This window comes from Telmatherina bonti, assembly GCF_933228915.1.
Source record: "Telmatherina bonti genome assembly, chromosome: 3".
In the NCBI taxonomy this organism is placed as follows: domain Eukaryota; kingdom Metazoa; phylum Chordata; class Actinopteri; order Atheriniformes; family Telmatherinidae; genus Telmatherina; species Telmatherina bonti.
Genome location: NC_136621.1, coordinates 17,662,795 through 17,799,800, shown reverse-complemented (window position 1 = coordinate 17,799,800; position 137,006 = coordinate 17,662,795). Strand labels below are relative to the sequence as shown.

The following is a 137,006-nucleotide window of genomic DNA, read 5'->3' as shown; positions in this document are numbered from 1 at the left end:
TCAAAATTCTGACCCAAGAATTTTAAAAGGGTCAAAATCTTAACAAGAAATAGGTTTAGGATAAAAATACATTTCTGCTGGTAAGAAACAACAAGATTCATTTATATATGATTCTTAAAAAGCTGGTTGATTTTTAAGAAAAACACTATTTGTAACATTTGCATTTCCAAGCCAGTGCTAATATAAGTAGCATCAAATATTATCAAATAAAATTTCTTTACAAAGTAGTTTTTAGACATTTTATCCAAAAAACCCTTTTCATAAAAGAAATTTTGACAAACTGAAGACAAGTGTTGACACACCCGTTTAAAACCTAACACAATTAAAATCACACATCTGATCATAATCTCTCCATCTCTCTTTCAAATGCACTCATGCACACACACACAACCTATTCCACCACCACAACCCCACACCCCACATCCTATTTCTAAACTTAACCTCTATCTTATTTCTCTTTAACTGTATATTAATAAGAAAATGAGCGTCTGGCTTGACACGAATGTCAGGAAATAATATCTGCTGGATCTGTTCAAATCAGGTGCCAGCCCACTCATGACCACAAAAGCCACCACCACTGGAAACCACCTAGAACAGGGCAGATGGGGTCCACACCACAGCTTTGGCACTGCACCGCAGGACAATCCCAGCCACCCAGACAAGTATGATCACTGCAGCAGCAACCAGACAGTAGCCATAGACCCCAACACGAGGAAAACACTGAAGTTAAAGATATTAGGCAACAGTACAAAATACGACTAAAGGGTATAAATAAAGGAGGACAGCATGGTGGCGTAGTGGTTAGCACTGCAGCCTCACAGCAACAATGTTGCTGTTTCGATCTGCAGCTCAGGGAGGTTTGAACAGAGGTGTTTCTGTGTAACATTTGCACATTCTCCCTGGGTACTCTGGCTTCCTCCCACCCACAAGACATGCATGTTAGGTTAATTGATAACTTATCAGATGTAAGTTGCTTGGTTAAACGTGTCGGCCAAATGACTGTGGAATAGTTAATAAAAACAATGGATCTGGGTAAAACAATACATAAAAAACAGAAAGCAATATAAATAGGTGAAATTTGAAATAATCAGTATCCAACGAAAGAGAAATAAATTAATGATAAAATAAATAATATTTTGCTTGTCCCTGTGAAGGGGTTGCCACAGCGAGTCATTACACATGGGTATTGGCACATGTTTTACGCCATAGGCCCCTTTCTGACACAACCAGACCTCAGAAGAACAATCATGTCCTCTGGGCACGGCAGGACTCAAACCAGAGACCATCAGGTCAAAAGAAAAGCAACTCTACCATCTGAGCCACTGCCAGCCCAATGACAAAATAAATAAAACAACTTCAGTTATAAGTTAAAAAAAACAAGGTATGTTAAGTCTTAAAAAACAGCTGGAGTTTTCAGCCAGGCTATCCAGTCAAGAACCATTGTGGTGAAACAAAGCCTCACCAAAGGTTTTGGTTCTGACTCAAATAAAAGACAGGTAGCAGATCATATAAATAACAAGGCTCAAGTCCACAAAGACATTTCTAAATTATTAAAAGAGTCTTAAAATCAGCCCTGAAACACACAAGGAGTATGGGTTTATGGTGTAATCCTGTCTTTCTGCAATTTCTCTGTGGAATAAAAGCTCAGAAACTAAACAGATCAGACTTCTAACACCACCTGAAATAGCTTCACTGTATGGAGAAATGAACTATTTTTTTCAACTTTAAATCACATTCCTGGTGTAACCAGTGTTACCAGTTTAGCAACTTTGTCTCTGTATTTTGTGACCAGACTGAAAATGAAACTCACAAACTGCTACTGGCTGATCTCCTCCAGGCTTGCCGTCAGATATCAATTTCTCCTAATGAAGAGTGTAAACAAAAGCATGTTAAAAGTAGTATATTCTAGGCTCCTATTTATGTCAGCAGCTGATGCACTTTGTGCAGACTGAGAACAAAAAGTTAAAACTGAGGCTGGGCAGCCTCAGTGTTAACAACTGCTGTGTCAGTGCCAAAAAGAGACCGTTAACCTTGTCATATACAATACAATACAACTTTATTTATAAGGCACTTTAAAAACAACAATGTTAACCAAAGTGCCACACTGTGGGAAATTAAAAAAAAAAAAAAACAGAATAAAAAACATACATTAACAACAACTTAAAAAATTTACAGGCATCCAAAAACAATTAAAAAAATAAAATAAAAGCAATCAAATTAAAACAATCAAAATAAAATCAGATCTAAAAAGTCAACTTATTGTACAGAAAAAGCCAGCTTGAACCAATGAGTTTTCAGTACAGATTTAAAAAGAGATCATTGTTGATCATGGATTTGGACTTTAAAGCGGCCATGCTAAAAGTTTTAATTAAGTTCTGTTGTGGGATTGTTGTTTTAGAAGCTCCTTGGGCGGCTTCTGGCAAGACAGCCTGGAAGTCCTGTGATGTGCATGTCTTGTCATGCTCATGACTAATTCAGTGATGTTTTTTTTTTTTTTCAGATCAGTATAGATGTCACATTTTAAGTTTGACTCAGCTCACTGTAGATAAAGGCTCTATCTTTATTTTACACACTTTACTCTCAGTTCCACCAGGACATGATAACCTCAGTTTAACACTTTTTGATATTGGTATTAGTCAGACAGTTTGTGTTCTGAACTTTTTTTAGTCCCCCACAACTGTGCATGTTTGTTTCTCAGGTTATTGTTACTCAACCTCACATAAGATTGATGTCTAAACACATCCTCATCATGCTAAAATCCTCGTATGTTAAACTGGACAGTTATCTGTTACTACAGTCTTTAGTAATATCATTATATCCCATGTGTAAGTCCAGCTGCATAGCAATCACGCAAGCAAACACCTTTTAAGTCCTGTCTTGATTAAGATTTTGTTTGCCAGTAATGATTTCTTCCACTAGATGGAGCTCTCGAGCCTTAATGTCTCATCTTGTCAGATGACCCCACAGCGACCTGTCTTCAGCTAGACAAGCAGCATGAAAGTCCAAGGTAATGTTTAAATGTCAAATGTAAACTATAAAAGATCAAATTTGGCAAAAAGAAAAAAAAAAAAGTAGGTATTTGTTAATATTTTTGTGTGTGAATCTGTGTGTTTTACCTACAAGTTGTAAGTGATATAAAAATAATTTAGTTCTGCAAATACACACTGTATAAAGATTTTGTTTTCCTATTATAGAATCAGAATTAACTTTATATGCTTAGTAAACACACACGTATAAACATACAAGGAAATTTTGCTGGCAGCTGCTGTTCTCTTGTAAAAAAAATGTAAGGATAACAGAGGAGGTTAAGGATATGTTTTATCTTTTTGTAGCAGAAAGAAGAGATAATGAAGTTAATGAAGACTAAAAGTATTAAAGCCTCATTTTGAGGAGGATATACTATTATACAAGTATTCACTAGGCTGCTATTCACCTCTATTCTTAGACAGATCTTGCTTCAAAGGAGGAGGTGCCACGACTGAAGACGTTATGAAACTCAGCTTCATGTGAAGATGCTCAGCTCAAATCTGGAGGGTTTTTTTTTAACTGCATGGTGCAGTGCCAGGGATGTGCATGTATGCACATGCATGTGTGTGAATCTGTGTGCACGAACATGTGATTTAAGACAATTTAATCATTGGGTGGAATAAAAGAGTTCTCAAGCCTGAGAGGAAAGTGCCTTTTTTTCAAATTATGAGACTGAGTCAGACTTTGATGCAAAAAAAATCTATTTCTTGAAGATAAAATGAAGATATAAGTAAATGTAAAGAGAACAAGTGCAGCAATCCTCATATAAAACATTTTACTTTTCACTAAGATTTCCTCTTGTGCTTTAGGAACTCGACCACACTACTTGGTCTAGAAGGTCACCTCCCTGCTGCAGGGCGAAGCATGCTTTAAAAGTTTTAAACTGAGATTTTAATTATCAATAAAAGTTAAAATCAAGATGAAAACAGTTCATTCAATTCTATTCACCTTTAAAATTATATATTATTTTCTTTTAATAAATTTTAGTAGCAAATATCCACTTTTCCAGATATTCTTTGAAGGACAAACGGTCATCACAAACGGTCATGTAATGTGACCAGACAAAAAAGAAAAAAAAAGCTGCTGAAATGAATCAAATGGGAGGGATTGATGAAGTAGCAGATCTGAGGGAGTGACAGAAACAGAAAAAGGGAGGGAGAAGAGGAGAATACCGAGACAGCAGGACCAAACTCACATTTCATTCTTCCTTCTTTCTCCCAGTGACTCCGGGGTGAGATCAACAGATAGGTGAGTTCCACCTCAGCAGCTTTTCTTTACCTTTTGTTTCAGTCTTTCTTTTATTCCCATTCCATCTGATTTCTTACCCTGACAAAGTCATAAATTCCCTGTTAATTTTCTTTTGCTTATTTGTTTTTTCCTCACAAATTTCACCTCAGAGCTCATTAAAGTAGGATATGGAGCATTTAGTTGCGCGTATTGCAGAAAGGCATGCAAAGTGGAGTATAATTTACTTCTAGATGGAAGTGTCTCACCTTTAAAAAGTTTCTTCCTCTTCCTTAAATTTTGTTTTATCTCAGTTTTTTTAACTCATAGAAGTAGACAAGTTGGATTCATCATTGCACATTAACCAAACCATCTCCCAAAGACCTGCTACTTCATTCATGTGTGAGAACATTTTTATGGCAGCGTTTATTTGCATTTATGTCTGTTGGCTAAATAGAAGCAGCTAAATTTGAGGGTTTGTGGAAAGCCAGAGTTTCCGTTGGTTGGATGGAGAGGCTACTTTTAGCTTTGGTTATTACTCCCTGTGCCCCGACTGGTCCAGACTGTCTCTCTGGCCTCTAACTGTCCTTTAAATGACTGATTATTTTAAAGGGAAAAAGCAGCCATGAATCTTTCATTTCACTGCAGTGTCCCATTAAGGTTTGAAGAGAAGTTTCTAATTATACGTTTGCTAGACTGTGGAATGTGGAGTTCCATTGCCGTGTGTGATTTTTGGGATTTTTGTGGTAACACGTGCATATTTATTTGGGGGTCTCCAGATTCAGTATTTTGTCTGTCTTACTTCTGTTAAATGCCACATTTCCATGACTCCTCACTTTGCTTTTCCAACCCTGCAGGATGCTGTCCCTCAGCTCCCTGTCAACGCTCCTTGTCCTACTGTGCCTATACCCACCTCAGCTGTCAGCACAGGAGGTGCTTGTTCGTCTTGCAGGCGTAGGACGGCGAGGTGCAAACGAGGGACGAGTAGAGGTGTTCTATGATGGATCGTGGGGTACGGTGTGTGATGACGAGGTGAATCTTAAGCTTGCCAATGTGTTGTGCCGGCAGCTGGGCTTTCAGCGCAGCTATACCTGGGCACATAGTGCCAAGTTTGGCCAGGGACAAGGTACACGCTGTTAAGAATACCCAGTTGTTCGTATTTTTTCCATATTATTTTTCATGATTTATTAACAAAAATCTTTCTCGTAATAGGTCTTATCTGGTTAGACAACGTGCGATGCAAGGGCACAGAGCTCTCTGTTGCAGAGTGTCAATCCAACGGCTGGGGAATCAATGACTGCACCCATGCTGAAGATCTTGGGGTCATTTGCAGCCCAGAGAGGAGACCCGGCTTCCCCCCTGCAACTTTAGAGGAAGAACAGCATTCATCCTCAGGGCAACAACCAAACCAACAGAGACAAGTGAACTCACCACCAGAACCACCGCCTCAGGCTGTCTCCCCTCCAGGTCCACCTGCACCACCAGCCCACACCAGCTCCCACTCCAGAAGAGGCCATGAAATCGCCCTTCATCGCAATCCAACCTCCACCCGCCGCAACAGCCTTTCCCCACAAGAAAATGGCCACGAGATCCAGATCTTGAGAAGGAACCGAGGCGGTTCGAGAGCGAGCCAGCAGGCCAGCCCACGAGGACACCAGCTGCCTTCACGCCTGGCAAATGGCGCAGCCTTCAGGCCAAGACAAGAGACAGAGAGGACCAGTCCACAGGCAGTGAGACGGGAGGCAGAGAGGCAGGTGGACAGCCAACCACAACCTCAACCTCACTCCCAACTCCAGTCTGAGAGGAACAACAGGCAACAGCAGCTCAGCGGAAACCATGTTGAACCCGACCCAGTATACCCAGACTTGGGACTGGAGACTGATGCGCAATACACACAGGTAAAAACACATATACAGACACACACACACTAAAACCATGCAGCTGAGTTTGTGCAGACTTTTACAGAAAAGTCATTTGCAGAGCCACAGGCCAGCGGACTTGTATAATTACAGACCTTTGTAAAACCAAAGCTTCTCCAAATCTAGTCCTTGTGCTCCAGCAGGGCCTAGATTATCCTAACCACCTCCAGTGGCTCTTCTTCTGAGGGAAATGTCTCAGATTAGAGGAAATTGAGCCATTTATCACTTCTGTTTGGCTGTTTGTCCATGACAACTTACAAACGACTTGCTATTTTTTAATCTTCCTGAAATATTTGACAAACTGAGAGTTGACTGTCAGTTTCCTTCCTGCTGCCTACAGCATGAAATGTGGACAATCAGAGAGAGTGATGATTAGAGAGTTATTCTTGACTTGATCACGTGCTGTCTGTGTTATTTGTTTAATCTATGTGCTCATGTGTTGCGTGAGCAGAGGTGAAGTTGATTGGCTCATGTCAAATCTGCTGTGTGCATGACAAAAGCTAGCAAACAAGCTAGCAGTGTTTGGGATAAAAGAAAAGTGCAGTGTTCTCAATTATTGCTCACCTTGTAAAACATCATTTTCTCTCATTCATAGGGGTCTGAGTGGGTTCATTTAGGGGAGGCTCGTCTTCGCTCCAGACTGTCCAGCAATAACGAGGGTCTGGTGACGGAGGGAGTGCTAGAAGTGAAGTATGCTGGAAAATGGCGCCATGTGTGCAACCAGGGATGGGACCTGAGCAGCAGCCGTGTTGTTTGTGGCATGTTAGGATTTCCTGCAGCAGAAGCGCTTGACCTAAATGCCTACAGGTAAGTATATGAGAGCCAACAATGTAAGATTGGTATGGTGATATCACAAGTGGTTTTATGAATGGATGTTTGTGTATTTATGAAAGGAATAGAGAAGTGCAGTGGACTGCACATCTCACAGGTCAGCCAGCTTCCTTTCTGGTTTGCTGTCCCAGCTCCCCTGTTGTATAGGTTAACCAAAATGTCCGTCATTAGTATAACCACACTTGCCATGACATTTCCACTGTAGCTTTATGCGTGCCATGCTGGCCGACAGGTCTGTCTCCTCCTTTTGGCTGAGTGGGCCTTAACTCAGAGGTTGAAAAATTGTCCTGGATAATATGTTATTAATGTCAGATCCAGACTACAAGATTATCATAATCTGCATGGTGCATGTCTTCACATGAAACTTCCCCTACAGTACGGAGCTTCTAATCGTATATCATTTAGAAACCTTCATTTATCTGTGTCCAGTAACACTGGATGGTGTGTTTGACCATGTGTGTCTCGCTTCTCCTTACCTTCAGCAGAGTTACCATTAAACCAGTGGATTTCTGTGTATATCACGTAAAGATGATTAGCTAATGACAGATGATATTTCATTTCAAACAATTTCCATTGTTTGATCATTTCATCGTCTCTTTCATTTTCGGCTGGGGACACTTGTTTTCATTTAAACTCTCAAAGACTGATCACATTTCTTCCTATTCGGATTTAAAACCTGACATAATCCAAGATTTTAGGTTTTTTTTTTCGGTTTTACTTTGTTTTGTTTGCACAAGTCAAACTTTCACTGCTTAATAACATACTGCCAATGAAAGCTTGACTTTTTTGTGTGCATTTGAACATCTTTTAGTTCACTGTTTTAAATTTTAAATGTTTTATATAACATTTTGTTTTCAATTACATTCACCACTGACACATACAGCAGACACACAGACATGTGAAAAACACACTAGCACACAGAACAGCTGAACCTCTGACATTACTAAACCAAAAGTCAAATCATGAGCACTGAATCTATTTAACAAGTGGACAAAAACATGACTCTAAAGTCCTCAAGCTGAATTGATGAACATTTGTTTACATCCTTGAATATGATTCATAACAGTTCCATGTAAAGTGCAGTCTCTACAAGCAGCAGGAGCAAATATGAATTACATTAGCATTGTCACATTGTGCCATATGTAATTGTCAAGTCTATAGTTTAACAAGCCGCAAAGTCTGCATAGACAGGAAGAGGAATGGGTGGTTGGATGGCGCAGCAACACACGTTACTTTCCATCATCAAAGTGTTCCTGACATGAGGTCAAGACCAACCTATGATAAAGGCTTTTTCACTTCTGAGGTACATTCAGTTTATTGCACGAGACTTAAGACATAAATCCCTTCCTGTTTAGGAAAGCGTCATAGGTAGATGTATAATAAGTCTTTTACAGGATAACTTTCCCAAACATAATTTTACTGGCTGCCTTGGTAACATGTAAGCACAAGTTATGATGGAAGTTTGATACCTCCTGGTATACAATAACTTTACTTGGTGAGCATTAGAAAATGAATGTGCTTAGGTATAAATACATAATTTTGACAGTATAGCCATGTTGACATGGACACAAGTATTTGGATTAGAGAACCAGACTTGAATAAAAAAAAATAAAATAAAAACAAAAAAAAAAAACTTTATGCAAATATTCCAGTTATAAAATTATGATCTGGTCAAACTTTTACTGGGATTTAGATGGGTGGGTTTTGACAATTGTTGTTACAATTTGACATGGATGAAAATGTTTTCTGAAATTTGGGTATAAATTACACTTAAACAAATAAAGTTTGTTTGTTTGGTTTTTAAAAAAAAAACAAAAAAACAAAAAACACATAGGTAGTGGCATTCACTGGGCTGGTGGAAAACATGATGGTCCTAAAAGAGAGCTGGTTGTTATGTGATATTGACACATTGTTTGAATCTTAGCCAAAGCCATTTCAGCCTAAATGAATTGTCCCCCCATGAAATTTATTTTCCAGACAGCAAAACATGGTTGACTCAAATATAACCAAAATGTGTATTCTTGTTGGCCCAAATTTGGTCATGACTTATGGGGTTGACTAAATGTGAGCATGGCTGCCAAAACTCAGCCACATGACCGCCATATTAGGCCCACTAGCAAATTCCGTATGAGGACAACTTCTGGCCCACAAAAAACTTGCCATAATCTATATCCATGCCATCAGCCGACATCTGGACCACATGTGGCCTACAGGAGACTTGCCATAATCCAATCCAGGCTGACATCTGTTCCACTTCTGGCCCACACAACACTCAACAGTTCTGTAACTGAGACATAAGCACCGAAAGTAAAACGAATTTGGCCTAAACATGTTTACTACCTGGGTTGTTTGGAGGGAGTTAAATACTAATGTTTGATTAAACAGTTTCCAGGCTTCAAATGTGACACTACACTGTTCAATATACTCCACCTTACAAATTGGAAATTAGACCATAAAATCTTTTTTTTTTTTTTTTTTACGTTGGCATGTTGGACGCACCAAGCACTGAAAGAGCATAAATGCCAAAAGGTTGTTTAGGTGATCTTCAGACAATATATAAAGTCTGAAATATTAACATTTATATTGCTCTGCTCTAATACATTTAGGATTTAATGTGTGAATTCCACTATGTATAAAAATGCAACTTGAACTTAAACCTAATGTGCTTGCATTGGGTTTAAAGCTCTGCTTATTAACCCCATGTGGACAACAGCTTGAGGAAAATGTTTTCTGTTCTAGCAGACACATTTGTACACTTTATGAATTTATAAGTATTATTAAAAACAAATATAAAATTCCTGATTTATTGTTAGTTTTCAGAAACAAAAACAGCATGAGGAATAACTTGCTGGAAAAAAAAAAAAAACCCACTTACCCACGCCTCTAAATATAATTTTTTCTGAAATCAAAATGACAGCACAGGTGGTAGAGTGAAGTTTGAGGTATATGACTGCTAATCTGTCTGGCTTTGGATACAAATATCCAATGAAGCACCTCAACTAACCTTCAAATTCTTTACAAACATACCATCAAAAAACCAAACACCTCACTTGCACCAATATGCTAATACATTCCAAACCATGTCCAAAACTGTCCAAATATGCACCCAAACACATAGAAACCTACACACATACAAACACACTCCCTCCATGTGTCCATCCGTCTGCCCACAAGAGTCTTTTTTAGGGCTCGGCTAACAGGACAGCTGTACTGACCACTAACCTGTCCTCTACCATCTGTCTGTCTGCATCACCAAAACCAACCCCTAATGGTCTGTTTTGCACCGTTCAACAGCAGGATACAAGCTGCTTCTCCTCAGTTGTCCCATCCAGCAAGAAAAATTACCAAAGTTTTATTTCTCTGAAATTTTGTACAGCTGGGAGGCTAAGATGAAGTACTGTTTGAAACCCTTAATCATTTTGCCCATCTTTACTTAAGTGTTTCTGTAGTAAAGCTGATCAGTTGATACATAAAAAAAAGGGAAATGGTCCTGTTTATTTTTCCTTCATACAAATCTGATCTATGCAAACATAGACAACAACAGCCTTGGAAATCACCTCAGCGTTTCTAGAGAAACATTATATTTCACCGCTAGGAGTTGAGCCAGCGACCAGTGTAAAGACTGCAAGAGGCCATGAATGATGTTTGTTTTGTCAGCTCCCAGCCAGCTATGCGGGAAATGACTGAAGTAAATATTTCTGTCCAGTAAACAGAAGGTGGGGGGTTTTGAAGAAAGACTTTTTTTTTAGTAAAGAAAGACCAGAAGCATTTGGCTGGTGAATCATTTTGGTTAGCCATATCAACCATGTACATCCAGAAGGAATTTATGTTGCTAGGTTGGTCCAAGGTAAAGAAATTCAGCTAACAAGTTTTTTCATGGATATTAATGCATACTACAGTTTTGGCTGATAACATCTCACATAGATGTATTAGATGAACAGAGATCTTAACTTAGTCAGGTAATAATATTAATTTTTAACCTTTCTACTGGACAAAAACATCTACTAATACCCACTGAAGGTGTCGGCTGCTTCTTGGCTGCAGCGGGAATGTGTTTAGTCAGTTTTCAGTTTCTGTATCAAATAAGTCTGCAGTTTTAATCAGCTCCAGGACAGCAGGCATCAATAGGAATATCAAACCTGGGTGAAAACACTGACCTTCACTGTAGTTGGGGCAATAAAAATAGGCACAACTTTTTAACTTTCTGAAACCTAACAGCCTGACAGCTGGAAGTTCATCCTCCTCTTATGTAGTGCTGACATCTGTGGTCCAGTCCATAGTAGTAAATTTGCCTTATTATTTCAGAGTGTGTTAAAGGTCAGGAAAACACTGCAGGATGCTCTGGATTCAATCCTCATCATCACCAGTCCCTCGGGTAGAGTTTAGGTTATGCTTATTAATGCAATTAATTTTATTAATGATTAATGGTCATTTATTTGATTTAAAAGGTGGAAACCCTTTATTATCCTGTGTACGAGCTAAATACACTGACATAACAAAAGCTTGATCACCAGTTTTTACATCTCTATGTTGTTTTAAAGAAAGACTGTTTTAAAATCTCTACCAGTCTAACACAGTGAAGGCATCAGCGACTGAGACTGTACACATATATATTACCAAAATTATGTCCATGTTGCTGAAAAACAAAAATCCAGCATGAACCAGTGTAACCAATAGGTTTAATGGGAGTTTCATAAACAATCCTGCAGTGTTGGATCCACACCTCTCATCACATCCCTAGTATATTTTTTTATGTTGAACCTGTTGCACACCCTCTGCTGAGTCAGCGCCTCTCTCTCTCTATCCCATTGGCTGTGTTCTTTTTTTCTTTTTTTTTTTTTTGTCAGTCTTTTTTGAGCGACTGCCTTTGTCTCTGGCCATTAAGTTGCTCAGCGCATTTTTGCAGATGTTTATATCCTCCCCCACTTTGCTGTGCACACAAAAGACAAGAGCTTGATTCATTTTCCAACTCTGTTGTTTCATCACGCTCCCTCTCTTTGAGGCTGACAGTAACTTCTTCGGTTTCTCCAATTTACTTTCACCCTCTGCTCTTTGCTTCATCCCTCATCAGTAACAGACTTTTGAAAAATCCTCTTTAATGCATTTATGGCAGTCATACTAAAACCCTATTTTCATGGAAAGTACATCATTGTGACTTCTTTGAATTTTCATCGCTCAGCTGGGGTTTGTAGGATAGTCAGACAGGCAGTTGTGGAGTCAGTATGGCAACTTGCTTTGTCCCTGTTGGACCGATTGTTCCAGTAAAACAGTCTTGCATTCATGCAGTAGTCTTTAATAACAGGTTATCTCTGCTTTCCTGAGAGTCAGCTCCTCTTTTCCAATGTGGTTTCTGGTATTTTGCAGACAGTTAAAAAAAAAAAAAGACACACACTAGTGTTATATGAAATACGAGAGTTTTCACATGGTTAGAGTAATTTAGAGCGAGTCCTGTGATCACAGCCTTTTTACAGCTGCGGCTCACATCCTTTGCTTTCAATCTAGACAGATATTGTTTTACATCAGTTTTAACCCTCCAAGTGCCAAAGTCGCAAAATTACAGCACATATTCACAAAATGTGGAAGTACATGCAGGTGGATTAAACAGTCCGAGACAATAAAATATATATATAAAATATTATATATATATATATATATATATATATATATATATATATATATATATATATATATATATATATATATATATATATATATATATATAAAATCTAGTTTATATTCAACACAGTTTACAGTAATACAGTAAACTTTAAAAACCTAATTACATAAGAGAGTTAATGTGTTGCCAGCCTAACAAAGGCTGTATCTTAGAGCTGTATCTGAAAAGCAAATAGCATGCCTATGTTTAAATGAAGTTGGGTGATTCTTATAAAAGTTGGAGACATAAGTCTTACATCACTCATTCTGCGTTTCCCAGCATGCACTCATAACGTTTGGTAACAACAGTGGTTTTAAAGGGTTTTGTTTTTACAGAGACAAGGCAGGGGAAAGTAGATATCTACGTGCATATTTCCATGTCTGGTGTGTGTGAACCAACATGCTACTGCTGGACCGCAAAGCAGACACTGCCAAGCAGAGCAGGCAATTATATGGGTTGCACTCTCACCCCCCCCTCCCACCTTCCTCCCCTTACCGCCTCCAAACCATGAACTAACACCCCCACACAGTCAGTCTCACTCATTTTTTGATTTACCACTGTGTTACGTAAGACTTTAAACAGTACCAACACACAAAGGAGGCAAGGAGACAGTCACAAGCCAATCCCAATTTGCATACGGATTTACAGAAAGGTGAAATCACTTTGATCATTACCTGCGCGTTGAGCCTGTGTGTTGTTCATGTCTCAACACTTTGTTTCAATTGCTAAAATTAAAGATCTATATAATGGTGCTAAATTGCTGTTAAACTAAAAGGGCTAGTGTTGATCCCACATCTTCCCATTGTGACACTAAGAGTTTTCAAAAGTAATTATCGTTTCAGTCTTTCATCAACGAAACACTGAATCAGGGACTTGAGAGAAAAAAACAGTCATGCAAGACATGAAAGAGTCTGGACCTGCAATGCTAAAAGGAAAGTGTTCTCACACCCGGGGTCAAACTTGTGTTTTCCAGACAGAGATCTGCAGACCCCAGTCTTACCCTATCAACCTCCAGATTAGGGTTTCTTATAGCTTTTTTCCATTGGGAAATGTATGACACAATTATGCACACAATCTATACGAGCTCCCACAATGTAATGCTGTAAAACATGGCAGAAGGCAACGTATCTTTAGGCTGTTGCTTTCTGTTGGACAACTAATGGGAATTTTGACCCTTAAATTGTAACATATGTTTTTTTGATGTAACTATGTGGAGTTTTACACCTCACTAACTATGTATTCTGTTACTTGAAGACCTAAAATGTACATTCACACATTGGCTTCCTGCTGTTGTAATAGCAGAAAGCCCCATGCTGCCGGCGTTCTGGAGCATTTTGGCTCATGCGGAGTGATCAGTTCAGAGACTACCGACTTGGCCAGGTGTGTGCTGCAACGCATCTCTGGGGTGTGCACTCAGAGCACGTTCACAATGCGTTGGGTGCATGCATGGAGTGCACGCCCTGAAGACACCCCAACACACATCCAGCCAAATCAGCTTTCTATATACATAACCCACAAAAGACAACCGGTAATTTGTTTCAGCAATGAAAAGGTGTCAGTTTGGTGTTTTCTGTTGTTGCAAGGTTTTTGGCTTTTTTGTAATAGGTTTGGCCGACACAACCAATCAAGTCTATATTCTGTACATAAAAAGTAAACAAATCTACTTAGGCACAGCTGACTAAAAGTATGTTTATCGACTAATGACTCTTTTAATTCTCTAAGTAACTGTTTTACAAAGTGTCATTAGATGGAGTTGGACCTTTAAATACATCTACAACTGAAAAGGATTAAAGGATTAGGTTTTTTTTTTAGCACTTTGAGTTTGTTGGTTGAAAACAGGAAAACAGATTAATCCACCAGACTGTTGGCAAAGGGATTTTTTTCACCGCTGGGATGCATTAGACGTAGTAAAGTAATAACTGGTGACAGTGTGTGCTTATGAACGAGGCAGACATTTCTTTGTTCGTTTAAGAACTCTTCACAGTCTGCTCTTTTTGGTCGATTGTAAACAACTTGCAAAGCTCGTGTTCTCCACAGGAGTTCATCTGGCTCAGGATTTCTATTTTGTTTTCAAGCCTTTTCCTGAGCCCTTCTAACCTCAAAAACATTTGCAGAACAGCCACTGAAACACTTGGATACTTGGGTTCTCCTGGAGAGGAAACATCTCTTTTTTCAGGCTGACAAATATATAACTGCATCGTGAATCTGGTTACGTAGTAAACTCTCCTCTTTTCTATACTCGATGTTCTGACTCATTTTATGCAGGCTCATTCATAAAGGGCGTCAGTCACACTGCACCTGTCTGTGGTCACACTGGCTGATGCAAGTGGTCAGCTCTAATGTGTGCACATGAAAGTTTGGGTCCAGACTTCAGGGGCCTCATTTTGTGAATACTCACTGTTTCCCTTTTGGATATGACTCTAGTTTAAGGTAGCACAAATGAAACTAGAGACGGTCTAAAAAACCCTGTTGGAGTTGGCACTCCTCAACAAGGCTTCCTACAGGGATTAATGTATAGTAGCCTATTCATCCTTTCAGCTTTTTCCACATGGACGCCTCAAACCAGACATTCACTGTAGACTTTAAGACAAACATTAAAACAGAAATACCTATGAATGTAGAATTGGAAGAGCTGAAAAGATTATGAAATGAAGGGAATGGTTTGGAAGGAAAGAGAACTTTATGTTCCAACATTGTAAATCTTCCTCTTGTTTTGCTTTGTGTTTCTGTCTTGGGAACAATAAGGTTGACCAAAGACGCAAATTCCTTTTTCGGCATGGTGTGCCTCCTTCATATTTGTAGTTTCACTTTGTTTATTTTGAGTCTGATTGACCAAATGAAAGGGTGGAAATGTCAAAGGGGAGAGGAGGGTGATTAAAGAGGAAAAGTGAGACTGTGCAGTGGGAATGTATAGGATCAGCTGGTTGTTTAGTCTACTCACTGTAAAGCTGTTTCTCTTAAAGTTCCAACAATAGTTTTTTTCTCCCTTTCAGGAAACAGTGGGACTCTAAACTAGCTGATCCTTCTTCAAGGTAAAATCATTATCGGCTAGATTGTATTTTAAGTTTATCTGATGAGTCATGCTGAATCACAAACTTTTGCTGTCATTTCACACACTCTTCCACTTCATTCCCTTGTCAGCCTGAGGACACAGATCAGTAAGAAGGCTTACTGGGTGGAGAAGGTGCTTTGCCGGGGAGAGGAGGCATCCTTAACGCAATGTCAGGCCCAGCTATCGCTTCCCAGGAGCGATGTTCCATGCAAGGGGGGCATGCATGCAGTGGTCCGTTGTGTCCCGGGATTCCAGTTCACACATCATGGCAGAGCGCCTGCCCCACCCGCTGTGCCGGTTAGTGTGTATGGTGAAAAGAAAATCTTCAATTGTTAAACCACAGTTTGACTTTTTGTCTTATTATTGCATTGAGAGCTTCCTTTTGTCAGAGCACACAAAGGTTTGGTAAAAGGGAAATAATTGATCAAGTTTTTTTTTCAGCCTTACAGCAGCGTGACATGTTTCTGATCTTAGAACTCGGTTTTTCTGACTTATTTTGTCGTCACACTGACATTCATCACAACCATTCATGGAGGCTGAAAAACTGCAGTTTGCAACTTGTTTTTATTCACAAAGCATCGCGGGACATCTGTGTTTTGCATTATGACGCAGTGTCAAATGCCAGCAACTGGATATCAACAAACTGACCTTTTTGAACATTTACTATGGCTTCATTAATATAAGAAACCCAAGAAGACAGTTTTGGAGAAAGCTAGGAAAAGAAGGAAGGAAATTGTCAACATCCAACGGAGTTTATACTTTAGACAAGAGACAGGATGCAGGACAGATGGATTTGTTTTTGAAGGGGGTTACAAGGTTGGAAAATCTGCCAGCAGTGTTCAGTAGTTTAGCTTTAATAAATAAATTATGAAGAGAAGAGGAACAGATTAAACAGCTGCACGGTGGCATAGTGGTTAGAACTGTGGCCTCACAGCGAGGTCACTGGTTTGAGTCTCAGCTGGGAAGAGGTTCGAGTGGTGGCCTTTCTGTGTGGAGTTTGTGTGTTCTTCCTATGCATGCGTAGGTTCTCTCCAGGTACTCCAGCATCCTGCCACCATCCAAAGACATGCATGTTAGGTTGACTGGTTACTCGAAATTGTCCTTAGAGTGGTTGTTTGTCTCTCTGTGTTGGACACGTGTCCAACACATGTCCAACACATGTCGTGGACTAATAAAATGTTTGTGGATGGGGCTCCGGTTCAAGGGGTGCACAACTGGGGCATTGCAGTATTAATTTGTCTCCGCCAAGTGGTCGTCTTGGGAGACCTGCTCTATTGTAGGTGTGGTGCCAGATTTGGCTTGTGGAGTTGGGGCTGTTACAGGCTCTCTGAGCTCTGGGGCCTGTGCTCTGTCCAACCAGCCTGGTGGAGTCTTGGCCCGCCAAGGCCTGTACCCCCTGACTGCAGGGGGCTTTGGCTGGGGTCTCCCTCTGCCATATCCTGGGCAGACACTGGGCTAACTTTGTGGTGGGGTGCCTGGTGTGTGTGCTTTCTCCCTGGTCTTGGGATCCTACCAGCCTGCCTCTCATCTGTGTGCAGGCAGGGTCCCATTCACGTGATCACGCTTCTTTGAACACATTTCACTCCATTTATCCTGCATGCTGACAGAGTCGCTGTGTTGTCCTGTAGGTTTACTCACTAACAGCTACTTTCAGTTCATTTCGTGTTTCTGGTTTTAGTTGTAATAAATGGTTTATTTTTAACTTGTTTATCTCTGGTGCTCCTGACAGTTGTTGACTTTGTGTTCCTTTAGGGTGTGGGATGTCCTTTGTTCCATTTTTGTACCGGTGTTGTAGATTGTAGAATCTGTGGTTGGATTGTTTACTATGATGCATCTTTGTGTCCTCTATTCTGTCTATTTCTGTTTCTCTTTTCATCCTTTTTCTGTCCTGTCTGGTCAGATCTAGCAATAAAATTCAATTCAATTCAATTCAATTCAATTCAATTCAATTCAATTCAATTCAATTCAATTCAATTCAATTCATTTAATTTAATTTAATTTAATTTAATTTAATTTGATTTGATTTGATTTGATTTGATTTGATTTGATTTGATTTGATTTGATTTGATTTAATTTAATTTATTTCAATTAAAGATACTTTATTGTTCCTGAGGGGAAATTTAGTAAATTCCATTAAAAAAAACATTTTTCAAAATAAACACATAAAAATGAATTTAGATCAGCAAAAGGATCTTTATACCTATAAAGCTCTCCTTGACAAAGCTAATCTTCTCAGCTTAACACAGGAGTCAGACCGTCATTCTGCTGGCTGGTTAAAAAAGTAAAAATGTATGATACTAATTCTCCTCCTTTTTCTGTCTAGCCTGTTGTGCGTTTGAAGTCAGGGCCCCGTCTCGGCGAGGGCCGCGTCGAAGTCCTGAAAGAGGGCAAGTGGGGTACCGTGTGTGACCACCTGTGGGACGTGACTGCAGCTAGCGTTGTCTGCAGAGAGCTGGGTTTTGGGACGGCTAAAGAGGCGCTCACCAGGGCTCAGCTGGGACAAGGTTAGATAAGACACATAAACACAGCCACACACAGTCTACATGCACTCAAATTGCCCTTTAAAGCTAAATTCATCTTTCTGTGCAGAAGAGATGAATTTAGCTTTTAGTTCTTTGTGTCTTGGGAGGTCACTGTGGGATACGCTTGAGTGTTGAAACAAAACTCAAACTTTGTCTTTATTTGTCTTTTTGGTCCAAGTATGCACATAACCTCATTTATAAAAACCGCACACATAATTTAAAAAAAAGACCACCAGCCACTGATTTTATCAAAGATTTTGTACTAAATAGTAAAATTTTGAGCTTCTTCATGCATCCAGAGCATGATTAGCTTAACTCAGACTAAACCTTTAGACTAAACAGCCCTCGGTCTAAATGGCTGTTGAAGGCAGTGCTCTAACTCCATGGACTTGAACAGACAAATAAACTCAGGGAAAATGATTACAGCCTGATTTTTTGCTTCTGTTGCAGCAGCTGATTGTTGAGGAACTCTGCCCAGCACCAATTACAAAAGTGTAAACTAAGCTAAGAGGGTCCAAGAACCAAAACAATGGCATGACATGTTTGGTTGCAAAATAAACTTGTGGAATGAGAAAAGTTAGGTCAGCTTTGAAAGCAGGATGTCGGGCAATCAGCACCAAGCAGGAGCAAAACATTTAGATGTAACTGTAATGGAAAGGCTTTTGTTGTGGGTGAGAAAATATAGATACTGCACTGGCAGTTGCAGAGTTATGCTAAACATTTTGCTAGTAAACAGCACAGAGTCCACTTTCTCACACTCGCTTGTTCTCCTTTTTTTTTCACGCCATACCTCAGCAGTAACTCTGTAATCATGTTCATTTCCTCCCATTATCTTTCTGCCTAAATGAGCACATAGCATGTCCTTTAATGGTGGGTCCACCTCCATCTCACTACTTTATTTAATTAAGCAAATCATGGAAAGCATCTCGGTGCTACTTTTAGGGCTCTGTTAAACTGGGTGATATGGTCTGAATAAACAGTGTGTATGGAGCACTGTGGTTTTTAATGTTTCAGGCCTGCTAATGAGCGGTGTGAGCATATAGCAGAAAGCGAAGGCTCATGGGTAGTACAGTCAAGGAAGACAACTTAAAGCTTGGCTGGATGACATCATTAGCTAAGGCCAAATTATAGGGCTTTAACAAGCTTCAGCCTGGGCTTCATACACCTACACAAACATAGATGTGTTGAAAGATTTTTCTCCATTTTGCAATTTTGGATCTATTTTGGTCTACAAAGCAACAGGCTCTCTGGCTGAGCCACATCTTAGGTACACATCTGGGCTTCCAGTCCCTTTTCTGTGGACATCTGTGACCGCAGTTACCAGGTTTTACAGCCTTTCATGTGTAATTGAATCAGAGTATGTCTTTGCATGTGGCCTTTCATTGGCAATCAGTCAAGTGCCACTCTCTGCCCCCTCTTCTGTAGGCACTGGTCCCATCCACATGAACAGCGTCCAGTGCACAGGCAAGGAGAAGTCAATTACAGACTGCATCTACAAACCGGTGCCACTGTACACCTGCAAACACAGTCAAGATGTGGCAGTTCGTTGCAACGTCCCCAGCACTGACATGCAGACCACTGTAAGAAACACACACAAGCACATGGTTGTTTTTCAGCCAGAAAAAATGTAGCCGGTACAGAGAAATACTTATTTTTCCTCTGTATATGTTCAGGTGCGTCTAACGGGGGGGAGAGACCGTGGAGAAGGCCGCGTGGAAGTTCTGATGGAGGTCGGAGGTGTGAAACGTTGGGGACAGGTCTGCAGCGAGAACTGGGGCCTGAACGAGGCCATGGTGGTCTGTCGGCAGCTTGGTTTGGGCTTCGCCTCAAGAGCTCACCAGGTTAACAAAAAAAAAAAAAAAAAAAGAGAAGAAATCCCAATTTCTTCTGGGACCGTCTTTTTCTGTGTTTGAACTATTGTTCTGTGTGCGCCTATATTTCCGCCTCTTTCTCTCCATCCTGCCGTTTGTGTGTCTGTGCTGTGTTATTACCAAGGCCTGAGGTAATTACAGGCTTCTCAAACGTCCACTTCCAGTGCACCGAAAATAAAAGAGGGAAAGTGAGGCGAGGAGAGATTGGGGGAAATTCACAGTGCAAACAAACTGAAAATAGTATGTTGCATGGAAAAGGCAGCTTGAGTGTTTAAGGGGGGGGGGGGGGGGGGGGGGGGGGTGGAACATTTAACAAGCAGTTTTAAAAATGTGAATAAGACTGGAAAATGTGATAATATGTACTGATAGCACCTATAAAATGGCTTTTGGTGTTTACAGCAAGGCTGCTATATGTTGTCAGCTCAGATTTTTTTTTTTTTTTTCTTTATGTAACATCTTAACCTCCAGGGATTTTGCAGCATGAATGTCTTCTCTTCTTGTGTCCTTGTGCAGGAAACCTGGTTCTGGCCAGGATCTTCAAATGCCAATGAAGTGCTGCTGAGTGGGACTCACTGCATCGGCACTGAGATGTCTATACAACAGTGTCGCAGAAACGCGCATGTCTACTGTCCCAGAGGAGGAGATGGGCGGGCTGCAGGAGTCACATGCGTGGAGAGTGAGTCCAGAACCAGCAGACACATTAACAGGAATATTGTTGCTAAATGGTGATTGTTAAACAGAATTTCTAGCGTTTTCATACTTCAAAGTTATCTTACATAATAACACAAAGTAAATGTTGTGTTAATGCCTTGTACTTGCCTCCACCTGCCAGGAAAACTGCAGTTTAAATCCGACATTCTTACCCATTTGGTTTCACAACTCTGACACTTTGACTGTACAGTCTTTTCATTTCAAGTCTGAGTTATATTTGTACCCTCCACATTCCCTCCAGGTGGCTTTTAGACTGAAAAGAATGTATCCTGTGCACACTGAAATTAACATAAATGCTCCCAAATTTAGAGTTTGTGCAAGATATTTAAGAGATTTCAGAGACTGACAAGGTGAAAGTATGAAGCCTGTACACAGGTCTGCCACCTATTAGCAGGCAGTTAGACAGCTTAAATGTGGAGAAATGAAAGAATACCAGATTTTTCTGGTTTACCAAACTTCTTCATCCGTACTAATTTTCGCTTGGAGCTGACAGCCGAACTTTGCTGCTACTAATTTCACGGTTAAAAATCTCTAACCAAACCGGCAGAATTCAGGAGGCTGGTATCCATTCCCATTTTGATCTTCAATTATTAAATTTTAAAGAGAACAGATAGAAACAAAGAGTAAAAATAAACAACTTTTACTAATCTGCAGAGGTTTTTTTTTACACATTTGACAGTTGTGTCAGACCTGATCCAGATTCACCAGATGTTTCCAGGATGAACCAGCAAAAAAAAAAAAAAAGCCTTTTGACTGATTCACATTTTCCCGGATATAATTTCCCAAATTGTTCCAGAGATGATAATTCCTGAAAAAGATAATTTTTTCTGCTATCCTTAAAGTTTGCTCAGGAAAAGAATCTGTTCTTCTGCTGTTCAGACACAGGCTGTTTAGGTTATATTCCCCTATACTTTACTCGCTTTAAACTGGTTAACGGAAAAGCAACCAGTGTGCCTTTATTTTTTTTCTTGCTATTCAATTAATCACTTCAAGTTTGCTTTTGCTTGTGACTGGCACCCCAACTATTGTAGTTTATGAAGATCCCTCTACAAAATATTCACTGCAAGATTGAATGAATATTATTTCAATGCATTCTTCTCCCCCTCAGCTGCTCCTGACCTTGTAGTGGATGCACAGCTCGTACAAGAGACAGCCTACCTGGAGGATCGACCTCTCCACCTGCTGACATGTGCTAATGAGGAGAACTGCCTGTCCTCCTCTGCAGCCAGAATGAACTGGCCATACGGACACCGCCGCCTGCTGCGCTTCTCTTCCCGCATTATGAACATGGGTCTTGCCGACTTCCGACCCCGGGCCTCCAGGGAAAGTTGGACATGGCACCAGTGTCACAGGTAAAACTGTTAAATGGTTCCTTAACCTGAAGCAGAAAAGTTTGCCTTGTCTGCAAGAGGAGATTTTTACAGTGTTTTGATTCAAGAACCAGAGTTTCGCCTGTCCGTGATGAGCAACTGTGGAAGTATCTGCTGAACTGAGCGTGGAAGAGCCTGTAGATATGCATGAGTTCATAAATGTTACAACTGTCTTCTTTACATGGTTAAAACTATTAAAAACTGCAGGTTTTGGTCAAAATAAGACAAAAGTTGCACAGTGTATTCCACGGCACAGGACTCTTAAGAGGTAGCACGAAATAAATAAGCATTCAGATCGATCGTGGTTGCTACCGGAGGTCAGTAAGTTAAGTGTCTGCTGCCGAAGATGAATGGCAACTTAAGGTTTGTGGAGTAAACAAAGATCCCTGAGCACAGCACAGAGCATTGATATGTTTTTCTTTTAGATCTGGGATATAAATAGTCAAACACATTGAAAAGTCTGTTATTTAACACAATAAATAACTTCCAGAATGACGTTTACAATAAACATTTTCTATACTGGTTACCCAGTTGTTACAGTCAGAGGCATGACTGTTGTCAGAGCAGCCTGGCTTCTTATCTCAGCGGTTGTGGTTCCCTGTCCCAGATCAAGACACACAGCCGCAATCCAATCACTACCTCCTCAACCAGCAAACACATGGTTTCACTTGCATTTGGTAGGATTTGTCCTGGGAAAAGTTCTGTGATGACAGAAGGAGCAGCACCAAACTGATATCGTCGGTTCCGTTTAGCTTTCCCAGTTGTTGACTCCCTGACGCCTACAGAGAACCATGACAAGATTTATGGTCACCATATTTCAAACAAGTAATGTTTTTCCTGAGAAAATCATGCAGATAAAAAAAAAACAAAAAAAAAAAAACAACAACATATTAAATGAAAATCTTTCTCATTTTCTTTTTTTTAAACTTGATGAAACATTTGCTGACTTGATGCATTACTTTCAGACACTACCACAGCATCGAGGTGTTCACCCACTATGATCTGCTCACTATCAACGGGACAAAGGTGGCTGAGGGTCACAAAGCCAGTTTCTGCTTGGAAGACACCTATTGCCCTGATGGTGAGAAAGGATTTTCTGTTCTTGAAGACTTCTAGTTGGTGCAAAGCAGAAATCCTCACATGAACCCTGACAGGCAAAGCTTCACATTCTTCCCACCTACACTACCACACTTGTTTGTCTTTTACGTCTACAACTGTCTTCTTTCCTCCAGGTATTCATAAGCGATATGCCTGCTACAACATGGGGCAGCAGGGTATCTCAGTCGGTTGCTGGGACACTTACCGCCATGACATTGACTGCCAGTGGATCGACATCACAGACATACGGCCTGGTGAATACATCTTTCAGGTCAGTCTGCTTCCTAAATGTCCAACAAAGTTAATTGCAATATGACAACATGTAAATAGATAGTTAATAATTCAGCAGCACACTTCCTGGTTTCTACACATTCGTGTGATATTACATGTTGAACGTGTGGACAGACGTACTTATACAAGCTCGTTGGCTACATTCAGCAGTCATGCTGCTGTTAGTTTGGAGGGGAAACACAAAAGTAGAAACAAAGTAATCCCAGTGTAATCTTGATGGTGACATGGCACTATTGCTCTTTGTTAGAGCTTGGATCAGGAATGAAAGCAAGTATTGAAAACTCAAGGTTTGTTTATCTGAAAACACACATGAGATAAAAGTGCAAATAAAAGACACTCATTTTAGCTAAACGGTTCCTTTCTGCATCTCCAGTCACTCAGGTGTACAGTATGTATGTAGTTTAGGGTGTGTGCATATTTAAGGAAAGTGAATTTAGTCTGGATTTATATAGAAAGTAAACCTGCTATTAGTCCACACCGTCAGAAAGTGGACCTATTGGCAGCAGAAAAACCTTGTCATCACTCTACATTCCTACAAGTTTTCCGTCTGAAATTCATCCCGTCTGTTCCAGGACATCCGATCTTCTTTGTTGACTTACTCATCTGGCCTCTTTCTTTGTTATTTCTTCTATTTATTCCTGTCAGCGCAGTGGCAGCACATTAACAATGTTTACAGTTGCTAATTCTTTTCTGAGAGTTTACATGAAGTTGTTTATTTTGGACTGGTGGACTTGCATACGTGTATGCAAACTATATGCAGGAGGAGTATGTCATCCCTGAATGAGCCTGCAGACATGTGACATGTGTGTCACGAAGCGGAGACGCAACATTACCGAGACATCAGGGCCCAACGGCACTTTGTGGTCTCGATTGTGGTGCAACAGTAGATGAGCTTCTTATAAACTGTTGTAAGAAACGAGAGGCTGACAAGAGGGCGTTGATGCTTGTCCTTCTTTCATGCAGCTGGGTGTTTCTCTTTCTTTACCAGGCAGCACAGGGTGGCAGCCATTTTTAGGACCATACATTAAGGCTGATGAGTCACGTCCAGCTCCGCTTGATTGCTTCTGATTGCACCAGCATCTAAAAATCAGCTGCATAACCTCACAGTCTTTTACATGACAGTGACAGCCTTTCATTGCTCTGTAAAACAGGCTACGCGCCCTTTGTTTCACATTATTACAAGAGCTTTTAGGAGGGCATCTACTGCCACCAAGTTAATACGATATTTTACACCGGGACCATAAAGTGCACACTGAACTTACTCGTCACTCTCAACTTGCAATATCAAAAAGAATATATGAAGTTCATGATACTGAATTTGGCCGAAAATGTTATAGGGAAAAAAAGAATTAAGTATGTATATTTCTCATCTTAAATCTCGGGCTATAAATATAATTGGAACCACATGATTTAAACAGTATGTAAAAAATGAAACTGGGCTGCTTTATTGAACATGTGGTCCGGTTATCTGTTTGATGTGTGCATAAGGAAAATTCATTTGTGTGCTTTCCTTATATATGGCAAGCAGACAGACAGGGTGGAAAAACAACAAACCATGGCAACAGTCTAATGATAGCCTGCAAACTCTAAACTGCCATCTTTGTGTTTTTTTTTTCTTCTGCACAGATAACAGTGGAAAGTAATGTCATCCATGTCTTAAGTTTATATATCACAGGTCATATAGAAAAGCAGTAAACAACAGTTTTGCTTCTTAGTTGTGTTTCTTGGAAAAAATATTTTTAAAAAGTCGTTTCATAACTCTTGAAATTAGAAGTTTTTAGTCCAGCCTGGAAGTTACTTTGTCAGGCAAAGGAGGGGGAAGCACCAGGATGTCACTTCTGCTAGAATAGAAATAATACCATTCATGCTTCCCCTGTCTCAAGTTTCTATGCTCATTCTTCTACTGTGAACTTCATGTTGGAATTCAAGTTAATAAGTCCAGTGATGGACTGGTGACCTCATGTTATCTCATTCAAGATTAAAATTCTGCCTTAAAAAGTATTTTGAAAAAAACTGTTTAAAGCTTTGTACAAAATATATTATGTAACTTATGTTCAGCCTGAACAGATGGACTGGGAGCTTTATGTGCACAAACACTGAAATAGAAAGTGTGAGATTGGGCATTAGTGTTGTATCTCTAGATATTCCATCCATCTGTTTTCTTAAAATCCAATTAAGGGTCACAGGGAAGCTGGAGCCTATCCAAGCAATCGTTAGGAAAGAGACAGTGTACACCCCGGACAGGACCCCATCCCATTGCAGGGCCAACACAGCGAGACAAACAACCATTCATGCTCACAATCATTCCTCTGCAACAATGTAGAGTCACCAATGAACCTAACATGCATGTTTTTGGACACCCCCCCCCCCCCCCCCCCCCCCCCAGGAGACTGCCAGCCAATAAAACCAGCTTTATTTACGACTCATTCTTTTCTCACCAATACCTGCACACTGCAAAAGCTGAATTCTAAGTAAGATTAAAAATGTTAAATTGAGTACACATATGCTTATTTTTTTTAAAGGTAAGATAATTCTTTGCTTTTATACCAGAGAATTCTCTTGTTTTAAGAGTATTTTTACTTGTTTTGGGAAGTCTTGACAAGCCAAACTTTCTTATTTTGTTGGCAGATAATTTATCTTATTTTAAGCAACATTTCCCTAATTTTTGTATATTTTTTTCTTGTTTTATAAGGCTGAGTTTTTGCAGTGGTTGGAAAATGCCTCCTTTCAACATGATCTGAGTAAAGAGCTCATCCTTACAGGGTGGGCTTATTGAAGACTTTCATCAGGTTCAACTAGAAGGAGAAACTGAGACATTTACCTGAGAATGCCTCAACAACCCTCTGAAATAGCTCAAGGAGGTATCTCAGGAACGACTTTAACCTCACTTCTTATATATCTCACTTCATCTTATATCTTGTCTCTCCTTCTGTGCAGGTTGAGGTCAACCCTACCTTAGACATGGCCGAGTCAGATTTCCAAAACAATGTGATGCGCTGTAGGTGCAAGTATGATGGAGCGCGAGTTTACCTCTACGGCTGCCATGCAGGTACTGAAGCCCTTCTGTCTTTTTAATGTGCAAATAAATCCTCTAAAACTCTAATAAACAACCAGGACTCACCTGCTTGCTTCTGAGTTTTTCCCATTTCCTTTTAATCTGTGCTCATCAGGTGACGCATACAGCGCTGAAGTGGAGGACATGTTTGACCACCAACGTCAGATTTCCAACAACTTCCTGTGAATTAAGGAGCACCTAAGATTTAAGAGCAGAACAACTGTACAACTCTTCTCCACACCTCAAAATGTCAGCAGAAAGGAGGGTGAATGACAATGGCATGCCAATAAACAGAGACACAATGATCAGAATGGGTTAGATGGGAACGTTTGGGAGGGACTTTATGTAAAAAATGTCTTCAGGATCCTTTGAACGATTGCCAATCAGCTTGTCATGCAACTTTATGAAGACAAAAAAGGAGAAAAGAATGACGAGAAATAAACTGAAAACCTTTCTGTCACCATGATTTCTGATCAACATTAGTTCATAAAAAGTCATAAAAATTAGTCTCTTTTTTTATTGAATGAATTTGAAACATAACCACAGTTAAAGTGACATGGAGGCACATGAGGAAATAAAGATCAACACACTGTCGATGTAACACCAGCATTGTATAAAACTCTGTGCTTTTCCTGTCCACATAACGAAATGCAGTATTTACTGTCACAACTGTGTGTGTTTTTGTTTTAAATTAGTTCTTTTTCATCTCATGGTGCTATTTTGCCTTATTTTGAATAAATATTGTAATGTATTGCAAATGTATTGTCATGTACAGTTTTATATTACCTCCTTGGAATATTGTTCTTCAGGTCTCTAATTTATACAGAATTTTAATGTACTTTTAAGATGAAACTTGTTTGTATTGTTCAGTTTTTATTATGATAACTACTTCTATTTTATTTGTGCTTGACTAAGTGACAGCAGATGGGATCTGGTTGTACTTACGGCATTGCGCTTCACAGTACTTGGTAATGGTAATGTAAGAATAAATGTCTGACTGACAAACTGTTTGGTCACTTCAAGGATGGTTATTTGATGGCAGTTTTTCCTGAGGCGGAAAAACAATTGTTACCATTTCTGCAGCAGATGTAGGAAATTCGCAACGTTGCTAGATGGGATTCTTTTCATTCACGCCATGCCTTGTGTACGTTGGATAATCTGATCAAAGCAATAATACTGAAGTTTCTCCAGCAGATTTACAAAATAAAGGTACCATTTTAAAGTTTGGTTTGGGAGAAGGGTCACAACTCTACAACACCCCTGATCACCTCCTAGACACACCTAGCACTATTCGTCTCATTCTCTCTACCCCATCCATCCATCCATCAATCCATCCAACCTCACCCTCCTATCTTCATTCATCCTTGTATTCTCTCCTTTCTCTCATCCATCCATTCTGTTCATCCTCATCTTTCTTCACCCGTTCATCGTTTAATCCTTCTCTATCCCTCTTTCATCCATCTTCCATCTCATTTATCCCTTTTCTCCTCCTATTTCTTGGAAGGGAAGAAGTTTCATGTTGTAAGAGCTGCACTTCCAGGCCAACCATATCTAGTTATCACCAGAACTGTCACTTGTTGACACGTTCTTTAAGTCATAACTCATTTTATCAGAAGATTATCATTAGACCTTCTAATATCTATCCTGTGATAGGTTGTTGATCAAGTCATACATTTTTTGTTTTCTTTGTTTTAATGACCGTTTTATCCACTTCAGGATTGCAGGGAAACTTGAGCCTATCCCAGGCACCACTGGGAAAGAGGCAGGATTCCCCCTGGACCAAGTTCCCACCAATCCTACGAGACAAACAACTGTTCATGTGTAGACACACACTGTACGAGTCCATTTGGACTCACTAATTTGCCTAACTGCATGTTAGCCAAAGAAAAAAAAAGCCAAAGTCCAGTTTTGTACCAGAAACCTCCCGGCTGCGAGGCAGCACTTCAAACCACACCACAGCAAATGCTGTTTTTTATACTTTAAAGATACAAAAAAAAGATGATTTGGATCCTTCAGTAAATTCAGAGTTTTTCTTACTTTTTTTTTCATCATCTTCATCTCTACACCATGTTTCATGCTATCAAGCCTTGCCTTTTGGTGGTCTTGCTCGGAAACAAACAGACAAAAGGAATCAGTCACACACTGTGCTTCACACTCACAACCATACTTAACCTAAAGTGGACAGCTTGTCCATCACTGTTGACAGCTCCGCTGTTTTCCCTTCAGGTCAAGAATCTGTGATTAATGCTCAACTGTACGCTGTTATTCCAGTCCATCATCAGCAGAGTCCCTCAGTCTGCGTATTTCTTTCTACGTAACATCAATCATCCCTGCAGCTCCCTCACCCCCCATACTACTGACACACTTGTCACTTCCCATATCGATTACTTAAGCTTCAATTTGTCCAATCTGCTCGTACAATCACCAAAGCCCCCTGTATTCACCCCATCACCCTGTTTTTCCTCAGCTTAACTCTGTTTTTCAACCACTGTGCCCTGAGAGATTATCAGGTGTGCCCTGAGAAATTACCCAATTTCACCTTATTGGTCTAAAAAGCAGCTCTGTGTTCATCCAAACAGGCCCCAGTGAAAGATAATAAATTTCTTTCTTCTAGTGTTTATCTGATTTCTATTTAAGAAGCTTTGACTTGATGGACTTTATATTAATATATACTTTTACAAAAAAAAAACATTTTGATTTGTGGTGTGCCTTGTTATTTTTCAGTGAATAAAAAGTGTGCCTTGGCTCAAAAAAGGTTGAAAAACACTGGCTTAACTGACTCCAAGGAAAAATTCACATCAGTTTCATGCCATCAATCACCTCTCGTTATTATGATACTTAATCTTTCTCATTAAAGTAGTTACCATTCTTAGAGATTATAATATTGCAAAGGAACGTATTTTGGGTGTTAATGGCATTGTGTTTGTGAGGTAAGCTTTAAAAAGAGAAGTTGACGTACAGTATGTTTTCTGGTAGTGTTGTTTTGCTAGGATACGCACCATTCCCCGCCACCTTTACTAGGCTTCTTTGTTGTGGGGGGACATTATTCCTTGATTTGGACCATACTTTGTGCTTCATTTGCTCCACATCATCCAGTGTTTCTGTGCGGTGTGTCTAAGCACTTGGCACTTGGAACCAACACTTGCTCAGCAGTGGTTTGTGTTTGTGTTGTTAATCTAATGATTGTGTATGAGGCTCCCAGCAGGCTGCTCTGTGGTACATCAGCTCCTCTAGAAGCCGCAGTAAAGCATGAGATTATGGGCAGGGCTCGGATCTCACACGATGATGGTAAAGAGCAGCTACAGGCTATGTATGCAGCCCAGCTGAAGCGGGGACAACAGCACACAGGGAGGTCGGCTGTGAAAATTTGTCTACATTTGCAGCTCTTTCCCGCTGGAAGTCTGTGAGTCTGTGACAACAGAAGAGACCATGTGCTCATAAGACCAACAAAGAGCTGGTAGCTTTATGAAACAAGTCTTATACATACAGTTTAGTGTTTACTCATCAGCTATAAACATAGAGTTTGTGATTATCAGAAATGAATAAGTAATAAATGCTAATATGAATATTATTCCTCACAACATTTTAAGTAAAATAAATAAAACCACATTAAAGTCAAATCAAATGACCAGATCACGTCCTTTGTCTTAGAATGGGTCAAAAATGTAATTTTTTTTACCTCATTTTTAGACTGATTACATTTAAAAATGAATGTCATTTTTACTGAGCAAATTAAACAAATGCTGCACCATTAGTAAGTAAAATGAAGTGTAAAACTGTTGAATACAGCGGAAACTTGTTATGCCCAAGTTTATTAATAAAGATTTAACCGTGACGCAACACACCTTCTCATTTTGACACCATACAAGCTTCATCAGAACCTGTTATCTGCCCATCCATTCCCTTTACTGAGACACATCTGTTTCTATTCTCACACAAAAACATAGAAACCCATGCTGTAGGATGCATGTTTTAATCCCCTTTACTATATTGCTATAAAGTAATTCAGAGGGCAGAAATTCACCAACTCTTCTGTACAAAACATCTTTGGAAACAGAGAATCTTTTACAGTGTTCTGTAAAAACCATAGTTTTTTTAAGAACATGTAACGATACCTTCTTCCAGGCTGCAGCCCTTAGATTAGCCCACAAAGAGCTACGTGGCACAGCAACAGAGCGTTTACGTCACTCTTCAACTAAAAAGTAAGGTTCCAAAAGCAGCTTCTCTCACCAGCACTGGACTGAGCTTATTTGATGTTTATGAGGCGATCTGAATTCATCTAGTTAAATAACTTACTGGAGGTTGCATAACAACCTGTCATTCCTCTGTGTTAACATTTCCTCTATAAGTCAGACGCTAACAAGGCCAAATTTAACATTAAATTTTAGGTTGATACAAAGGTTCCTGAAAGTAAATGGCACATTTGCAGCTCTATTATAAGCTGGCTGGCTGAGTGTGGTGTGATTACTGGTTGAGGAGGTGAACGAGTCTCAGTGCCACTTGGTCTGAGGTTAGGTGGGCAAAACCACAGAGGAGGCGACAGTCTGCAGCTGCCAGAAAAAAATAAAGGCAGCTTTCCTAATCTAAGATGAAGGTGTGAATCAGACATGTCAAGTGGAATATACAGTATGTAATAATCAGCAAAACAGATGGAGCCAAATCTTTATTTTAACCACAAATTCCCACATTCTGCTTAGAACTGAAATATTTGCTCAACAGATTCATTTACAAAACAACAAGGACAAGACTGTCCAGCTCTCTGAATGTCTTCTCAAATGACCAAGCAACAAGTCCATTTATCATCTTCATAGAAAGAAACCTATAGCTGGTAGCTCCAAAGCTTTAAAGCACACACACTGTTTATTACAACACTGTTACAGCTGTGGGATAGTAACTAGCTTAGACAACAACAATGAAAGTCTTTTTCTAGATAAATGCATCATTTTGACTTAAAAAATTGATTAAGTCTCAATTATGTTCTAAGGAAGAACAGCTTCATATCAGGAAAAGGACAATAGTAGATGCTTGAAATTTAAAAAAAAAAAAGCAGGACACTGAATGCTAATTTAAATATTTTATCTTGCCTGACATGAAGAATTAAAACTAGTAACAGTCTCATTACACCGAGGATTAAACTGCAAACCTTGTTGTTATTTGACAATGAAAAACTGAAATCAACCACTGAAACTGAAGTAAATCTTTACAACATCTTCATACAGAGTATAATTATGCTCTCCATCATCATGGCTTATTTCTGAAAACGTTTAAATGAATTAATTTAAAGTCAAACACGAGTCTTTGGATCAGTACAGAAAATATTTCTTTGAGCAAATACATGTGAAAGTTATGAGGCTCAGTGCTACAATACAGAGGATGTTTGTGAAGTCACAATCATGAATCAGGATGTTTGGTGTTAGCTTGTGCTGCTGCATGGGTTTCGTACAGGAGAGGGAACAGTAGCAGGAAGTTGTGATCCAGTGCAACTCTGCAGGGGGGTACTGGACATTGAGTGGTGAGACAGTGGTAACAAGAGGAAGCCAAAAAAAAAAAACAATATCCAGTGATTAAATTGTGGTGCACGAAGGAAGGATGAGCAGTTGAGAAAAACAAATCTTGAGCCTCTTCTGCATCACATAGTCTTACAGGGAAAAAAACAAAGGTGTGCATCCATTCACTTCCCCTCCCAAGCATCTTCCCTCTGCTTGGCTGCCAGACGCTTTTGTTCTAAAACATAAACACACACATGAAATTCAATACATTAACAAATTACAACACTTACTGGATCATCATTTACCGAAGCTGGTTTGATTATTTTTTAGAGACATTTTGGAAAAATTGTTTCCTGTGCTTGAGGAGACTGAAGATGAGGTTGCCTAAAGTGACTACCAGCTGAAAAGACAACCGATTTAATGAGCTGTTCAGATCTGTCCCATCAGACTCCATCATCACCACCCACAGCCTCACATCCTTCTAAATTCGCTGTACTTCAGAAGTGGAGAGTTGAAAGTAATGTTGCTTTTCTTTCATTTGTTATTAACAGCAAATTCCCATCAATACTTATATTGTTCAGCAAAGATGAAAATGACTGATAATGCTCTACGTGTACTTTGTCATCTGATCTGACTTCCTGTTGGCACTCTGACTCTGTCAGATATTTATCAAATCAAATCGATCAAAGATACTTCATTCATCCCCGAGGGGAAATTAAACATTTCTACCTCCCATTTATAGTAAATCCAGGAATACACCCATAACTATATACCGGTATTCTCAGGCTGGTAGTTGTACAGTTGTGAGTTGTGAGCTCCTATGTTGTACAGTGCGTTCTTCCACATGGTTTAGCATATATATATATATATATATATATATATATATATATATATATATATATATATATATATATATATATATATATATATATATATATATATATATTCATTCATTCATTCATTTTCTGAACCGCTTAATCCAATTCAGGGTCGCGGGGAAGCTGGAGCCTATCTCAGCTGGCTTTGGGCGACAGGCAGGGTACACCCTGGACAGCTCGCCAGTCCATCGCAGCGCCACACAGAGACAAACAACCATTCACACTCACACTCACTCCTATGGGCAATTTAGAGTGACCAATTAACCTATCATGTATGTCTTTGGATGGTGGGAGGAAGCCCAGAGAACCTGGAGAGAACCCACACATACAAACTCCACACAGAAAGGCCACTGACCAAACCCTTCCCTAGCCAAGGAATCTATATACATGCATGTGTATGCATACATGTGTTTGTGTAAATATGTATGTATAGATTTGTACATGTTTGTTCTTTTGTGCTTTTTGTTCGAAAGTGGGTGTAACTTAAGGATAAAATATATTTGCCTAGAGTGGTACATATCTAAAAAGTGTCCAACTCTTCAAAAGATAAACATAAAAGCGAGCAGCTCACTCCACGTCTTAAAACTGTCAGCTATGAACAGAGGGGGTGAAGACACTCCTGAAAAAGAAGGTGTATTACTGTAATCCTTTAGTATTTTTTCCAAATAATGTCACATTTCATTGGGATCTTAGGATAAGGTGGAAATGTAAATAAAAGTTTTTAAAAAAGCCTTCTTTAAGTTTTTATTGCTGCATGAATATCTCCAGCAGACTAAAAAGCCTGTTGGCAAATGGATCTTCAGATGACGCATCTCTTCCAGGAAAACTTCAGCACACGATGCACTTCCGCGCTTACGTGAACTGTACATGTAGGGATCTTGCATAAAGAGCCCAGCGATGTGCCTATGCTAGGAACAAAGAAGCTTTTTTTAGTTTGTGAAGGCCGTGACTTCCTGGACTGGCTGCTCAGTGGACAGCAGTTGTGGTTTTCTCTGCCTGTATACTTATGTTCCCTCTGTGAAGGGAAATGACTGCTGTGCTGATTATAGACCTGCAGTGATGTGCTCAGCTATGGATGGACTTCACTTGGCATCACTTTACAACTTCCCAATTTCTTCTAGAAACAAATGCAAACAGCTCCCACTTGTGGTAGAAAACCAGCAATGCAAACACCAGAAGTGTTTTTGGAAAGATTGTCTATCATTTCTCCTATCAGGGCTTTTTTTTTTTTAACTTGGAAAGGCACGCTGGATCAAACTCATCCATGTTGAAGCTGCAGCCAACCTCAAATAAGGATTGGTCAGAAACTGGTGGACCCCCAGCTGGTGATCCACAAAGAAGAAAAAAACCACTGAGAAGAAACATTTTCTATCATCACAGCAGAGCGCCATGCAACTGTGTGTAATATACCTCTGGCCTCCTGGAGTTTCTTCTTCTCTGCTTCACGCTGCTCCTTTGTCAGACTGCTTTTTACACCAAGAGCACCGATGACCAGCTTCCGAGCCAGCGCTGCACTTGTCTGAGGTCTCTCTTTAGCCGGCAGGAGGTAGTCTGTGGACAAGAGAAGGAAATAATACAGAACAATGCTAATTATATCACGGTTTCCATATGCAACATACAGAAATCTTTAGATAATTATATTAACTGGAGGAGAGTTAAAAAAAAAATAGAAGTGCGGCCATTTAATAAGAAGGTGATTTTATTTACAAGTAACCAATAAAAAGTAGTTGTACAATGACTTTTGAGAGCTTCTTTTTATGTAAATGCACAATAATAGGAAAAAAGAAAAAAAAAAATACAATCAAATAAGAGAGAGAGACAAGTGCACTCGTACCCGAGCAGCTACGAGCTTTGGCCTTTGTAGCCGAGGAAGATTTGGATAGAGGTCTTAACTTCATAAGAGGATGTTTGGATCGTAGAGCTTCACGAGCTGAGAATAAAACAGAAACAAATTGCATGTTGTTTCATGTCTGACCCTAAAAGCAAAACACATATCTGGAAGAAAAAAAAATGTCAAGATCTAATTTATTAACTCAGATGAGAGAAAAAAGGTTTTAACCAAAACACATCATATACGTGCTTCTTTCTTGTTGTTCAGAGTTTGTTGCTCATAGCCAGATAATATTCAGATTCACTTCTTTAAAGGAGCTGTTAAAAACATTATGGCAACCTAATTCATTAATAAATGTAACTGTAATAGTAATATATATATATATATATGTATATATATATATATATATATATATATATATATATATATACATATATATATATTACTAAGAGTGTTTTCTTTTTACATTCTTCTGATTCTTTTCATAAGTAATGAGAGATAAAGCTTCACTGACCTGCTATGGGACTGGAAAAAAGGCCGAGGGCGTGTGTGTCATCAATCCACTGAATGTCAAAGCCTCTCTGCCTGAAAACACAGTCAGCAGATACATAAAGTCAGCACAAATGCTTTCATACCAACTAAAGGAAACATTGTTAGGAATCTCAACTATACATTTTGGAGAAAACTTTCTGAAAGCTACAAACTTAATGACTGAAAACTCGAAAAATGAACTTTTAAATGAACTGGGTGCAGAAGGATGTGTGTTCTCTTGTTGGGTTTGATGAATGTGGTTGCATACTCTGGTTCAGCTGATTTATTTCTAATATAGATCTTGCTATGGGAGGTGAAATCTGTTGGTTTCTCTCAGCGAGGCTATTTATTATGAATTAGCTTGAAGTGATGTGTCTGGAAAAGGGCCCTGAGATGACATTGTTGTGAAACGGTCCGATACAAAGCAACTGAAATGAGTTTCCACCACAGCATGGCCCGACTCTCCCTTAGAGGTAGGAAGAGAAGCTTAGTTATCTGGGAGGGGCTCAGAGTAGAGCCGCTGCTCCTCCACATCGAGAGGAGCCAGAAGAGGTCCTGGATGCCTCCCTGGTCAGGTGTTCTGGGCATGTCCCTGCGAGAGAAGATCCCCAGAAGACCCAGGATATGCCTGAGGGATTACATCTCTCGGCTGGCCTGGGAACATCTTGAGATCCCTCTTGATGAGCCCCTGCTTAGGCTGCTGCCCCCGTAACCCAATCCCAGATAAGCAGCAAAAAATGAAAATGGAGGTGAACAAATTGTGTGATTTAGACAGGAAATGAATGCAGGAGGCATCTCAAGAAGAGAAAGTATCCATGGTCATTTGTGTCCTCTCTTACAATTAAAACTAAAACAAACTTTAGATGTCCTACAGTGCCTGTGATTTGACTGTATGGCGCCTGCAAATCTGCTTAAAATGGTGAATTTTTTCACCTTCATGCAACAAAACAATTCCTAAATCCCTGAATCGCTAAACAAGAAGAGTTGCGTGATTTTAGATTTTAGAAAGAGATGAGGGGCTTTGAACTTGAATTACAGGCAATTACAAGTACATAAGTTTGCATCTGGTGTTGTATAAATGTGTATCTAGAAAACGTTTTTTCTGTGATGCATACATACTGGTTGCACTGAAACAACTTGAGAAGATCTTCTGTCTTGAATTCAGCAGGAAAGTCATAGATCTCCACAATATGAGAAAGTTCATCCTCGGTGAGGTCAATGTCCTCATCTTCATCGTCTCTGTCCATGTTGTAGTAATCGAACCTGGGGTCCTGGATTGACTTCTTCTTTTTACCCTCCTTCCCAGCCAGCTGGAGAGGGGAACCAATAAAACATGGGAGATCAGAGTTTTGGCACAAGGAATAAAGGGATGAGGGGCTTTAAACATGAATTAAAGTCAATTACAAGGACATAAGCTTCCATTTGGTGTTGTATAAATGTGTTTCTTGCTTTAAACAAAGCTTGACTGTGTATATAACAAGAGAATTAAAGCAATATTTTGTCATATGAAACTATTTTTGACGCATCAGATTTTTACATTTTCAGACATGCAATGTCTGCAGAGACTTTCTTGTATTTCAGGCTCACTGGGACTCAATGAAGCAACTTTTCCGCCTTTAATGTAGAATTCCTGTTGCTTCTGACAAAGCCTGCTGTTTGAAATAAAAAAAATTGTACTTTTTTCATTTCCAACCAAATTTTGGCCATGATTACGGTTTTCTTTCTTGCCATCTCTGCTTAGAGGTTTAGCCCTGGCAACAACCTGGTGCAAGCACTGCTTTATGACCCCAGGCTGCATTAAGCATCTCTGTGATGATATTACATAGAAACCTGTATAGTACACACCAGTTTTGGTTTACAAGCAAACTAGTGCATAATTTCATTTGGTCCACCTGACTGAAATGCTGCAAAAGGGCAGCATTCACATTTTTACATTAAAAAGTCACATAAAATACATTATTTATTTAGATGTAATAGAAACAATAGTTTATTTTTATATTTGCAAATGGTGTAAACAATAAACATACTTATATTAAATTAGACTCTTTATATTTTCTATGTATTCTACAGCTAAATACCAGCATTTCCAGCTTAAATCTTTTGGTTTAAATGCAGGAAGTGTGTTTATTCTCAGCTTCAGGGACCAAAGGGGTTCCATGTTTACAGAACCAGCTGCTGCCTGTCTTGTCATGTATTGTTTTTGTAGCTCGAGATCACCCGTCTGAATTAAAACAGGCAAAGTTAAATCCTCAGCAGAGGAGTAACCTGCACTTATTTAAACTCAGTCTAAGATCTGTATTAAGATGAGGTTGGATTTTCTCTTATGGACGTAAAGTGTTTCTTTTCTCATGCTAGATGTGTTTGCATACTTCTTATTTTAGATGAGGAATTGTCTGCTCCTCCACAGTAAAGTCGGCTGCTCTGCAGGGTTTCTTCATGTTCGTGACTGGTCAGACTGCAAACAACACCTCTTTAGTGTAAGCGTGCGCTGATCAAGATCAGAAAACCTTTTGTTTAATAACCAAGTTGATAACCAGGTTCATAGTATCCTTTATCAAGATTGCCAATGTCTTGGCAGTTCAACACAGGAAGATATCTCGGATATATCTTGCTTCATAGTACAGGCAGCTGAACTCCAGACCTGTGCAGAGCCAAGGTTGTGGAGTTAGTTCTCTATTTTACCATGATCAGATGAATAGCAGAGAAGGACTAATTATGGAGGGAGTAATTGTTACTGAACTTATTTCAAGTTTATGAAAACAACCTCTTGATGCATCAAAGCTATAAATACATTTCAGGGAGCTCTTTAAGAGAAAACGATTGTTGACAATGGCTCTGTGACACAATTCAGACTAAGCTCTTACCTCTTCAAGCAGATGTGGATCCAAACAATCTCCATCATCATTGAATAAGGTGTCCCAACTGTCTTCTTCCCCATTTTCTTCCAGAGGCGAAGCTGCATCCAGCTGTGCTGAAGCTTCAGCTTCCAACTTCTTTACATCGGGCTGTCCATTGACAACCCCTTCTGCACCCTGTAATCGCTCGTCTGTCACTCCTTGGTCCTGTGCATCACCTTCACCTCCTCCTCCAGGAGGTGCTGCCTTGTCTGCTTCTTCAGCCTTGTGCTTCCTGTTTTTAGCGTTTTTTCGTGCCTTGTCTGTGTAACGAGGTCTTGGTTTAACTTCTCCTTGAGTCTGAACTTTGGCTTTTGGCGTTGTTTGTCGTTGTTTGGGGATGTACAAAGTCTGACTTGGCCTCTTTGACTGGGTGGGAGGTGTGGGTGTCGGCGTGCTGGGAGTGTAGTCTTCCTTTTGCTGTTCCTCTTCCATGATTAACTATTAGCAAAAAAAAATAAAAAATCTGGACAAAACGAGAGGCAGATGTATCACTTTTTGGAAAACTTATTAACTTTTAGACTATTTTTTATCAAGTCCTTCACGAGTTCATTTAAAAACAATCTTTAATCATTACATTCTTAATTCATTTAGCTACAGTTAGCTAACTAATTGCGCTCAATAAACATTCTCTAATTGGGTCTGTAGTGATTGTGAAATGCAAATACAAACATCGGATTAATACACGTAATCGTTTAATTTAATCATAATAATGTACTTCCATTGAAAAAAAAAGCAATTTTAGTTAAGTAGGCTTTCGGCTTACCAGTGCTTACCAGTACGATTTGTTTAACAACAGATTTTCGTCGCACAATTGACGCAGGCGTCTGTCAACGCAAAGCTTTCTGGGAAATTGTGTTTTTCATTGTAATCTTGCGGAGCCATTCTCAAAAAGGAGAAAGTACATTTTATTTATTTTTTTATTTTTTTTTAATTGAAAAGTACAGCTCTTGTAGCTTAATGTTTTTCATGTCCGGACATTTTAACATACAAGATACTATTTAGTAGCAATTAGCAGTAGCAGGAAAGAAAAAACAGGAGAAGAAGCAGTGTCTCGTGGACGTCCCCACATACATACAGGTCACCCATTGGCCAATATTGTAACTCGTCAGACAGATGTTCGCTGATTGGTCGGAATTCTCCACATTATACAAGCTGTTTTGTAAAGTTGTGTAATATGGACAGAGGAATTAAATAAACTGCACAGTGAAAACGGAGACCATCGCAGGGAAATCATATCATCTGCATCTTTATTCACTAACACGGTAAGAAGGTTTTGTGAACGTAGCTGAGCTGAATTCTTGCAGATGACTGCCGAGCATGCAGTTATTATTAAGCTTTTTGTTGCCTAAACCTGACTTAGAAGAGTTTATTACTGATTGCGTCTTGCATCTTTCATGTGGCTTTTAATAGGTAAACAGAAATGCAGAAAAGGTCATTTGTAGAGAATGTACTTTTTGTCCTGTTCTCCATTAAGAAATTACACATTTCCATTGAAAAATTATAATAATAATAATAATCTTAAATAATAATATGAAGCGTGTTCTAAAAATTTTTTGTTTTATCTTTCATTTTCTGCTGCAACTTGACTTGAATGCTTTTAACAGTTTTATTCTCGCCCTCATCAGGTTGCAGCAATGTGGGGTTCAGGCTTGCTGCTCCTCCTGCTCACACTCTGGCTTCAGTCCGATGCCCAGAACTCTGGGCCCATGCTCAAGGTCATAACACAGACAATCCTTCCACCTGACAACACTAACAACCCAACACAACTCAACTATGGTATGGCTGTGACGGACGTGGATGGTGATGGTAACTTAGATGTGGTGGTAGCAGGGTTGGTGTTTAGATCTTCTGATCTATTTTTTTTTTTTTTTTTTTTTTTTTTTTTTTTACTTATCCAATACAAAGCTGTGTGTAACGTTAAACATATGTGATGTTCCCTCCCAGGTACAACGGCCCCAATCTGGTGTTAAAATATGACACCACTCAAAACAAACTGGTAAACATTGCTATTGATGACAGCACTTCACCATTCTATGCACTGAGGGACCGAACAGGAAACGCAATTGGAGTTACTGCCTGTGATGTGGATGGAGATGGACGTGAGGAGATCTACTTCCTCAACACAAACAATGCCTATTCTGGTAGGTATACAGTAGCAGTGCCATTACCAGCCTTTTCAGCAAACAAATTTCAGGTATCAGGATGATTGTTTTCTCATAAAATGAGAATTTTTATGCAGGGAGAGCAACCTATTCAGACAAACTCTTCAAGTTCCGTAATGGTCGCTATGAAGATCTGCTAAGTGATGACATCAATATACGTCGTGGTGTTGCTAATCATATGGCTGGACGTTCAGTTGCATGTGTGGACAGAAAGGTCAGTAAACTAATTTTAGTAATATTTTGATTCATCTGATGTCATCCCATTCGGATTTCTGCATGAGACTTAGTGCTCTTTCTTCGAAATCTCCTGCTGTTTCGTAGGGAACAGGTCGTTATGCCATCTACGTGGCCAACTACGCCCAGGGCAGGGTTGGTCCTCATGCTCTCATTGAGATGGATGAGTCTGCCAGTGATCTGTCCAAGGGAATCATTGCTCTGTCGGATGTTGCTGCTGAAGCCGGAGTCAACAAGTTCACAGGTCAGCAGTTCAGCAGTACCACAATGTGCTGCTGGTTATGGTTGTATTATAAGGAATGGACGCATTCATAGTTTTGCATGTTGTTCAGGTGGTCGTGGTGTGGTTGTTGGACCGATCCTAAACCCGATGAGGTCTGACGTGTTCTGCGACAATGAAAATGGGCCCAATTTTCTGTTCAAGAACAAAGGAGATGGGACTTTTACAGACATGGCACGTCAGGCAGGTGAGAAAGAAATAATAGAAAAAAATTAGTGTACTTTGATGTAAAATTAACTTTGTTACTGTATTTTGTAGTGATTTGATGTCAATAGTGTTTGGTTTAACATGTATCTTTTCATCCTGTTGTTGTTAAGGTATTTAAACCATTTTTCTCAATCAGTGCATTAGATATTATGAAAAGGATAATGTAGCTCCGCCCATCCAATGCTAGGGCAGTTCTTTTAACAAGTGTGCACATTTTAATAGAAGACAGTTGAGTTATACAAGATTACACACAAGCAGAAGAATTAAATTGTTCAAGTATTTTCTTTTATTCATTTTTAAAGATATAAGAAGCATATCTGCTGTAAAAAATAAAAAAAAAAGGATAATTTAAGTACCACAAGGATGATACAACACAAATTTGCCTGTTGAGTCATCTGGTTTGTGTAACATATAGCAGTTTTTTATGACAATATAATAATCATAAGAGCTACAGAAACCACAACTTGGTATTTATGCATTTCAGGATTTTGTAAAAAATGACATCATCACAATGTGGCAGGATGTCTGCACTTCAAGCTGTATGAAAGTACTTGTCTTTCATTAAGGAATTTTATTAGAAAAAGTTGAAAGCATTCACAATGTCATATGCTAAAGGTGTTGAGGACCAATATCAGCATGGCAGAGGAGTAGCACTTGCTGACTTTAACGGTGATGGAAAGACAGATATCGTCTATGGCAACTGGAACGGGCCTCACAGACTTTACCTGCAGACTGGCGACTCCAAATTCCAGGTAAGGAAAAGAAAACTAGTTGATTTACTGGAAAGGCTTTGATAACGCGTGGTTTGACAGTTGAATGTTGTCTTTTGCAGAATATTGCTACTCCAAGATTTGCTGAACCCTCACCTATTCGCACCGTCATCGCTGCTGACTTTGATAATGACCAGGAGCTGGAAGTCTTCTTTAACAACATCGCCTACAGAGGCAACGCCCCGAACAGGCTGTTCAGGTTATCTTTTAGTTACTGTTGCAAAAACAAACCTAGATAAGATATTTTGTAAATGGCAGAAAACTGTTTAACACAATCAGATCTTGATAGAAGCTTGTTGTTGGTTTGCAGAGTGTCAAGGAGAATCAATGCAAACCCTGTAATCAACGAGCTCGATGTGGGGGATGCTGCCGAGCCACAAGGAAGAGGAACAGGTAAATTATCAGCTTCTCACAGAAATATTGGTCAAATGATAAAAGCTACAGGTTCAGTGTTCTGTGGGATGTCTGCAGTGATGCACTTGCTGTGTTTTTTGGGTAGGTGGTACTATAACAGACTTAGATGGAGATGGACTGCTGGACCTGCTGCTGGCACATGGGGAGAGCGCCCAGCAGCCAATCTCAGTCTTCAAGGTCGCGCAGGTGTGTGTCTGTGTATGTGTGTGTTTGTATGTATGTGCGTAAATATTAACTGTGATCTAACTGAACAACAACCTCACTCATCATTCTTGATGTCAGGGCTCGTCCAACAACTGGCTGCGGGTCATTCCCCGTACCCAGTTTGGTGCTTTTGCCCGCGGTGCCAAGGTAACAGCCTTCACCAGTCGGAGTGGCGCTCTCACTCGCATCATTGATGGAGGCTCTGGGTATCTGTGTGAGATGGAGCCAGTTGCCCACTTTGGTTTGGGTACGTTCCTTTATGTGTAAAAGATGCTGATGCGACTCATAAACAGCAGTGTACGTTACCACAGTTTCTGCTGTGAGTAAAACACAGTATGCACGTTATTTTAGTAAAACCAGCTGATGTGCTAACAGTTTACGGCTGTAAGGTAAATTTTGTTTTCTTGCTGAAAATATTATAGCGACTAGAACTTTGTTTCACTCACTCTAGAGGCACTGTTAAGTTTGTCCTTCACAGTCACATTTACTGTAAGTTTTTTAAGGCTACAAAAGCAGTTTTTCTGTCTATCAAGTCTTAACAAAAAAAATGTTGCTACTGATCATAGATCCTCTTAAAGGTGGAGTATGTAAGCTTTTCAATATTTTCAAAATAAATTAACTAATAAAATAACTACAATCATAATTAGATAGTTTTTTTAAGCATGTAGGTTCCAGTCTGTCCATATTTGATGTGTTATTAAATTACAAGTTTAATTAATGACAAAGACCCTTCTTAGATGTTTGCTTACCAGTAAAAAAAAAAAGTGCTTTTTGTCATTTGTCATTTATTAAACTTGTAATTTAATAACGCATCAAATATGGACAGACTGGAACCTACATGTTCAAAAAACTATTTAATTATGATTGTAGTTATTTTATTAGTTAATTTATTTTGAAAATATTGAAAATCTGACATACTCCACCTTTTATCAGACAAATGAAATATTGAGTTGAATTGAATGTTCATATATTGATTTTGCGCCAATGTTTCCCAGGAACTGACAACGTGAAGGTGCTGGAGGTCTCCTGGCCAGATGGTACTACCTTCACTCGAGCTCTTGAGGCTGCTGAAGTGAACTCTGTGGTGGAAGTGACTTATCCCAGAGATGGGGAAATGTCTGTGCTTGCCAATGACACGCAGGTACACAGCAAGGATTCACGACATGAATTATGAGCATGTGTGTTGCGATCTCTGTAAGTTAAATGAAGAACTGAAGCAACACATTGTAGTTTTTATGCCTCTTTTTTTTCTAATCTTGTAAAAAGTTAGATTCTCTCCAGACATTTATCTTGCATACCAATGTTTTTGGGGGTTTTTTGTTTGTTTGTTTTTTAGTGTGGTGATGGTTTTACTGTCAAAAATGGCCGCTGTGCAGGTAAGCCTGTTTACAAAATGATAAATAAAACTACTGAAGATTTAAAAATTTTATTTCAAATTTATTTTTATTTTTCAACAGGTATTTGAGGAAACTGGCATGAAACGCCATAAAGACTTGCTGTGGCGTGCTGTTATGAAACACAAGACTTGGCTTTGAATGTTTTTGTTTCTGTTTGTTCTTTGAATGAGCTTTCTTTTCTGTGTTTTACTCTATGAGTAGTTTTATTGTTTTTTTCTTTTTCTCTGACATTTCATTTCTACTGCCTTAAGTGCACTTGATTAAAAAATAGTTAATAAAGTTCTTCATATAAATGAGCTGCATGTGTCAGATTATCTTTTTGATGCAGACTGTATCTGTCACGTGGACGCTTATGTTTCTGGTGTTAATTTATATGCTACCTTATAACTTGCTCTGACTATGGGAGCTGAGAAGGGCCAATCTTAAAGGAAAAGCTTTGTGCAAATTAAATATACTGAGTTCTTTTATTACCCAGAATGCACCTCATCTGCCTTTCCTAATTTTTCCTGTCTCTGTTTCTTCTTGTTCTCCTGTTCTCTCCCTCCATCCACGCAGCTCCATTTTACAATGCCATTCGTTCTTCGGCGTCCACCTGTGAAGACTCCTGTCATCACACATTTTCCATGCTGTGTGTTCTGGTGCTGTTTGCACTGGCAGGTCAGAGCTGAGAGTTGTCTTCACAGCAATGATGACATAGTTTTTATCTAGCATCACACTCCTGGACCAAGCTTAAGATGAAAGGACTAATAGTGGCAGATGATCTGCCTGGAAGTTTCCTATTTGCCTTGAAAGATTAGCTGCACATCTGAGGGCAAACTGAGACATCTATTGCATATTTTATCAAAGCTTTAGTGGACGAGTCAGCTTGTTGCAGCGTTGAGCCAAGTATGCATGCAGATAGTGTAAATCTTTGCATCTTCATTAGATTTCCTCTGGTTTTAGCCATCTAAGTGTCAAAGTGAATTACATGCACAGTTCCAGGAGTAAAAGTTATTTATTTTATGAATTGTAATTTTTTTTTCATCTTTGTTTTCACTTCTCTGATAATAGAATGTCTTGCATTGTAAAACTCATGGATTTAATATCTCCCGGTTATAAAGAATATGTATATAAAGAGGAAGTGAAAGGTGAAATAAAATCTACGAATGTTGCCGTAACACAAAGTGGAATCAAACTATCAAATGTTGAATGAAGGTGCAACTTAATCAATATCCTGTTCTAAACACTGAAGCTGCATGTTCGGTTATCATAAAATATGTTTTATTTGGTTTAACTTTTTATTAATGTTGAATGTTTAATATTTAAACTACATGAGAATCGATGAGTTTTTTATTCTTGATATCGATCTTTAGGACAAGACCTAATTGAAGTGGATTACAATGAATTATAATCTCTCGGCCATTTCTGCCAGAGGTGTCACCTCAGACACATCAGCTTTAAAATGCCACACATGCTTACTGAACATTTTCCTCTGGTTACTAGCTTGTTTTAATAACTTAGTTACACTGCTTTCTTTTTTTTTTTACAACATTGCTAATAAATTTCTGTTCACTTCAGTTCCGCAGTATTTCTATTGCGCCAACTCATCACAGTCATGTCAAGGCTGTTTTACAGACAAGATCCAGTTCTGTTCATTGTTGTCCAGTTCTAATCCAGACAAACAGATAGCATCAATTACAGGATGTTCTTAATTTAACATTATTATGGTGGTGAAAGGATGCAGTTGTAGCATAGCAGTGTGTATTCCTGTTTTCTTACATGTACAGTGTGTAAGAGTTGCCAACACCTGGTAGTAAACCCAAGCATAGAAATGACTTCAAACGCCATGCACAGTAGTACGTAGACAGTGGCCATCAGGGGCCAAAATTCTTCCAGATATTAACAGGTTTTCATCTGCAAGTGGATCCGGTTTCCTGAGGTGCAGTGATAACTGCACAACAGGTAACTATTTCAAAACTGTGTAGTGTTACGTGCGTCTCTTAAGGTGTCACTTATCCCAAATGGCACTCTGACGCCTGTCAGACAAAGCCAGTACTCCAGTGTTAAATGCCCTACTGGGAAATATTACTAAACGGAAGCATGTACAACGTTGTGTCAGTTTAACCTCTTTTGACTACGATGCAGCCCCTAAATACTAATGTTACAAACTAAACCACAGAGTACTACCAGGAACCAGAGAGAACATGATTTAAGAGTACTTTAATCCCTGTCACATTACATTCAGTAAGTTATCTTTGTTTGTTTAAATTGCTGATATGGACTGATGTGTCTGCAATAAAGATGAAATAAATAAAATAAATAATCTGACAATTAAAATCAGGGCAGCTTTTTCACTGCGTTTCATCACCCAGCTTCAACTTTAGAACTTTTTCTACTACTGCAAGTCAAACAAGTAGAATCCCCTTTTTCATGTAATTTAATTAGCTGAATAATTAAAGTGGAGATGAAACTGTTTATTTGACACTTGTTGTACAGTACATACCTCATTCCAATATGTATCAAACAAGCAGTACGAAAATTTGTTCTTGCACAAAAATTTCACTAAAATAAACATCACATTCACATTTGCAAGCCAGTTTTTGGCAGTTACTGATCTTTGGAAGTTAATCCATGAATCAAGGAAAGGTTGGCGTATGTCAAACACTACAGTCACAATTCAGGAAGACTTTTGACCCATCGTTTTTCTTCTTAGTGCTGCATTTAATGCACAGCGAGTCTTTGCATAATCACAATTTAGGAAACGTTGGTCTCGATTAGTGAAACCCAAGAGGTTAGTATTTAGATATGTGCAGGTATCTGCGTGTCTAACAAATAAAATACAGGCTTTATGTGAGAAAGATGGAAGATTTGCTACATTTTTAGCATGAATGGGTCTGATAACATTCATCTGCTACTGACAGTGAAATTTACAGCAGAGGTAAAAGAGTGCGAGGTGACCTAATACCGTCCATCTGGACATTTTTCAGGTTAACTGATGTGTGGTCCTCACTCTTAATATATCAACATTCTCCAAGAGCCAGCATGATCAATAACACGATCATTTTCCAGTGTGAAATGTACAGTGCTAATGTCTCCTGGTTGGTCAGGACTCTGCTGTGATCTGGACCATGTGGTGCAGCTACGTTAGTTGAGGTATGAGAGTTGGTCAAGCCCCTTCGGTTCTAGCACCTCCTTTTCCATCACATCAGAGAGAAAAGGAAATGAAAAGAACAGTATGAGTATTTCTCGCTGCACGTAGAAACTTCTGCTGTATATGATGGCCTGTTCATGTCATGGCAACAAACTACTAAAGTGCATGTTGGAAGCATCTACAGTAAAAACTTGTGATGAAAGGTCAGACACAAAAAAAAGAAAAGAAAAAAAAAAAAGAAAAGGAAAACAACGATTAGAAGCTTGTGGATCCTTTGTGTGAGCATCGTGTCTGGGTAGATGAGCTGTTGGAAAATGAGTTTTATTGTCCGAAGTTCTTCTCCAAGGGGGCTCAATAAATAAAATATGAGGTCATCGAGCAGTGCTGCCGGACACGGAGCTGCTGCCTGAGCTGGACCCACTGGAACCCCTGTCTTCATAGATGGATATCTCAATCTGAAAACTACGGTTAAGGACCAGTTTTTTCTTATTGAGTGCAAGTGAAGGGCACAAAAAAATCATAAAAGCAAATGTATAAGACGACTGAGGATACAACACGCATTCCCCTCTCTATGGGGTCCGTGATGAGCAGACCCCGTGGAGCGTAGATCTTCTCATTCTGTTCCTGAATGTACTTGGCGATCTTTTTCAGCACCTGATGCAACGAAAGAACAAGTAAAATCAGAAAGTACATGGGAAATTTGTGTTCTGGATCTCCTAAATGCATGGAGCTGAAGATGAGGAGTCTGACCTTCTCGTAACGCGTCTCCATGCAGAGGAAGATAAGATATGCTGTTGCACAGGCCAGGCAGCCCTCCAGGTAAGACTGTCCTCCGATCTTTTCTGCCTCTGCATAGTAGTTATTCAGCGTCTTCACGGTGTCCTCAAACAGTGTTCGCTCAATCTGGAGACACAGAGGGACACAAAATCCCCACAAAAAAAGTCAATGAAAATACGCATAGGCAAGTAATATTAAAGTGTACTAGTGATAGTACAGTTCTTATAAACATAACTTACATTAATAGCATTAATATGATAAACACTGTTTTTCTCATTGTCAAATCTGGCTGAACTGAGCTGCTCACGTCCAAACACACCCTAAGCTTCACACACATCATTTGAACTGTATTTGCACTGAACACCTTTATGTTTGGATTAGCTGTTTGCTCCAATCATTTATTTAAATCGTGCATTTAAATGTTAACCAGGACATTTTTTAAACAGCTTTTGTGGCATTTGGATAAAAATATGTGGAGACATCAGTTAAAGGTTTTTTTTTTTACATTGTGGAAAATATTAAACACCAAATTTTGATTTGCCAAAAGTTGTTAATAGGCACGAATCAAAGGCTGTCCTGGAAATATCTTTAGCTCAAAAGGATTTTTATAAAGTTTGTAACGTGAAACTGCACAATATTACCAAAAGCACTGGGACATCTGCCTTAAAGATTAAAAATGACCCCATTCTTAATCTGTTGGTTTAACAAGCAGTTAGCCCACCATCTGTAGCTATAACTACAACTCTTCTGCGAAGGCTTTCCGCAAAGTTTAAGAGTGTATTTATGGGAATGTAAAAAGGTACAATACTGAAGTTTCATGAGAAGGCCTGGCTCACAGTTTCTTCTCTACTTCACCCCTAAAGGTGTTCTATCAGGTTCAGTACAGGCAGGGCCGGATTAAAAGTGCATAGGCCCCTGGGCCCAGAGTGTTCCAGGGGCCCCCTTTCCCATCGCAACATTGTAAAAATTGTGAATTATACACTATGAAACAACATTTCGAACATCTCTCAGCCTGTGGTACAAATAGCAACACACTAGACACTGTTGTGCAACTATCTAGCTTTTATTTACATTTTATTCCATGTCCAAATTGCTGGTGTATGCCCTACATGGGGGTGGGTCACACGTGAGCCCCAGGTGGGTGTGGGACCCTGGGCCCGTGCCCATAATGCCCACTGGATAATCCGGCCTTGAGTACAGGCCACTCAATGCCATCCACATCAAGCTTGCCTATCCATATCTTTATGGACCTTGCATGATTTGATGGGGTGTTCCAATTATTTTCACAACATATTTTAAGTGTATATTTGATGTTATGAACCAATTAAATGAACCATCATCACAAAGTGAATCAACTAGTTCATACTGTAAACTGCGAAAATCAAAGTTTGTTCCATCTGTTTTCAGATAATAGTCTTCGCTTTGTAATAGCCATCGAGGTGGGAAGTGTCAGCTGTTTTTGCAGTGAACATTTCCACAACGCCAGCTGTTTATTTGGAGCAATCTTCTCTGATTCACATTCATATCTAAAAGTTGTACTAGTAAAAGATCTGGGTATGGAGGCAGAAAAAAGAAAGTGAGGGAACAAACAAATTCCTGATATTTACAGTTATGTTGTTACTGTTAATGTTTGCCTTCTGAGGGTGCTCCTGATGATTCTCTGCTTGGATTTTTTTTACAGATGCTGCATGATATTTTCTGCTAAGTTTCTTTACAGGCATAGCAGCTGGTTGTCTGTTTGATCTCTTTTGGTTGCTAATGCTTATTCTCTCTTCTCATTTTCCACCTACCCTTGTTCATTCTGTTAGATCCAGCAATAACACGTAATTCAGCAATAAAAAAAAAAACAACAAATACATGCAAGTGTCAAGGGAAACCTTATATCCACAATGCTTCATTCCTATTAGATCAACCTTTAGCTCCCCCTTGGAAAAGCACATTTTTGCCACAACACAAACCATCACTTTGCTCACTATGATGCTGGACAGGACAAGTTATAAGCCAACATAAAAGACTGCAGCATGTTGAGCTTACCCTGCTTTCAAGCTCAGAAGGAAACTTTGTCTGAAACTTGCACGCCGTCCCTTCACTGTAGTCCCTCTGGATGAACACTTTGTTGGCCAGAGATGCACTGTGCCTCAGCTCCTGTAGGTTGTGAAACTAAAGAGGACAAAACACACACATAACACAACAAAACCTCTTTAACGAGTCACCAGAGAGACTTCCATCCCTCTGTGAACCTCTCTGGGCTCCTGTTAACTTGTAATGTGTACACACAGCAGCTGATTCAGAGGTGTAGGATGATGAGTACCAGCAGACAGAAGGTGATCAATCACACTTTGGCTCCATGTCTGCCATCATTTCTGCCTTGTTGACTGCTGGAGCCAAGCCCAGTGCTGGACATTTTCATCTTGTCCACACACACACACACACACACACAGATTATTTCCCCTCTTTCCTCCTGGTCTTACAGGGAGGGATAGCTTGCAGGAATGGACAAACATTTTGCTGCAGCTCACAACAGATCGATGAAGGGAAACATGATGAGGCAGACTGACAGAAGCCACACACACATTGTAAACTACAGCCATGTGCTGCGGCTCTTCCTGATCACACCAACATGTGCTTTAATCAAATCATTCTCGAGTATCAATACGTATAAAATCAGCTGTGAAAGAGGCCGGTGAGGCAGTGTGTGTGTGGGGGGGGGGGGGGGGGGGGGGGGGGGGGGTCTGCGTGGCGTGGCTTCTATCCATGGTGCTGAACTGGTGTCTGCGTAGCATCAGTGGTTATTTGGTGGCCTGTCAGCGGATTAACATTCAACAGACAAAAACAGATCTGCTTTCACCAAAACAGCTTAACGTAGCGCCGTGGGGAGGGGAGGGGAGTGGGCTCGCGCTGATTTGCTGTTTCTGTGAAATTTCTGTTTCCACGATGCGCAGATGACTTTCAAAGTCCTGCATTTACTGATTCATTTCCTCTCTTTTCCTTTTCCGTTCAGACTGACAAACACGACCAACCCTGTTGACATTGTAGGGATAATGTAGGACAGTCCGTCCATGTGCATGAAAGAAGCACACGGAACCTGTGTGGCACGAGCTCGATGCCCTCATTGACCGCGTTTTACTGCACGCGCGCCGGGTTATTGTATTGTTGATGTTTTTATTTTTATTTCTTTATTTTTTTATGTCTTGACATATAATAACGCCGTTTATTTATGCTGAATGAAGCCTGAGAGATAAATCTTAAACGTATTTAGGAGTGTTGGGCTTACCTCTGTCGCCATGTTGCCATCCGTGGCCGTGGGGAAGAGACGCTTCCTGCGCTGAAATCGCTTTAGTGGGACAAGATGAAGGGGGGCGGGGCTAATGGCTGCACGGCTTGTTTTACAGGTTGAGTGAGTTTGGATTCATTCATTCATTCACTTTAGCAACCATTAAATCAGCATGGTAAAACCATATGGGTAGAACACGCGTGGTTATCGTGGTGCAGCGGGGCCAGTCAATTTACAGTTATACGAAAAAGGGGGAGATTTTCATATCTGGCAACATTGTTATTTTTGTTTTGTGTGTTTTTTTTTTTTAAGACCTGCTTTGTGGTAAATAAAAATCTTTCTGATTTATTATTCTTCAGCAACAATGCAATGCAATGCAATGACAAATATGTGAATAAATAAAGTCAACATTGAGGGGAGGAGCAGCCCAGTGGTTACACAGGTAAGTTTGGGTCTGGAAGATGAAGGTTGAAGATGTGAACAACTTCAGGGCCTTAGGTGCAGTAAATTTGAATGTAAATATAAATTTGATGTGAATACTGACTGTGATTTTTAAAAAAAAACAGGGCAACAGAATTTATTTAAGGACTTTTATTGCAGATTATTCTTTCATTTCTTGATCTTACTGGCTCCGTTAAAGACAGGAACAGCATGAATGACATTGTAAGTTCAAAGTTAACTGGAGTTAGACAGAGATTTGAGTTCACACTGTGAGTGTTGTGTAAAAAAAAAAAAAAAAGCAGGCAAAAATTGTTATCAGGCAACCCAATCAGATCATGCCTGAGGGGTTTTAGATGTTTTCAGTCACTGCTACAGTTCTTAGAGAAATTATTTGTTTCACTCAAAAGTCTTTTCATCAATAACCATCAGGATACTCCCTTCTGACAGAGGTCTTTTAAACAAGTTTTAACCTGGACTTTTATCCACCATTTTGATCATTACAATCATTTCAGTGATGGCAGCACAAAGACACCTTCAATGATGGGTTTGATCTCCATTATTAAAAATTACTTTGTTAGATGAAGGGTTGTTATTATTAGCAGCCCTCAAAGTTATCTCAGCTGATATCCATCAATGGTCAGCACTTTTCTTTTTAGATGTCTTTCATATCCGTGCTAATTAAAATTTATTAGTTTTAATCGTACAGATTTGAAAAATACTTTTTCTAGCTACAAGCCGACCTAGAAGTCTGTCCCTCCTGTCATTGTGTTTGCTGCCAGACACTGGGATTTCTATCTATAGCATCTTCCGATGGGGATGTAGGGTCAGAAGGCGTGAAATTAGACTCGTCACTGGAAGAAATACAGAAGGACCTCTGTGGTGGTTTTTAGTTGCTTTTAAAATTCAAACAGCTTGAAAAGAAAATACTTACCTCTGCACTTTGAGTTCAAACTTCACAGTTTATTTCAACAGTGGAGCACTTTTAACTTTTAAAATATAGGGCTAAAATACAGAGATGATCACTTTCTAAAGTTTTAAATTAAATATATTATATACAGAACAATTTGAACAAATTACAGTAACAGTGTGAGATTATATATATATATATATATATATATATATATATATATATATATATATATATATGTATGAGATATGGTTACCATAAAAGCAAAGGAAACGGTTACAATCATCTGTGTCTGAATCATAATTAAAACTTCGCCACCAGGATCCACTTCCAGCGTTTCAATGCCTCCGAATCGCTTCATCAAGTCAGCAAGTGATTTCAGCTGATTTCTCAGTCCATTAAAACAACATTAATCCAGTCGGCTTTTTGCTGCCACTGATCTCCAATAAAATATTCACCACATAGGAAAACATAACAAATACAAAAAATTAATCTGATTATTACAGAATTTTTCTTCAAGTGTCTGTTCCACCCTCTATCGGTGCATCTATGCCAGAAACAGAATCTTTAAAAATGTGCTTTTTAATTTTTTACGCATTGAACATTTAAAAAAAAAAAAAAAAAAAGCAGTTATTAAAAACGGTCTTTGTGAGCAAACGTACGGCTGTTTACGACACTGCCGACAGCTGAAAGTCAAGGTGCATCAGGACAGTAAGCTTGTGCAAACATGTGTTACTAGTATGGCTGACCAAAGACGGCTGCAAAACCTAAATCCACTTTCAGTTGGTGTAAACCTCCGTCTATATATTCAGCAACCGCCTAAAAGTACATCAACTGTTGAGGGGCGTTTAATGTGTTCCACAGAGAATTCCTCTGTATGGTTCATCTGCTGCAGGAGGCCTCTGCCCAACACCACCAGCTCAGTTTTGGCCTCTACTGTGCAGGATTTGTTCTTCTCTCCGCTCCGAAAAGGAGGAGAAAGTAGGTCCTTTCGACTGTTAAGTCAGAAATGTCACCAATTCATGAGGTCCTGTCAATTGCTGACGGTTCAAGCAGGAAATATCTAACACACCACAGCAGAAATCCCGTAAGCAACAAGAAAGGCTAAGCAGAGAAGCAGCTGGTAAAGGCAAGGGCTTCCTGGAGCTCCACGTGGGTGATATCTTGACAGATGCACATGCGTTTACTTGAAAACCGAGACTTGGAGACATGGGTTTCAGTGAAGGGCTCTGGACATGAGACCAACATGCCATCTCACTGTAACTTCATGAGGGAGGAATTGCAGACAGCGCACACAAACACGGTCTCTCTCTGCGCCTCCGGAGCTGAGAGGGAAACAATAACATGTAGATATTACCACAACTCCAGGAACAGACAAGCAATATGAAGAGATGAATGATTATATGATGTTATATCATGATGATGATGCTCTACTTAAAATATTTATCTTCTCACCTGTTGCTCCCATAGAAGACCTCAGCACCTTGAAGGAGCAGCATCGGGAGCAGAAGCTGTTGCCACAGTTACTGCAGTTCCTCTACAATACAAAGAAATGGGATTTTAAAGCCGGTTTTAATGAATAAAAAAGCCAAACTTACATTTGACTGCAAATTGATGGCTAAACGAAATGATTTTGCTTCTCACCCGCTTCTTCAGAACCGAGAAGACGGCGTTGCAGCTGGAACAGTTGCCTTTGGACACAAAGCGAGCCGAACACAGAAAGATGAAGAAATGTTGCAGTTTGTTTTGTCACTGTGCAATAAGAGGGCTGAAAAAGAGGAATAGGTCACAGCAGACTCACCTGTAGCAGTTGTGGGGTAGCGCTTGCGCAGTCTCTCCGTCAGTTTGGAAACTTTGCTGCGGATCGGTTCGTTGCGGCTCAGAAGACCGTTTTCAGAGTTGCAGTCATACTCTGGAGCTCCAATAGGCCCATCGTCATCCTCCTTAGAGACAGGAAGAGGAAAGACAAAAGAAATTACTGTTATATACCATTTAAGAGCTCTTTAAAAGGTCAATGGAGCTGGAAACCCAGAAAGGAAACACATTTAAACCCTCTTATCAGTGCTGGACTGGGTGGTATTGAGCCAAATTACTTAAGAAGGTGACAACAAGTACTCAGAGGAGCATGCATGCATGCAATCAGCCAAAGGCCATAAACCATATTAATAAAATAAAAAAGTACTTTGCACCAGTTTGCTTGCAGAACGATCAACATCCTTTTTCATAACATTTGTTTGCAACTCTTTTAAAACAAACTGATGACAAATGGGGATTGGTGAAGGTTTAAATGAACTCTCTGGAATCCAGGATCGTCACAGGATAGTACAACCTATCACCTCAAAGGCACATCTCTAACTGCATGACACAACACTAACACGGTGCACATGAATCAGAGGGAAAAGGACGGGAGATGCGATTCAAAGTTTTGTTTGTTTTTCAGAATAAAAACTTCATACATTTGTAACCCACAGCGCCTAAAGGAAGCATAATGTCAGGCATTTAGAGAGACGTGTAGATTTATCTTGCAAAAATCAGTTATTTACATACGAAGCTTCAGCTAAGCGAAGATACATTAAAGCTACAGGAGGGGCGCCCATCATCCAGCCTAGCTACACTCACATGAAAAAGGAAGCTCATTCTCCTCCAGGGTCTTACATCAAGAGGAGGATGCTGCTGCCAATCAGATGCATTTGATCACCTGATCATTATCAGACATGTTGGCACTGTGCTGGGCTGCACCTTTCAGGTGTTTGTTAACACAATGCCAAACAGGAGAGACATCAGCAAAGAAAGCATTGACGTCTATTGCCAATCTTCCCCAGATTTGCATCCCATATTTAACAGGCTTCAATTTGCAAGCTGAATGTACATGATGGTACAACTAGAAACACCCTGAATAGGTACGGCTTGTCTAAGAGGGTTGCCAGTTTCTTCTCTCTAATAAAAATGTTGATTGTGTTAGCAAGAAGATCAACACGTCCACTGGTATAAAAATGAGGATTAGTCCTTTTGTTACAATAAAATGTCTTCTCAATTTGTATTACAGTCTTGTGTATCTTCATCTCATGTACTGCAACTTGGTATGGGGTTCTAATGCTCTTCATCCTCATAAGTATCATCCTCATAAGTATCTTACCCGTCAAGGCCCATTCTCTCTCTGATTTAGGGGTACATTTTGGAATAAATTTTCTCGTTTGCCATGCAATTGTTCATTACTGAGAAATTTGAACTCTTTTCTAAAGTCATTTAATTAAGAAAAAATGAAAGTAAAAAAGAAGAAAATTTATCGTTTATTTTGCTGCTTTAAATTTGCCTTCTGACGGATGACTTTCAGTATGTAAAGCTTGCTATACAGCTGTGTAAATTAAAGACTGTAAATAAGGAGTATTAGTATTAGGAGTAGTATTTAAATAAGCCTTGGGTTTCCTTCTGCTCCTTCTCAAACAAGGTATAATGTTACACAAAAGTGCATCCTTGTTTCGTACTGTATATGTGCTTGAGATAAAGAAGAAAAAGAAAAACAGAATGGGCCATAAAAGCATCCAATCCTAATTTTTGTTTTTTGTTAAGCTTCACTGTATCTAATGTTTTTGTTTGGTATTGTTACCATGTTTTAATTGTTTTTGGTGAAGACTTTAGATCAGCAAGTTTGGCTTTTTGCCTCTTCCTGCTCTGTATGTTCAATACTTAGTTTTTTGTGTACATGTAGAGTTACTTTTGTCCAAATAAACAAATAAAAATGTTCTACTATGCGCATGCTCTAAGAAAAAAAAATGAAGAAAAAGAACAGTCCTCTAGTATAAATATCTCATAACATGCATTCAATCAAAACACACTACCACTGAAAATCCTTCATATGAATGTTTTACTAAAAAGGGCTAGAGGGAATAAAAGCTGACTTCACTAATGTGAAATTGATGGACGAATGGATGGATTGATGACTGATGGATGAAGAGAATCTACTTACCAATAAGACCAAAGGTGTTTCCTTGTCAGGAAACAGAATATAACATGAGAATAATATTACACGCAAAGATCAACACTCAGAATGGTAACCAATGGAAAACTTCATAACTACATGTCACACAGCAGAGAAATGAACCATACGAAAACTTACAACACATCAAGTGTGTGTGAGTTGTATGGTGCAAGTTTGCTGCCTCGGCTTAGAAAACTCACCTGCAGAGAAACTGTATTTTCCTGAGTTAAGACGAAAGCAGGGGGGAAAAAAGGAAGCATGTCATCCTCCAACAACAACGTTTAAATATAGCAGAAGTATAGTAAATACAGATTTAAGTGGAAAAGTTCACAATCTACCAGGATATATTTCTGTTTTTACCATTTATTTGAGATTAGAGTGAAACAACAGTAGAAAACATGACTTTGGGAAATTACAGCTGCTAAGCTGTAAAATCCGAGAAGCAGAAAATTCTCAGCTCATGTTTCGTGTGCAGTGGCAGAAAGTCTCTGGTGCTCCCCCTGTACAAAGACATTTCTGCATGGGTCTGCAGATCACAAACGTTTCTCTTATATGAACCAGGGTGGATGCAATAAAAAGAGTTCCACATGGACTCGGTTGCATCACATATTTGGCTTCTCTGGTTGCATGTTGAGTTTTTCTAATTAGATTCTGAGGCATTTTAGCCTTTGCCTGCTGATTGCACCTGTTGACAATTAACTGAGAGCTTCCATTAATTCATTTGTTTGGTAAAGGATTACACGTTCAGGAGAGAAAAAAGAAGTGAAAAATGTGACAGAGAAGTGGTCAAATTCTTGTGTTGCATTCAGGGGCGCAGCCTGGAATATTGTTTCCATTTTTGTTTCCAATCAACTATTTAGTATCCAGTGAAACATTTACAATGTATTGGGGTTTTTTTTTTTCATCCTGTTTATTATTTAATAAAAAATAACGTTTTTCCGTTTTAATTAGAAAATGTTTAATTTTATATTTGTGAATGATAAAAAGAAAGATATTCCCACAGACTCTCTGTAATGATGCTAAAAGCATGTCCCTGAACACAAAGATGCTCGCCTTCATCACTGGGACAAGGAGGGACACTGGGACAGGGAGAGATACAGGGACAGGAAGGGACTCTAGGACAGGGAGAGGACACTGGGATAATGACAGATACTGGAACTGGAACTGGAAGGGGGGTGGTGCTGAGCTGGCTCATCTGTGTTTATGTGATACAGAGACGAGGTGAATTAGTTTAACAGAAATATAAGGCTCAACATTTACTAGGACTGATTAAATGTTGGTTAACTCTCTAAGGTCTGTGGGGTTTTCCTCTCGCCTCGTCTGGTTGTGTATTGTGGCTTAAACCTTCGGCCTCTAAATTAGGTAAAGACACATGATGGTCTTATTACAAAAACTGGAGACTTCGGAGTTCGTTATTTAAAACAAATAAATAAATAAATAAAATGCAACACTTATTTTCTGTTTCAGAAATACCCGGTGTGACACGTAGTCAAGTTTTTCAGTCCTGCATTTATAAAATGATCTTTCCGGTCCAAAACCTGCCGCTACACACGCTACATATGCACATGGGGGCTGAATTCATTTTGCCTAATCATGTGGTTGCCAACAAAGTGAATGTGGCAACAACAAATCATGATCACAGATTACACACACTGCACTGGTGCATTTAATGAGCTGCCCTGCAGTTACAGGGAACACTTGTGATCCAGCCCAACCCAACCTGCAGGAAACATGCGGGACCTGAGGGTCGCAGGTCGGCATGTTTCTGGCACTCCTCTCTCTTTTCTTTTTGTCCTTTAAAAAAAAAAAAACATCTCCTTTCTTGCTAGGTTGCATTACAGGAGAATATAAACAAACTGCTGCTGATGAAACTGATGCGCCCCGACGGGACAGGACCAAAACATTTCATGCACTTTCACGAGGTGTTCGGTTAACATTAATATTCATTTTTTGTTGATCAGTTTACTGCTGAAAAAATATAGGTCTTTTATTTTACTGCTACGCTTTCTTATGATCTTTGAAAAATATGTACCTTATATTTAATGAAAGTTTAATAATGTTTCAATTTTCCATTTCTCTGTGGACACCTATCAAGTCGTGGGCCCTTGGAATCCTCCTAACACCCCCCCACACACACACGGCGCCCCTGGTAGCATTTACCTCAATTGCATCCTTAAATTCATCATCTGGTTCAGCTTCCTCAGCTTCCTCTATGCTGCCAGGAGAGAGGTCCTGGTATCAAACACATATAAATCATACATGAATGGTTGGTTGTAAGCCAAACAACTTGTGAAGCCCCGTTGGTCCCAGAACCATCCTCCTGGACAGGATTCATGTAATAAACTGACATGACAGAGAACATAAAAACCATCTACGTATGCTTTGCAACAGTGAAGCTTTTAGTTTACTGACTCATAAAGCCAGACTAATCTGAACCCCTCATCCGCCCCTTTGATGGAGAATAAAGTCCCAACGAAATATGGTGTGATGGATGAGAGGAAGTAGTCCATGTGTGGATTTACACTGCAGTAAATACGTGGAGTTCGGTTGACGGGATGAGCCGAGTAAGAAGCTTACAACTGTGGTTGGTTTGAATGTAAATCTCAACAACTGAATATATGCATTTTATAACTCACATCCAGACTGGTTGGTGTGGGGGTCCTGTCCTGCAAGTTGCTCTGTTCTTGTTCTTCGCACATCCCCTCTGACGACTGGCTCTGACCCATTTTGAACAGCTTTCTAAGGTCTGTTAAAACTGAAACACATGAACAGGGCGGTGCTTTACAAACTCTGTTTTACCTTTAAGGAATTCTGGGAATTACTTTTAAAAAAAATCATCAGACATACCTCTGCAGAAGTCTTTATTCCACAGGAAGATGGCGCTGTTGAACCCAGCGAGCACCCAGCCCACAGGTGCAACATATAGCAGACACACCACTATCAGCATCCCCCCATAGAACCTGGACGTGGGCAACATAAAGAATGTTTTATTAAAACAGTGGAAGCAATCCGCCATGACTTCCCACGACAATACCGTTTATATTTAAACATTTGGAGCTTTAATTATTCAGTCTGAACATTTCCATTAATACAGCAGAAGTCCATCAATACTTAAAACAAAAAGAAAACTCTGTTCGAACCTTGATGATTTGGTGTGATTATCCCAGTACAGGACCTTATAAACAGCTTCTGCTGACTGACAAGAGGAGGACAGCATGTCGTCCAGGTGCTTCAACCTGCAGTGACAGAAAACACACACACACACAACCACAATCACTGAGTAAAATGTAAGATGCATTTCAGGAGCAAACAGAGTACAAATGTCAGCCATGCCCACACGCTGGACTCTGTGAAAATGCTTGGTAAAGAAGTAAGGCTTGGTACCTAAAGTTAAGTGTTTAACCAGGTCTGCATGTAAGTGGACATTGCGTGGCCACTGTGTGAGAGATCCAGCAGCATTAAAACCTGGTTTGAATGAACTCCAAATCAGATCAGATGACTCAGGCCGCTGTCGGTAGATGTGTTCCTGTAACGGTCCAAATGGTAATCTGCCCTCGGCCACATTTAAGGACCACCTTAAGGACCCGTTCTGTCGCTCCTGTGAGTCCAGAAAGTTTAAGAGCTAGGCAACGCTAACTTCTGCTCATGGAGACTGATGGTGCAGCACCGCTGACTCATTTGTTGATTCAATCCCAGAAACCAAAATCAGGAGGAGACACTCTGAATTCTGTCAGGCACAAATATGGACAAACGACTTGACTGATCAGCAACTGACTGTCATTTCAGTAATAAGGAGAAAAGGGATGCATACTATAAAATCAATTTTCCTCTGGCATTAATAAAGTATTTTTCATTTCATTCTTTTATTGTTATAAAAACCACAAAATTTTATTATACTGCAATGTTGATGCAATTATACTTTTTAATTTAATTTATTTGCAGGATTAATGTCTTTGTTTAGCATTTCTCTCTCACCTGAACCGCAGCCAAACTGTTACATCGTCATAATAATCTTCTTGCTCATACTTTTTCATTTAAAGCTTGTCTTTTTAAAGAAAGTGTCAGGCAATTGATGAATTCTGTAAAATATCAATTATTCTTAAAAGAATATCTTTTATGTTAACACACGCACAGAAGCCTACCCTCAGTAGCACCAGTCATCTGTGTAGACTCGGCAGAAGTTGAAAAATAAATAAATACATTCAAGAGGAAGACATCATATTATTCCACAGAGGGTTTTTTTTTAAACTTGTCTTATCCAGCATTGAAGTAAACAGAATGATGGTCTGGTTGTTGTGTTGTGCTGAGCAAATTTCCTTTTTCAAGAGGAGATTTATACATCTAAAGATCCTCTTGATAATCTAAGTTTTTTTTATTTTATTTGTTTGTTTATTTTGCGTGAATGTTTATTTTACCAAGTTCACATGGTACTGCTGGACCTGACCGGAGAAGAAGACAGAACAAGGATAGAATGAGAACAGAAAGGAAAAGGAAAATAATCAGAAGACAAAGAGAAGAGAGAAACAAACAACATAGGAAACACTGCAATCCAGGCACAGATTCTACACCATCTGCTACGCCTGCACAGAAACGTAAAGGGCATCTCAGGCGACCCTGCAGGGCGCCGGCTGTCCAGCGCAGACAGGTAGTATGCCACAGGGCCCCAGGGGTCCAAGGCGAGGCTTGCTGATTGTCCCTCGATCAAGCTGACTGTGCGTTTAATGTTGTCGCCTTGTGATTCTGGAAATCTCTCCCACTGAATCTCAGTTCAGCTTAAAACCGACTTATTTATTTACACAGTCCTATTTATGATACTTATTGGTTTTTATTTTCATCAAGTTTTATTTAACTTACTTAGTTCTAAATATTGTTTACAATGATTCTTTATTCATGGTATGATTAGGTTTTATTGCTTTGAAGCACTTTGTGACATTTGCTCTAAAAAAAAAAGTGTGATATTCAGTAAATAAATGTCCCTACTTTTACTAACTTTATCTGCTTTTCCTGTATGGAATGTGCTGCAGGTATTGACAGATTCCTCACGTTTCCTCGTAAAATCCTTGCTGCGTGTGTGAGCTCCAGCAGCACCAGTTGTTTAACAGAACAACACTTTGCATTGTTAAAGTCTCACAACATTATCATGAGTGAGGTCTCTGCATGTGTGCTGGCTAACAGAGCAATAATTAAAACAGCAGCAAGCAACTGGAAAAAGCCAAAACTCTGCAGTCTGACCAGTCGTACAACTTCATTCACCCAATCAGTGATTCTGCAAAACGGGATACGCCGTTGCAGTCCAGCTAAGAAAAGGATAATTAAGCCACATTTTTATCGATACAGGTTTCCAACTAAGTTTTCCATTTGATAATGAAATATTTTTTGTATATAAAAATATAAATATTTTTGTATATAAAAATATAAATATAAACCTATAACCTAGTGGGTATTGCAGTAAAGCAGCAGGACCTAACAGCTAAGAGATGGTGAAGGCAATGTGAAAATTTTTGCTATCAAATTTGCTGAGGGTAAATGCTAGTAATGGTAGTAATGGTGGAATGGTGGCAACTCAGAAAGGAGTGATATTGATGAGGAATGTCTTTGAATAAAAAGATTTTCATTTGCAGAAAATCTTACATAAATGCAGAAACACAAAGTCAAAAGTACACATGCTGGGAAACGCTCATTAACCGCACACAGCAAATTATGGCTGAGACAGAAAGTCCATTAAGATAATAACTGATCAAAGTGGTTCTGAAAGGCACCGATATATATTTTTGACCTCTTGATGAATTATCAATCAATCGAGACAAATAATCAAATAAACAATAAACATAAAAATAATCACAAGCTGCAATCCTGCAGCTTTCATCTTACAGGTCTTTGACTTCCAGCATGGCTTCCTGTTTGGTTAGATGGACTGTCTGCAGGTCTCGGCGGTGCACAGCATGATAGCGCCTCCACTGGAGCTCAGCTTCAGAAGCTCCGCCCCCACACCTGTCCTGCAGGTAACCCAGGGCAGCAGGCGCTGACACTGCCAGCACACTCACTGTGAACCAGCCAACTGATACCAGAGAGGCAAACAGAACAACAGAACAATAAATTATTCATGTATTTCAGAACATGACAGCCAGATCAATGTGCATGTCTAACGGCTACTCCTACCTTGAGTAACTGTGCAAAAGAAGATATTAAGGAATACACAGACAAGCAGAGAACACAGTGGCATCTTCCATCTGAGGAATTAAAAGAAAACACGAATACTTCAATATAAACATGGCTATTTGTTATTACTGTTAGTAGTTAAAAGCAAATATAGCATGAAATGGTCACAAAAGTTGCAAATGGCGATACAGACCCGAGCAGGTAGCGAACAAGCTCCAGTGCATCTACAGCTGGTTCTAGAAACAGAGCCATCTTCTTGTAGGACACCACCATGTTGTAGAGGTCAAAGTTTGGTGCACAGCGAGGGCTCCCCAACTCGGAGGCATCTGGAGACCCCGAGGTCTCTTTAGAAAATGAGTGGACCAGCTCCCCCCGTTCCCCTGAACCTTGCGAGGGGTCTTGAAAGGCTCCGGTACTTTGCATCATCATGCCTACATAGAATTAAGGGAAGAAAGCATGCAGGATTCAAAAGCTGAAACAACTTTGGACCGGCAAATGTCACACACATGTACTCAGATGATGCAAACTGGACCATTTACTTCAGCTACGAGATCAGAACCTAAAACCTTTACCTGAAGAGTGTTAGTCATTATGTACAATGCTGTGCATGAAGTCTGAAGCCACATCATTTCTTTCAAAACAACATGGTAAACATGGAATCAGTGCAATGGACTCTTTAAACACAGCAAAAATAAACAGAACTACAGTATAGAAAGTTAAAAAAAATTAACGATTTTGAACTATTTTAAGTGGCTAAAAAGTTCTAGTTCCCCAGTCTTTTTGAATGACTTTCCTAAGGGACGTTGGCAGCCTTTAGGTCCATTCTCCATGAATGAACAACCCTGCTTCAATATTGTTGAGGTCTGTGCTCTGGGCAGAATTCATCACTCCATTAAAACGCACTAACACTTATTGCCGGTCCCATTCTTGTGTCAGGTGACTCCGGCTTCCTCCCAGAGTATAAAGACATGCATGTTAGATTAATTAGACTGAACTAGCAGAATAGAAAATAATTACATAAATAATTGCCCAATATGTACAAACTTGAGTTGTATCTAGAATTAGGTGTACGTGTTTGAATGATTTGTAGGTCAGTGTAAAGTTACTTTAATAAAAATAAAACAAGCAAAACACATTCTTTCATTATTGATTAGTTGCAAAGACTGGAAAAGGTGAAAATGTACTGAAGAACAAAGTTCAGAGAGCCTGAAGAACTACTGCTCAAAGTATTTTTAAGACACTGAGGGAAAAAAAAAGCCTGAATTTTTTCTCAGTGAAGTTAAACTACAGCACAGCACTGTACTGTATGTTGCAATGAACTTTCCTCAAAAGAATCATGTGAGAAGAAGTACAGGCGAGACTATATAATCACATCAGTGGCTAATAAAAGCCTTAAAGACCTTAAACGTCAAGCACCCCAAGTCTTGTTTTATTTGAATATGTTACATAAAACAAATATATCATGGATATTAAGGTTTCTGCCCTGTGTATAAATGCACTTTTTTAGCATGACAATCAAACTTAACTGGATGCCATTTTCAATTAGGAAAATAAAATCTGTCCAACTACAAGCTAAATGAGCTCAGATTCATATTCAGATTGTTTATTTGCCATTTTTACATGATTGTATATGGGAATTTCTGCACAAACACAAAATTTAAATTTTAGGTTAAAACGACACATTAAAACAAGTTAGTTATATCAGCAAAAACGCTGTCAAATTAGACTCCTGCTTGAAGAGGGTTAATTTCAAACCATTAGATACTTTCTCACTATTGTAGCCCGTCTACTCTGTTTTCACATGCAAGCACTTCTAATTTAGGGTAATCCTCTCCATCCCTGAGTCCTGACATTTCTGCTAAATACTAAATTTAATGGACCGTGAACAGTCCCAGAAAGAGCACTCAGCATAAACAGCGTTTCTGTGGCCTGAGAGACGTCAACCAGGGAAAAATGAACTCAGACAGCAGAGCTCTGTACATCCTGTACAACAACAACACCGCCTTGCTACAGTTAGCTTTAATTTTCTGTCTGCCGTGAAGGAGACAACTTACCGAGCCAAGCGAGTCCGACAACAGCAAACTTATGCAGCAGAGGAGGAGAAGAGCAGAGTAGCTCAGGCGAAACTAGCGAGTCCCACCGACATCGTCAGCCTGGAGGAAGGAAGAGCCTCCAAATTCAACAAGCTCGGCCAACATGACCACAGCCTGCCATCCTGCGCGTGCAGCGAGCTGTCCGAGCAGGGGGGTGAATCAAACCGTATGCGGAGAAACCCCACGGAGGTTGACCGACTGTTTTGTTTGTGGATCCAGCTATTTTCATTAATACCGTTTTGTTCAGTGAACGTCGTTTCCGTGTCTAATCCAGGCCAAACAATTGAGTTCAGAAAAGGCTAGGCTGGCCATACCAATCGATCACAGAGTGCAATGATTGACGGCATAGATAGATAGATAGATAGATAGATCACAGTCTAAACAATCTTCTTAAAGTTTCTGTCAATAAATGTGATAAACCTCCAGTTGTGAGTGATATTAAATGCAAATCCTTTAAAATCTCTGGAATAGCGTCTCAGAAATGGACATTTTGCAATCAGTTAATACAACTCAAATGGGCATCTGACTCAGAGCATGAGGGCACAAATAATTCTGGGAAAACAAAATCTACAGACACCAAATGAAAAATGATGTTGACTATTCTATTTTATTCTACAGTAATTTACATATGAAAATGGGATTTTGTAATTGAGTCCCACCCCCTTGTTTCTGTAAGTTGAGTCTTTACAGGTAAAGGAATATCTGACGTTACTAATTAAAAAAGTATTAAAAACTGTGCAGTCTATTCCTTGGTTATGATTGGATAAGCGTAGTCTGGGAAAACCTATAACATTGTTTTATTAACACACATCACAAATATGAACAAACAGATGCAAAGCCTAAAAAAGAAATCAATTGGGAAGATAAAAACAAATCCAGTGATGAAAATAAAAGAAGTATGATTGGTGAAATGGGTGACTGTACTTTAGGAAGTGGCCATCAGTTAGCACACAGTAGCTACTCAAGCTCAAAAGCTTTGATGTACTTTGTTGTACTGTCTTCCCTAATTCGACATATTGTTTTGACTTCAGTGAGATGTTGCCATTGAAACAACACAAAGGAGATGACTAGTTGGTTTAATCTTCTAATCCACCACATTAAATCGAGCAGCTACTGTATCAACAGAGAAGTTGGGTGGATATCTCTGATTCCTGTGTGATCTAATCAAGTCTTAAGGCAACAATTTCTGTTTTCATGCAAATATAAAGTTCATCGCCTTTTACCTGGAACTGGAATCACAATCACATTATCTCATTCAATCTTTATCTTTTTTAAATCAAGATCAGAATATTGTACTCATCTAACATTTCATATTGATTCATTTTGAACCCAGACATATTTTTTTTCCACATGCATGATAAAAAAAGAACATTAAATAAATGAGAATAAACCCAAACTGGCTCTTCCAGGGATTTTATTCAGTTACAAATTAATAAATAAAACTTGGGAAAAGAAAATGACTTGGAATCACCTGAACACAGTGAATTTAATTATAAACTGTCTCACATACATGCATTTATCTCCTAAACTAGAGTTGATCTGATAAATGGGACACAGGTACACAACGTGTACACACTGTGTACCTGTGTCCAGGTACTGAATGTCTTCTTATATGACAAGTATTGACATAGTATTACAGCATAGCTATATGTATATGAAATCACCCTAAATCTGATATCAGCATTCCTGCAAGAGACACCCCAGAAACGTTGATACCAGGTACAAGAGAATATTTTTAAATATATTTGCTTTCTGTTTGGTTCCCATTGTTCAGATATGTTTGTGGGCGTTATCGGATGTTTGTCCAGAAATGTCAATAAACAGCGTCAGATATGATCGCTCGTAAAAACTGATGAATGGCAAATGAAGGACGTTTTTTTTCTTTCTCATTTATGCATAAAAAAATACACTTAAACGTTTTGGGAATTGCATAAATGCATCTGTTTACACTTGGAGATTAAACACTACTGCAGCTACATGCTGTGAGAACGTTGATGGAATTTGAGCCCACCGCAGTTTCTGAAAGATTTCCCACACTGTCCACAAATGTAAGGCTTTTCTCCGGTATGGATGCGGAAATGGCGGGTTAACGCTCCAGAGTGGCGGAAGCATTTGGAGCACACCGAGCAGGTGTAAGGTCTCTCTCCTGTGTGGATGCGGAGATGGGTCTTCAGATTCTCCATGCGGTTGAACTCTCTGTTGCACACCGTGCAGCGGAAGGGGCTACAGCCTGGTGGGTAGAGCTGTAGCCTGCTCTTCTTGTTTCCCACTAAGGGCTGTGGACAACGCTGATGGAGCCTCTGCTGGCACTGACTGTAGTGCCGTCGCAACAAGCTGGGCAGGTGGAAGGTCTGACTGCAGAACTTACAGGTGTGGATGGCAGCGATGGTGCGGCCGGTCCGAAGTTGTACTCCGTAGGTTTGTTGAGGTGGCTGAGATATGACAGATGGTTCCGTCAGCTGGTTCCTGTTTGGAAATACCGAGGATCCAGACTGATGATCTGGTGGAGGGATGCTTGCAACCAGGTTTGGAGGATGTGCTGAAAAAACAAAAAAATGTTGGATTATTAAGAAAATACATAGCAAAGCAATAATCTTAATGGTATTTTAGACACAACCATTGTGCTGTCCTTGCATGTCTGCACCACTGCTGGTGTCTGCACCTCAGAGTTTATTGCATGTGCCATCGCTCTGCGGTCCAAGAGACACACGTGGGACAGCAGATGCATGCGCAGCCTCTGCAGATGTATTTGTCACAGCCGCAACACGTCATGTGTGTTTTACGGTCTTTGTTCGATGGGCAGATTTGACAGCGTTTCCTCTTGCTTGATGGCGTGCTGGTTGAGGGGCTGTGCTGGTGATGGTGGTGGTGTTGTTGTCGGTGACAGTCATCATCACCACATGCTGCCACAGTATACAAAAAGGCTAGCAAAAATGTTGTAGTACATATACAGAGACACACATCCACCCCACCCATGAATGATTTGCTTTGTACAGACACATTTTATCATGAAGTTGTTGCTCTATAGGTCTATGATGGCATCTTATCTGCAATATATCTGCGTACCATTACATCCATGTTATTCTGCAACAAGCAATCTGTGAGGTGTAGACATCTACTGCAAGACAATAACACCGATACACTGGACCAAATGGGAAATTGTAGAAGTAACGTAGACAAATCGGATAAAGTTCACCGCCTGATCAGTGCAGCACAGATGCATTGCCTCTGAAAGGTCACCAGGGTTGCCAATTTTCTGTTTGATCTGCTTCTCAATATTAACTTTAGGTGGTTGGAAGAACTTTTTCCAAGTTTTTTTTTTTCCCAAATAATCATTTTCCTGGGGTTGACACATGCTCATCTGCTGGTTAACACTGTAATGGCAGATCCTGAAACCGCTCAGGCAGGGATCTCCAAATCTGATCCTCGGGGGCAGGTGTCCTGCAAGTATGACATTTTTCTCTGCTGAAACAAACCTGGTTCAAATTCAAGTAATCTCCACAGTTTGTTGTCAAGGTCCACACAAGTGTGTTATTCATTGGCTCAGCGGACAACAAAGTTAGAAGTAGCATATTCTTGTGCTTTTTTGGCGTGTATGACAAGAAGACCTAATCCCGGCAGGATTGTCAGGATCTATGGCTTATTCTTGCATGTCATGGGGTGTTGCTGTGTCTCCTGTTGAGCTATTGAGCAAGCTCATAGCTCATGTGAAACAGCTAACAGACAAAATGTTCAGACACACTTTCCCATTGGATTTATTAGAAAAGTGTATTTAGTGCAAAATACATCTAAAATGTAATCAAGCTGGTTTTTGCTTTATGTTTGACAGCTTAGCCTGGTTAGCATTGCCTCACCTTTTAATTTATTACTTTCACTTTAAACTATAATTTTATGTCTTATATACATTCATTCATTCATTTTCCCAAGCACTTAATCCAGTTCAGGGTTAGGGGAAGCTGGAGCCTATCCCAGCAGTCTTAGGGCGAAAGGCAGGGTACACCCTGGACAGCTTGCCAGTCCATTGCAGGGCCACACAGAGACAAACAACCACTCACACTCACACTCATTCCTAGGGAATGAGTAACCAATTAACCTGATGGTGGGAGGAAGCCGGAGTACCTGGAGAAAACCCACACATACACAGGGAGAACATGCAAACTCCACACAGAAAGGCCACTGCCCAAACCTTGCCCCCAGCCAAGGATCGAACCAGTGACCTTCTTGCTGTGAGGCCAAAGTGCTAACCACCATACAGTCTATCTTATATACATATATAGCTCGTTTTTGTATATTACTAATTTATCTTTTTTTAATATTGTTTTCCTGTTTATTTTTATCCATAAGACCACAGTAAATGTCTCCATCTGCAAATATACGCGACAATGAAGAGAATTCTAACAGTATTACCAACATGAACTGCTGTTAAATAGGCAGCTAAAATTAACCAAATTAACCAGCCATGTGAATTTTTTACCTGTTGAGTGTGATGGATGTAACTGATGCAGGGACTGTTGCCAAGACATTAGCCTACATGTTTATATTTAGCGTTATTTTGTTCTTAGACTCTTTCCTTGTCTCGTGAGGAAGAGACTATTGGACATCAGTCCTACAGAGGAACTCACCTTGATTTTGAGAGGCGTCTTTCATATTTGCCTTTTTTGGTATCAAAAGTCTATATAAAAATGTATTAATGATGTCGTATGAAAAACCATATCTGTTTTACTATTAAAATTTTTGAGGCAATGAGAGAAAAGCCTGTGATGCAACACCCGGACATTTCTCTCTTTTTAAAATTTTTTTTAAACTAATTTTACTGCATGCAAAAACCTGGACAGGCAATATTTATTATCTGAGCCGGTAGTCTCATCTCATTTCCCCCCCTCTTACCCTGATCCAGTCTGCTGCTTGACAACTGAGCCTCTGGATCTTGACTCTGCACATCAGGTCTTTCTGGTATCCAGTTCATGCACCCCAAGCTTAAATCCTCTGCTTTAATAAAATCCAAAGAGCAGGATGTAGCACCGATTTCTTCTTCTGGCTCCTCCTGCTTGACAGTAACTTGTTCTAATGTAGACTTGCTGTCAGCGGTGTGAGACAGTGCAGAGTCTTGAGCTTGAGGATCCTGACATATTAAATTCATAGCTTCCACTTCCAGTCCATATCCTCTGGAAATATCTTTAGTGATCTCTGTGAATAAAAGGCAGCAAACAGTTAGCACAATGTTTGTCTAGATATCTTTATAACCGGACAACAATTACATGTATTAAATCGGATTGAGATAAAGTAGCTTAAGAGGACATTGTTGTGAATTGACCCTATACAAATAAAGCTTAATCGAAATTATGTTATTGTGAACATGTCATAGGCAAGGCCATATTATCCAACGGGCATTACGGGCAGGGGCCCATGCCAACTTGGGGCCTACGTAAGGCATACACCAGCAGTTTAAGAACACAAATATATTTAAGTTTTTAAATCATACATATGGGAGCCGATAACTAATAAAAAATGCAAAATGTACATAAAAGCCAGATAGTTATACCACATTGTCTTGTGTATTGCTTTTAGTACCACTGGCTGAGGGATGTTAAACGTGATGTCACAGTGTATCATTCACAATTTTCAATGTTGTGCTGAGGAAGGGGGCCCCTGGGACACTCTGGGCCCAGGGACCTCTGCACGTTTAATCCGGCCCTGGTCATAGGTCATCCTCTTGCCAACTATCATATGAAAAAAGTCGCATTCAGTAATCATGAACCGCATTAACACAAAGTTGTTTAGTAGCTTCACTTCATTTCCACTCCATATGTGGAAAAAAAGATGATCAGTATGAAAGTTGGTCCCAAAATACACACACACACCATTAAAATGTATACATGTAAAAAACTGCACTGTACCAACTGCAATTTTAAACAGAAGCATTATTACACACCTTCACGTTTCTCCTCCGTGTGTAAACCTGCATCACTGTCACATCCAGTCATCCCATCACGGTTAGATCTGTCATTTTGTCTGGTGACAAATTTATCCTGGAAGTCTGGATTTGCACCACTGACCCCTGCGCCATCAACAGTGCACTCTTCATGGTTGGGATATTTTGGATCACATGTGTGTTGGAGAGGTTCATCTCTGCGCTTCGTGGCCGTGGAGAGTTCACTCGCAGGACTCTCCTCCCTGTCTTCCCCCACGCACTCCGAGCCCAACATCGCTTCTGCTCTCCGCAGCTTTTCTTTGAGGAACTCATTTTCTCGTCGGAGTTCTTCGCATGTCGTCTGGCCAACCAATGTTTTCACCTCCCGAACCACAATGTCCACCGCGACCTCAAAGGCTGCGTGTATCGCAGCTATGAGCTCCTCCTGGAAAGACGGCGCAGTTTCAGCTCCAGAGGGTTGAATTAGCCACGGTTTGTTTAGGGTTCCCGTCAGCTGAGGCTTCATTGTGCATTAGGAGTAGGCGATGTTATTTGCCAGAATTTTTAAAAAGTAAAAATAAGGATGTCCAGTAAATGGATACCTTGAGGCGAGACAAGTCGTTTGCGAACTGAAAACATTCACTTCCGGTTGCAACACCTACTGGTGTCGATGCTGAACTACACCAGCTTATTTAGGGACAAAATAAAATAGACAAAAACAGATAATCTGATTTATTAACAAAAACAACTTAATTAGATAATTTCGAGGTAAGGTGACGGTGTGTTTCCAGGCTTTTTCATCATTATTGGCCTTTATAATGTTTTAAGTTTGACAGGATCCAACCAGAAGGACCGAGGATGGCCGTGAACATCACAGTCAGGGCGAACGCAGATTCCTGCAGGGCAGCAAAAATTACAAGCTCATTCAGGGAAGAAAAATGGTTGTGATACTCTAATATTTAGCATCAGATAAAGAAAATAGCAAGTGCAGTCTGTCATTTTAACTTACCATACCACCTATTTTATCTTTAGGTGGTTTGTTATGAATGTATGTTGCACGTTGTTGAAGAAATATTCTGCAAAACTGAGTCCGCCGAGCCTTCAGCAGTCCAACGAAATGACCTGCCATGTTTTTCTGGGGAAAAACAACTCAAATATCTCCAAATCCAAAGGAAAACTATCTTGTTTCTGAGGAGTGAGAACTACAGGTGGTTTGTGACTCACACAGGTGTTAGTTAGCCTTAATTGGCTGCGTTGCCTTCAGGTGCCACAGGACAAAAAATAAATAATTAAAAAAGGAAAAAAGAGAGTGTGTGTGTGAGGGGTGCGTTGGGGGGTGGGGTGGGGTGATAAAACATAAAGTAAGTTCAATGAACATTTGCTGCTTATTAATTGTGCCAGTATTTAAAAGAACACTGCAGACCAAACGCTCCATCCTGCAAAGTTGCTCTGTCACCTATGATGCTTTAAAGTTGGAAACTGATTGATGAAGAATATTGTTTTTAACGAGTCTTTGCCTAAAAAACAGAAGTTTGCATCAAGTTAGATTAATGGAAACAAAGTACCAACAGTGGTTTGTTTTCCATTTATTTATTTACACAAAAACAACAAAAAATCTCAACATTTTCAGTTCTCCCATTAAGTTTAATAAAAATAGAAAGGCAACAAAATAGATCTGATCCAAGAGAGCGGCTCTTTTTGCCTCCCCTACAGCTTCTTGTATTGAGCATTTTCATTGCCTGATTATTCTATCCATTGTTTTTCTTGTTTTTCTTTTTTTGTCTCATGTTTATGTATTGACGTCATGACAGACTATTTGAGGCAAGAACCTTGGCACTGACGTCACTGATGGATTACTCTTTGATTATTCCTTCACCTGAAGCTCAGTTTACCGCAGTAGGAAGTGGGTCGGCTTGGAATTAGCCAGTATGAAGGTTGCAGTCTGGAGGCTGGCTTAATAATCCTGTTGTTTGTCTGCCTTGCGGTGCATGTTTTCACTGTCTCAGTCAGCCAACAGAGGGTAAGGTAAGCGCTATGATTATACTACAATCTTCCAAGATTTAAAAAATGTTTCTTTGAGTAAATTTGACTTATTTTTATTATCTTACAAGACGATATTACTTTAGAGATTAAATTTAAGAAAAAGAAATGTTATTATTGTGTTAGAAATCAAATTCATGCCATCAAAATTGTTTAAAAAGTATGTAGGATAAGGAGATACATCAGTGGATTGATCACTGTTAATAATACACCTCAATATACTAAATGTCAGTTAATCTAACAAACCCTTTAACTTTCACACTAACAAAAAGGCAAGAGAAAAATGTTTCTCTGTGTTTTTCTGTTTGTTTTGGACAAGAATAGACATAACAAATGCATTTTAGAAAATGGCTGAGATGTTAAAAAGAAGAAGTTATTAATAATCTAACAAGAGTGAAATGGTTGAAATTTGAGTGTTTTAACAAACACTTCATTTGGGTTTTACATGCCCAAACAATTTGGTAGAAACGTCTCAGGCAGGTTTATTTCCACAATTTTTTAAAAGAAATTCATCAAACTCCCTGCAAATTTACCTCTACTAAACGATAGACCAGAACCTTAAAGGGTTAAGATGCTCTAAAGTAAATCAATATGAAACGGCTGATAATGTGCAATGATGGCTCTTAAAAGGATAAATGTGGTAGGTTTTTATTGAAATAAAACTACACATTATCTGCACACACCCAATACAACTGAATTTTAGAGCAGCTTTTGGGGTTGGTTGCTACATAGCTACGCAGTATCCATCACCGCACCGTTAATATTAAAAGATGATTTTAGACAAAGTGTTGCATAATAATTAGTTTTAGTTTTTCATTTGTGAATATGCTGCTTTTCTGTCTTCCTAGCCGGCAATGATATATGACTAAATGTAGGTTTCAAACTAAAGCTTGGTCAAGATTTCTGTTTTGTGATATTTTATTCTCAAGACAACAATAAAAGATTAATATAATGTATGCTGCATTAATTTTTGTGGATGTGCTACGTGCACAAGCATGACTGTTATCATTCCCCAGATACTTAACCTAAGGTCTATGATTAATGAGATAAGACTGTTCCACACAGGAAACAGTGGCCGAGAGAATTAGGTTATTGGCTGCAGTTGTGGAAAAATGTCTCCAGATTAATGCGTTGTCTTCAGGTTAATAACTTTGGTCTCTCTCCTTCCAGGTTATCTGCCTTTATACCCTCATTTTGCACACCTATCCTGGTCCAAACCCTCTTAGCCCTTAGCATGGCAGAGGCCCTGGAGCCCAGCTGTACTGAGGACGATCTGCCTATGCAGTGGAAACCTTCCAGTCGGTGCAGCAGGAAGTCTGGTTACTCCAACATCTTTTCAGGGGTGAACCTGCATCAGCTGCACAGGCTATTCAGAACAGCAGGGGACAGAAACGCTGAACATCGGGCAAAGCTGGTCTGGGGAAAGATGGATACAGATGCAGAAGGAGCCGATGATGAAAAGGAGCAGGAAGAGGAGGAGTGGGAGGATGAGGCAGGGTTGGCCCAAGCTTTAGTCGGACTTAGAGTCCGAGCAAGGAATAAGGCAGGGATCAGGGTGGAGGGACACAGAGACCACAAGTGGCTCAGAGCATCAGGATATCTCAGGTATGTGAAAGTGTGATGGAATGAGAGTGGGTTCAGACTTCGTATCAAGAAAATGCAGTGTGTGACCTGTCAAGTGTCTGACATAGTCATAATGCCCCGACAAGACTGCATTCCACTGCTCACAAACAAAACATGAGCAGCTGCCCCCTCTGGAACCGTACACTGACTTCCAGTTGTTGTGTAAACTTTACACATACCAGTTGTCGCGTAAAGCCCTACCCAAACCTCTTTAGAACCAGTGTGGTCCCCCATAAGGAACACTGGTCCCAACCAGAGAAATGCTTACACCAGACACAGTCATAATGAAGTAACATCAGGAACACACACAGCTGTCATGCTTTACTTTCCACATTCCTCACTGAGATGAAATTAGTCTTGTTGGAGTAGCAATGATGTGCTACAGCATGGTAGTAAGGTCCACATGAGGCGGCAGCAAGAGCAGCGGTGGACAGAAACCCTTTTTATAGCCAAGCACAGCTTCAGAAGGGTGGCAATAAAAAAAAAAGCTTGGCTGACAGATTTATTTATTTATTCTCAGCAACTATTGGACTTGTGATATTTTGTGAACCGACATGAATCTTATAGCATTTAGGCTGTGTGTGTTTCTTCGCGGCGCGCCGTCGAGCTGAAGCTGATTGGTGTTGCACCATCCTGTTAAGTTCTTGATGAGGCCTCTGTGTAGCTGCAGTTTCATCCTGTATATGAGTTGTGAAGGAAGTCTGCTGTATTCAGGGTGAAGGTCAGAAGTGACAACACAGTCCTCACAGTCCCAGTTCTGCTGTGGAGGACACACAGTCTCCATCCCAACAAACTGGAGTCTATATCATGAGTCTATATGACTGTCCTCTCTTAAATCATGAGGCTGTTATTGACGTTGGGTGGAGTTAACGTCACTCTCTGACAACCAGTTTTACATTAAGGGAATTGGGATTATAAAGGTGCCTTTGTAATTTTGTGCTGACCCACTTAATAAGTATTTTTATGAGAAAAATAAATTGTTATGCTCAAACTGTGATAACTTCTTTGTCATTAGGGTTGAGGAACCATTATCTGGCTATGCTGTTGAGGATGAGGAGGTCAGTGTGGCACAACGTCTGGAAGAGTTTCCGCTGCCGACGGAGGAAGACATTCCAGAGAATCACAACCCCTTTAAACCATCATCATGGAGGCTGGGTGTTAGGCTGGAGGTTTCTAGAGACTCTGATCGCTACCTTCACCGCGTTCTCCACTGAAAACTGCACACACTTAAGGACGATGCAAGGAAGGTGAAGACTTGACACAAAGGCTTTTCAGGCAACGGCTTTGCCTGAAAAGCCTTCGCATGCTGCATCATCTGCAGGAGCAGCTTATGCTGTTATGCACCGTTGTAGACCCGAGCACATGCCGGTGTTTGTGCAGGAATTTAAATGGCCTATTGTGTTGTGACAGGATTTAAGTTAAAGCTTTTAATAAATTAAAGATTTAAATCATTTCAAGCCTCTCAAGTCTTTTATTTAGTGCTTGAACATTCAGTTAATAATAACATTAATCGATCTTATTCAAACCAGCACTGACTGGCTTTTTGACCCTTTGGGGAGTAAGGTGGAGAAAAGAAAAGTGACATTTATGTTGGCCTTTTTCCTGTTCTGCAGAGATGGATTAATATAAGTTTTTATCTGCTGTTCAATTAATCTAGTATTTCATCTTTCAGCTTTGCTTTAGTCTCCTTCTACCCCTGCAGGTAAGGTCTTACATTCAAGATCTTGCATATGATTATATAATCCATCCAGTTTCTATATCACTAAGTCCAACTGAGGTTTGCGGTGAAGCTGGAGCGCACCCCAGAAGTTAGCAGGCGAGGGGCAGGGTACACCCTGGACAGGTCACCAGCCCATTGCTGGGCCAACACTGGGAAGCAACCATCCATGCTCACCCTCACTCCCAGGGAGAATTTAGATTATATAATGTCCCATAACAACACATGGAATAATGGAGTCATCACATGCAGAAAAGATGGATGACAACCTGTAAATACTTAAAAGTACTTCTGAAGGATTTTTGAGGAAGCAAAACAGTAAGATGCATCAAATTCAACAAAAATGAATGAACTGAAAAAGGTTATTTCTATCTCTGGTTTTGCCACTGCATTAGTATTTTATTTGCAACAGATTGATATCGATTATAGCAGCTTTAAACACATTTTGCTTGAGGATGTAATTCTTGGATTAGTATATTGGCATCCCTTCATGTGCAGAATAAATCAAACAAGAACACAAACCATCTGTATTAATTGAATGTTTTAATTATAATCTATAATTAAATATTACATACAAATTATACAGTGCATTGTCACAATACATTGCAAGTCAGTTCATTACAGCAGGGGGTTAATTCTTTGGGTCCACCCAAGAGCCAGAAAATGAACAGAAATCAGAATGGCAAAGAAAACCAGGAGCTGCTGGGAACCACTAACCCCATATGCTTCGACCCTCTCCTCCTAAACAATAACTGAATGGGCAAACGGCTCATATGTTTTTCATTTCAACAGTCTGTCTCTTTGACCAAAAGCACTTCAGCTTTTCAGTATCGGCACAAATGAGTTGCAGATCCTCATCTTCATGGAAGGGCAATGAACAACGTGAAACCAGCTCACATGGCCTGTGTTCAGTGTGTAAAGACGGACACATCACTTAGTGCACACTTCCTTCATCTGTGAGATCGAACCAGAATAAACACTTTTCTTATATATTATAAAACAAACTTATGATCTGGTGGCACAGCTTTCATTGTTGTAGGAAATATGCATGTGAGTATTAAAAGGCAAAGAGGTATAAAGAAAAACAAAAAAAAAAAGAAAACATGGAATGCAACATCTCCCATCCAAGAAACAAATGTTTGAGAGGTTTCTGACTGGCGTGCATGTGTGTGTGTGTGTGTGAGAAAACATAATCAGTACTCAAGAGTGTACAGAAATGTCGCCTCACACGTATCGTTCTCAGGAGGGCACAGAATCGTCATCACCTAATTTCCTCTCATTCACACAAGGCACAGAGGCAAACAGGGGAGATATGTTGCGAAATCCTTCCTGTTTTGGCCCCAATCTCTGCACCCACCAACTCACCCTCTGCACTAAAATATCCACAAGGAGAGGAGGAGAGGGTGAGGATTATTTTCAGGACAAAACAAATTGCTGCACTCAGATTCTGTCTCCATGGTTACACAAGATGCTTCCAGTCCAGCTTCCTGCTGCTCCTTGTCTTCCACTTTATTTTCATTTTTCCTACCACCAGGTAAAGAAGGGTCTTCTGCTTTGGAAACTCTGCGTGTAGGACTCACTGTTCGCTCTCTGAGGTGCTTTAGCTGTTTCAACGATAACTGGGGGCATCTGGACCAACTGGAGGGGTGTTTTACCATCCTTCAAGGCTTGGGAGAGGTTCAAGATCTGGGGACAGACCGGTTGAAATATGTTAAAATAAATTGCTTTAAGGGTGAAGCAAGAAGATTAGCTGCATGACCGCTGCTGGGAAAAATAAAGGAAAAAAGACTCACCTGCCCCCTCATAACAGCTACTTGTTTGTGAAACTGCCCCCTGTCGAAACCAGGATCTTTCTGCGGATCAGTACAGGTAGAAGCATGTTACACAGACTGACAGAAACTACACATCCTCTTCTTACGCTCGCATTTCTCTCATTTCAACATCTCATTCTCAGTTCCTCACATTCATTTAAAACTCCCATCATTCTCCATAAATATCTTAACGATGAAGCTTTAACTTGCCTTAAATAGTTCGTAAAGGTCCTCCTCTAGATCTTTGATGAAGTTTGGGTCAGAGAGTTTGGGTACGACGAGCTCACGGATTTCCAGGGAAAAGGGAACTTTGGCTTGGGGCAGCCATGCCCAGTAGAAGGGGTCTGATAGTTGAAGAACAAAAGTTTCTTATCAGTTACATTCATGATTTGTAAATATCTGGAAAATTATTAAAACTGAGTACCTCATTTATCACAGACAAACAATCCCAACAGAAAAATCTGTATTTTTGCAGATAAAAAGCTCAGTTTATGCTACGTTCACACTGCAGGTCTTAAAGGCCAACTCAGAATTTTTTTTATTTTTTTTTTTAGCTGAGATCCAGCTTTTGGGCAAGGTTGTTCACATTATAATTCAATGCAACTGTCTCCAGTATGAACAGTCTACAACCCTGTAGTGACCCGTATACGCAGAGAAAGATGCCCCTAAATATGCTGAATTTTAAGATTAAATGACTTTTAAACGGGCAAGTTATGAAAAAATTCACTCCCCCCATAGTTGTCATGAAGGTAAACCTGACATATTCAACTGAAAATGGACTTTTGAACCAGGCTGTAAACATGTTTATTTCTGCTGTGAAGTTGGCCTTTTTAACATGGGAGTCTATGGGGATTTGCTCTGTTTTGCAGCCAGCCCCCAGCGGATGAAGAGGGAACTGCAGTTTTATGCATTTCGGCAAAGGCTTAACTTTTAATCACTGGAGGTTGCCGCTTGGACGCCACACACAGTATACTGTGTTTTCAGAAGTACATAAGTATGTTACTCAGGTCAAAGTTGTTGTGCAACTGGAGTTTACAAAACTAACATAACGTTGTTCTGTCCATTGTTTATATTCAGTCTTGATGCACCCTGCCTCTGCTGACACAGAATTGGGGCGTCTGTCTCGCTTTAATGATGTAAAAGTCCAATCCAATCAAATCCACTTTATTTATTGAGCACAATTTAAAAACAATGTCTCCAAAGTGCAGCACAGGGTCAAATATCACTAAATATAAATAAACTTAAATAAAATAATGATGTCATCTCAATAATAAGAACAAGTGAAACCATTTAAAATAATTAACTACCTCATGAAATAACTAAAAAGAATAAAATAAAAGAAACAGAGGACCACACAGCTCACGCAGTGTTAAAAGACAAAGCATAAAAGTGTGCCTTTAGACGAGAGCATTCCACTGTGGGGGCAATTCGGACATGGAGGGGCACAGCATTCTAGGGCTGACTACAGAGAATGCCCTGTCCCCTCTAATTTTAAGTCTCGTCTTAGGCACCACAAGCTGGGACTGGCCCAGAGACCTCAAAGCGCGCACTGGAGTGTAAATTTGGAGGCATTTGGTGATGTATTGATGGGCCAGTCCATTTAAAGCCTTAAAAACAAACAATAAGATATTAAAATCAGTGTATAATATACAGGCAGCCAGTGCCAAGAAGCTAAAATTGGGGTGATATGTTTCCTGGTCCCAGCTAAAAGTGGTGGCGCAGAGATCTGGACGAACTGAAAGCTTTAAAGTGTGTGTTGGCTGATGCGTGCATAAAGACCGTTTAGTGGTCCAGTCGGGCAACACATGAAATGACTATTCAGACTGAGGTTACTTTGAAAGAGATTTGATATGCATTTGATCCAGTACATTCAAAAGTGGCCTGGGAATAATGATAATAATAATAAATTACAATAAAGGGGAAAAAAAAAAGAAGAAGAAGAAGAAGATCGGGTTTGTACTATTGAGATAGTCACAAAATGATCAGATATGGGCTGCATGTGGGCAATAAAGCGGGCTTTGAGACCTACTTGCCTGCAGTGTGAAAGTAACCTTTTAGATACAGACTTTTCACCAGATAAGGAGATGAAAAGAGAAGCCATGTCCTCTTCTAAAGGGACAGAGCTCATTCTAAGCTGTGATTACTTAAAACTGTGGAAGTTTAGTTTCTTACAAGCTCTCCAGGAATCAGGGTGCTTGAGGGGAAAGGCAAGACCGTTGTCGATGGCTGCCAGTTTGATGATAGGATCCTTTACTACCACCCAATCTGTATCCTGAAGAGACAAATACAGAAAACATGAAATACGATATTTAAACAAACAAACAAAAAACACGCTGTATTTTCCAGGTAATCATGCCGTCAATTAATGGAATCTTACCACAATTAATTTACTGATGTATTATTGTCTAATTTTATTGTCTAATAATATTAAAAACAGGGTTGTGTGTATGTGTGCTGAACAATAACTTTAGTTTCATTCACAAAACATAACGGGGTCATTTCAGTAGTCTTATATAAGTTGCTCCAACTCCCTAACTTACAACACAACTGGCACTACCTGCAGCACATGAAGGAGAGTATGCCCTGAAGCAAGTGTTATGTCATTACATGTGGCATACAAGGAAGAAATTACACATTTTTCTGTGCTTCAGAGCAAATATTTAGGGATTAAAAGTTATTAAGATTTAAAAAACACAAAAAGAAACACAACCTTGGAACTTTGTTTGGGTTTAACATCATCTCAGATATTTGTGTCTCCACATTTATCTCCCGACTTCAAGTTCAAATCAAACTGCAGTGGTTCATTCAATAGCGGCAAAGTCAAAACTATTTTGCTCCTGTCTTTTCATTTTCTCTGAATGGAGGATTCTCATCGACACAGAACTGAAATAATGAATAAGTTAACAATGTTCTGCCAATAACTCATTAAATGCTGTATCTCCCAACATGGAAATCTGACTTCCTGTTGGTGTTAGGAAGTTCAGTTTTCCATTTGGCACTAAATGCTGCACCATATGTGAGAAGCTGCCAGTGTAAAGATCAATGTGTAACATCTCTAAAGCTTTGTCCAGTTGTTAAAAATATTCTAAAAACAAAAACAAGGTGCAGATGGTTGTACCAGCAGAGAGGCTCAGGCTTGATGGTGCTGAAACATGGCAGACAAATGTCAACTTTGTGTTTGAATGAAGTGATAAACTGCTAGTTAGCCAGTAAAGGATGCAGCTTTCCAATGTGCGCTGCTGCTTTTTTGACAACCTGACCCAATTCAACACATGACTCACAAAAACTGGGGCTAAAAGTGGGATCAGTACTGAAATGTATGTTTTGTATGTTATCTATGTAATGTTTTGTTCGTTCGGTGTGTGGTAATCTGAGTTTATCTTTGTTATGTGTGCTAGTGTGAGCTCTCGGGATATTTATCATATGCTTGATTACAACTGGATGGAAACTTGTTTTCCTTACATTCCTTACAAACATTTAGAACTTAGAAAAATGTCTCAAGGACGCAAATAATAGAAATATTAAAGGCGTATCAGTGTCTCCTTACCCTATTACCAACAGGATCCATGGGACAGTCGTACTTTAGCAACCAGTTGTCATTTCCTCTGTCTTAGATCACAAAAGAAAAATTACTTTTACAAAAGCTGTAAAGCTTAACTGTGCAACAGCTTATAAGATATACCCTTAAAAATAAGAGTAAATGTTTTATTGGATTGAGGGTCATGGTTACTGTGACAACCTGTGTTCCTGATGATGTAATCGAGTACAACGAGTCGCTCAAACTGCAGCTGAAGCTGACGGTTGGTGTTTTCAGGCAAAGGCTCTGCTTCAAACCTCCGCAGCCAGAAATCTGCATCCTTGTATCCCTCGACAAAGAGCTGGAAGGAGCCAACCTGGTGGAAGTGAAACAGAAATTACAACTGATGTTTTTTTTGGTTTTTTTTTAGTTTTCCACATCAGATGCTTATGCATGATCAAATGAATGATCATCCTTAAAGCTTTAACATAAAACAATAAGCTCATTCGCTGCTTAGCTATTACTGAAATCTATACTTAAGTACACCACAGTTAAGGCTTTATTTTGAACCTTGAAGTTTTCCTGGTTTTTTCTGTGTTCCACTTCTGGTTCTCATATGCAAAACATATAATTGACAGAGTAGGTCTGTTCATTTTCACTTCATCAAAGCTTCTTGTTGGTGTTCTGTATAAAGGATTAAATATGGAGTTCACTGCTAATTATTAAAAGATTAACTTAACATGGGGTATTAAAAACTAAGCATAAAATCACATTTTACTGAACATCAACACATAATATAAAACCATTAGTTCACCTTGGGAGGAAGTCCAATTCTGTGGAAGCGTTGGCCCACTTTGGGCACCTTCTCCAGAGCTAGCCTTTTGCCTCTAGACTTGACCCTGTCTATGGCACTGTAGTTGAACGTTTCACTTGCCAAATACACCACCTAAAGATTGGAAGGCATTAGAGGGATTACTTACAAATGGTTTTGAGATCTTAAATGTCAACTCTAATGGAGGTTTTAAGCTTAAAGTTTTGATTTAGCTTCTTTTATCTTTAATTCTTTCTTTATCGTGGTGAAAGACAGATCCAGATTTACAAATCTCCTTCTGAAGAATCATCTGATAAATCATCGTCCAGATGAGGAATCTTACCTTCAAACATATTAATCGTCACAACTACACACTAAGAGATCAAACATTAGCTAGCTGTTTTTAATACGCTTTGTGCTTATACATGTACTACTTGTTCTATTCCATTAGGCTGTACAGTAACATCAGGAAGATGGCCCTCCCCAGTAATCAATGTCTCAGGCAGCTGAAACCCAGTGAAGAAGAGGAGTAACAGGAAAAAGAATCATGGAAGGATAATTCTTTACAAGGCATCTACCACCAACAGACTGAAGAAGTGGCTGATAACAAGAAGCTTTTCTAGTGAAACATTACATTAACTATGGCAACACAAGATCTACCAAACTGGACAGTTGGACCCCAGACACAGGCTATTTCTGAGACATAGCAGCAGGATGTAATGTAAGATGCAGGATAAGAAATGTGGAACATCATAAATAAGTGGATGGAATACTGAACAGGAACATCTGTAGTGTCAACAGCTCAAAAATCTCCACCGTGATGGAGGATAACAGAGCTTAGATCATGTGGGACCTCTGGATTATGACTGGTGATGGCTAATGACACGCACTGTGGTGGCGCCACCACGATAAGATGAAGGAGCATGAGATGCTCAAAAGATCCCAAGGGCTGAAAGGAGAAGTAGAACAGATGTGGAAGTGAAGGTAATCAAACCCTCTTAATACAGATTACAGTAACAACAGATGAGAAAAAGCAGCTGCAGTCATGGAGACAAGTGTGGAGAGTTTCTGTCTTATTATAGTCTATAATGCTACACTGGACAAAAGAATATGCCAAATCAACCAGATTCCTGTTGCCACACACCTTTTTCTTGGTTAAAAAAAAGAAAAAAAAATTAAGTATGAATTTATTTTTTGAACCCCTTAAATTTAATGAGAACTTTATGTGAAAATTTACCATCTTATGTCTCTTCTGTTAAAGTGACTAATTGAAAACATTAATTCCCTATGGATCTGTAATACTTATAGTTATTTTAATTTAAAAAAAAAAAAAAAAGTGACACAGAAATAATGTTTTGTAATGCAGATAGATCACTGTGTGTGACTATACCTTGGTCCTGGGGACAATATTGAGCTCGAGCTTCTGATCAACCAGGCTGGCCCCAGCTTCTGAAAGGTAACCCTGGTTCAGAACTAAACAGTCCCGACCGAAACAGCAGGGACAGCACAGTTTCTGGAGCCACTTAGTCCATTTGGGATTCAGCTGGCCGTAGGGCTCTTCATTCTTCGGTTTGAACACTCCAATGATCTTCTGTGGAGGGATAAAGAGAGGAAAGAAGGGACAAAAAAAAGCTCAAAAAGAATGTATGAGATGGTTGGACTGAAAGCAAGAAGATTTTCTGAATTCAATGACCATTATTAAGCCTTCATTAATGAATGTGAAACTGAAATCATTCAGCATCAATCAGAGCGCACTGAGCAGGAACAGCAGAAACTGGGATTAGTCTGTAAGAACAGTTTCAGTTACACTTTTAATTCAGTTAAAACCATATAAAATCCACTGCGATTGACACAAATTAAGTGACACACGGCTGTTCTACTAAAGTATTAAATGTTTCTTAAAAGCCCACAGCCGAAGAGTTTTGGATGGGGGGAAAAAAAAAAAAAAAAAAAAAAAGATGTGTATGTGGCATTTCACTGTTGCGTATAGAAATCACATGTCACATTACGCTGGTATCACACACACACACACACACACACACACACACACACACACACACACACACACACACACACAGAGAGACAGAGACAGACATGCACCGATTACAACAAGAAACTTGGTCATAGAGGAGAATTATATCCTCAGAGGTAGCACATGACTACTTAGCACAGTGGTGACTAACCTAAGAAACTAGCGAGGTGGGAGTCGAAAGGGAGCAGTCATTGTAGGTCACCGGATTTAAAAAAAGAAATGCTTAAATTTTTTAACCTAGAATGGCTCTTTTTGTTTGGAAAGCCACTGAGAGGCAATGGAAGAAGCATGTAAAGCCTGGGCTTTCTTGTGAACAGATATAACGTACAAGTCAAAACTATAAAGATACAAAACAAAAGTCCACAAAAACCACTTCCCTATTTTAAACCCAGACCCATCCAGTGGTGGGTATCAATGCTAACAGACCTTAGCCTGGCAGAAGCATTCGATAATAACCCCATGTCGAAGCTCTGCTTTATTCAAGTCACTATGCATCAATTTGTACAGCTGCTGTAGTGCCAAATTAGAAATGTGTGCCCAACAGTTTCCAGTTTGATTAAATCACTGACAGTTTGTCCTTTAGAGTCCTGTAATACATGAAAAGAAGAGTAAAAAAAGATGAAACCATCAGACAAAATGACAAGACACAGGGACATTCTCTATTGATGTGTTCATGTCTGCCTCAGTGTTGCATCTTGCTGCAGACGAGCTTGATGGCATGTTACCTTTTGCAGAAAATGGATCTTAAATGATGGACACCTGCCATAGTTGTCACGATGATGACTAAAGCATTTTAGAGATGCAAAACAGAGTAAACTGGGCAAAGACACACAAATATGAGTTACTGTTGTTTCATTTTAAATATGTTTGTTTGAATAACATGTCCAGGAATCACTGTGATCATAAAATGCAGACTTTCTTTGAAGTTCGTACTTAGTTATTTGGAAGTTTTAGATGTTGGAGGAAGGTTTTTCACTTTGATGGACATAGTTATGGCCTATCATATTGCTCAGTTTATGTGCTTATCTAAGTCAAAGCTGGTACATGTTTTATCTGAATGCCTTACAGCCTATCTGCAAAGTCATCACAGGCTTATTAGATACGGCCTTACATGCAAAGGATTTTTTTTTTTTTTTTTTTTTAAATCAAAACGTGTGTACTTGTCAGTCTTGCAATCATATCGTCTTAAAACACCAAAGATCTCACTTATCCACTAAACATTCCTGAAACTAATCGGTAAATGTTTGGAGCAGCTCTCTTTACCCCCTGTGAATCTTTGACAAAGTAGCTTCCACTGGAGCCCTGATAGATCCTCTCCGGATAGATCCCTTCTTCTATCGCTCGTTCGGCCTTTCGGATGATCTCTCTGAACTCGGGATCTTCCGGGAATTCGTTCCTATGCGGTTCTCGGGGCGTGTTTCCTCGGTCCCGATCCAGAAGTGGCTGTCTCTCCCGACTGTGTCCCGGGCTGCCAGCCGGGATCCGCACCACAGAGCCCGGTGTACTCCCAAACGCACCCCGGGGGCTAGTGGGCTCTGTGGGGCAATAGCTAAAATCACCCGAATCCCGGAGCGGAGAGACAAGCGGACTCGTCTCGTCCATGACTCTGGAGGCAGACGAAGAGTTCTTTTATTCCCCTACAAAGGGACAGAAAGACGTGGAAAAACAGAATAACAAAACAAAGTAGGACGGCTGTTTTGTTGGCTAGCACTGACGTTGGCTATCAAGAAAACACCGTAAAAAAAAAAAAAAGAAGAAAATCAGATGACTGTCAGCTTCCGGGAAGAGGCGGGACCAGTTGACTGCGTTGATCTAAAACCAATCAGAGCTCAAATATGACTGTCAATAACCTAATCTCCAGCGCTTATTGGGCACTGTAATCCCACCCACTGGAGACACGTGAGAGTGCAGCTAACCCAATCAATTAACTCTACAAAACAGCATTTTTGTGTATTTATTTCGAACATTATGGAGTTTGATACTTTGTATTTGTTTATTATTTTTGAAAGAGTAATTCTGGTCTAATTATCTTTGTTTGACCTTCATATTCTAAAGATCTGTATTACATGGAGCCAGTTCACCTTTCAACTACTTTATGGGGTAGAAATTAAAAATTAACAGACATCAGTGTGACATAGATTAAAAAGAAAAAAAGACCACCTAGGCTTTTATCAGCAATATGTGCAAAAGACTGTTTATCACGATATGTCAGGGTGTATCTGTGTTCATTGCATGGATAACTTACACTCTGCAGAATGACAACAATTATGAAAATGTTTGTTTAAAATGATTAATTAAGCATCATGGTAAATGGCCTCTCAGATTTTTATTTAAAAAGATACTTCATTGCCATCAAATTTTAGATTTTTATTTTTCTAAACACAATTAAAATGCTCATTGTGTTTCATTAACCAGTTTAATGAAAGACAATGGCAACTGTTTCATATATAGGTACATCTGCCTGTTGAGTAAATTTTCTGACCGATTAAACATTTTTAGATTAACATTGTATTATTAGGAAATTTACCAAGGTTGGATAAACTGGATGACAAGAGCTTTCTAAAGATAAAAATTTAGTTGATGTTTAATGGTATTGTTGTCGATCATGGTCTACTGTCATTTTGATTCACTATGACTTTGCCAGTTTTAAAAATATGAATTCAGTCCATCTATCCAATCTATTCCAGTTAATTCCCATGCAGAGTTGCGAAGCAGCTGGATCCTATTGCAACTTCTACTAGGTGAGAGGCAGGGTATAGACAGGTCACCAGTTCATCACAAGTTCAACAGAGAAAGACAAACATACAGATGAAGAAAATAACTTCACACAACAGATGATATTACGGTGTTTTAAAACATGTTTCTAATTATACCTGTAAATTAAGTGGAGGAATTATTGACATCCCTTTTTGACATCTATTAACAGAATATGGCAAATTAAAAAGTTTACTAAGTCTGTCAAATATGTGTTTGAACTGCCTGGTAATTTCAGTCTTAAGATAATTTAAATTTCATGACGTATATAAATGTATTGCATGTTTGAAATCATTTTAATATTACAGACCACAGTTTAGGTTTGCAAAGTTGCAAACAAGACTTCTGGAGAAATGTGGACAGATCAGATCCAAGTGGAGATGTCAGGATGCAACCTAGTTTGGCAAAAATCTAACACAACATATCCACACAAACACCTCAAACCAAACGTTGCCAAACATGATGGTTGGAGGATGGTGGCATGAGCTTCTCTTTTTATTTCCATTTTTATGTCCTTTTTTTTTTTTTTTTAACAGTCACACCTCCTGTGCACCGTACAGTCATTGGCAGGGCAATGGATAGATAGTATTTTAGACTAAAATGTGAGTCACCTGTCTGACAGCTAAAGCTAGTCTTAAATTAGACCATGCAACAATGATCCCAAGCACAAATATCTCCTGGCATTCCTTCAAACACAATGGCTGAAAAAGAAAACAATTTGTATTGCAATGGGCCAATTAAAGTTCGAACATCATGGATAAATAAATTGTTGCATGCCTCAGTGCAGCAATGTTATAGAGTACAGTAAGCTTCACCCAATGAATATGTAAAAAACAGTTAGCTACATTAGCATACAGCTATGCTACTGTAGCTGGAGATGGCTTTAAATGCTATGGCATGATGCGAATTTAGTTTTTATCATATAATATAATGCAAGCTTGTTTTTTAATAACTACAGGGATCTTAAAGATATTAATCTTTTGACAATTTTCCATAGGATGCATTAAAATGATGCATGTGATGCATTGAGGTGAGACTGCAGGACGCAGGGTGTGGGTGTGTGGACGTGCCGCTGTGCGCATCCTCCTGCCTCCCTCCTCCTCCAGCTGGGGCTGCTCGCCTTCCAATTGGTGGAAACCAGTAGGAAGAGAGGAAGAGAACTAGTTCCTGGACCTGTCTAAACCTTTACCATAGCCGCTAGCTCTTCAACCCTCGTCTGCAGCAAACTCGCCATCTCTAGAAATCAGCAAAAATACCGCGTCCTTTTCTCTGTCGCCGTCTGTGTGCTTTCGGTGGAGTCTGGACTAATTTCAGAGCTTTCTGGAAGAACACTTCACCCCAAAGTTCCCGGAAATACAGCTCAGAGATCATCGGTGTGAGGATGGCTGCGTACAAACTGGTGATGATCCGCCATGGAGAGAGCTGCTGGAACCAGGAGAACCGCTTCTGCGGCTGGTTCGACGCGGACCTGAGTGACACCGGGGAGCAGGAGGCGAAGAGGGGAGGACAGGCTCTGAAAGGTGCCTCAGCAATGTCACCGGGCCTAATCAGGCTTTCTCTCGGTCGCTGGCTTAAGCTGCTGACATGACTGCGGATGTTATGCAACCGTGGAGAAACAGTCTAGTGCCTCCACGACACGACACACACCAGCAGCACGAGACCCACAGAAGTGTCGCTGGCTTGTAGAAACTGTAAACATATTGATACAAACACGTAGTTATTTAAAACAGGCCCATTACTCTTCATTTAAAAGTTTTCCCACGTAACATATCGTTTAGTAGTCGCTTAAACGGATCATTAGATGGATGTATTGTATTTGATAGCTTACAGGGATAAAAAGACATTTATTTGGACTATCATGGCTTTGGACTGTAAAGGAAAGAGTCTCAACTTGCAGAAGTTAACTTGAGTTTGCCAGCTGACATTTTCTTACAATGCATTTTGTAAGAAAATGTCAGCTGGCAAACTCAAGTTAACTTGACATTGTTGGGCAGTGTTTTTCAAATCCAGTCCTCAGGCCCCCCTGCCTTGCATGTTTTAGACATGATCCTCCTCCAAAGCACCTGAGTCAGATTATTGAACTTCCTCATCAGGTTCTTTGAGGCCTGTTAAGGAGTCCTTTAGTTCATTCAGGTGTGTAAAGTTAGGGTTGCCTATAAAACATGCAGGGCAGGGGGTCATGAGGACCGGAATTGAGAAACACTGGGGTACACACACGTGCTTACACTCCATTGGTTTTCTGACTCAGAATTCCCCCGCAGTCACATCCTGCATAGTCTGCCATGTGGTCGTGTGACTAATATAAAGTACAAGCATAAGAATTAGTTAAAGCTAAGCGTATCATTGTGATTTTATCATTCAGTAATGTGAGAAATGGCTTCATAATTGTTAATCCTGATCACAAAACTATTTAAGTCTGTCTTATTTGTACATTTAACCATTAGTGGAGCCTCCACTACATATGTTAAAGGATTGTCTTTAAATAACTTTCTTTTCTCATCTCAGATGCCGGCTATGAATTTGATATTTGCTACACTTCTGTCCTAAAGAGGGCCATTCGTACCCTGTGGTTTGTTCTGGACAGCATCGACCAGATGTGGCTGCCTGTCCACCGAACGTGGAGACTCAATGAACGGCACTATGGAGGCCTGACGGGGCTGAACAAGGCTGAAACAGCTGCCAAGCACGGGGATGCTCAGGTTAAGATTTGGAGGCGTTCATTTGATACTCCTCCCCCACCCATGGATCAGGAGCATGACTTCTACCAGGCCATAAGCAAGGTGAGAGCTCAGGAAAACCTAATACATTAATTCTCTGTAGTAATTGCAAATGTCTTTATTATGGCGGAGTTGGCTTAGATGATGGAGACACTGTTGGATGACTTTTTGCGGTAGGATCGACGTTACGCTGATCTGACAGAGGACCAGCTTCCCACCTGCGAAAGTCTCAAGGACACCATTGCCAGGGCACTCCCCTTCTGGAACGAAGAGATCGTTCCACAAATCAAGGAGGGAAAGAGGGTGCTCATTGCTGCCCATGGCAACAGCCTGCGGGGCATCGTCAAGCATCTTGAGGGTGAGAGAAAGACCACATGCCACCCAGTGGTGAAAGATTATATCCTTTCATTCAGAGAAGTTTGCATTAATATTTAAAACTCAGCTATAACTTTTCTTTTCCGCTTTGCATTTGCACAACTTTCTCTACATGTTCTGCAGAGTGAATCATAAAGCCAAAATCCACACCTGGATTTAGTTTAGTTTTGCTTTTCTTCAATTTTAGCACCTAAATTGTCACTGCACCTGCTGTGCCAGATGGTGTTTGTTCATTCAAGTGTGCAGCTCCTGTTTTTAGTAGTGATAAATGAACTTTTTAAAAAGCAGACAGAGCAGTGTGGAAGACAGTAGAAAATGGTCCAACTCTACTATCATCTGTTTAATCCATCAACACCTGAGACCTGTAGATGTTAACTGAACATCAAATATTGCTTAAAATTGTAGTTTTGCTTTTGCATGGAAACATCCTGCTGCTTCTAATGTGTAAAGCCGTTTCTTTTAATTTTTTGGTAATTCACACAACCCAAACAGAAGCTGTTCAGCCTCACAATAGAGTGTAATTCCACATCCCGATGTGGCGTCAGCGCTGTTCGTTTGAGAGGCAAGGTGCATAATACTAGCCTGGCACGCCAGACAGGAGGGCTCTATATATTCAATACAGAGCGACTCAGTCTGGAGTCCCTCCCCTTTGCACCGGTCGTAAACAAACCGGCCACTCTGATTGGTTGATCTGAGGAGACTCTTGCCTCTTGCCTTGCATCACCACGTATTCTTCAAAGCATTCATGATGGTGCACAGAGGTAGCAGGAGTTTGTTTTTTCTTTGCTGTAAATGCTGTTTTAATGACCAAGAACATAACAAATCCTTAAAACCTCAACAACTGACAGCCATGAAGGCCTTTCTTTTGAAGAAAGACGTTTTTTTGCTCTGCTTCCAGCTGAATTTAGGAAGAGTTTAATTTATCAGTTGCGTTCGTTGTACTGAACACTTCTGGACATTGTAGGCTGCTGCTTTACTGACGTCATGACCGCCATTTTTCCAATTGGTTTACCTCACACTTGTTTGTCCCGCCCTGGAAATCTCTTGATGCGAGTGAGTCCCCACACGCTACGCTGGTACAGCAAGAGAGTCTGGCATGCCAGGCTAGCATAACACCAGCATAGGCCCATGCTAGCTGCGACGCACATCAGCAGCAGACCAACCTTTAACTTGCCAGTGTGTGTTTTTTTTCCCCCGTATGAACGTTGAAACACCTCTCACCTTTCACACTTACTGTTCCTCAGGTATGTCAGAGGAGGCCATCATGGAGCTGAATCTGCCCACAGGCATTCCCATTGTGTATGAGCTGGACAAGAACCTGAAACCTATAGGACCCATGCAGTTCCTGGGAGATGAGGAGACCGTAAAGAAGGCCATGGAAGCCGTGGCTGCACAGGGAAAAGCCAAGAAATAGACTTGTCCTTCCCTGTGTCGGCTGAAGTACAGACCAGTCATGTGCTATAATTTCATTTAGTTACAAAGAAAAAAAGGTCATTCAGTGTTGAGTCATCACAGACTTGCATACAGATGCAGAATGTGCACTTATATCAGTCAAACCCAGCTTCCATACAACAAAATCTGTTTAAATTGGTTGGTCTTTCACTCTGATACACTGAAACATGTTCTTCATTAGTAAGCTATGGAGTATGGTTTGCTCACTGACTGTAAGTTAGGGACCTGAAAACAGAAGCAAATGTAGACTATTGATGCAGAACTATCCTAAGAATTCCTTCTAATTTACAATCCGTGTAGGTAAAGCTCAGTGGGAACACTATAACCTACGATGTGACAGTGGCTGCTGTTTAAAAAGGACAGGTTTTCTTTTGTCCTGCACTGCTGAATTATTTTTGCTGTGGCATTTGTGAGAAAACAAATAAAAGTTGTCTGACATTATTTGAGGAACTGTTTTATTGCCCTCTAAGCATGCCAGTGTTTTGTCCGTCTCATGACCAGTATTAAGGGATGCCTGATGAACTAGTGATGTTATAAACAAGGACATAGAAAAAGTAAAGTATTTAAAATTTGAATAATTAAAATATGTATTAATAACATGTTGAGACTGATAAACTTTAAATGTACTTTTGGATGAAATGACAGCAGCAGAGTTGGAGCAGAAAAGTTGCCTGAAAATATTCAGATTCTCTGGTGAATCAACCTGCGATGGACTGGCGAGCTGTCCAGGGTGTACCCTGCCTGTCGCCCAAAGCCGGCTGGGATAAGCTCCAGCTTCCCCGCGACCCTGAATTGGAATAAGCGGTTCAGAAAATGAATGAATGGTGAATCAACCTTAAATCAGATCTAATTCTGCATGGACAATCTGCAAGACCTCAGAAGGCCATACACACTGAGCAAAGTGGGTCGCTACATCCACAAATGCAAATTGAAATATATTTCAGTGTAAATTGTAATGACTAGAGGAAAAAAAGACACCCACCTGCTAACTTTTGGATGAAGTCAAAGCCTATTAAAGATGGTACAGAGGCATTAAATAAGCTATCTATGACCAAACAAATCAAAGTATATGAGATTATCTGATGGGAAGTTTGTCTTTAGTACACACAGCATGCACATTTGTAAAATGTAATTGATGCACAGGTTTTGGAATAAAATGTACTACTGTCAGGATTGCATCTTTATTGACCAGGGAAAGCTTTGCTGGTTGGGGCTTTGTGGGCTTTAGCTTTATGGACTTGCAGCCAGAAAATTCCTGGTTGAAATCATGGCTGTACCTTTCAAATGGAGTTTGCTTTAGGTTAATTGGCAACTCTAAATTCCTAACACATACGCTGGAATCCTCCCCAGAAAAAACAAACATTACTGAAGCAGTGAGGAATCTTGACAGAACGGAGACCAAAGGTCAGCACTATCTGAAAAGGAACTTTTGACTATCTTAAAAGACAGTGGAGCTGTTGAAAACACTACAAGTAAGCTACAGTCGCCCTCAATTACATTGATACCATCTCATTAAAAAGGGGAAAAGAGCAGCTGCCTATGAAATAAGCTGAAATTGACAAAGGTAATAATAAAAATTTAAGAAAATCAATACATTATTTTCTAATTCTGATTCAAAAGAATTTCCATTGATGTTTCAACTACAGTCAGGTATTTTCTGTACCTTTTAATGAGACTTCTGCATCTGTTGACAGTTATTTTGTCCCACTATTCATCAGAAAAGTGCTCTACTTTGTCCAGGACCAATTTGTTTGTTTGTTTTGATTTTATGCTTCAACTACATCAAATGAAAAATTGTTTCTTATATTACTAAATTATTATTTTTCAAATTTTTACTTATGGTTCCATTTTTATAAATCTCAAGTTATTTGAGTGACTTTTGTAGATTCAGCATTTTCTTTAATGAAATGGTATGAATCCCTTTGAGGATGACTTTACATGTAACACACACACACACACACACACATTTGCTCGTCCCTCTGTTTATTGGTTATATTTTTCTTTCTTGTATTATTTTAAGTGATATTAATAAGTGATGGTGGCTAGTTATGACAGTTATAGTACATACTGTACATAATATTTCGTTTAAATTCACGTGTTAGTGTGTGCCTCACAGTGACAGTGCAACCATGTGACTTGTTCTTCTTTATCTTCCGCTAAGGTCACATGGACCAATCAGAAGCGACCTCCGTGCTACGTCACAACCAATCGGCTGCCACTCCACTCTTCCCTAAAACATGTCGCCCATGAAGTTGTGTGTTCCAGGTGAGTCTCACAAATTAGATGTCTTTTGTATGTTTAAATACCACACTCGGGCCGTGTTGAGGCAGTATGCTCGTTTCACTTGCGTTTATGTCTCTGCTTTGCTTCACGGTGTCGTTAAACTGCAGTCTGGCACTTTAAAACCTGCCACGCGTGGAGTGGTCTTTCGCTTGCACTGCGACTAAAATGTGATCTTTTCTGGCGAATAACCACAAAGTGTTGAATATCAGGCAGGAAATGTGTGTTCACGCTTCTTGTTTTTTTAAGAAATTGTATAATTTCACTGTACTTGCTAGGCTGTTTATCTGTGCAGGGCTCATCATCAGCCCTGCCCATCGCCTCGAGCACCGAGCGCATTCCTCTGCGCCCAAGTTTTGACGCACCCATTGGAAATCCGCAGCTTTACACTGCGTGTACCAGTAGAAAGTGTTAGGACAGTGTTTTGCTCAGTATTTGGTCTAAAAGGGCTTCCATTGAATGTACATTTTTCGAAGGATTAGCTAAATGAGCAAGATGAAGCTTATATGACTGAAAAGCAAAATACACATTTAGTGTTAAAATGGAGTTATTTAAACCAGTTTTATCTATACAGTGTGTCATTTTTCCCAGTGATATTTTATGTTTCATCCCACAAAATAAATGTTCTAATTTTTGCTGGGATTGTGTACCTTCACATCAAACCAACAAAACAACACTCATGTCTAGTGGTCCCTTCATTGACCCTCTACCCCTTGTCTGTTTTTGTACTCAGGTGACAAACTATGCAGTGTAGAAGACTGCATTCCAGGCACAGGAGTATATCAGCGACACGGCTACATCTACTCCTCACTTGCAGGCTATGTGCTCAAGAAAAACGAAGGCGAGGAGGTGAGGAGTGCAGTGGGTGTGGGTTGGGTAGAGGCAGAGAAAGTCTCACAAGCTGCTTGAAAGAGTGCCAGAGTGTATTGCGCAATGCCTGTGAATGGGACTGAGCCCAATATAAAGACACATAAGTGCAATGTTGCTCAGTTGTCATGTTTTTCAAAACTGCACCCCTTTTACAGAAATGAGATTACTTCTGAGTTTAATGATTTAGGGTTGAGATTTACTTGTACCCCTAAAACAGGAAAGGAAAGTTATGCCAGAGAAGTCGGTACAGCTTTCATTGCAGGCATTTAGATTGTCATATTCCATCACTTTTTTTAATGTTAATCTTTTATTTTATTTTTTTCTTTAATGTTTATGTATACAGTGTATTTAAACTAATCTTAGGGAGAGCCAGCTTGTTTCAAAATACCCCAAGGGTGTTCTGTTTGATTCAAGTTTGGCAACATGCTTTTCCTTAACTTTAGCAGTGTGTTTATTTATCAGATTTGCATATTTCCCTCTGGCTCTTTGGAGACTGTAAGTCATATGTTCAGACAGGATTTTGTTATCCATCTTTAAATGCAGCCACTTGTCACACTTCCAACTGTTGGGACCAAACATTTACTGGGGTGTACAAAGGTGGATTGATATCAAATATGGTGGACCCCATCTGATTCAGGCACATTTATTTTATTTTATTACAATGTGCCACTAAAACTAAAGGCTTATTTTTAATGTTCTTCAGTATAGATTATGTTAAAATTTTAATCAGAGCAAGAAAGATGGTTTGCCTTGGACGCCTTCTGTAAAGGCTGGCATTATACTGTTTCTTTTAAGCTGTTGTAAAGCTGCTGGTCTTTGCTCCAAGAAATGGGAACTTGTGTAAGTTTCTTTGTTTTGTTTTTTTTTAACTTGCCTTTTTGATTTGTTAAAAAGAAAACAGAACATGCACATTATGTCAGATGTTAAAACTGATACATTTTACCGTTTGGTGGAAATATTAGTTCATTTTGATGGGAACAACACATCTTAAAACAAAAAAAAAAAAAAAAGGAAAAAAGATGGAAAGGGGCAATGAAAGGATAGAAAAGTAATGGGCACCCATAATAAAAAATTGGAGAGGCATTTGACCAGTTCTGTTAATTGGCAGCAGGTCATTAACATGACAGGGCACAAAAGAGCATTTCAGAGAGGGAGAGCCTCTCGGATGCAAAGACAGCTGATGTTCACCAATCTGCAACCAACTGCATCTAAAAAAATGCAGAACAATTTAAAAGACATATTTCAAAATAGCAAAGATTTTAAAAATAAAATTTGCAAATAACTCCCTTGTGTTTTTCTTTACATTTTAACGCATCCCAAACCTTTTTTTTTAGGCTGTTTGTATTTAAGATGCTACCTCAGGAATCTGTTGTTATTCTGAATAAACATGTTATGTTCAAGCAGATTATTTTGGGGGTGTGGAGTGATCCACAACTCCAACATACCTTTCTTCTTCAGGGTCTGCCTCTTTTGACATCTGTACTTAGTAACCTTGCCAGCATGTCATTATGTCATGAGAGAGGATACAGTAAATAGCCTGAGTTCAGAAAACGCCAGACAAAAATACCTGGCTGACAGTTTCATTTTTAAATACTTCACATACAACTTTAGGTCTGCCTCATCTGCAGGGAACTATGTAGAAAGTCCAAAGTGATTCATTGTGATTGATTCCTTGAACCAACCAGAACCAATCACACTGCAGTATGTAGTTGTGAGAACTCGCATTATAAAACCTCTGTCCCTGTATTGGTAGATTGTGTGGATTTTTTTCTTTTTTTTTAAGGACAAACTGAGGAAAAGAAAACAAGAGAAATCTGATTTCTTTTTCAGGATATAAAACAATTAAAACAAACTACCAACAGAGCATCATTATATTTACTTTCAATTACAGTAATTACCCAACTAATGCTGAGATATTATTGATTAAAGCAAAAAAAATGTTTTGTTTTTTTTTACTTTTTGTTTTTAATGCTGTTGCCTTTTGTCTGAAGTAACATACTCAACAGAAATTAAGTATATCTTCACAACTACAAGGCTGTTTTGTATATTTTTTTTCTGAAAGAAATTGAGACACGAGATTATCACAAAAGTATCAGAATCAATATAATGTGTTACGGTGTCAGAGTAAACCCACAAACAAACAAAGTACAAATTTGAAAATGTAAATGTTTATCTCCTCCTAAAAGAAAGCACATTACTGTCAGTGAAAACCAGAAGCTGTCAATTCATCTAGAAATGAGGAATGTCTGATGAGCAGCTCTGCAAACATAGAAGCTAAAAAGCTAAACCACATGTTGCAATAGAGGTGTTAAACCCATCAGCGGATTAAGATTATTAACACCTCGATCAATTATCAGAGTTGGGAAAATTGAGAGTTACTAGGTACCTAAACCTTCAAAACACCATGAGGGATTTTCAGAGAAGTCAAAGTCAAGATAGTAAATAATAAGAAGAGTGAATACTTTACTATAAAACTCCCTTCATCCCTGTAGAAGCTGCCAAAGGTTGTTTTTTTTTTTTTACTGCTGGAATAAAACTTCACCACAAAAAAGCTTAAGTAAGACATGAAACAGACATCTTTATAATCAACAGTCTCTCCAGTATTGCTCTTGTGTTTTTAGCTTCATTCCCATGTAATTTCTTAGATTAGCTTTGAACTGTATTTTGTTTGAGTGGTTGTGTTTCGTAGAGTCTTAGCTGATGGTCTCCCTGTCATTTATTCTCTAAAGTGCAGAGTTGGAAGTTGCTTCATCAAGTTTCACTGTAAGCATTATACAAGCACAATAAAGATTTTCTGACTTTCACACAGATTCTAAATTACTTTTTCTTCTTGTTTTACATGAGAGGAAATATTCTTCTCATGATGATGATGCATTTATTAAAATGAGGTATCGTTTAAAATATTCAGAGTAATAATGCACAGTAGCAGACTTCCTACCTCTACAGTATTATTGTTTTTACTCGTCATTTATATAAATGTGGCTATGCAGACTGATCTGCAGTAGAACTAAACTGGTTTTTTGTGATCTGTCTGTGCATGAATGTGTTTCAGTTACCTGTAATCTCAGTTGTGCGTGAAACAGAAGCGCAGCTGCTGCCAGATGTTGGAGCGATAGTCACCTGTAAGGTATGTAGCAGAATCTTAATTTTTTTCTGTGAAGAGAGGTTCTGATTATGTGCAGTTTAGATTTAGATCCAGTAAAAATAACATGTCTGTCCTTTTTGTTTCTTTTTTTTTTTCTCTGCACAAACTTGACAGGTGACCAGCATCAACCCCAGGTTTGCCAAAGTTCACATCCTTTATGTTGGTTCCACGCCTCTAAAGGACCGGTTCAGAGGGACTATCAGGTAGCGGCAGGACCCGACTCCAGGGTGAAATCTGGTATTTTATTCTACTTACTGCACCTGAATTTTACTCTCTGTATTTACAGAAAAGAAGACGTTCGTGCAACAGAGAAAGACAAGGTTGGTTAGAATTTGCGTTCACTCGGATCTTTTATTATTTTTCTGTCCGTTTCCTGTCCAGTAGAAGGCATCCTGAGTGTTTTAAATGGATTTTCTGTGTTGTTACAGGTGGAGACATACAAAAGCTTCAGACCTGGTGACATTGTCTTGGCAAAAGTTGTATCCTTTACCTTGTTTTAAGCATAAGCACGTGTTTATTTACCTCCTGTTGACATAGTTCATCTCAAATCTCTGCATATTTTTCTTAATCTGTTGCAGCTTCTGAACTTTACTTGACACAATTCCTACAAGCAGTGTCATGTCAAACAGTATCATTATCCTATTTTCATGATCTGTGGGAGTGTTTCTTTGAGGGATGTGGGAATTACAAAGTGAGACACATTCCATGTGTGATTGCTAAATTAGCAGCAGGTGCCTTTATTTGCTACTGGTTTAAAACTTCTTTTTTAATGTAACAGTTGAATGTACCCTGTTCTTGTGTGGTTTTGAAACTTTGACCCATGGAGTCAGATCTCTCTCGGGGATGTTCAGTCAAACTACCTGTTGACAACGGCAGAAAATGAACTGGGGGTGGTGGTGGCCCACAGTGAAGCAGGTAAACTTGCTTTGTAGCACAAAACCTCATCACTGAATCTGTTTTTCCTTCTTTGGACCAATTTTGGTCAGTTCTGATCCAGAATAGAAAAGTCTTAGAAGAGCTGCAGTTGTATAGAAGCCATGATCCAGTTGTTTCGCCATGATAGTGTGGCCCAGTCTGCACATTCTTCTGCTTGTCTGTTGTTTTTCCTGCTCCAAACGTTTACAGCTTCACTTGTTAGTGGTCACGTTAAGACTAGTTGATGTTAATTGTTCTGGTAGTTATCTTTAATTTGCTAATGTGCATTTGTCATACACTAACATTTGCTGATTGCTGGTAATCCAGGCGCCCAGATGGTTCCTATCAGCTGGTGCGAGATGCAGTGCCCGTGGACACATGCCAAGGAGTTCCGTAAAGTGGCGCGAGTGCAGCCCGAATATCTACAAGCATGATGGCTTTGAAAACTCCTCTCCACCACCAGGAACACACAACTTCTCTTCATAAAGTAGCCTCCCAGCGCTGTTTCAGATGTTTTCAGGGTGACACGGGAGTCATTGGCTACATCTGTTTTCATGTCGTACATAGCAGAACCTCTGCACAATTTCTCCCTTGCTTCTATGACGGAGGCATTTTTTTTTGTTCTTATTATAGTCATCTTTCACTAGAAAAGACAAAAAAAAAAAAAAAGACAGATGGGGAAGTTATAAAAAGCTGGTTAGATTGTATGGAATAGCCCTGAGGCAGCTGGTGCAGATGTTTAAAGCCATGGCCCAGTCTCTTCAAGTGAATGCAAACGTGAAAACAGCATTTTGTACTTGATAACTGCGAAGGGTTGAAGCCAATTTGACCAGAAATGCTGCAGTTGAGCGCTTGGTTCTTTTTAAGTCATGCATGCATCCGGACCTTATGCACAAAATCTGGATAATGTCAAGTCATCTGAAAGACTTTGTAAAAATCTCCTAAAGCTCACAGGAGAGCAGTATTAAAGCTCATCGGTGAATCAGATTTTCAGCGCAGCTACTGTGTACGGAACATTGAAGTACAACATGATAGTCAAATACTTGCTTTTCAGCACATTTTCACAACTGAATTGAGCCAACTGCAAGCATGTTACATTTCTCATCTTTGTTAAAGTGAATGTTTGCTTTTCTTATTCATATCTTTGTTCCAAATGTGCAAAAATTAAAAAGAAATGACTATCAAAAGCAGCAGTTTCCTCATTTGTCTGCAGTTATTTAGGTGACTTAATCAAAGTTAGTACCTGTTTAATTCCTCCACTGTTAAAGCTGCAGTTTATCATGGCTGTCCAGACTTGGAGCTGATAAGTTTTAGGGCTTTAAAGTTTGCACACTTTCAATGTCAAACTCTTCTTTAAAACATTTTAATTGCAGTTTTTCACACTGGAAAAGCTAAATCAGCTTTATAAGATGGCTTTTATGCATTAAAAAGTAACAGGTCAATATCTGTCAAGAGCAGCTTTGACTAAATTTTACACCATCACACAGTAAACTGCTCCTTATTTCACATTTCTCACATTAAAACAGTCCAGCTTCAACAGTACAGCGAGGGTTTCAAGTACGCTATATTCACCTGGTCATTTGTACAGTGAAAATGAGTTATAATGTAAAAAGAAAATTCAGTTTTTGTGCCCACTGATCAATCATCAAAGCGGACAGATCGACATGCATTTATATCAATGTTGAACTTCTTATTGGACGGTGCGGTAAACCCAAGTCCCGCCCCTCTGCTACTGAAGTCCATTCTACGCGACTGGGCTCGTTCAAACTCTCCCAGAAGTCCTTGCTGCAGCTGCTGTTGTGCCTTTTTCCCCATCGCCATATTGGTCCCTCCGGTGCTTGCCGCAGTTGGCTGCAAACCCTTTTTGAAGCCGCCCATTAAGCGCAGGAACTTGTGCTGCTGCTCGGAGCTGTCGAACTGAGCAGTACTCCACTGGCCCAAACCCTGAGAAGCAGCGACAGGGAGGAAAAACAAGATGAGACTAAATTTAACCCCATTTAGAAGCTTGAAGTGCATCTACAGCTTCCTTTTTTTAAAATATATTTCTCATTTTCCAGTCAAGCAACTGACACACACACACACACACACACACTATACTGACCGCAGGTTTGGGGGGGTTTTCGGGTTGAGAGGCTTTATCGATCTCCATTTGTAACGCTAATCTTCGTTCCTGTGACGAAACAAACTTTTAGATCAAGTCACAGAATTTTAAGAAAGTGAAACAAAAATAAAAAACCATTATTCTTTTAACATTTTTTAAATTGCAGAAATAATTTTCTGAAGCTTGGATGTGAAGATCGATACCATGTTTGTATCTGTCCATGAAAGAACATGAAGCCTTTACCTGATCAGGAATAAAAACAAAAACATTGTATCTATACAGCCTTTGTGACTAACTTTTACTTAGTCGTGTTTATTCTACCGTCATTCATCTAACAAACCAAAGCTTTGGCTGTGACGCCTCTGAAACATGGTTAATACCACTAAGCTACGTCTTGATCCAAAAAAAAGAAACAAAACAAAAGATCAAGCTCTTTCAGGACTTGGTGAAAGCATATTTTGGATTCATGACTAATATCCAGCTAGAAAAAGTACAACCCTGATATGCCACCTGCCTGCTCTTTCTTATTCCCTTTTAAGTTGAGTTTAGGTCAAAAACCTTTAAATGGGGCGGCTGTAGCTCAGGAGGAAGAGCAGTTGTCCTTCAACTGGTAAGTTGGGGGATCGATTCCAGGCTTCCCCTGAAATGCCGAAGTGTCCTAGGGCAAGACACTGAACCCCAAACTGCCCCCCGATGTGCCTATCGGGGTATGAGTGTGTTGAGTGAGTGTGTGTGCGAATGGGTGAATGTGACAAGTAGTGTAAAGCGCTTTGAGTGGTCTGTATGACTAGAAAAGCGCTATAGAAGTACAAGACCATTTACCATTTAAATGGAGGAAAAACAGGAAGAACCCCGTTTACCTGGTTGATGGTGATCTCGTCAGAGTTTCCGCCCTTTGCTGACAGGAAAACTACATCCACTTGGGAAGACTCCTGAAACAAACCAAGTTCACTTACAACTCAGACATGAACATCCAACCCCTCAGTCTACCAGATGTTAAAACATCCTTTACCTGCACGTCTTCCAGCTCTTTCTTTATCCTTTTCTTCTTTTTGGCACCAGCCTCGGCTCCAGCGTCCTGCTCCATCACTATGGCGCTCTTTTTCTTTTTGTGTTTCTTGCTCTGAACGTCGACCACATCTTGCTGGATTAGCAGCTGTTCCTCCTCAACTTTGACTTTTTTCTTTGGTGCCTTCTCTTCATCATTCTCCACAGAGGCTGTAGTGTGCTGTTTTTTCATTTTCTTCTTTACCTTCATCTCTTCCTCCTCTGTGACACTTTCACTCTTCGTAAAAGTGTTTTTCTTCTTTTTGGAAATTTTGCCATCTTCCAACTCGCTTTTCTTCTCAGCTTTGATCTCAATTACTTCCACCCCGTTTCCATTTTCTTTCGATTTGGCTTCTTTCTTTTTCTTTTTTGATTTTACTTTAATTTTTGTTGTTTCTAACTTTATTCCCAAATCCACATCTTTTTCATTTTCTGTTTCACCAGAAAAATCTTTCTTCTTTTTGCTTTTCTTCTCCTTAGCATGCTCCACTCTCTTCACGTCGTCTTCATCCATCTGGACCTGCATCGCTTCCAGCCCATTTTCACCTTCAGCTAGAACTTTTTTCTTCCTCTTTTTCATCTTGACCTCCTCCACCCCAGTCACAGGTGTTTCTGGCTTTATTTCATTTTTTGCTTTTTTTGTTTTAGCTTCTTTGTTTTTGGTTAGGAGGGCTTTCTTCTTTTTCTTTTCTTTAACACTCTCCTCAGTCTGATCTGTGCTTACAATGCAATTTTTCGTTTTTGCTTTCTGGGGCTCTTTGTTGATGAGTTTTTGTTCCTCTGTTTCTTCTTCAACATATTCTTGTATACTTTGTACAAACTTATTTTTTACTTTTTCCTTCTTATATTTCTTTTCTCCTTTTACCAAACTTGGCTCAATTTCTTCCTGATTCTTGTTGTCCTCCAGCAGTCGTTTCTTCTTTTTCTTTGCTCTTTTGTCGTCTCCATCTACAGCATAGTTATTGGTGCTATTTAAAGAGTCACTTTCAATTTTTCTTTTTTTCCTCATATCTTTCCTTTCACCACTTTCAGTCCAACATGCTTCCTGCATTTCTACTCCGTCATTCTTTTTACTCTTCTTTTCTGTTTTCACATCTGCAGTGCAGCTTTTACTTTCAGGTTGAGACTGTTCCCTTTTCTTCTCTTTCTTTATAACCATGTCCTCACTTTTCTCTTCTTCCATCTTTATTTCCACCGGTCTCTTCAGAACAACAAATCTCTGGGTTGTCTTGTTAAGTTTGTCTGACTGCTTGGGCTGAGATTCCTGATCAATCTCTCTTTGCAATACCAGCCGCTTTGCCTGCAGCAAACCAAGCAGAAATATCAGACAAATGTTCTGTTTTCAAGAATACCAAAAGCACATGTGTGTATGTACATACATACATACATACACACATATATACATACATACACACACATATATATATATATTTATATATATAATAGAACCGGAGTCCTATTCCATTATTCCTAGCTGCGGTATTCGGGCAACCGGGCCTGCTTTGAACACTCTAATTTTTTCAAAGTATATATATATATATATATATATGTGTATATACACTATTCACAAAAAGTTAGGGATATTCAGCTTTTGGGTGAAATTTCACAACAAGCCTAAAATGCATTCAAACCTGTACAGGTGAACTTAATGTGATCTTCTCTAAGCTTTTAAATGCACATGTCCAACTGTTAAATGCTTCAATAAATTTTGCACAAGTTGCTGTTCTCTAACAAGGAGCTTAACGGCAAAAATCACGGCAGGTGTGTGATCCTTGAATTGACCAATAAATGTCCTGGTTCAATTAGAGCTGGTGTTTAAACAGTTGTCCTCATCATGCTGTTCACATTTTGACATCATGAGACCAAGACGACACCTAACAATGGAACAACAGTCCCTTGCCATTGCGATGCTTCAAACAGGACGTTCTCAGACAGAAGTGGCCACTGAGCTTGGAGTGTCACAGAGTGTCATCAGCAGGTTGCAACAGAGATATGGAGAGACTGGAAGAGTCACAGAAAGGCCTAGAAGTGGACGTCCTTTGGCCACATCCCGTGCTGATGACCGCTACATTGTGAACACTGCCCTGAGAAACCGGATGATGAATGCCACTCAACTCCAGGCACGTTTAAGAGAGGTGAGAGGCACCCAAGTGTCACGTCAGACCATTCGAAACCGTTTACATCAGCGTGGTCTGCGTGCTAGACAACCTGCACGGGTACCTGACCACACCACCAGGCACAGGCATCATCGTCTTGCATGGGCCAGGGAGCATTTACGCTGGACGAGGAACCAGTGGGCCTCAGTGCTGTTCTCTGATGAAAGTCGATTCACACTGAGCAGAAATGATGGCCGGCAACGATGTTGGAGACGTCAGGGAGAGCGCTATGCATCAGCCACTGTTGTCACCAGGCGAGCTTTTGGTGGTGGCGGTGTTACAGTGTGGGCAGGGGTGTCCACTTGGTACAGAACTGCCCTACACTTTGTGAATGGTACAGTGACAAGCCCATACTACCTGAATAACATCATTAATCCAGTGATTGTGCCCCTACATGAACAGCACAGGCCTAATTTCATCTTCATGGACGACAATGCTCCTGCTCATCGAGGCCGCATCATCAGGGAACGGCTGTTGGAGACTGGTGTACCTCAAATGGAATGGCCTGCACTCTCTCCAGACCTGAATCCCATTGAAAACCTGTGGGATCAGCTGAGCCGTCGTGTAGAGGCTCGAGACCCTGCACCCCAGAACCTCAATGACCTGAGGGCTGCCCTTCAAGAAGAGTGGGATGCCATGCCTCAGCAGGCAATAAGTTGCCTTGTGAACAGCATGAGACGTCGTTGTCAAGCTGTAATTGATGCTCAAGGGCACATGACGAGATATTGAGACGTTCAAATTTTTTGTTGTGGTGTAACTACCATTATTGTTACCTTTTGTGTTGAATGAATTTTTTGAGATGAGGAAATCAGTAGTGCATCCTTCTACTTAAATGTCTTACTTTTATGATATTATATCACTGTAGCATGAACATATTGCATTTTCCATCAATTTCACCAATTGCATCTAAAGCAGAGGGGTCCAGCTCCGGTCCTCGAGGGCCAGAATCCTGCAGGTTTTCTATGTATCCCTGCTCAGACACACTTGATTCAAATTAATTAGTAGTAGAGCTTAATCAGTTGTGCACGTCATTGGCTGTTTGATCCATTTAGTGGAAGCTAGATGTGTTGGAACAGGAATACATGGGAAACCCGCAGGACAGCGGCCCTCGAGGACCGACTTTGGACACCCCTGGTCTATGATATTAACATATATACAGATAGATAGACAGACAGACAGATAGATAGAATACCTGATCGATTGATATTTTATTCAGCTCACTGGCTGGCTTCTCGGAAATGAAAATTACATCTTCATCGGAATCCGTCTGAAAGGCATGATAATAAAAGAGGGAATATCCAAAACCAGTTAGTTTCCTGTGGGTCAGTGAAGTTGACTGCTTTATAGCAGCGGCTTGCTGGAGACAAACATTTGCCTTTGGAGAAACCATGGGAGAAACGGTGTTGTTACTGGATCATAAACACCAGTTTATGGATCTCAACGCTACTGAACATCTCTGGAGCCTGTTAAATTCTTCCAGTTAATATAGGATAATAAATTTTATTGGCCGAGACGATGATTATGACACATTTTAAAGTTTTTCTTTCTTTTTTTTTTAATGCAGAAAGAAAACACTACAATCAGAGATTAAGTGCAGAACTAGGCGACAAGTTCATTTATGAAAGGCTCTATAGAGCCATGCTAGCGAGCTAAACGAAGCTAAACTGCAGCAAAAGCTTTAAAGTGACAAATAAAGAAATAAACAAATCTGTGTGGCAGTTGGACCATTTAAAAATATAAGCACACTGCTCCACAAAATGCAAACTTGATGGTGGTTTACTTACTTTGAACAGTTTCAACATTCACGTGGATACACGTTTAAGTTCTTGCCTCGGAAGTAGATCTCGTGCCTTGCTCCTGAACTTCCTGTTAGTGACGAGAAAAGCGTCCCTAGAAACGACAAAAAAGGCCATAGAAAAACTAGTGCGCACATGTAAGCATTTGATTTACTGGCTGATTAATGTGAAACTCCTGCGATTAAACACACACACACACACACACACACACACACACACACACACACACACACACACACACACACACACACACACACACACACAAAAAAAAACTTAATATTCAATATGTTCGATATATATATATATATATATATATATATATATATATATATATATATATATATATATATATATATATATATATATATATATGAATAAATTTCATCAAGAAATTGACAAAAGTAATGATAAATAAAAAAAACTTATGAAAAACTCTTTCATTATTTTCTAATTCTGGTTCAATAAAAAAAAAGATAATTTATTACATATTACATCACTCATAAACTAATATTTTGTATAACAATCCTTTAATGTTTCCTCTACAGTCAGGTGTTTTCTGTTCCTCTCAGGCAGACTTCTGCACCTGTTGACAGGTATTTTGACCCACTGTTCAACAGAAAGGTGCTCTAATTTGTCCAGGACCAATTTGTTTGTTTGTTTTTTTGTCTTTCTTCAACTCAGTTGAATGAAAAAGTGTCTTATATTACTAAATTACAATTTTTTGTTTTTTGTTCCTTTTTTTATGTTTCCAGTTATTTGAGTGACTGTTGTAAATCCAGCCTTTTCTTTAATAAAAGGGTATGAATACATATGAGCACAGCTGTATATATTATTGACTCCATTATGGCGTCTTTCTCAGAAAAATCAAACAAAAAAATCCTATGTTCATCATTTTTTAGTCTGCTCTTAGATTTGATAATCATAATTTCATTTTTGAAAGGTTTGTAGTTGCCCCAATCATCACCCTTCCATCCTCATGCTTCCCTGTGTTGTGCTGTTTGTATGTGGTCTTTGTGGTGATAGATATATGAATGTAGAACCAAACATACAGCTGTGCATTATGACTAAATCTAAACAAGAATTAAGCAAAGATGATTGTGGATCATTCAACTTGCCGTTTTCCATTGAAATGGAGGACCATCCATGCTCTTTGTCCTGTGAGAAAGAGGAAAAAGTGGCCAAAAGAAGAAAAAGAAATAAGAACTGGGAGAAAACAAGAGTTTCCACCGGTGTAAAGTTTACCAGATGTAGAGGGACTCCAAAATTGGCCTGGAGGTTTCTCCTGGACAGGTAAATTCAATCTAATATTGAAGTTTATTTTGGCGTCATGGAAACAGGACAGATAGTCCAGCAACTACTTTATCCTTCAGTCGAATAATTTACTGTTTCTTGCTTTTTAACATATTGATGATAAGATGTTGACATTTTCACATTTGTAACTCTCCATGGCTTTGACAGTGGTAATAACGCGCTAAAACATTGAGGCAATAGAGGACCTAATTGTTTGTATTCATCGCCACTAGATAGAGTAATTCTTACACACTTGGGCTTTAAAGGTGGAGTATGTAAGATTTTCAATATTTTCAAAATAAATTAACTAAAAAAATAACTACAATCATAATTAGATAGGTTTTTTTTTTTGTTTTTTTTAAACATGTAGGTTCCAGTCTGTCCACATTTGATGTGTTATTAAATTACAAGTTTAATTATTGACAAAGACCCTTCTTAAATGTTTGCCTACCAGTAAAAAAAAAAAGTGCTTTTTGTCATTTGTCATTAATTAAACTTGTAGTTTAATAACGCATCAAATATGGACAGACTGGCACCTACATGTTTAAAAAAACTATCTAATTATGATTTTAGTTATTTTATTAGTTAATTTATTTTGAAAATATTGAAAATCTTACATACTCCACCTATAATTTTTGATCAAATAAACTGTGATATATGCTCTAGATTATGTGATGTTGTTAATCTGAGGTAATTTTATCATTTTAAGACCAAATTATTAACTTTCCTTTTGCCCTTATAACACATAAAACTTAAGAACTGCAGGAGTGTGCTTTTTATATGCCTGTTCTTGACTTTATAGATACATAGGAATAACATGTCCCTGTACGAAAGACAATGAAAACAAACAACATTTAACAGAACATGTGCACTGATGTATTGGCCACTTTGTGCAAATCACATTACAAACATTCATTTCACGCTGCCATAAAACAGTGACAGTGCTAATCATCATAAAAGCACCTAAAAAGTGCTTTTTCTCACATCTGGGATATTTACAGTACACTTTTGAAATTTAAATATACAGTATTACCACATAAAGTTGTATAATTTCATTGTACAATATAAGACCACAAAATATTACTCAAAATTATACACAATTTTCTTCTATCTTGTTACTGCAAAAACAATTGTTCACAACATGAATATGATGCATTGCACTTGCATTTCACTAGGTACATGATCCTGGTATGAATTCACTGCTGCTGAGAACAAAGAAATGACAAAAGTCCAGTTTTGTATGAAAAGGTACATAACATCAGTCAGAAGAAAGAATTGTGTATAGACTTATTTATTTGTTGGCAATTAAAACGTAAGGGGATCTCAAATATTAGAAGAATGAGGAAAAAGTCTATGAACCCTTTGAAATATCTGCACTGACAACATATAATAGTTTTTTTTTCTTTTTTTTAATACAGCCACTCATTAAAATGTGCCTAAACATGCAATTGGTTCTGCATGTTTAATTCAACATCAGCAGGTGATTGAAATAGAATATATAGCATGAAAGAGGGAACCCAAATAGGGGACTTCTGCTCGTCCACAATTACCTTTTAATCAACAAGCCAGCAAATGATTAACAGCCGGCAGATATTAATAACTAGAAATTACTAACTTTTTCAAGTAATTATAGTAAACAACAAAAGTGAGGTTTCTCTGTTATTCACCATTTTTCCTTCTAATCTGCCATTTTATTTATTTCATTCCATTTTTCTGTTAGTTTTTGTTACCAACTACTTAAAAAAGTTGAATTTTGTATGAACATTTTTGGAGCTCATCGAATAATCAGTCACACATATTCACATTAATATTAAAATATGTTACCGGAGTAAACAGAAATAGAGTTTAAATGGTTGGCTTTATTTAGCCATATTAGAAACCCTTCCTTTTGATCATTTCTGTTTTTTGTTACGTATAAACAATATAAATTGACAAATGTCTGAATTTACTGCCGTTTTCAAAGTAGACCAAATGGCACAGAACACCTTTAGAATCTGTCTGGTTCCCCACATGGAACCCAAAGAACTCGCAATCAAATTCTTACAAATATTTAATGTAAACTGACTTTTACCTACTCAAACTTCACATGCCCAAGTGCATGTGAATGCAGCATGGAATGTACATATAGGTCTTTATGGTGTTCTACATTACATTACCCACATAACAAATTCAGCCAGCATCATCTTGCCATCTGCGTACAGGAGTGATGGGAGGACCACCAGATGCAGTGACTGTACAAAGTTATTTACCCAGTAATGCTAAAGAAGCACTTGCAAACCTTGTGATTTGGCTTAAACTAAGTTTTTCTCATTATCAATAAAGTACAAGTGTTTGTGCAATAGTGATCAAAGCCTTACAATGTAGGATCAAGGAAACAGTTTCTGATTTAAAAAATCATTGGCTATATGCTTATAAAAATGTTGCTTTACTTTTTACATGATATGACCACTTTAGCTGTAAAAAATGACTTATCACTGCCCATTTTATAATTCCACTGTCTGGTAAAAGCTAATTATTTAATGGGGTCTACTTGTATTTTTATGAAAGGTGCTTTGTTTTACGTCAGCCTGTGGCATCTGCAAGCCCACCATCACCATTAACCATGACACCCACACAGTGATCTCCTTCTCCATCTGTTAAAACTGTAAAATCTAATTTTTCCACATCTACATAGTCAATATTTAAAAGCAAAAAACAAATAAACTAAAAAAAATATGTATCCAGCATTGAAAAGCAGAACATACATACAATACGTAAACAATTCATGTCAATTTACATTAAAGAGTTATGATGGGATCAGCATGTCTTGGGGCTTCTCTGGGCTTGAGAGCTTGATATCATTAAGGAGACACTTTTTTTTCTGAAGTTTACAAGAACAGCTTAAAGCCACCGCAGCATGATTTCAAACAAAAGAAACAAAAAATTCTGTTAATCATTCATTTAGACATAATTTCAACACATCTTAGCATTTGATTGTATAGAGCAAGACTTTTTTTTTTCTTTTGTCAGTGTAAGTATTATTTATGTTAAAACCTAACACCTCTAGAATGTTTCATTTCTCAAGCACAGCACAAGCAGTTTTCTATATAAGTACCTGCTGAGAAATAAATGAAAAAAGACTTTTCAAAATTACTCAAACCTGAATTTAACCGAGACATCACAGACTGTGCAGAATTAGTACATTTGCCGTATCTGTGTCTTACTGATCAGCACTTTTAGCAACAAGCAGCAAGTTCTGAGTCATGTCCTGCAATGCATGCCTTAAAAATCCTAAAAAATTTATAAAAGGTTTGTGATTGAATGGTCTCGTGGGATCTGGGTGACACACATCATTCAAGGCAGCAACTACCACATTTCTTCCTAGATAAAAAATATTTATGTTGAGTTAATTTCTCAGCTTAGACTTGATTTGTACTAAACTTTCACTTTTCAACCCTAATTTAGGCTGAATATCTAAAGAAAAAAAAGATAGTTTATCATAAAATGTCTTCAATCATCGAACTGCTCAGTGGGTTAACACAAAAGAAATAATGAATGACCTGCAAAGAGGAAAAGTTTTCTCCTGCAGTGACGAGTCAGTGTTGAATGATTTCTAAATACTAAAGGACACAAGGTCATTTCAAAGGGTTCACATACTTTTTTCACTGCCACTTTGTGAGGTGCTGTCATGTATCTCAGTCAGTGTCTATATGCACACACAGAAATACTGCCCTTAATCTAAATAAAACATTCATATGATTGTGCTGTTTACATTATATTCCATCCAAATTCCTCTTTGCATGTTACAGAATAGACCACATAGTTTCCTCATGCCCATATTTTATGTGTCTATGGCACCACAATATTTGCTCCCAGTAGAAACATATTCATATTCACCCCCTCAGACTTATAGCTGCTCCCTTCTCAGATTTCTCCCTGAATCCCAAAAAGTGTGTCTTCTTTTCACTTTCTTTTACTAAACTAAGTTGATCCATTACAACAAGCCTAGAATAAGTCACAGCATTTTGAGCGGTTCACGTATGTCACAAGACATTGCAAACTCCAATAGGATGTAATAATAATATGTAAAAAGTATTTTTGTTTTTATCTATATAATGCAACTTAGGCATAAACCTAATTTGATCATTGCTTACTCCAAATATGGACATATGCAGGTTCAGGCTGTCGGAGATGTTTTAAATAAGATTGTTTCATTCACTTAAGTCTTGACCATGTTGTGCATGGAAACAAAGTCATTTTAGGATCTGTGCTGTTATGTGCTGACTTTAAGATGACATTTTTAACATGATGAGAGCAAATAGCCTGAAGCTGCTTAGCAAAACCGTTTGACCGTTTGGTTGTGTTTCTGATGCTCTGGAGTCTTCCTCGGTTAGGCCCGATGTAAAAACTAATACCTGAAAGTTATTCAGACTATGAGGACCTGCTGTTTACGATGACATGTAAGATTGTTTTGTTGAATGTTGTGATCAGTGTAAAACTTTGGAGCTAAAACTTCCACCTGATAATTTTCCTTATTTGAAAACGATAGAAAACATTAAAATATCGACAGTTTGATCAGTTACATTCTCTTTAAATTGTGCATTTACATGCATCTCAAATGTCGATGAATTTGTCACTTCTCTGCTGATCTCAGCTTCCAACAATAGTCTCTATATACTGCAGAAGTAGCTTTGCAGTATTTAATGGCTTTATTAATATGTTTCTTAAAAATATATTTTTATTTGAAAAAAAAGAAAATCCTTGAATTGCAGAATTTTCTGTCACATTTTAAATCTGTGTGATTCTCCAACCCTGCACAAGCTCTGCATTTATTCTCAACATTCATCGTAAAATTTACCCCAGCAGAACTGGGACTTATAGAAATAGAGAGAAAATCACTAAAAGGACCCTGAAATACAGAGTAAAGTTGTAAGTGTATGTGCTGGTAATTTACATAAAAATCCTAAAGGCTGAGTTTAAGGAAAGTGCAGTTTTCTGAAGTAACTTCACTGATGACCATCGTTTTCTGCTTTCATGCCACTCAGGCAAACGCGTTTACTTAATCCTTTCTAACCTTCTTCCAATCCAAAAGAAACTTTCTTTCATTAGAGCTGTCTTTGAGTCTCCTTTTCAGCCTCTAGTAAGACCTCCTTAACACCTTGTTAATATTGTACAGGCATCACTTTCTCCTCCTCTTGCCATGGTTTCACATTCAACCAGCTGATAAAGAGGTAACTAAGTCAAGTTAACCATCAGTAGAATTAATTTGTTTTTAAAATGTAAAATTCACACACAAAAACATTCAAGTGCGTCTTCTTCTTAGGCAATGGGAACTTCTTCTACATCACATTGCTGACTGGAGTGGTCATCTCACCCCATTCTACCACAAGCGTCGTCCCGTGTAGTTAATTGGGGCCGTTGGCATCTGTAAAAGGTAAAGTAATTTTGAGAAAGCGTGTCACTTATTAGTGATTCAGAGACATTCAGATTTTTAATGTACATGTTCTGATCGTACTTACTGTGCCTCCGTTCATAACCAAGGCCATCTCTGTGGGCTGGTAGACATGGCCTCTGAAGGCAATGCCAGGACGGGCAGTCCCATGGCCGCCATGGTACGTTCCACTTCGAAGAGCTGACAGATCAATCAAAGCAAAACATGTTACAGGTGTTATTCAGGTCGACAAATACGAGCTTAGATGGCATTACTTTAATAAGAATAAAGAGATTCAAATTAAGCAAATGAGACAAAAATACAACATTATAGTTTGCTATATATGTAGTTGAAAACCAGTATGAAATACTACTAAAGACTTCCAGTAATTCCCTTTCCAATCCTTCACATCAGTTATTGAGTGACGTCATGGTTTATTCAGACCAAACAGGTCTTTGTACCAACATGGTGTTCTTTTCTTTCCATTAAAGCCACATAAATCTTACAAATCATTTCTGTCAGCAGAAGGTCTTTGCCATGCCATGTCAGGTTAAAGCGAAGAGATTTCTTCAGTCCCGTTCAAAAGGGAAGGTATGAAGGTCAAAGGGTCAATAAACGTTAAACGTCTTAATAAACGTCTGGTAAGAAGCAAGTTTAAGGTCAGGGATTCATCTCCTGTGGCTTCAGCACCTTGATTGATTTCTAATATGGAACCAATGCCACCCATTCATATGTCCTATAAATGGACTAACAAGCATATTTACTGCAGACTGAAGCATTTTAAGAAATGACGGGATCATCTTCTTTGAAAACTTAACTAATCCTTAATATTAATGAAGCAACTTCTTTTTAAGAGTTTTAGAGACTTCAAATGGCCAGAGAGATATCCAAATCTAGGCAAAGTACTTATCTTATCAAAACAATACTAAATCATGCTTGCACATGTTGTAAAAATATAGTTAAATATGTATTGTTTTCATATTGGCCTACTTCCAAAAAAAACCTTGAAATCATTTAAAGCATTAAGAAACAATAAATATGGCAAAAGAGTTTCTGAACTATTGAGGAGCTAAAATCCTATATCAAGCAAGAATGGGAAAAGATTAGACTACAATGTTAAACACAACCTTCTTTAAATTTTCTTTTACATAGGTCATTCTTTCTCAAATGAAGAATAATTGAAGTCATACAAGTTAATGAGAGCTACAACGTTCATAAATCTGACTATTTGACAGCCTTTGCTAAAGGCTGTAGCATGTGTCAAGTTCTTTCTACAGAGCAGTGATCCCCTAGCCCTGGTCCTCAAGGCCCACTGGCCAACAGGTATTAGATGTTTCCCCGATGCAACACTCCTGGTTCAAGTTTGTTGTCACCGTGCTAACCCTAACCCTTTTTCTTTTTTAATTTTTTTTTTTTGCTGAGAGTCACTGATCATTTAGCATTAGAGGTTTTTTTAAATTCAGTTTTCGGGTGTAGCTATAAAATTACACCATTTAAAAAAAAAAAAAAAAAAAGCACTGTTTTGAGAAATGACTTACAAACTTGATGCTGACATGTCAGATGCAAAGAATCTGTTGGGAAAAGCAACAGATCCATTAAATCCAAACTATCCACAGCACCCCTCTGTGCCTTGATTAAATCTTTTTTTCCTTTGTGACTTGCTGTCATCAGTCATTTAGTGAACATCAAATAACAGCATCCTGAACTTTGTATGGCCGCTTTCACAGCCTTCATTCCTTGTTCATCCTGGTTCATCAAAACGTAGCTCTTCATCTGTGCATCTGGCTTCGAATAAAAATAGAGAGGGATCAAGGGGAAATGACTCATGACTCTCCCTGCAGAAAAGCCAGACAAATAAACAGGCATTTCAGAAAATGTGATTGCTTTTTGGATCCTGTACAGAAGCTCAAATCTACCCAACATTTCTAAAAGCACTGTAATACCCTTCCAAAATGTTGAATTCAGGGGTTTCATATGTAAATATACAGATAAAGTGCTTTTGTGTGGAAGAACTTGGTATTTCTTGACCTCAATCTGATGTAACACCTGCCAGTTAATATTGGTGTCTGATTGCACAAACATGCTTCTTTAAGAATGATGAAGAATTCCCACAAACACATTCTTAATCCTTGTGGAAAGACTTCCAGGAGAGTTCAAGCTGTTATAGCTACAAATGGTGGAGCAGCTCTATGTCAAACAAGACAGATTATGAATAGTTGTCATTTAAGTTCATATACCATACCAGCCAATGTTCACACATAATCCCATTAATTCCAGTGGGTAATTGTACCTGAACTGTTGACTGGTAAAGTACATGTAGAAGCAGATGTCCTTATGTTTTTGGCAATGTAGTGTTTGTGTTGCCATGGTAGTGCTCTATTAAAGAAAAAATCTCTACAACTTTGATTTAATGGCATTTTTTTTTTAACTTCATTTAAAAACTTTATATATTTACTTACCTTTTTAAGCATGATAGCAATGAAGACAATTTAATTAGTTAATTTAGTACTTTCTTTTGATAATAAAAATAACATTTATTTTATACAGTTTTTTTGTTTTTGCTTGTTTCTTTGTTCAAGTTAAAAAAAAAAAGATGATTTAAGATAACAATCATGTATGTACCAGGTTTTAAAGCCACAACCGAAGTAATTTTCCTTACTCAGACACCCCCTAATGACGGATAATTTGGCATCTATCTTACATTCTGTCTTTCTTCTGAGCTCTCTCCAGCCATTAAAAGTCAGCCACTGTTGCCCTTGTGACTTTAAAAGCAGATATTTTGGTGGTTTGTTGATGGGGATCATTGTTAATGCTCTGAAATACAGATGATGGAGTTGCTACCAATCAATCTGTGAATTTGCAAACATTTTTTGTCCACCATTCCACAATGAGAAAGGTTTTTACATTAAATCATGACAGCTGCCAGTCTTCTAAGGCAGTCTTCTCAATCCTGGTTCCTAACTTTCATTACCCTGCATGTTTAGAAGTGCTCCTACTTCAACATTCAGATTAATGCACCTCTTCACCAAGTTGTTTGCAAGCCCACTAATAAGACACTCATTTAATTGAGGTGTGTTATAGTACGGTTGTCTCTAAAACATGCAGGGCAATGGTATTTGAGGACCAGGAAATTAGAATAACTGTTACAAGGCATGTAATTCCTTATGCGTTCACCTCAAGCCCTGACTAGCCAAGAGATACATCATATAACTCTAAAGGCCTTAATTATATTTTCATACAATGAGAAAAAGACTGAACAAGCATGGCTTGTTTGGAAGGAGAAGAGGACAAATTCTCCAAAAAGCAAAACAAAACAAAAGAAAACAAACAAACAAACAAAAAAAAAACTAAGAACATTGGCAGCATAGCTGTGGTTGCATCTAAACAAACCACAACACTACTGAAAAAAAATGTTCTTTTGACAAATGAGACCAAATAAGAGATGCTTAACTATAATATCGGGCTTCACATTAAGCTAAAGACCAAATACATATAGCATATCAGCACAAGTTATATAAACTCGGGTGAAGAGGAGATGATTTTGATGTGTTCTGCAAGCTGTTGAACCTGGGCACCTTGTTTCTGTGGTTAGCCCAGTTGAAATGCTGTAATGAAGGGGTGCCCAAGTCCAGTCCTTGAGATTTTCCATCCTGCAACTCATTGCCAATACATCTGAATCAAATAGCTGAATTCCTTTTCTGCATATTATACACCTCTGCAGAGACCTGGTAACAGGCCATTAATTTCATTCAGGTGTATTTGACAAGGGTTGCATCTAAAAGTTGCAGGATGATAAATTTCAACTTGGGCATCTCCTTTGTAATAACGTCACCATGTAATTTTTGGCCACTAGGGGCGCTAAACCTGTATCTTCCCACAGGCCACACGGCACTGTCACAGAATTAACAGTTTCCATCTGTGACACGAACAAAAAACTAAAAAAAAAAAAAAAAAAAGCAAACAAAAAAAAAACAAGATAAACACTCATACAAAGCTAAAACTGCCCCAAAAACTTTACTATAAATGATAGTTTTGATTATCAAATGAAGCAGTAACTTTGGCATGACTCATGTCAGTAACTTATTGCTATGAAAACATCAGCATTAGCCCTCAGCTTATGGGACATTTCATGAAACTAAACCAGGTTAGTTGCTAATTATTCTGTTACTTCTTTGATATTTACATGAATCACGGGAAATGCATTTATTGCTTGCAAACTAGCCAAACTTGTGTGAAGTACTTAGAGAGTCACATTAGCTTTGGTCTGTAGCCGATTAGCTTCAACTACCCACATTTAGCTTCTACTAAGAAGCAAAATAAAGACACACAGGTATATTGCAACCTTCTGCAGCTCATCAGACATTTACTGCCATTGTTTTGAATAAATGCTGGCTGAAAGATGTGAAAAAGTACATCGCATTTTGCACAACAGGCAAAGCGCTAACTTACTGGTCTAATGATATTGAGGGAAACAGAGAGTGGGTTTTACATTTAAACTGTTCTTTCATCAGACGCCAATGAGCAAATTCTTTGCCAAGGTCGAATTATGTCTTTCCTCTGGAGTGATCCCTTTCCTACTTTCTCTTTCTGAGGTACTCAGACACCATTTTGGCCATACAGGTGGTTCTACAAGCAACTGGATCATGAGGTGTAGCAACTTAGTTATTTGTACAGTGCATCGTCTTTCAGGTTAAAGTTTTTGGTAAATAATTAATGGGGTGTTCCATATACCTCATTTTTAGACCTGGTATGGACAGTTTTTGAAAATGACAAAAGGTGTCCTTCCCTTTTTCACTAGACTTTAAGGGAAGCTTAATAAATTAATAGATTAGAATTGAATTACATTAATTGCAGTCTATTAGTGAGTTCTCTGGTTGTCATTAGTCTGTAGTTGACAATATGCATTCAGCTTACTTGATATACTCAAGCCAGTTTTGATCACAGTAATGATTTGATCATGTCAGACTTAATGAAAGTTAACTTTTTTTAAATTCTTTTTTTCATAGTTCTGCTTGATACAGTAAAATATAAAAGTCATCATGTTTAGTGTCAGCTGCCCTTTCATATTGTCAGTTGCCTGGCAACACGCCTCGTTAATTTAAATGTCAAAAATCTTTTCCTTTAAATAGATACTTTGAAAAAACAGATATGTTAACTTCCAACTGAAAGTTGAAATTCAATTTGTTGTAAAATTGTAAGATTGTGTTAATCTCATTTATGTAAAAACATGCATTCTCACACACACACACACACACACACACTGTATGATATTACATAGACCTACTTGCACCATGCTCCTCCATTGAAAAGGCCTGGTTTTCTTGGAAGGCCTGGTGAGAATGTGCAGGGAGCTCATCTCCAAAATGTGGGGCAGATGAAGTGTGACTTGTATCAAAGAAATCTTGTGTGTTGGGTTGGGAAGGTTTCCGGAGACAAAGATGAGACTCTGGAATTGCATGGAGCAGCAGCAGTATCCAGCCTTGAATCACCAGGGCCACAGCTAGTGCAGGCTCATCCAACACTTTAATATCCTTCTTTCCTCCTCCCCTATCTCTGTTCCCTTTTCCCCTCAATGCTTGGCTTCCATAAAGATAAAACCCCAGCCAAGCCACCCATAGCAATGCTGATGCCAAACTGGACAGAAAGACCCAGACAGCGTTGCACTTCCATCTTCGTTTGTCACTTTCCCCTTCTCTGTCTTCGTCACTGCCATCTCCTGTATCGGCTGCCAGCTCTCCTCCACATAGCACCACCCCCAGAGAAAGACCCATGGCTATGAGGAGGAGGCCTAGAGTGTAGCTGCAGGTCAAAGCAAAGTCTAAAGGGGGATATTCACAGGCTGGGTGACCCTCTCTAACTACAGTCAGCAGAACCCATTCAGCAGAGATTATTCCCTGAACCAAAGCCAAGGCCAGACCCAGTGCTGCTAGGGTGCTCCCCGATGGGCTTGTCTTTCCATCCACCAGCCTTTTGAGCCTCACACCCTGCACAAGCAAGCTGGAGAAGCAGAGAGCAAAGAGGGGTCCCCAAAAGGCCCTGCGTACCACACAGAGAACCTGGGTCTTCCCCACCAGGAAAGCCAGAGAGATGGTAAAAAGCCCAAGGAGAGTGCCCAGGAGCAGGAGCAGCGGTCCCAGGCCGGAGTGCCTGGCAGGGTCAGAAACGACTCGGAGCTTGACGATCAGAAGCACAGCAAGGACCAGCGAGGCGAGGCCACCGCTGCAGGCCGCAGCCTCCAGTACAATACCCCATGCCGCCTCCAGGTCACACAGCACTCTGTAGGGGGGGTCAACATCCACACTGCATCCTCGGGGAGGAGGAGGAGTAGGCTGTGATGAGCCATAGCCAATTAATGACAGGATGCAGATGATGATTGAGTTGACAGCCATCTTAGAGAATCAGGCAGAAAAAACCGGTAAAGAGAAAAAGAGAAAGGGTTAAAGGAGACTGTACAGAAAACCAAAGGTAATGGTGAATAGATGTAAGCAGAGACAAGGTAGGAAGATGAACGTGGGTGTAAAAGACTGCACATTAGTTGTTTTAGTGTCTTCAGGCTGGAGAACACAGTAGAAACAGAAGTCATTGTCTGTTAAGATCCAAAAAACCTGTTGTGTAATATGTTGTTCATGTTTCAGACACACACAAACACACTCAAAGCACAGAAAAGGACTGCTTTTCGCACTGGGCAATAGTTTCCATGGAAACGGGAAACAGCGTGGGCTGGTTACATTGCAAACTGAGTTCAGCATCTTAAATCATAGAAAACACAAAACTGGGTACAGAGAAAAATACAGTTTTTTGTACTTATTTGAAAGGATCCTTATTAAGATTAAGCCCAGTATATATGTATAATATGTCCAAAGAGCAAAGAGTGAATTAATTATACCAATCTGTGTAAGAAGTCAATGTAAACACAATAAATGCCACAGCTGCAGCACAATTCAAGAGAATAATGTCAAACTCACCTCAGTTATATTCTTCACTTTAGTTCTTGGTTATTGACAATAAGGGGACATCATCTTTCTCCTTACATCATTTTTTGGCACAGCTTCAATGAAAGTCTTTTAGCACTCCCCTTTAATTTGATCCTCGATGCATCTGAAACTAAACGGTTTCCATTTTGTCGTGCTCACAGCTCCACTGCTTTAACACACTTTGAAAAGGACCGCTGATATCCTGCTAATGCAGTGACTTGTCCAGTAGAAGCCACAGTTATGATGCATGCCCTGATACTTCACACACCCACACGATCAAATATATCTCCAGCCTCTTTCACTCTTCTCTCTCACTCCCTCTGCTCTCCTCTTTCTGTTCATTCTGTCTGCATGTCTGTGTTTCTCTCTCCCTGCTTCACACTGGATCTGCGGAGGTGTCAACGGAGATGCAATCCCAGCTTACTTCTGTTCACCCACACACAGGCATTATGATTAGCTGCTGCACCTGTCTAACCAGGAAGAAGATGGGAAATAAGCTCAGTATATAGGCTTGGCGATTCACAGTCTGCCCAGTATAAGTCACTTGTTTTCACATGTTGGTGTAATTTCCTGCCATCAAGCTCCTACGCCTTTGTGTTAATTCTTTCTCACAAGCATAGCTGTGGGAGATATCGATTCATCTTTGATCAGATAAGACAGGGAGGTGTTTGTTAATGGCTTGAAGATGGGATTTGAGTTGCAGAGGGAAAATGGGATTTAGAAGGAAGAGGGGCAGATGGTCAATCTAAACACTGGCGAGGCTTGTGGCCATGTGACCATCCTAGTAGATGGTGTTGCATAATATCTTGGAAGACATGATTCAGCTACGAATCCCTTTAGAGAGGAGTAATCTCCACACCTACATGGGGGGTTTGAAGAGGGACACAGCATGAAGACAATCGTGATGAGGTGCAACCCCTGGTGGCTAATTGAGTCTGTTTGGATCAGCATGTTAGAGATTAGTGCTAAGAGATTCTGGTGAGCTGAGACGGTGACAGAAACCACAGGAGGGGCCAAATAGCTGGTTTATAGCACATAACTTAACTTACAAGAAAATGCAAGTAAGTGGATTCACACCTGTATCTTGTTGTGCAAATGAAAACCACCTGATCCAAATTTTGAATCATTACGTGCATATGAAGATGGGTGACAGGCAGGGTACACCCTGGACAGCTCGCCAGTCCATCGCAGGGCCACACACAGAGAGACAAACAACCACACTCACGCCTAGTGGCAATTTAGAGTGACCAATTAACCTATCATGCATGTCTTTGGATGGTGGGAGGAAGCTGGAGTACCTGGAGAGAACCCACGCATACATGGGGAGAACATGCAAACTCCACACAGAAAGGCCACTGACCAAACCAGCCAAGGATTGAACCAGCGACCTTCTTGCTGTGAGGCCACAGTGCTAACCACTGCGCCACCATGCAGCCCTATACATATTATATATATACATATAACTCTTTATCTTGAACACAAACAGATAAACGTCGGTAAAAACTTAACCTCCTTGGCAGAGGCGAACATGGACAGCTATAGGTGTGTGTCTAGTGTTTTTACATTGTCAACAGCAACTTTCCTAAGCAAATTATATATAAAATTATACATAATTCTACAGCAGTGTTTTGTGTTTGAGTCTCTAATTGTACAAATGCCACTTAAAAATCCAATGAGAAGGAATCAAACTATGAATGAATAGTTAATGGTATTTATACAATAGGGTCCTTTTTTTAATTTATGCCACTCTGCAAAGGTTTTTCTGTCCATGACAAGACACGGTCACATTGCAGGGTGGTGCTTCAAGGAAGTAAAATGTTTTCTTTTGTTTTTCTTTTTTCATTTTATTTTATGTATTTGACTTTTTAAGAAATATAAGGAAAAAATTATTTTAAAACAGATTCAAATGTTTGCGTAATTAAATCAAACCACAGTGAAATGAAGCAAGATTTTTACAATTTATTTATAATAACACTTCATGATTATGTATTTATTATTTCAGTATTTTGAGAAAACGAATTAATATTGGGAGACAAGTTCAAACATGTGTCCATGATGGCAAAAATTATACTCAGACAGTTTAGTCAATATTACAGTAACACACTTGATATTTCAAAGAAAATCAGCAGAAAGAAATCAGAAAGGAAAAAGAATGAGCTTGTTCTTGTCTAAAATAAAACATTTTATGAATATCTGCTGTACATGATAATTGTGCTGTCCCACCCAATGCTGTTTATCATTAGGTATGAAATATCAGTACATCAGACTTAAAGATTTAGATTTAAAAACTAGATTGTAAATCAGATTGTTGATTTTTTACACTACAATTTTTACAACATAATTGCACATGATGATTGGACATTATTAGACAAATAAAAATTGAAAAAACACATTTCACATTTCATGCAGCAACATGTATATACAGTATATAGTGATCTAAGTGAGTGAGTGTGCATGTATGGTTATTTGCCTTCTCTGTGTTGGCCCTGTGATGAACCTGCAACCCTTAATTGGACAAATTTGCCCAATTAAGTGTGTGTGTGTGTGTGTGTGTGTGTGTGTGTGTGTGTGTGTGTGTGTGTGTGTGTGTGTGTGTGTGTGTGTGTGTGTGGAGAGAGGAGAGGGAGAGAGAGCATTATATGTAGCTTAACCAATGTTGAGAGATTAAGAAGCTATAATGACATTAGACAAATGTTCTAAGTGCACCATATGACAAACAATAAGTAACATTATGTCTACAAATGAAGGTTACTAGAATGTTGTGGGAAGCATAGTTTTTGTTGCAAAAGTAACCAATATTTCATCTCCGTTTATACAGGTGGATGACATTGTTACAGGATGGACAGGAATGCTCCACATCTTTGCAAGAATTCACGCAGAAGGGGATCAAACAGCATGGCCAGCACCTGGAGCAGAACATAAAAGTAAAGCTGAAATGAAAGCTGATCATTTGGTCATCAGTGTCTTGTTGTTTATCCTGGTTCAGTAATGGATTAGGAACATAACCATGTACAAACTTTTAGTTTGGCTCACAATGTTTGCACAATCATCTATAATGCAGGCTTGAAAGATACAATAAATGCATTCAATTTTACTTTTTTACATTTATAAATGGTTCTATAAGGCACTATTATCAGACAGCATCACTTGGATTATTTTGCTAAATAGATTATGCTTATCCATGAAGTCAGATAAAACCAGAATTAAAGCTAAAGTTGAACATTCTGTTTTGAGAATTTCATGAGAAACCATGTAGTCAGGCATTGCCTGGATAACCATTGCTCATCCCTTAAGGCAGTGGTTCCCAAACTGGAGGGCGGGCCCCCCAGGGGGGGCCCAGAGTTATCACAGGGGGGGCGCGGCAAGGCTAAACAAAACTTGGAAGTTTTTACACTGGATGAATTTCTAAAAGTACTCATAGGAAATGATGATAAATCAACAAGAGAGACTAAGTCGTAAAAAAAGAGAACAAACTATGATGGAACATATCTGTCCCTGCTTGACCAGTAATAATAATCATTGGTGGGGCAATAATGAGAATGCAGTCTTTTGCGTGTACCAAAATATTATCATCTAATAAAATGAAGTATGAAGCCAAACAAGTTACAACACCACCTGGGTACATTTCATCCTGAACACAAAGAAAAGCCTGCAGGTTACTTGAGAAATAAACTATCATATATAGAAAAGTTGTTTTACTAAGCAGCATCGTCTCATAGTAAACTTCACTCACCTAAAGTCGTTTGTAGAGATTCCTGGTTTAAAATGTTTTATACTTACGCAGAAGAATGGATAATAGTACTGACACAGTTTTAATTATAGATACCTACAATACAGCCACTAAAACTAAAGAGGCATTTCACCCATGTGACGGGTGGGGGGCTCGACATTATTGTCGTTGATGAAAAGGGGGCCCTGCAGAAAAAGTTTGGGAACCACTGCCTTAAGGTATGTTTCTGTTTCTTGTTGAACTGCAATAACTTTAATTTGGCCATTCTGAACTTGTTTATTTTCTCTTTAAAAAGTTTTGTGATAACATTAGTTGTGAATGTGGGCAAAGAAATAACCTGAACTTAAAATATGAACCCCTGTGTAAACCAAACAAACATTAATGGGGATGACACAGATGAAACCAGAGATGGACCACAAACTAAACAGTGTATTTCTGTTGACAGATACTGAAAAAACAATCTGAGCTGCAAATACAATTCCAATTCAGATTGGAATTGAGCTGTAATATTATTCTGATGTTCATGTTGTAGTTTCTACTCACCCTAAGAAGCCAGTTACGGCGCAGATCAACCAAGTGAGCATGCCGATTTTGTAACCAACTTTAGTCACCACAGTGTTTTGACAGTGGGGACAAACCATCTGTCCAGGAACATCCTTTGGCAGCTGCTGCACCATTACGACCTGGTTTACTGCACAACACAAAGCTCAATTGATAAATATGATTTACACCTCTTTACCCCATTATAATTTTCCAAAATCTAAACTGACCATAGCTCATGATAGATAGTTGGCAAAGACACTAACCTGCTTGCACCACCTGAGGTTGCTGTGTATTATAGAGATAACCCTGTTGACCTGGTAACGAGAAAAAGATATTTAACTCAAAAAGATCAGAGTAAAAAACAATCTGGTCAAAAGTGTCAATGAAATGTATTATAAGCTAAGATAGATTTAAGAAAGAAAACCAATTTCACAGTAAAAGGCAGGCATAATTCAAACCATGATAAAATTCTGGGCTCTTACCTGGCTGGGCAAAAGTTTGAGGTGCAGGCTGGGGATAAGCCTTAAGATCAGGCTGGGGGTAAGACGGAGCAGGCTGGGGGTAAGCCTGAGGATCAGGCTGGGGGTAAGCCTGAGGATCAGGCTGGGGGTAAGACGGAGCAGGCTGGGGGTAAGACGGATCAGGCTGGGGGTAAGACGGAGCAGGCTGGGGGTAAGACAGATCAGGCTGGGGGTAAGACGGAGCAGGCTGGGGGTAAGACAGATCAGGCTGGTGGTAAGACGGAGCAGGCTGGGGGTAAGATGGAGTACGCTGGGGAGCAGGTTGGGGAGCAGGCTGGGGAGCAGACTGGACAGTCACATTGTGGTCCAAAGGGGGACCAGGATATGGCGGTGCTGGGATTTCTATTGGATATTCTGGTGGAGGGGATTCCAGACCTTTTTTCATTTTATCTGTTGAAAGGATCAGGAAATAAAAATAAATACACAAACTTACGATAATGCACTACACAGGCAACTTTACTAGGTCCACCTGACTAGTACCGTTTTTTGGTTTTTTTTGTCCTTTTCTTTGGTCTATGCTTGGTCATCTGTTGACGGCCAAACATAGACATCGATCATTACCCCTGTCTATCACCATGAAAATATCAGCACTGGTACCCATCATATTTGCTACTGGTTTAGCTCACAAAATTGTATTTGAAGATTGCTTCTCAGGCAGGCTTCAATAACCTTTAGCAATCTGTACTAATTCTTTTTTTCTTCAGCTTCTTAAAATCTGCTTTTATGTGAGCCATTTTCCTGGAAATAAAGAAATAATCCATGTTCAATGCCAAAATAAAATGCAAATAAAATCTTCTGGCTGCCTTTGGTAGTTACAAGCATTCATGAATGACATCTGCATAAATTAGGACAAGGTTCTACTATGTGCATTTCTGGAGCTGTCACTGTCCAGCAAACCACGGTACATGACTGAATATTATGGAAACAGGTTGAGGTTATCTACTGTTTTATGAATTTCAATTAATTTCGCTTCAATCTTTATTTATAAAGTACTTTATTAAAACCATTGTGGGCTACACAGTGGTGTGGTGGTTAGCACTGTAGCCTCACAGCAATAGGTTGCTGGTTCAATCCTCAGCTGGGGGTGGGTGTTCAAACAGGGGACTTTGCATGTGATCTGTGTGTATGGCAAGCTTGCCATCTGTGTGGGTTATTTCTGGGTACTCTGGCTTCCTCCCACTGTCTAAAGAGATGCATGTCAGGTTAGTTAGTTAGTTACTCTAAATTGTCCCTAGGAATGAGTGTGAATGGTTTGTCTTTCTGTGATGGACCCATCAGGTTCTACCCTCTCACCCAACAACTGATTGGAACAAGCAGTTAAGAAATTAAAATCATCACAAAACTTTACTCATTGAAAAAAACACAACCCCTTCTTTATCCCATTCACTACTCACAACATATACACACACACATACACAATCTTACACACAGGTAAATGAACATGACCACATCATTTGTGTTCAAAACCTGTAAAAAAAAAAACTTTGGATAAACTTAAGGCTGAATATTGTCTTAGAAGGCCAATTGCACCAGGTGTTGCCTACAACCTCCGTCCAGAACGCCTCCACATGGGCAACACTTTACACAACCTCTTAACATTTATCCCAGTTTCCAATTATTATTGACGTGATTAAATTTAGGAATAATACCATACAGAAAAAAATTAGAGGTTGGACCATATTACTCGTTAGATACATGCCGACCACTTCGCAATTCTCTTTGCAAAATACACAAAGTTTCTTGTTACTGTAGTACAATACTACTATATGAAATACTGGACATCTCTTGTCAAAGTATTATTATTTAAGCATGTACAATGTGTAAACAAATACAGAATCCAATGAAAATTGGAAGCTTTGTAATTGTGTACGTGCTTTAAAGCAGTGTTTCCTAATTCTGGTCTTCAGGTACCCCCTGCCCTGTATGTTTTAGGGTAACCCTACTTAAACACAATTTACTGCAAAGAACTTGACAAGCAGTTTAAATAGTCTGAATGAGGTGTGCTAGAATCAGAGGGAGCTATCACATGCAGGGCAGGGGCCCCGAGGACCAGAATTGAGAAACACTGCTTTAAAGGGACAACATAAGCAACAGGGGTGCCCAAGTCTGGTCCTCAAGATCCGCATTCCTTTGTGTGTTGGAGAAGGGATGTACCTAAAAGTTCCCGGACAGTAGGTCTCAAGGACGAGACTCGGGCAGTTCTGCATTACAATATTTAATATAAAAAAATTGTAATAAATGTTTGTATTCGTGCAACATTACTACAGTTATACAGTAAGAAGATGTGCTTATGATACTTTTTCTTGGTATCCTAAGGAGCATTGTCATTGCAAAAGTAACACTGAAATAATTATTATTATTGAAGGTATTGAAGGACCTGCATGTTCTTTAGGACCCCCTCCTGTCCTGACCGATAAATACTTGGTTCAGACTTATCAGCTGGTGGCCAGCAAGCAACAATTACATCTTAATCTGCAAATCCACATCCTCAGCTTCTAGTTTTGAGTAAACCAGTAGATTGGGATTTTTAACACTACAGTCCTTAATGGGCTACTGTCCTGCATGTTTTAGATGCTTCCCTGCTCTAATAAACCATTAAAATGAAATAGATGAAATACGCTGTTGTGAAGTTCTGGACATGAGTTAGTAAGTTAGTTATGCTAACCAACTCATTAATTTGAGTTAGTTATGTTAAAACAAAGACATTGGCCCTCAAGAACTGAAGTTTAAGTTCCCAGCAGAAAACCCAGTGGACTGGCCATCAGTAATATTGTTACTATATTTATCTGTTATTAATGATTTGCACAATAATAGGTAGGTAGATTAATGTAAACTGTAGACTAATATAAATTTACAGGTACACTGTAAAAAAGAAAAAGTTGGGTGAACTTAAAATTTCAAGGCAACAAACTTTGATAAAATTTTAATTTAAACAGCTAAACTAAATATTTTAAGTTTTGCTTTTGAGTTTGCTCAACTCTAAATTAGGATTTTTTACAACTCAATTGTAAGTTCAACTAAATTATAATTTTATATTGTAATAACTTTTCGTCTTTACTTCTGGGAACTGTTCCACAAGTTGTACTAATTTAAAAATCTATATGGTTATAACTTTTAATCCTTACTTGCTCTAACTCTTTCATAAGTTGTAATAATGTATCATTTTACACTGTAATAACTCAAATTCTTTCACAAAATCTATTTGAATTTGATTACGTTAGTATAGCAGAATATATTAAGATTAATTTAAAATTGCACACTGCTAATGTAACTTAACTTCATAATTTAATTTCAATCACTTCTAATCAAATGCATAAATAATTACAGATGCAACATACATCCTCAAAACCTTAGTTTTATTTAAACTAGCAGCATTGAATCAAATAAAAAGGCAAATAAAAAAACAGCTTGTGCTTTTATCAATATAAGAAAAATGAAAGACAACTTGTGCTCTCATAAAAAAAAGAACAGTTGGACAGTCCTATGCAATCGTGAAAGATGTGATTTCAAAGCACTGATGGTTCTGAAAGTGCAGCAGTCCCTGTGTTTGCAAAGCCGTGTTGAACCTCTGTGATGTGGCTGATAATGTTTCAGCTGAACAGCTTCAATGGCGTTGGTAAACTTGCAGAACTTGAACTGCATTCATTCAATCTGAAAAACAAAAATGACAATTTGCTGGGAATTAGTAAGGCTGTCAGCAGAAATGTTATATATTACACATAACATTTTATAAATTTAATGACAATGCAAAGACTAGACGAGAGCTAAAAAGTGTACACATTCAGTGTTTTTATTTTTAATATATTTTGCTGCAGTAAACATTAATTACAAATAACATTTGTTATTTAAGGTTATCAACCTATATCTATACCTAAACCCAACACCTACATCAGTTTAGGTTAAGTGTCAGCAGTCAGGATAAAACAGGGCAGTCAATTAAATGTATTTCAATGTTTTTAAACAGAAGGACAATATATCCAGGCCTGGGAGCCCACAGTGGGTCATAGTACAAATATTTAAACCTTTTTTAATCAAAAGCAATGTAGTAAATTCAGGGCAGGCCTATATTATGACCAACACAATATTTTAAATAGGTAGATTGGCCTTTCCTACTATTACGCTATAATAATTTTATCCACTCTGACATGACTTACATCTTATCATTTTAATATGTGAATGGTAGTACCATGAAGTGTTTTATTGAACTCGGCATGATGTAAATGTTACTACAAAAAAAGTGTTACACAAACTGCTCCATGTTGTTCTGATACTTAATACATGAAATATCAACTAATGTGTTAGCATTAAAACCCTAATGGCTACTCCTTTAGCTGCAGCTAGTAGGCGAGCATGAATTAACTGAATACTAACCAGTAGAAGCTAACATGTCTTGTCCTGTTTGAACAGTATCAGCCCAGATAAGCTAGTTGCTAACTCATGCAGCAGTTCTGCTAATGGCTGCTGAGTGAAAAGCTGTTTGTGTTTAAATGTTGAAAATGTGTAGGTTGCCTCCTCCATAAATCTACAACATACTACACAACACTAATCAACAATTCCCATACCATTTAAACTTAATTTAAATAAAAACTTACCTGTGTGGAGTCCAGCTCGAGGCAGCACAGCCAGGTGAGACTTCAAGTGAAAATTGCAAACTCAAAACGTTGGTTTTCCCGCATTTTACAACAAAGAAATTAAAGTTAGCAGAACTGTTGTCCCTTGTATTGAACTCCAACTTAAAGTTATCATTTTTAACAACTCACCTAATTGCTTTGGGGCAAACAACTTGCTTATTTTGTTGTGATTACTAACATTATTGCTTTAAATGCCATTAATACATATTTTCAAGTTTTACCTACTGAAATGACTGTTTCAGGCCAACCAATACAAGTTAGATTTTTTTGCAGTGTAGATAAAGCTATATAAACATATAGATAGATAGATATGTATATATATTTGACTCCAGGTTGAAAGAGTTTGTGCAGTTGAGGATCTCTGTGTTCCAGTAAGAATAGAGTAAGTTCAGACAGAAAATGGAAGATTTAGTCAGTGCAGTGAAAACCTACCAATCAGGTTGCAACCTCTTCAAGTCATGCATTTCAAGCTGATTAAGCAACACTCTCTTTATGTATGCAAGCAAGCAGGTTTGGTGGCATTGTACTTTTATGTACAAGAAGGGTATAATTAAAAATAGAACAAGGGGCAAAACAGCAAAGCCCTCTCTTATGGTTCCAGGCCTTGGCCTTTTGTTTCAATTAGTAGAAATCTCGTCCTTATGTAGAACTATGATGACCTGGAAATTGTTAAATTCACCATTTGACACAAACAGTGCCAGTGTTTGCATGTATAAAACAAAATAAACCCATGAAAAAAATCATATGATGTGAAACTTCTTTGGGGTTCTCAGATAGCCACATTATAAAACTGTAAAAGCAGTGTAATATTTTCAATGTGTTATTTTAATGGAAGAAGAAATGCTCATGTGAAACCAGCATTGTTAACAATGGGTCAGTTTCATCAAGCATCCTATTGTGTTTGCCAATGAGCCAGCAAGGAAAACACTCCACGACTAAAACAGGTTCTGCCACAAAGGATGCTGTTGTTTTAAGCCTTCTCAAGCATTCGGCTCAGACTTGTGACAGTTTCTTTAAAAAACTCACCAAGTGAAAACTGGTTGTAGTCTATAGGACAATACAAAAGTTAAATAATAAGGTCAAGCTAGTTTAGCATTACCTTCAGCACAAACCTGCGCCAGAGCTCAACTGTTTGAGGAATGAAGACACCTCATACATACTAGCTTTTGGGGAAACTTTCAATTCATCATTGAGAATTGGCTTAATTTTAATATGACGTTTAATATGAAGTGATGTTTTACAAGTTTAAAAACAAATTTAGCGTTTCCTGTGACAAGGTAGGTCATCATCCTCAGATTTCAGTCAAATAAAGGTGGAAAAATCTGACTGACGATAAAGGAAAATGCAAAAAGGCAGACCTTAGTTCATCTGCATTCTGTTCTGTGGCTCAGAGTGTTCCTCTTACAAATAATAAAATTTGTATTTCTATTAAAAATGTTCAACACTCAAATGTTACTTACATTGTGTGTATGATTTTATTCTTAAGGCCAAAGAAAAATTGACCTGAACCTTTTTTTTTATTTATTTACAGGAAAATCTATGCAAATTTAAACATTTACAACCAAGTTCAATTTAAATCAGTGTTTGTTTGTTTTTGTTTTTTTTTTTTTTACTTTCAGGTTATAAATCGCAGCCCAGAAAGAGAAAGCAATCTGTCAAGTTTAACTCTCTAATGACAGGATGCAGATTGTGTCACATTGTGAAATTTAGCACCAGTTCTAGAGTCAGGACAACCTTGATGTTGTCTCTACAGAAATAATTTTCTTAACTATAAAAAATATAAATGAACATAAAGAGAAACTCATAAGATCCAAATATTAAAAAAATATATTCTCTTTTGACATCACTATTTTATAATAACTAACTACCAGACTCCCTCAAACTTATTGTAGTGAAAATAATATTTCTTCTTTCTTTTCTGTTGAACATGTTTGAGTTTTTCTTACCTGAGGATGAATCTGACGCTTGTTACTTGGAAATAATATTCAAGGTCTTTGGCCTTGCACTGCCTCTGTCTTAGGTGTTTGGCAGCAAGTTAGGCAAGGCAACACCCCAACTAACGCTGAAATGCATCAGCAGGAAGGTGGAGCATCACGGTGGATTTGGATTACGTATAACTTGTAAAGCCTCAGGATTTATTTGCTTCCACACTCATTCCACCTTAAAAACCTTTTACCACCCAAACACTTGCAACCTCAAGGATAAAAGTTCTTTAATGATCAAAAACAAAAAGTCACTCAAAGCCATTTTTCCAGAATCACTTTTACTGTAATCTATAAATGAAAACCACATTAGGCATTTCTCAGACATATTTAGTTTTTCTTGCAAACAGGAAAATGTTCCATAATCCTGAAAGATGTCATTACCTGTGATTAGAATGGAGAATGAAGTAATCCTAATAATTACTTGCACTAGATATCCTGCATGGTGCCACAGACAGGCCGTGCCTATCAGATTGTTGACACACACAATAGATGTGAAACTTTGACAAACTGGTCTGCCTTGAGTCTTGACCTGAATACTAAAAATATTTTACCTACTGAAATGAAAAACACAAAGGAACCTTAAGCCTACATTAGGCAATAATATGAAAAATCTCCGCACAATAGATGTTGCGTCACATTGTATATTGAAGAAAGAAAGAAAACAAAAACAGCTGCCTGTGAAATGAGATGAAATTGACAAAAGCAATCATAATAAATAAAAATTTTATCAAAATCCTGACTTTATTTTTCTAATTCTGGTTCAATAGAATTTTTTTTCAAAAAGCAAACGAATATGATAAAATATTACATGTTACATCACTCCTAAACTAATGTTTTGTTGAACAGTCCTTTGAAGTTTCCATTATAGTCAGGTGTTTTCTGTCCCTCTCTATCAGATCTTTGCGCTTGTTGACAGGTATGTTGTCCCTCTGTTCATCAGCTCAATTTAATGAAAAAACATTGTCTGTTCCTCTTTTAGTCTCCAGTTATTTGAGTGACTGTTGTAAATTCACTACTCCAGTGTGGGGGACACGGCCCCCAGTTAACCCCTTCATGTAACCCCGCTCACGAGGGTTACTCGCATTGTAGCATTCCAACAGTGTCTTGATCACATCTTGTGTCCAGAACCTTTTAGTTAGTGTTCCAGCAAACCATTTGCTATCACAGTGCCCTGGTCCCTCATTACGTGATGCAGACTGGGCGATGTCTGAGCCAGTATGCCTATCTGTTCATTGTCACTCATCATGAGGTGGATAGGCAAAAGCACTAAGGGCTCAACTGTGTTTTATGGAAAATGAAATACATTGTGAAATACATTGTTTTACTAGAACAGGGGTACTCAATTCAGTTCAGTGGGGGCAGCAATCCAGCTACCCCCAATGGAGAGCCAGGACACCCAGCTGGCTCTCCATACATACATATATATATATATATATATATATATATATACATATACATATATATATATATATACATATATATATATATATATATATATATATATATATATATATATATATATATATATATATATATATATATATACATACATATATATATATATATACACATATATATATATATATATATACACATATATATATACACATATATATATATATATATATATATATATATATATATATATATATACATATATATATATATATATATATATATATATATATATATATATATATATATATATATATATATACATACATATATATATATATATATACACATATATATATATATATATATATATATATATATATATATATATATATATATATATATATATATATATATATATATATATATATATATATATATATATATATATATGTATGTATGGAGAGCCAGCTGGGTTATATATATATATATATATATATATATATATATATATATATATATATATATATATATATATATATATATATATATATATATATATACATATATATACATATATATATATATATATATATATATATATATATATATATATATATATATATATATATATATATATATTTATATATAATGAGTAATGAGTGTGTAGAACTGGGCCGTTGAAGCTATTTAATTTGATTTAGGTGTGTTGAAACAAGAATACATGCAAAAGCTGATGTACTGCGGCACATGGATGAATTTGAATAGATCTGTAGTACACTGAGAGTTATCAACATATTAATAATTTTTTAGTATATAAACATTTTCAGGTATATGGAGGAGAGGAAAAAAACATAGCATGTAAAATTTGGTTGTATATTCATTCTTTTAAGATTTGGACACAAGGCCATTTCATTCTAATCACATAGATTCCTTGCTGATTTGATGAGTTTTTATTGATTAGGCCATAGAAGTTTTGATTTCCATAAAGATATTTTTATCTATTGTTTTGTGCGATTCACAGTCTGTGTTGTTTGCAATTATTCTGTTTGTTTTTTTTTTTTGTTTTGGTTTTTTTTTTTAAAAAGGGTTTTATCTACTTTGTGCAATCAGTGATAGTTTTTCCTTTCTGGTACTAGAAAAGTCTACTGCTGAGAGATAACTTCATGTAATTCTGCCTGCTGACCACTTGGTAGAGGCAGTCTGTCAGGAATGTAACACACCAAAAAATAAATCCAGAGATGTGTCCAGTGCCAGGGGTGGAAGCTAGATTAAATAGATTTGCTGAAATATTATTCTTTGAGGTTTCAATTTATTGACAACCCCAATTCAAGTAAAAATTAGGATGCTGTGTAAAATACTAACAAAATGCAGTTATTTGGAAATCTCAAGGTGGCATATTTTATTCCCCAATAGAACACCATAAACACATCAGATGTTAAAACTGAAACATTTTAATACACAGAAAATATGAGCTCATTTTTATTAGCAGCAACAAACCTCTTAAAGAAGGAGTGACGCTTGAAAGATAACTAATCTGTCATCATTGTGATGGGAGCAGAAGTTGCACTAAACCTTATTGGACTTTTCAGAGCTGATGAAGCCTTCACAGATGTGCTTCCCACGCCCTAACCACATGTGGAGGTGAGCATACATGATACTTTGAATTTCCCTTATGTTGACTCCTCCCCTTGATTAGCAGCTGTCTGTATAAGACCATGTCCACACATAGCTGGGTTTTTGTAAAACTGAGTATCTTACTGCCTCCGCCCAGTAAAAGAAATGAGTCGACACAACCTCGTTTTTTAAAAACATATCCATCCACACATATCCGCATAACCGTGTTGTTAAGCACATTCATAAACATCAAACAGTAGCGCCCCAATCCTGTCCAATCAGAATAAGCTTCGGTGACTGCCACCTCCTGGGTGGACGCATGGCTGGCTCTGGGGCAAGGCGGTTGGGGTCTGTGGTTGGGGATGGCTGCTGGCTGCCCGGGTCTCGGGTTCTCCTGGCCTTCTTCTCGCCTCTGTGTGGGCGGGGTCTCTTGGCATGATTGCTCTTCTCTGAACACGTTCCACTCTGTATGTTCTGCATGTGACACAGTCACTGAGTCACCTGCAGGTTTATTTACTAACAGCAGCTAATTTTCTTTCTGTGTGTCTAATTTAGCTTGTTAATTTCTGGTTCTCCTGACAGTTGACGGCTTCATCCTCCCGTAGGGGTAACAAGACTCCAGGGTGTATAGGTGTATGTATATGTGTAGGCCTACAAATAGGCAGTAGTATATGTGTGCTTATGTCCATACATATGTATGTAGGTTGTTCTCTTTCTCTCTCTCTTTTTCTCTCTACGAGGTGTTTTTCTGTCTTCTTCACAATTCTCTTTTTGTCCCTCTTCTATCCTCTCAGGTCCGGTCCAGCAATACAAACTTTGTAATACCAACAATTATTTAAAATAAATAGAAAAAAATCTAATAAGAATTCAGAATATCAAGGGGAGCATTATATCTATAATGCTTCCCTTGGCAAAGTAAATTTGCCCGGCAGAACACAACATCCAGAAAATCATTTTGCTTGCTTAAGTGATAGACGATAAAAGAAAGAAAAAAAAAAAAAAACAATGGTAGCATGTGTGACATCAGGCTAATTTTTGCCACAGACAGTGATGTTTCTACACCTAAAACCCCGGTTATATATGTCCACATCATAGACTGTATAGTCTATGGTCCACATGCAGACATGTAAACGGAGTGTTCGCAAATCTTCACTTTGGTTGGAGGTTTTTAAAAGAATAATTTTGTGATTGCATAAATCTGCATTTTTGTGATGACAGGCCAAATCGGAGAAAAATATACCCTGCTACATGTGGACCAGGCTTAAGACACCAGCCTTCTGCCTCTGCTTCTTGACGCTGCTGTTTGTGGTGGTGGCGGCTCACCTCTGGACTCTTGGCTTGTCTTTGCTCCCAGGGTGGTGAGAAGGATGACAGGAAATATGGTTGTATAAAAACAACTAGTGGACATACTAATTTGCGCTTTTTGTTTGTAGGTCCACCTGCTGCTATGTTGTTGTCCTGTTTTGATGTTGGGCAAGGCACTCGTGGTTGGGGGACCTGGCATTTAAGTTTGATTTGATGCATTGGCTACACAAATATTCCATGTTTTTAGGTTTGCAGTGAAGTGTGTTGTCTTTACAAGTGTATGGTGGGATGAAAGGTCAGTTTATATAAAGTCCTACCAAGTTATAAGCTGGAAAGAGAACACTTTACCTAAATTGTACTTCTAAAGACATTAGATAACTAAATAGCCAATTCTTTGCTTAAAAACAATAACCTGCAATAAAAAATAAAAAAGAAATTCAAAAAGAAAAGAAATTACAGTCCTTCCAAAAATGTGAGGCAACAGGATTATTTTATGGAGTCATATGTTGTGGGCTGTATGGTTAACTACTGATCGGAAATATGCTTTCATATATTTAAATGAATTTAAATGTGCTTTTTCTTAACAAATAATATGTAATATGACATGTCAGGATCACAGATTATAATATTTAGATAGACACAAATATGATATGAGAAACTAAAACTTTCCTTTCAGCAAATAAACGCAATCATGAACTTAGATTTAAGGCTCTGTTCATACAAAAGAACCTCAGTGCAAGTGAAAATACAACAAGGTGTCTTAACCCACTGAAGTGGGATGCTAAATTTACATTCTCTATAATGTTATGCATTGTATTATAAGATCACATTTGAAGACCTCTTTCTTTTGAAATAGGAGATAACAAGGCCATATAATCCCCTTTTCATATGCAGCTATAAAAAAGCAGTTACAAATGACCTTCATACCTTTTCACAGACATGGATACAAAATTACAACGAAGTAAAAAGATGAAAAAAATCTTGTAGGTTTTGCTCTTGGTTCTTGTCATTTGAAGTTTTTTATTAATAACATTTTAATTAAGTTTTTCTTTATCTGTTTTGTTCTAGTTAGTAACTACTCAGTTATATTCTTCATTTTCCACTGGTTCTGTGTTCCTTTCTGTTTCTGTGATGTGTTTTGGTTTTGGTTGTCTGTTTTTCTCTGACATCCTTAAGTCACCCATTCCTGTTTCAGACTGTCATGTCCCCACCTCCTGTGGTTCTTGTTAACCCACCCTCTCTAGTACTCATACTCCCCTTTCTTCTTCTTCATCCAGTTACTTGTCAGATTCTCTACATGTCACCTGTGTCAGTTTTGTACACATTTGTTTCTTTCTGTTTTTTTACCTGGATTGCTTGCCTTTGTATTGCTTTAGTTTCTGTTTAAAGTTCATTTCCTTACTCTGCCTCTTGCTTGTATCTTACCAAGTTTGGGTCCAACTACTCAGTGCAACAAATATCTTTCATGGTTTGACAGATAGTTAAACATGGGCTGGAACAGCAGATTTATTCAAAGGACTTGAAGACGCTTGAAAATTCTTCTTCCTGAAAGCTTTTTAACTCCACTGCCCATATTGTCAGCGTAGAAAGCCCTGTCAGAAGCGAGTCCTTCATTCCTTTGGTGAAACAATAACTCTTCATCTTTCTGCATTCATAGCAAGCCCAGCCCCTTTACATAAAACAGTATGCACCTGCATTTAGTTTTAACAACTCTAAACAAAAATGTCCATGACTGTCGTTCCTAAATGCTCCATTGTGCCTGCCGAGCAACAGTTATCGTTAAATTGATGTGAGAAAAATGAAGAAATTTGAATATGTGGTATGAACTAAATAACCCTAAACATCTTAAATACT

The 137,006-nt window shown here is 38.9% G+C and overlaps 11 protein-coding genes across 13 annotated transcripts; 4 read left to right on the top strand and 7 right to left on the bottom strand.

The window, feature by feature from the left end:
- Window positions 1-5,109: 5,109 nt before the first annotated feature.
- Window positions 5,110-26,871, top strand: LOC306774423 (lysyl oxidase homolog 4-like; the record flags this gene model as incomplete). The annotated part of the gene is made up of 14 exons (XM_079264450.1): window positions 5,110-5,377; window positions 5,464-6,149; window positions 6,766-6,977; window positions 15,651-15,689; window positions 15,799-16,006; window positions 18,033-18,213; window positions 19,657-19,811; window positions 19,905-20,072; window positions 20,616-20,778; window positions 21,922-22,165; window positions 23,149-23,264; window positions 23,416-23,552; window positions 26,510-26,621; window positions 26,743-26,871. 14 exons carry the CDS (start codon window positions 5,110-5,112, stop codon window positions 26,811-26,813), a joined length of 2,760 nt encoding a protein of 919 aa, XP_079120576.1. The 3' UTR covers window positions 26,814-26,871.
- Window positions 26,872-31,314: 4,443 nt separating this feature from the next.
- On the bottom strand, window positions 31,315-39,058 carry r3hcc1l (R3H domain and coiled-coil containing 1-like). The gene is made up of 7 exons (XM_079264963.1): window positions 39,017-39,058; window positions 38,221-38,716; window positions 36,476-36,666; window positions 35,340-35,410; window positions 34,829-34,924; window positions 34,405-34,545; window positions 31,315-32,351 (listed from the first exon to the last, which is right to left on the bottom strand). The coding sequence occupies exons 2-7, from the start codon at window positions 38,683-38,685 to the stop codon at window positions 32,299-32,301; spliced, it is 1,017 nt and encodes a 338-aa protein (XP_079121089.1). The 5' UTR covers window positions 38,686-38,716; window positions 39,017-39,058; the 3' UTR covers window positions 31,315-32,298.
- Window positions 39,059-39,404: 346 nt separating this feature from the next.
- crtac1a (cartilage acidic protein 1a) lies at window positions 39,405-45,374 on the top strand. Of its 2 annotated transcripts, none has more exons than XM_079238277.1 (14): window positions 39,405-39,515; window positions 39,879-40,084; window positions 40,198-40,394; window positions 40,493-40,629; window positions 40,737-40,893; window positions 40,982-41,116; window positions 41,752-41,888; window positions 41,969-42,105; window positions 42,217-42,299; window positions 42,406-42,506; window positions 42,603-42,771; window positions 43,520-43,665; window positions 43,861-43,900; window positions 44,477-45,374. In XM_079238277.1, exons 2-14 carry the CDS (start codon window positions 39,888-39,890, stop codon window positions 44,587-44,589), a joined length of 1,749 nt encoding a protein of 582 aa, XP_079094403.1. In that variant the 5' UTR covers window positions 39,405-39,515; window positions 39,879-39,887; the 3' UTR covers window positions 44,590-45,374. The 2 variants fall into 2 exon arrangements, with proteins under 2 accessions (XP_079094403.1, XP_079094404.1); XM_079238278.1 differs by lacking the exon at window positions 44,477-45,374 and adding an exon at window positions 43,982-44,422.
- Window positions 45,375-47,422: 2,048 nt separating this feature from the next.
- On the bottom strand, window positions 47,423-51,129 carry golga7ba (golgin A7 family, member Ba; the record flags this gene model as incomplete). The annotated part of the gene is made up of 5 exons (XM_079264795.1): window positions 51,103-51,129; window positions 49,863-49,988; window positions 47,802-47,954; window positions 47,604-47,705; window positions 47,423-47,506 (listed from the first exon to the last, which is right to left on the bottom strand). Exons 1-5 carry the CDS (start codon window positions 51,112-51,114, stop codon window positions 47,423-47,425), a joined length of 477 nt encoding a protein of 158 aa, XP_079120921.1. The 5' UTR covers window positions 51,115-51,129.
- Window positions 51,130-52,731: 1,602 nt separating this feature from the next.
- Window positions 52,732-64,909, bottom strand: zfyve27 (zinc finger, FYVE domain containing 27). Of its 2 annotated transcripts, XM_079265134.1 has the most exons (14): window positions 64,643-64,909; window positions 62,782-63,019; window positions 62,589-62,659; window positions 62,301-62,487; window positions 59,570-59,665; window positions 59,277-59,389; window positions 59,066-59,184; window positions 58,590-58,661; window positions 56,630-56,650; window positions 56,418-56,438; window positions 54,252-54,393; window positions 54,095-54,141; window positions 53,906-53,987; window positions 52,732-53,775 (listed from the first exon to the last, which is right to left on the bottom strand). In XM_079265134.1, the coding sequence occupies exons 2-14, from the start codon at window positions 63,015-63,017 to the stop codon at window positions 53,705-53,707; spliced, it is 1,278 nt and encodes a 425-aa protein (XP_079121260.1). In that variant the 5' UTR covers window positions 63,018-63,019; window positions 64,643-64,909; the 3' UTR covers window positions 52,732-53,704. The 2 variants fall into 2 exon arrangements, with proteins under 2 accessions (XP_079121260.1, XP_079121261.1); XM_079265135.1 differs by lacking the exons at window positions 56,418-56,438; window positions 56,630-56,650.
- A 1,260-nt stretch (window positions 64,910-66,169) lies between these two features.
- On the bottom strand, window positions 66,170-71,118 carry LOC306772979 (uncharacterized protein; the record flags this gene model as incomplete). The annotated part of the gene is made up of 3 exons (XM_079262653.1): window positions 66,170-67,220; window positions 69,569-69,868; window positions 70,614-71,118. The coding sequence occupies 3 exons, from the start codon at window positions 71,116-71,118 to the stop codon at window positions 66,655-66,657; spliced, it is 1,371 nt and encodes a 456-aa protein (XP_079118779.1). The 3' UTR covers window positions 66,170-66,654.
- A 5,486-nt stretch (window positions 71,119-76,604) lies between these two features.
- On the bottom strand, window positions 76,605-85,745 carry pi4k2a (phosphatidylinositol 4-kinase type 2 alpha; the record flags this gene model as incomplete). Its single annotated transcript, XM_079238272.1, has 9 exons — window positions 76,605-77,658; window positions 77,766-77,821; window positions 77,990-78,127; window positions 79,956-80,055; window positions 81,331-81,392; window positions 81,523-81,676; window positions 82,115-82,246; window positions 83,502-83,702; window positions 85,407-85,745. 9 exons carry the CDS (start codon window positions 85,743-85,745, stop codon window positions 77,497-77,499), a joined length of 1,344 nt encoding a protein of 447 aa, XP_079094398.1. The 3' UTR covers window positions 76,605-77,496.
- Window positions 85,746-88,088: 2,343 nt separating this feature from the next.
- On the top strand, window positions 88,089-91,840 carry pgam1b (phosphoglycerate mutase 1b). Its single transcript, XM_079264630.1, has 4 exons — window positions 88,089-88,417; window positions 89,403-89,677; window positions 89,792-89,972; window positions 91,234-91,840. The coding sequence occupies exons 1-4, from the start codon at window positions 88,279-88,281 to the stop codon at window positions 91,401-91,403; spliced, it is 765 nt and encodes a 254-aa protein (XP_079120756.1). The 5' UTR covers window positions 88,089-88,278; the 3' UTR covers window positions 91,404-91,840.
- A 1,798-nt stretch (window positions 91,841-93,638) lies between these two features.
- Window positions 93,639-99,816, top strand: exosc1 (exosome component 1). Its single transcript, XM_079264308.1, has 8 exons — window positions 93,639-93,706; window positions 94,455-94,570; window positions 97,644-97,718; window positions 97,851-97,939; window positions 98,023-98,056; window positions 98,165-98,215; window positions 98,567-98,651; window positions 98,979-99,816. The coding sequence occupies exons 1-8, from the start codon at window positions 93,679-93,681 to the stop codon at window positions 99,083-99,085; spliced, it is 585 nt and encodes a 194-aa protein (XP_079120434.1). The 5' UTR covers window positions 93,639-93,678; the 3' UTR covers window positions 99,086-99,816.
- A 278-nt stretch (window positions 99,817-100,094) lies between these two features.
- On the bottom strand, window positions 100,095-105,801 carry knop1 (lysine-rich nucleolar protein 1). The gene is made up of 6 exons (XM_079264840.1): window positions 105,740-105,801; window positions 105,148-105,222; window positions 101,765-103,099; window positions 101,613-101,684; window positions 100,753-100,821; window positions 100,095-100,595 (listed from the first exon to the last, which is right to left on the bottom strand). Exons 1-6 carry the CDS (start codon window positions 105,755-105,757, stop codon window positions 100,290-100,292), a joined length of 1,875 nt encoding a protein of 624 aa, XP_079120966.1. The 5' UTR covers window positions 105,758-105,801; the 3' UTR covers window positions 100,095-100,289.
- Window positions 105,802-112,400: 6,599 nt separating this feature from the next.
- gprc5bb (G protein-coupled receptor, class C, group 5, member Bb) lies at window positions 112,401-118,840 on the bottom strand (the record flags this gene model as incomplete). The annotated part of the gene is made up of 3 exons (XM_079265208.1): window positions 112,401-112,445; window positions 112,540-112,652; window positions 117,736-118,840. 3 exons carry the CDS (start codon window positions 118,838-118,840, stop codon window positions 112,401-112,403), a joined length of 1,263 nt encoding a protein of 420 aa, XP_079121334.1.
- Window positions 118,841-137,006: the final 18,166 nt, after the last annotated feature.

Bases quoted from the DNA above. Each gene is read 5' to 3' on its own strand.
- r3hcc1l (XM_079264963.1), bottom strand. From the start codon at position 38,685: ATGGAAGAGGAACAGCAAAAGGAAGACTACACTCCCAGCACGCCGACA. The intron at 35,411-36,475 runs GTATGTATGCAT...CTGTGTTTTCAG, and splicing joins AAGTTGTTTCAGTGCAACCA to GCAGAGAGGCTTTGACATTC. The intron at 32,352-34,404 runs GTATATTACACA...TTTATGTTTTAG, and splicing joins GAAACTCCAGGAGGCCAGAG to AACAAAAGCGTCTGGCAGCC.
- crtac1a (XM_079238277.1), top strand. From the start codon at position 39,888: ATGTGGGGTTCAGGCTTGCTGCTCCTCCTGCTCACACTCTGGCTTCAG. The intron at 40,894-40,981 runs GTCAGCAGTTCA...CATGTTGTTCAG, and splicing joins CGGAGTCAACAAGTTCACAG to GTGGTCGTGGTGTGGTTGTT. The intron at 42,507-42,602 runs GTGTGTGTCTGT...TCTTGATGTCAG, and splicing joins CAGTCTTCAAGGTCGCGCAG to GGCTCGTCCAACAACTGGCT.
- zfyve27 (XM_079265134.1), bottom strand. From the start codon at position 63,017: ATGATGATGCAAAGTACCGGAGCCTTTCAAGACCCCTCGCAAGGTTCA. The intron at 54,142-54,251 runs GTGAGTCTGCTG...TTGTGTCCAAAG, and splicing joins CTACCCCACAACTGCTACAG to GCAACTGTTCCAGCTGCAAC. The intron at 53,776-53,905 runs GTGAGAAGATAA...TTTCCCTCTCAG, and splicing joins GTCTTCTATGGGAGCAACAG to CTCCGGAGGCGCAGAGAGAG.
- pgam1b (XM_079264630.1), top strand. From the start codon at position 88,279: ATGGCTGCGTACAAACTGGTGATGATCCGCCATGGAGAGAGCTGCTGG. The intron at 89,678-89,791 runs GTGAGAGCTCAG...TTTTTGCGGTAG, and splicing joins TCTACCAGGCCATAAGCAAG to GATCGACGTTACGCTGATCT. The intron at 89,973-91,233 runs GTGAGAGAAAGA...ACTGTTCCTCAG, and splicing joins CATCGTCAAGCATCTTGAGG to GTATGTCAGAGGAGGCCATC.
- exosc1 (XM_079264308.1), top strand. From the start codon at position 93,679: ATGTCGCCCATGAAGTTGTGTGTTCCAG. The intron at 93,707-94,454 runs GTGAGTCTCACA...TTTTGTACTCAG, and splicing joins CATGAAGTTGTGTGTTCCAG to GTGACAAACTATGCAGTGTA. The intron at 97,719-97,850 runs GTATGTAGCAGA...CAAACTTGACAG, and splicing joins GAGCGATAGTCACCTGTAAG to GTGACCAGCATCAACCCCAG.
- knop1 (XM_079264840.1), bottom strand. The intron at 103,100-105,147 runs GTATTCTATCTA...GGTTTGCTGCAG, and splicing joins ATAAAATATCAATCGATCAG to GCAAAGCGGCTGGTATTGCA. The intron at 101,685-101,764 runs GTAAAGGATGTT...GGTTTGTTTCAG, and splicing joins AAGAGCTGGAAGACGTGCAG to GAGTCTTCCCAAGTGGATGT.